The sequence below is a fragment of the Spodoptera frugiperda genome, chromosome 24 (genome assembly GCF_023101765.2).
Source record: "Spodoptera frugiperda isolate SF20-4 chromosome 24, AGI-APGP_CSIRO_Sfru_2.0, whole genome shotgun sequence".
Lineage (NCBI taxonomy): Eukaryota > Metazoa > Arthropoda > Insecta > Lepidoptera > Noctuidae > Spodoptera > Spodoptera frugiperda.
Window position 1 is genome coordinate 5,002,298 of NC_064235.1, and position 144,179 is coordinate 5,146,476.

Below are 144,179 nucleotides of genomic sequence, written 5' to 3' on the forward strand. Positions count from 1 at the left end.
TTTTTTCGATTTATACATACTTTCTAATATTAGACACCACTGACAAACGGTTAAGGAAAATGTCTTGAGGAAACCTGGGCTTATAACTTCTAATTATGAGTTTGAAATCGCCAACCGGCATTATTATTTATTTTCTTACGCAAACAAATACTTTTGAAGATTTTATCGATTTGAAATGTCGCGTGACGTCACTGGGTACGTTTTATTCTTTGAAATGACGTACTTAGTTAGATCCCACTCTAGTATAGGATCCCGCCATACAACGACCTTCACCGGTCTGGTTAATGGATGAAAGATATTTTTTATCAAATAAAATAAGTCAATAAATATATTGCGAATGGGTTGTCTAAAAAATTTCAGTCCAGAATATGATTACTTACCAATTAATTTTTTTTAATTACACTGGCTTGGTTAATTATCAAATTCCATTCCAATCGAAAATATGAAACCTATAGATTATACAAACATTAGGTTAACTATTTATTTCCCTTCACAAGTCTTGGGTAGGCAGGTATAAACAGGTAAATCATGCTAGTAACTTGCACCGGACTGATTAATGAATGAAACTAAAATAAAAATAAAGATAATTTTATTACGAACACGGTGGTATAGGGTTGTTTGCAAAAAATCCAGTCCAGAATTGCGGTTGTTGAATTTAAAAAAGTGAAATATTGCTGCGAGTGAATACGTGCGAAAAATCATATTTTCATCATAAGCACAAAAAAATCATAGATACCGGTATCTATGAAAATCGGCGAACATCTATTTTTCATCTACCTAAATGTTAGGGGTAGTACAACCCTATTTTTTTTTATTTTCCGCGGACGAAGTCGCGGGCAGAAGCTAGTTTTTAATAAAATCTCCATGAAAGTCCACATTTGTAAACGTGACGAAGTCACTGATGCCACAGGATTTGGTCATGTCCACAGGAGAGACTGACACTACCCCTCTCAGATAGAAACGGGTAACGATCCCCTTGGCTTCAGGAAACATTAATCCCGCTCCACTGTTTCCTTGGCATATTGTCGTACCTGAAAAAATAATTTAACGCAACGTCACGCCTTTTATCCCCGAAGTGGTAGGCGGAGTTGCACATTACGACACGTAATACCGCTACACAATGTACACCCACTTTTCATCATCCATGTTATGAGTCCCATGTAATAGGGAGTGAGCCTATTGCCATATACCGGGCACATTTCCAGACTCCGTGCTACCACTGAGAAATTTTCGAAAAACCGAAAAAAGCACAGTAGTACTTCGCCCGATCCGGGAATCGAACCCGAGACCCCTTGCCCGGCAGTCACACTTGCAACTACTCGGCCAACAAGACAGGAAAAAACTTAGGTATATTTTTTTTCAAGGTATAAGCCGGTAAATGAGCAGACGGATCACCTGATCGTAAGTATACCAGTAGTCAATTAAATACCAATTACTTAACCATAAAAAAAACAAATGGGGCAAGCTAAAAAAACCTTAATTTCGATTCAGATAAAACCTACTCTAAATTATGATGAATGCTTTTCTAAAAACCACATCAAAATCGGTTAAACTAATTGTCAAAACACGAATTTCCTTCCTTCTTTTTTAAGCCAGTTATCAAAAAAAAACTAAAGCGACAATGATGTTTTATTCTACAAATAAATGACTCAACATAACGGATCTTCGAAGAAATTTTCGTGGGAACAAGAATGTTTAGATTTTCCTTAAAATAATTTTAGCCATATATGGGCGTGAGCGAACGCAAAGCAGTGCGGTGACGCGCGCGCCGCGATTTGACGCGGCGGCTATGTCCTACGTGCATGTGAATCGTTTCGTTTTGTTTCTGTTTCCGACATTATCCATTATCCAACAAAAATGTGACGCCATCGCGTCCAGTTCGCTCGAAAATAACGGAGAGATTATTTTTCTTTTTTTTTGAAGAAACCTTTCCTCACATTAGGATTTTCTCCTGTGTTGCTACCCGTTGCGCGGCAGCCAGTTGCCCAGCCACCGCACCAACCGTGCAGTCAATATATGATATCTGAGAGTGCGGATTCGAAACCTACTAACTGCAAGGACCGATGTGACATTTTCCGAGTTATATGTACTTTCAAAGAAAATTTAGGCACCACTGACAAACGGTGAAGGTAAACATCGTGAGGAAACCTGGGCTAATTTCTAATTATAAGTTTGAAATCGCCAACCCGCATTGAGCAAGTGTGGTGAATAATGCTCAAACCTTCTCCGTGTAAGAAGAGACCTTTGGTCAGCAGTGGCCACTGATCATATAGACTGTAGGTCTAAATCGGCTCTTACAACATCCACAAGAGGAGTATGGATGGATATGGTGACAAGTACCTATATTCTTTTTTATGGAATAGGTGGCAAACGAGCAAACGAGTCATCTGATGGTAAGCAATCGCCGCCGCCAATGGACACTTGAAACACCAGAGACGTTACAAGTGCGTTGCCAGCTCTCAGCTTTTTGGGAGTTAGGAATTTAAGGGTTGTTGTTCGAGAATCGGGGATTGGGAAGATTGGAAAGGGGGGAATTGGACCTCTGGTAACCTCACTCACACAACACAAGCGTTGTTTCACGTCGGTTTTCTGTGAGGCCGTGGTATCACTCCGGTCGAGCCGGCCCATTCGTGCCGAAGCATGGCTCTCCCACATTTAAACACACTTTTAAAAAGGAGTATGTTACTCTGCTGTCACCTCCCTTTGTTACATACCATTTTGTCTTCCAGCACAGAACTTTTCATACGTCAGGTATCCGCCAAAGGTTGGGTATGACGAGCTGATGCTGTCTAGACATTGCGCCATAGATATATATGGCAGTGTCTTAAGCACATGATGTCTTCGAAACCCTTTAGTAGATGGTAAAGATAAAGGCACCTGAAAATCAAATATCACGTCACATCAACAGCCTATATGTGGCCCGGAGCTACAGACTACTTAGCGGGCTTAGGAACGGGGTGGTTTTTAGTCAGTAAGAGTCTGACACTCCCTCTCGCCTCGCCAAACGGGAGAACTCATTGGATGATTTTCCACCCTTAAAAAAATCCCTATAAGTGGCCACTGCTGACCAAAGCGCTTGTTGTACGGAAAAGGTTTGAGCATTAATCACTACGCTTGCTCAATCCGGGTTAGCGATTTCAAACTTACCATTAGAAATTATAAACCTATGTTTCCCTCACGATGTTTTCCTTCGCTGTTTGTCAGTGGAATCTAAATATTCGTAGGAAGTACATAAATATAGTTATGTATTTCCTGTACTGTATGTACCAATGCGAGTTATATGTATTATCTAAGATTATTTAGATACCCCTGACAAACGGTGAAGGAAACCTGTGCTTATAATTTCTAATTAAAAGTTTAATATCACCAACCCGCATTGAGCTAGCGTGGTGATTAATGCTCAAACCTTCTCTGTGTGAGAAGAGGCCTTTGGTCAGCAGTGGCCACTAATAGGCTGTTGATGATAACGAATTGACTTACCATCCCTAATCGTCCGTCCTGTAACTGTCTTCCTCGATGATGTCCAGAATTTAGACAAATCGGCCTCACTGTATCGGATAGCAATGGGTTTGCAGTTGTAACTAAAGCAATATCTGCCTGTAAATAGTTCTGTAGTCCACGGAAATCTTCAGGGAATTTTACGTTGGTTACCTGTGAAAATAAAATCATATTTCATCCACTTTTCTGTAAGTTTGTTCAGTAGGTATGAGGAAGATGGTATAAGTAATATTATGAGTCATAAGACTTTACTCGACCCAGCAATGGGAGCTACCTTTTTTTGATCAACAGGGGACCTACTCTAATTCTACGAAAAACTAAGTTCGCAGATTTCGCACTGCAATTCCATTTATTGCAAACTTTTGTGAACAAAAATGAACGAATGAAATGAAGATAAATAAACAAGTTTAGATTTGAAATTAAAAATAAAACGTTATTTTAAGTAATTTCATGGCCGAAGATAAAACGAAACTTCGCATTTGAGAACCGGAGTTCTACTGATGGCGCAAATATTTAGCAAGAGATGTTTTGTCCACCATCCCTTATCCATCACTGCAGCTGCCGAATACAGTATGGAGATCACTCATATGATTTAAATGAAACTACACGTATTACTAGTCCACAGAAACATAAATACAATTAAACATTTCAAAGAAAATGAATGATAATATCTATCTAGACTAATAAATAAAATATTTTATATATTTGGTTTGTCAGTCCCTCTATCCTCGCTAATCTCTGAAATGGCTAGACCGATTTCGACGGTACTTTTATTGGCAGGTAGCTGATATATCAAGGAGTAATTTAGGCTACTTTTATTTGCCATTGGAGCCAAGCCACAGGCATCCAGCTAGTAACAGACAGTGAAACTATCGTTTTCTTTTTCTTCTCTTCTAATAATATCTTCTGATTAATTTCGATGCGGGATCCAAGACAGTCATTCATTTCCCTGGGACGCGCCGGAGTTCAGAGTCCGGTGTTTTCATGTTTGTATCTACTGTAGATCCTGGTGCACAGGAGTTGCAGCGGTATGGGAGGTTGTGACGGGCCTATCCCATATTGTTTTAGTTACAAATAAGATACCTACCAAGTTACCATCAGGATCTCCATTCTGGTTGCTGATAGTTATGATATAGTACTCTATATCTCTAAGCCTAGCTCTCTGCTCGTCCCAGAAACAATGGGCGGCTGTAAACAAAGAAGTCAAGGTCATCATCTAGAAATAACTGAATGAAGGGTAGACTTGGGAGGGTGGTTAATGAAACACTGTACTGAACTTGTCTTGTGTTATTAAACGTTGCCCCACACTAGGATTGTCTCCTGTATCGTGAATGTGTTTACAAACATACAAGTTCACATACACATGACACCCAGACCCGAAACAACAATCTGTGGATCACACAAAGAGTTGCTCCGTGCGGGAATCGGACACGCGACACGTTACATGGCAGCCAGTTGCCCAGTCACCGCGCCAACCGTGCAGTCATAATAATCGCGTATAAATATAAAAAAAAAACAATCGCTAGTGTTGCTTTAAAAACTTGAATTTAAATTTTCATTATTTTAAATCGCCAATGTGCGTAAATCAAGAGTGGAGATTAATGCTTATTCTTTCTCCGCGTCAGAAGAGACCTTTGTTTAGTAGTGGCCATTTATAGACTTTTTTTTGGGACAAGCCCGCCACAACCTCCCATACCATGCACCAGGATCTACAGTAGATACAACAAACACCGGAAACAAATGAAAACGCCGGAACATTGAAGTACGGTGCGTCCCAGGGAAATGAATGACTGTCTTGGATCCCGCAACGAAACAAATCAGAAGATGTTATTAGAGGAGAAGAAAAAGAAAACGATAGTTTCCACTCCCCTCAGTGAATTTAATGCAGTAGACAGAATGAGTTAAGCCTTAAGGCACAAAAAAGACACAACTGGGAGAAGCCCAGTCGCCAAGCACCACGGAAATTTAACTTAAAACTATATACTAAATGGCTATAGCCATAATACCCACTTATAGGCTGTTGATGGTGATGATGATGATGTTGACTTAGCCTGACAAACATACCAGATATGACCAAGTTTCTTCTAATAACCGACCCGGTACAGAACTCCCTCCCATCATTCCACTGTGGAGAGCGAATCGTCACATGCCATGGAGGTACAGTGGCGCCCTCTGTCATAGTGCCACAATCTGTAATAAAAACACGTGACGTTCTTATCTATGCCCACATATAAAGCTTTTTCCAGCGCCTTCGTCCGCGTTTCCGTGGGATAAAAAGAAGCCATGTGTCATGCCATACCGTAATTTACCGCTGTTTCAAATTTCGTCCCGATTCCTTCAGCCGTTTTAACGTGAAGGAGTATCAAACAGAAATACAAACTTTTGCATACAAGATAGTAAGACGTATTTTTTATGTAAGTAATCGCCACCGCCCATGGACTTCCGAACCACCAGAGCCGTTACAAATACATTTTCGGCCTTTTTGGTGACAGGAATTTAAGGGTTGTTGGGGAATCGGTGATTGGGCTTACGGTAACTTCACCTACACAACGCGTTTAAATGTTTTGCGTCGGTGTACTGTGAGGCCGTGGTATCACTCCGGTCGAGCCGGCCCATTCGTGCCGAAACATAGCTCTCCCACACATTAATAGTATCAGAGGATTAACACATAATACTTACTTGTGCATTCAGGCATTACTCCAAACCATTGTCCCTGCAAACATATAAGTGTCTGGTTGCCCACCATATCATATCCTGGGAGGCAGCTGATGTTCAGCATTGCATACTGCAGGGTGTCTCCAGGCTTGGCTGAAGGGAAGCCGGCCACTTCATACCGACCGTTATCAGGGTCTGAAGGCAGGGTGCAACTGTCAAAAATAAAATGTCCATTTTAAAAGTACCTAAGTAAATGGAATGGGGCAAAAACTAGTTTCTGTATTCTGTGCTCGTGCCTAAGTAGAACAGTATAAAGGTAAGTCCTCAGACCGACAGATAAAAATAAATTTAATGCTAGCATTTAGCCCAAATGTGATGAAGCGTGGCTTTCCTACACTTATTATAAACTACTATCTAATTATAATCTTATTATAAGCTGTATTTTTGTTCACCAGATGGTGCCTCTCGTTCTTCGTGCCATAGGGAATTAGCTATGTCACACTATTGGACGTTTAATATTTGATAGCTGCTGTAATTGGACAAAAACCCTCTTTCTACATAAGCATCATCCGAGGCCTTAGTACGTGTTTGTCTTACATTGAACAAGATCGAAATGAAACTGCATTTGGCGCTCTGATTCGTTGATTCATTGGTTCATTACTTTGAGCTACTTACCTTTTCACAATTTGGCTGACGGCACCATTTATTACTGAAAAATAAATATAAGTAATTTTTAAACTAGATCAACCAAAACCCAACGGTATAACTTGAGTTTGTTTTACTTTTAAACATGAAACGTTTACCGCATCCCTCCAATTGGTTGATTCATTGGAGCCGGTCAATCAGAGCACTGATCACGGTAACGTTTAATCCCATTAAATGGAAAAGCCCTTTGGTAAGCCTTCATAATTGCCCATGGACACTTGAAACACCAGAGGCGTTACAAGTGCGTTGCCGGCCTTACTTACTTAATTAGGAATTTAAGGGTTGTTGGGGAATCGGAGATTGGGAAGGTTGGGAAGGGGGGTTATTGGGCCTCCAGTAACCTCACTCACACAACGAAACACAACGCAAGCGTTGTTTCACGTCGGTTTTCAGAGAGGCCGTGAATAAGGGATTAAAAAATAGGTGATACTTAAGTTGCACTTACCAAACATAAGTATAAACATCAGTTTCTTCTGATAATTCATTTTTAAGTTCGCAGTAGTATATATCCTTTACTAGTTACTCCCTCTGCTCGGCTCCTTTTGATTGTAGCGTGATGTTTTATAGCCTACAGCCTAACTCGATAAATTGACTATCCAACACAAAAATAATTATTCAATTCGAGTTCCGAAGATTAGAGTGTCCACATAAACAAACTAAGTTTTTAGCTTTATATATTGAAGTATATAGATTAGTATATAGAATACAGATATTAGTAGGTACCACAGGATAACTTCTTAATAAATATATACATAAGTATATAAGGTGTTCTAAATGTATCTGCCACGGCTTTAATGGGAAGTAGTGTTGTGTTTGAAGATTACAATAGTAAATATAAATTATTGATTATGAGTTTTTTTTCATACAATAATTAATCTACGTATGAGTTTGTTATGAAAGAACTATCTCTTTCACTGTCTTTGTCGTTTCGTCAATGAAAACAATTGATAACAATTTTATTGATATGATACATCGTGCGTATTTGTGAACCACTTTATATTATGCAGAGTAGAGTCAATGTTTATTTAACTTCTTCATGTTCTCAAATTGAATTAACTGGTCCGCGGTACGAAATTTCTTCACTATTGTAATCTTCAAACACAACACTACCTCCCATTAAAGCCGTGGCAGATACTTATACGGATCCCAATAACCTACCGATCGGTAGATTTGCCTACCAGCGGTAGAATTTTGACACATTTTGTATGGAGCTTATGTCAAAATTCTACCGCTGGTAGGCAAATCTACCGATCGGTAGGGTATTGGAATGCGCCGTTAGAACACTTTATACATAATGAACTTTTGTATATTTATTCTAATTGATTTATTGTAACTGTAATATATAACACGAATGTCACCGCGATCTACAATAAAACGCTAGTGTCTGTCGGTTCGACATCCGGGCTACAACTAGGGTCATATATTGATGTCAATTTATATCGAAATAATGTTTTCCTGTTTAGTTTGCTATTCTCTTTTTAATTAATACATTTATTTTCCTTAATATATACTTATTTACTATTTTTTCTATCTGTTATTTGTTTATCACTTACTTACATATAGGAAAAATATATTACACTATGTTAACTTAACTCTGCCCAGCTCCTATTCATTCGAGCCGGAGCCCTGGTAAACCCGCTAGGTAGTCTGCAGCTTCGGATAGTGGGCCCCATCTGTGGTGGTCTGATGGCTCTTTGAGACTCGGAATGCGACGCGCCACACGCACGGGTACAGAATTGCCTAACAGTACATACATACATAACCTCACGCCTGTCTCCCATGGAGGTAGGCAGAGGCAATGGAACGCCAATTGCTATGATTCAGTAGCAATAATTCCTAGCAGTAGTTCCAGGTATTAGCGCGTTCAAACAAGGCAAAGTCAGAGTCAATTTATTTATTTATATTAATCCTAAATTAGGCACTTTTGAAACGTCCTATTGAATTGTCCGCCAATCTGGCTGTCAGTGAAGCTAGGCAAACTATTTTTTTTTATTATGAAACACGCCGGTAAACGATCTTACGTATCACCTGTTGGTAAGCAATCGCAGCCGCCAATGGACACTTGAAACACCAGAGGCTTTACAAGTCCGTTGCCGGCTTTTTGGGGTTAGGAATTTAAGGGTTGTTGGGGAATCGGGGATTGGGATGATTGGGAAGGGGGAATTGGGCCTCCGGTAACCTCACTCACACAACGAAACACAACGCAAGCGTTGTTTCACGTCAGTTTTCTGCTCGGCCGTGGTATAACACCGGTCGAGCCGGCCCATTCGTGCCGAAGCATGGCTCTCCCACACTTAATCTATATATTTAAAAATCAATTGCTGCTGGGGTCTCCTGTAAACTCACACAAAGAAACACAACGCAAGCGGTTTTTCAATTTTTCATTCGTGGCGAAGCATGGCTCTCCCACACTTAAGTAAAACTGTTCCGTAATTATTATTTATTAACATTTAACAAATATTCTTGTACAAACAGTTGGTGAGTGAGGAGGTGTGTGAAGCTGGTGATAGTGTTGTTGCTGCAGTAGCTGCCGGCGTGGAAGGCGGTGGAGGCCACTCCTCGTAGGTAGTGGCGGTAGGTGCCACGCTCGCGCGCCGGGAACGTTAGGCCCCCTCCACTGTCGCGGAGACATAGGGCTATACCTGGAAATAAAACAACCAAGGAGCCTACTCTAATTCAACGAAAAACGAAGTTACGGACGAAACTTCGCAGATTGCATACTGCAATTCTATTTATTGGGAACTTTCGTGAACAAAAATGAACGAATGAAATGAAGATATGAAATTGAAACTAAAACTTTATTTCAAGTAATTCTATTAGTAAATCAATAAAACCTACGGCCGAAAATTAAACGAAACTTCGGATTCGAGAACCGGAGTAGGCCCCCGGATACTTAACCAGACCCTTTCGTATTTTTTTTCTATGGAATAGGTGGCAAACGAGCCCCCATCACCTGATGGTAAGCGATCAAGGCCGCCCATGGACTCCCGCAACACCAGAGAAGTCCCAAGTTCGACCTTTTAAAAAGGAGTATGCTCTTTTCTTGAAGGTTTGAAGGTCGTATCGTATGTACCTTTTCATGGACAGTAGGCCTCAGCTTAGTCGACTCTTACGACGATCTGATGGCTCTTTCTGGTTCTGGTCGGGGGCGAGCTACCCTTGACAGACAGGTGGTAGAGTAGACCTTAGCTTAGTCGACTCTTACGACGCCTGAAGGAAGAGTAAAGGGCGCTTTTCCACCAGAGATGTGCTACGCTACGTTGCTTTGGATGCGTTTGGCTTCCACCTATAATATTCATTGGTACACATAGCTTAGCACTGGTGGAAACGGACTCAGCTAAGCTATGTTCTTTTTTTTATATGGAATGATACGTGCTATGGATAACTTTCCTACTATCGATACATTGCATACTTAAACTGCGCATCTTCCTCGCACAGCTATTTCGCGGCAACGCATCTTCATAGCACATCTTCTGACTAACAGTGAAAAAAAACATGGTGGGTGAAACATGAGTTTATAATGTCTTTGTCTAATTATAAGTTTGAAATCGCCAACCTGCATTGAGCAAGCGTGGTGATTAATGTTCAAACCTTCTCCGTGTGAGAGGAGACCTTTGGTTAGCAGTGGCCACTTAAACCGTTGTCTGTCGGAACACAGATCTACGCGAGACACAATGTGTTTTCTATTGTGTCTTATATACCGACAGACAAGGGGTTAAAGGTTGTTAAATGTAACATGCTTACGTCCCATCATGACTTACATATGCCCGGTCTTTATTGCGACTAGGTTCGATTTCCAGGTCGTCTCTACATACCATTTTTATATCCAGCGCAGAATTTATCTCCAGTAATATAAGCTTTGTATTCCTCCGCTATATCCGTCAGACAGTCCGGCACAGACACGTACGGCATGTCCGCCACTCGGAGCACTTCGGAGAAACGGCCCTCCTCTGTCACTCCCCACCCTGCTACCTGTACATAGGAGAAAGACAGAAATAATCCTCAATCTTCAATCTCCAATCTTCAATCTCCAATCCCCAATCCCCAATTCCCAAACCCCAATCCCCAATCACAATCTCCAATCCCCTATCCCTAATCCCCATTCTCCAATCCCCAATCCCCAATCTCCAATATCTAAGCTCCAATGTCTAATCCCCAATGTCTAATCCCCAATGTCTAACCCCCAATCCCCAATCCCCGACCCCCAATCACAATCTCCAATCCCCTATCCCTAATCCCCATTCCCCAATCCCCAATACTGAATCTTCAATCTCTGAATCAGATTCTTCATCACATTATTGATTCAGTTTCATTCATTTATTCGTGCGAGATTCTCCATCACACATTACTTATTGATTTAGTTTTATCCATTCATTCGTGCGTACCTACATACATAAATACATAAGTATATTGTTAATTAAAAAATAACTTTATATAAAATACAAAATAATATGCACCTTTCCAACGCTAAACACTTTCAGCTGCCGGGAATCGCTCTCGTAATCGAAGTCGATGCACACAGGCCTCACATGTTGCGTGTACACCAAGTTGGAAACTAATCCTCAATCCCCGATCCCCAATCTCCAATCCCTAATCCCCAATCCCTAATCCCCAATTCAAATCCTCAATCCCCAATCCCCATCCCCAATCCCAATGCCCAATCCCCAATCCCCAATCCCCCATCCCCAATTCCCCATCCGCAATCCCCAATCCCCCATCCCCCATCCCCAATCCCCTTTTCCCTACGTATATTGATTTATACAAAATTATTATAATATATATCACCTTTCCAACGCTAAACACTTTCAGCTGTCGGGAATCGGCTTCGTAATCGAAGTCGATGCACACAGGCCTCACATGTTGCGTGTACACCAAGTCGGAAACTAGGGTGAGCAGAGATATATCGTCTTGGTAGTTGGTCGCAGCTCCTTGGAACCGATCCGGTACTCTGATCTCACGAATCTGGGAAAGATCAAAGTCAAAATTAAAGTATTTATTTCAACTCTAAGTGTGGGAGAGCCATGCTTCGGCACGAATGGGCTGGCTCGACCGGAGTGATACCACGGCCGAGCAGAAAACCGACGTGAAACACCGCTTTAGTTGTGTGGGTCAGGTTACCGGAGGCCCAATTCCCCCCTTCCCAATCTTCCCCATCCCCAATTCCCGAACAACAACCCTAAAATTTCTAACTCCTAAAAAGCCGGCAATGCACTTGTAACGCCTCTGGTGTTTTAAGTGTTCATAGGCGGCGGCGATTGCTTACCATCAGGTATTACGTCTGCACTATAACCGGCGTGTTTCATAAAAAAAAAAAAAACTAAACTACGAACAGGACTAGTAAAAAGTCGGCCCACTATCATCCCTACAGAGTGGACTTCCCTTGGGTGCGAACGAAACGGTTCGAATCCACGTTCCTAATCCGTGCAGCCAGGGAATGGAACAATCTGCCGGCTTCTATTTTTCCTGAGAAATACAACCCGGGTCTTTTCAAGATGAGAGTAAATAGGTACTTTCCAAGTCTGTGTGCTCCATCTTCGGCCACATCTTCACTTCGCCGTCCTGGCAGTAAGCGGGCTGGTGGCCAAACGCAGACTTATCAACGATAAAAAAAAATGAAGGTAAGCGTCCACAGGCCCGCGTCGTACGCATCGCACGCAACGGATTTTAGTTTGTCTTGTATAGAAACTCATACAACTGCGTCCACTGATCCGCATCGTACGGACCGCATCATCAGCAATGCCTACATGCGATGCGGCTTATGACGTCATACGGAATGCGTACCATGCGTGCGATGTCCGTTCGTACCATGTCTATAAATAAAATAATATTTATTTGTTTTATTCGATTCTATTTATAATGCCACTCAAAGTTTATAATGTCACGTCAACCGTGCAGTCAGATTTGGTAAGGACCCACAAATTAAATCCGTTTAATAAGAATAGTCTGTCAGTCTGTCCGTCAGTGAACATGTGTAGAAGTCGAAGAAACTCCATCGTTATTTTTTTTAAGATTTTAGTAAGCTTCACTCACATCATATCACGTCACACCCTCATGCATGAGAAGCAGGTGTCTTAAACCTCCGGGCGACCATGATTGCCACCCATGGACACTAAAAATACTAAAAAAAAAGAAAAGAAAAGAGTATACTCCTTTTTAAAAGGCCGGCATAGCACCTGTGACTACTCTGGTGTTGCGGGTGTCCATGGGCGGCGATGATCGCTTACCATCAGGTGACTCGTATGCTCGTTTGCCACCTATTCCTTAAAAAAATATTAGAAGAATTATATTCTTACGTCAGATATTTGCACGTTAGAGTCATTCGGATGGCCCCAGGTTCTATAAAGCTTGCCTGCCGCCACCACGAAGTTGGTAGGAGAGAGCAATCTACCTTGTGACCAGAAACAGTGAGCAGCTGTAAGAGAGACCGAAACATCTATATTTATTATTATTTTTTATATATATCATCACGCCTATAGTCCCCGAAGGGCTAGGCAGAGGTGCACATTATGGCACATAATGCCAATGTACACACATTTCACAATTCATGTTGTAAGTCCCATGTAATGTGGTGAGCCTATTGCCATTTACCGGGCACATTTCCAGACTCCGTGCTACCACTGAGAAATTTTCGAAAAACCGAAAAAGCCCAGTAATACTTCGCCCGACCCGGGAATCGAACCCAAGACCCCTTGCCCTGCAGTTGCACTTGCAACCACTCAGCCAACGAGGCAGTCATTTATTATCTATACTATATCTTTATTTTCGATACTACAAGGGTACTTTTCCACTAGAGATGTGCTATGTAGTTATGCTACAAAAATGTAATGGCTAAACTGTGGAACTATATGACCATTTCCACTGATACTAAACTATGTAGATGTGTGAGGAAGATGCGCAGCTCGAGTATGCGATGAAACGATAGTAGGGACACATGATGATGACACACATCTGTAGTCTGCCTGCATCCATAGCACGCATCATTCCATATAAAAAATATAGCTTAGCTGAGTCCGTTTCCAGAGCTGACGCATCCACAGAACGTAGCGTTAACAGCTCTCTTGGAAAAGCCCTTAAGCTGAAGAGTTTGTTTCTTTGAACGCGCTAATCTTCGGGACTACTGTTTGAATTGAAGAATTCTTATTGTATTATTAGAACTTATGACGGGATATTTACCATGTTTATTCACTTCGATGAGTTTCCGATATTTCGGTACTGTTGCAAGCGCCATGATCACGGATCGAAGTGAATAACCATGGTAAATATCCCGTCACTAGCTACTTCCGCGCGGTTTCACCCGCTCTGCTCGGTTCCTATTGATCGTAGCGTGATGATTTATAGCCTATAACCTTCCTCGGTAAATGCGCTATCCAACACAAAAAAAATTATTCAAATCGGATCAGTAGTTCCTGAGATTAGCGCGTTCAAACAAACAAACAAACAAACAAACAAACAAACAAACTCTTCAGCTTTATAATATTATTAGTATTAGTATTAGTATTAGTATATTAGTATTAGTATTAGTATAGATCAGTTCTAATAATAGTGTTAGTGACCATGTCAGTTTAAAAACTTATAATTCTTATTGAGTTGGATTGTCCATTTACAGCCGAGGAGCGGGTAAAATCACGCGGGAGTAGAGCCCAGTAACCCAGTAACCCACAAAGTCATCCGCAGTCCTGGTCGGGCATCAGTCCCATCAGTAGTGGACTTATGTCTCTTTCAGGTTCCTATCCTACCTGATATAACAACATTGTTCCTGATAATAGTGCCACTACACCACTGTTCGTGGCTAGTCCCCTTGAAGATAGCGACGTGCCAAGGTAGCTCGTTCCTCCTCGCTTCTCTTCCAGACCCCAGTAGCAAGGGGTCTGCAGGGTCTCCGAGCCTCCCACAGTCTATAACAAAACGATAAGATCAGTGTATAGTCAGTTTTGATTGAAACAAAATTGCCAAAAGCATGTTATCCGACTAATCCGACTAATATTATAAATGCGAAAGTTTGTCTGTGTGTTTGTTACTTAATCACGTCAAAACTGCTGAAGGGATTCAAATGAAATTTGGAACAGGGGTAGATTCTGGTGTGGAATAACACATAGGCTATGTTTTAACCTACGGAAAGGCGGGCGAAGAAGCTGGTATAATCTAGTCTTATTAATACCTATTATTATTTTATTGTAACTTTCGTGAGACATACTAATTTAATTATTATGTTATTGGCTTACTCACGTACTGTTTTGACGAGGAACTCGACTAGTTTCAAGCCATACTAGAGGCTCATATTCATGAGCAGCATTCCGCCACAATCGCCGCGTCGTGTGTATAATTAAAAAATACCTATTATAATTTTTTTTTAATGGGACAAGCCCGCCCCAACCTACCTTACCGCTGCAACTCCTGTGCACCAGGATCTACAGTAGATACAACCATGAAAACACCGGAACATTGAAGTCCAGCGCGTCCCAGGGAAATGAATGACTGTCTTGGATCCCGCAACGAAACAAATCAGAAGATGTTATTAGAGGAGAAGAAAAAGAAAACGATAGTTTCCACTTCTGTAGGTGAATTTAATGCAGGAGACAGAATGACTTAAGCCTAAATAAAGGCACAAAAGAGACTGCTAAACTGGGAGAAGCCCAGTCGCCAAGCACCACGGGTAAGATATGTATAAAGACAGTTACGATTAAAAAAAACCCCAAAAGCTTGATTAAATGCAAAATTTTGTGTGCTTGTTACTCAATCAAGTTAAAACGGCTGAAGGGATTCGAATGAAATTTGAAACTGGGGTAGGTTATGGTCTAGAATAACATATACTTAGGCTTTTTTGTCCTACAGGAACGCGGGCGAAGCCGATGGCATATATGTATATGAATACTAATATTATTAGATTAAAGTATTTTTTTAAATAACGTCGCCACATTAGAATTTTCTCATGTGTCGTGTGGGTGCGTTTACAAACATACAAGTTTACATACACATGTCACCCAGACCCGAAACAACAATTTGTGGATCACAAAAGCATGCCCGGTCAGACCAGACGCCAGCGCTCTCTATTCTCTAATAAACCTGAACCTCTTAAACTGCAATCTCCAAATGCCTGGCAAGCATAGAGAGTATGCAAGCCCTTATATATAGGAGACTCATAGCCCAGCAGTGGTCGGTCACAGGCTATTTATATGGCTTACCTGCTACACAAGTAACCATACGATCCCAGGTCCCATTCTCGCACCGCATCGGTAGTAGATCCACAGGGCTATAGTACACTGGTTGACGGCAGCGAGGGTAGATAGTGGCGCCATCTAGTATTTGTTCCTCGCAAGCTATGGTAGGGTCCAGAGTCTCGTCGTCGGGTGAAGAGCATCTGTATTCAACGCTGTCATGTTTTGGTAGAGTGCAGTAACCTGATGAAGAAATAGGTAGATAGATAGATTGATAGATAATTATAATCTTCACTACATAGCATAAAACGAAGTCGCTTTCTCTGTCCCTATGTCCCTTTGTACGCTTAAATCTTTAAAACTACGCAACGCATTTGGATGCAGTTTTTTTAATAGATATAGTGATTTAAGAGGAAGGTTTATATGTATAATACATGCATAATATATCATTATTGCACCCATGCAAAGCTGGGGCGGGTAGCTTGATAGGTATAAAAAAAATAATGTTATCGTATTTCTTACATTCGTGAGCTTGTTTGTGTGTTTGCTACTTAATCACGTAAAAACTGCTGAAGGGATTATGATGAAATTTGGAACAGGAGTAGATTATGGTTTGGAATAACACGAAGGCTAATTTTTATCCAAGGGAACGCGGGCATAGCCGCAGAAGGAGCTAGTATAACTAATATTTATTATAACGAAGTTGGTGGCAGAATCTAGTCTTATTAATATTATAAATGTGAAAGTTTGTGTGTTTGTTACTCATTCACGTCAAAACGGCTGAAGGTATTCGATTGAAATTTGCAACAGGGCTAGATTATAGTTTGGAATAACATGTAGGCTACTTTTTTTAATATTAAGAACCGGTAAACAAGCAGACGGATCACCTGATGGCAAGCAAGTGCGCCTTTGGGGTGTTAGGAATTAAAGGGTTGTTGGGGAATCGGGGATCGGGAAGATTAGGGAAAGAGGTAATTGGGCCTCCGGTAACCTCATTCACACAACGAAACACAACGCAAGCGTTGTTTCACGTCGGTTTTCTGCTCGGCCGTGGTATCACTCCGGTCGAGCCGTCCCAGCAGTGCCGAAGCATGGCTCTCCCACACTTATAATTTGAATGAAATTTGGAACAGGAGTAGATTACGGCTTGGAATAACACGCAGGCTATGCCGCCCATGGACACCCGAAACACCACGATGCGTTACAAGTGCGTTGTCGGCCTTTTGGGGTTAAAAATTTAAGAGTTGTTGGGGAATCAGTAATTGGGAAGATTTTAACCCACAGGAACGCTAAATATAATATGATATCACTACATAGTAGTCCCTATATCCCTTTGTATGCTTAAATCTTAAATCTTTAAAACTATAGGTACGCAACGGATTTTGATGCGGTTTTTTTAATAGATAGAGTGATTCAAGAGGAAGGTATATATGTATAATATTGCGCCCATACGAAGCTGGGGGCCTACTCCAGTTCTCGAATCCGAAGTTTCGTTTCATTTTCGGCCGTAGGTTTTATTGATTTACTAATAGAATTACTTGAAATAACGTTTTATTTTTAATTTCATATCAAAACCTATTTATTTATCTTCATTTCATTCGTTCATTTTTGTTCACGAAAGTTCGCAATAAATGGTATTGTAGTATGCAATTTTTCGTTGAATTGGAGTAGGCCCCCTGGTGCGGGTCGCTAATTAGCTATAAAACTTACGTGAACACTCCGGAAAGTCCTGTGACCATTGTCCCAAGTAGCAGAAGAGTGTGTTGGACCCTACGATGACATGCTGAGGGTCACAGGAGTACTTCAGTACCACACTAGGGAACATTTGGCCCGGCGCACCAGTAGAGTTGCCCCCTAAGGTATACCTACCATTCTCTGGGTAGGCTGGGAGAATGCAAATTGGCCTGGAACAGAACAATGATAAAATAATTAGCTTAACTATTAAGAAAAGAAATTATTAACGGCCAAAATTAATAACTGATTTTAATTCAAAGACTTTTTAAGTGGGGAAAATATCATAATGACATCTCCCACCTTGGGTGAAGCGAGAGGGAGTGTCAGACTCTAACTGACTAAACAACACCCCATTTCTATTCCTGTTCCGAGTTGGAACCTTGTGACCCGAAGGGTATTCGGCAGCACTAGTAATCCAAAGATTATTAATTGGATTGGAATTAATTCCATCAGCCATCTTCGAATTTCATCATCAAACCAGCTCGATGGTACCATCATATTGTATTGTCATCTAATCTACATACAATTACATAGTTTTATAACGATACGGCAATTAGAAGTGTGTGTCCACAGGCCCGCATCGTACGCATCGCACACGTCGTACGCATTCCGTATAACGTCATCAGTACGCATCGCATGTAGGCATTGCTGATAAAGCAGTGCGTAAAATGCGGATCAGTGGACGCAGTTGTATGAGTTTCTATACAAAACAAACTAAAATCCGTTGCGTACGATGCGTACAATGAGGGCCTGTGGACGCTTACCTTAATTCAGATTCTTAGATTTTATTACATACTTCGTTGCATGTCGACCTAATAAAAATGTATGTTAAGAAGATATTTACTTAGGCGTGGTGGCTGGTAGTATCCGATCACATAGGTCCTGCATCTCATCCGAACCATCTGCGCAGTCTCGAACCTGTAAATCAAAATACATTTATTTTTTATAATAAATACACATGAAGGCACATATCATACGCGCGAAAGCGCGTTCAGCAATTTGATTAGCCGGCTCGTATAAACCAACCAATCTGCATAGCACCGAACGCACTCTCTCTTCTCTCTCTTTAAACGTAATGTAAACTTGTATCAAGGGTATTGTTCCATAAAACTTTAGGGAACAAAGATTTAAGTTCTCTAAAATCGGAAAAGGAGGATCTTACGACCAGGCGAGGTGATCGTAGCTGGCGAGCTACTGCTCAACTGTTGTTCGTTGGGATGTTCTATCCATATTTATTTGTATGTAAAATTCCCATGTGTGATGTAGGATTTGTGACATCATCCGTTGATTTGTGTCGGTGATCGTCTAGGGAACAAAGATGTGCGTCTACTTTCATGTGTTGCCATGTAATAATAATAATATCATCTAATTTTATTAATACCCAACAGCCTTGACAACTACCTTAGGAGGCTGGGGTTGGGCGGATGGATCAAGAGCTTGATGCAGAAGGCAGTACTGCTTTTTATGTTTTTAAATGTTTTTTTTTTTTATAATTAAATATTTAAAAATGTAATCAACAAGTATGGTAAATAAATAAATAATAATATCACTTACACCATCGCAAGCAGCTCTCGGATGCGCACATCCCCCATACGCGCACCGAAACAGCGGCGGCACGCACTCCGCCTCAGCACATCGAGCCACCGTCTCATCAGACCCGTCAGCACAGTCCACGTGGCCATCACACCTCGTTGGCTCCTTCAGGACCTGGCCATCATCACACGTCTGCCGTAAGCTCCTACAGTCCACCGCTGGTGAATACTGACGTTCCTCTATTATGCGTTCTTCGCAACTGGAAAGAAATAATCATCATCATCATTTTTTTTATGGAATAGGAGGCAAACGAGTCACCTGATGGTAAGCGATCAGCGTCGCCCATGGACTTCTCTTAATCATCATAAAGAGTTAGGGAACATTCAAGTTTAACGATAGGCGGATTAGTGGTTTTTGCTGTGGATGCGTTTGGCTTCCACTAATTATATTAATTGGCACAATTGGACTCAACTAAGCTTTTTTTCGTAAACGAGCAGACGTATCACCTGATGTAAGTAATCGCTGCCGCCCGTGGACACTTAAAACACCAGAGGCGTTACAAGAGCGTTGCCGGCTTTTAAGGAGTTAAGAATTTAAGGGTTGTTGGGGATTCGGGGATAAGGAAGATTGGGAAGGGGGAATGGGCATCCGGTAACCTCACTCACACAACGAAACATAACGCAAGCGTTGTTTCACGTCAGTTTTCTGTGAGGCCGTGGTATCACTCCGGTCGAGTCGTGCATTCGTGCCGAAGCATGGCTCTCCCACACTTTTTAGTAACAATGACTGCCTCGTTGGTCGACGGGTCGCAAGTGCCACTGCCAGACAAGGGGTTTCGGCTTCGATAAGATCGGGCAAAGTATTGCTGGGCTTTTTTCAGTCTCTCCCACACTTTTGTTTATTGTTTTAATTACAACTTACATATGGAAATCAGTGAAGTCATTCCTGCAGAGAGGCACCAGCTCATCGGAATTGTCGACACAGTCCTGCTTCTCATCACATCGAAGCGACAGGTCGATGCACGCGCCGTACGTGCAGCGGAACTCGTCTATTGAACATCTATTAAGGACATAAAAGTATTTTATTGTATAGGCTGGCAAATAAGCAAACGGATCACCTGGTGGTAAATTAAAACACTAGAGGTAGGGGATTTGAGCTTGAAAAGCAGGAACGGGGTGGTTTTTAGACAGTAAAAGTCTGACACTCTCTTTGGCCTCACCCAATGTGGGAGAAGTCAATGGATGACTTTCTCCCATCCAAAAAAAAAGTTGGGGTTTCGGGTCTGGGATTGAAGAATAATCTCCCATGACGTAACACAAAACAAGCGTACTAGTTTCTTTTTAATGGCATAAGCCTGTAAACGACCAGTGGTATCAATCCGATCGAGCCAGCCCATTCGTGACGAGGTATGGCTCTCCTACACTTGGTTTTCTGTAAGTGGTATCACTCCAGCCTCTGTAGCATAGCTCTCAAATACTTAAAATTATTACTCACGTATTGTTCCTACAAAGAGGGAAAGTCTCGTCGCTTCCATCAGGGCAATCCGCTTTGCCATTACACTGGCTTGTGAGTGGCACACACGCGCCATTCTTACAGCGAAACTCATCTTTGCTGAAACAGTTACATTAAATATACAGTATGGAGATCACTCATATGATTTAAATGAAACTACAAGTAGTACTCGTCCACAGAAACATAATACAACTAAATATTACGACTAAAACTGAAAATACAAAAAAAAACACCACTTCTTTAACACATTGAACGCGGTGGTGGTCACCAATGACTGACATTAGCGGAGGATTTGCTTTCAACAGATTTGTATAGGCAGTATAAAAAAGCTGTATGCTAGCAGTCCGCGCGTTGTCAACCCGCCGTGAGCTTTTTCATAGTAAAAAACGCCGTGCTGCAGCCGTGCCGTGGCCGTGTCGTTAGTGTGTACCTAGAAGAAAGAGTAAACCGCTCCTTGCACCCGCTGGTTATATTCTCTGCACCACCCAAGAGTCAGACAGGCAGAAAATGCCAACGACATTATGTCCGCCCATGTATATGTGTGCATAAAGCTTTTAAATAAATAAATGAATGATTAACTGCACGGTTGGTGCGGAGGCTGGGAAACCGGCCGCCACGCCATTGCGTGGCAGGTTCAATTCCCGCACGGAGTGACTTTTTGTGTGATACACAAATTGTTGTTTCGTGTCTGGGTGTCATGACATGTGTATGTGAACTTGTATGTTTGTAAACGCACCCACGACACAGGAGAAAATCTTTGTGTGGGGCAACGTTAAAAAAAAAGAATAAAAAACACGTGTAGAAGATAAAATCAATCAATCTACTTACCGACATGTTTTCTTCCGGTATCGATGTTGGGCGAAAACACATGATGTCACTGAAACCATTTAAAATGATAATCATTTTTTTTTAACACATTAAAATTTTTTTAAGAGTTAGGTTTCATTCAAACGTTCCGTATTTTTGAGAAAAAAATCTGCAGGTGATAAAAAACAAGCTATATCTATAATCTATAATCTATAATTCTATCTTTCTATAATATAATATTATAAAACTGAACAGTTTGTTTGTTTGTTTGAACGCGCTAATCTCAAGAACTACTGGTCCGATTTGAATAAATCCTTTTTGTGTTGAATAGCGCATTTATCGAGGAAGGCTATAGGCTATAAAACATCACGCTATGACCAATAGGAGCCAAGCAGAGCGGGTGAAACCGCGCGCAAGTAGCTAGTATTGTATAATCTTAGTTCGGTAGTCGAACTTGCATGACTTATTACCTACCTATTTAATGTCATTGGCCTAAAATTGATTTGACCCTGACACCTAATCGCGATACTCGTATCATGGGGAAATTCCCTGGCGCAAAAACTAACTATCAGTATTTATCTTAAAATGCGAAAGTTTGATACTCAATCACGAACAAACGGCTGAAGGGATCGGGAAGAAATTTGGAATAGGGGTAGATTATAGTCTGGAATAACACATAGTACTACGAATCTTACATACATACTTCTTTCGCTTCATCAACAGTCATCAGTCTTTTCATGTATGCTTGTCGGTTAAGGGTAATTTACTTTAAGTTTGGGGGAGCCATGCTTCGGCACGAATAGGCCGGCTCGACCGGAGTGATACCACGGCCTCACAGAAAACCGACGTGAAACAACGCTTGCGTTGTGTTTCGTTGTGTGAGTGTGGTTACCGTAGGTCCAATTTACTCTTCTTCCCAATCTTCCCAATCCCCGATTCCCTAACAACCCTTAAATTCCTAACCCCCAAAAGATCGGCAACGCACTTGTAACGCCTTTAGTGTTTCAAGTGTCCGTGTGCCGCGGCGATTGCTTACCACCAGATAATCCATCTGCTCGTTTACCGGCTTATAACATAAAAAAAACTATCGTATTAAATTTTTAAATAGGTACGTAAGTAAAACACAACACTCACCGAACAACACGATAACAAAAGTTTTTAAATTAAACAAAAACATCACGATTTTTAACGAACGTTCTCAAAATATGTCATAATTATTATTATATACATAATATTAAATGATATTTATTATAGTAAATAGGTTACAACGTAACTCTTTTACACGTCAATCTCTTAAATAACTAGATGAGGCCGATTAAATGTCAACTGTCTACCGTGGATCGGACGCTACTAGTGGTTATAACATAGTAAAAAGATAACCAAATGTTATTGTTTTATTGTTTGTACCCAAATGTTGAATTGATAATAGTAGTAAACGTAAGTAAAACACAACACTCACCGAACAACACGATAACAAAAGTTTTTAAATTAAACAAAATCATCACGATTTTTAACGAACACTTTTAAAATGGCGGATTTATGTCAAAATTATTATTATATACATAATATTAAATGATAAATGATATTTATTTTTGCAAATAGGTTACAACGTAACTCTTTTACACGTCAATCTCTTAAATAACTAGGAGGTTAGCCTCTGATCGTGGATATCCCGATTAAATGTCAACTGTCTACCGTGGATCGGACGCTACTAGAGGTTATAATATAGTAAAAAGATAACCAAATATTATTGTTTTATTGTATGTACCCAAATGTTGAATTGATAAGGTCAGTGTTAAGTATGTTTAAAAATAAAACTTACGGCTAGGCCCATGGACACTGAACACCAGATGCGACAAGTGCGACGCTCTCTGGGAAAAGCCAGTGATTTTGCGAGACGCCTTGCGTGTTTGTACCTATGTTTGATATGTTATTTTCTATTTTAATTTAATGTAAATGTACCTAATGACGTGACTGAATGACTAAATTAAGTCACTTGTACAATTGATACTTTTTTGCGATGCATCGCCGCAATGCGGTGTTGTGGATTCGCCCTTACGGTATCTACATTGAGACGCGACGCGACGTTGGGAAAAGCCAGTGATTTTGCGAGACGCATTGCTTGAAATGTGTATCTTTCTGTGGAGATAAAAATATAGTTGTGTCGCGTCGCGTAGCGTCTTGTCATGTTTCAGTGTTACGCGACATCCTGCGTGAGCGATCTAGACGCGAAGGCGATACAACGCGGCGCGAACGCGATCAATTGTCTTGATATCGCTCACCTAGTAATATATTGGTTTACGTGTTTAAAAGTGGATATCAATCTATTTATTTCCATACACATGACACCCAGACCCGAAACAACAATTTGTGGATCACACAAAGAGGTAAACTATGCGTAGCACAATTAGGCTTCGGTTCCCACACGGTGGGAACCGAAGACGCGGTGCCTACACGTTTTTGTTTATAATGACAGCTGATTGCCCAGCTACCGCGCCAACCGTGCAGTCGATATTGGCTTCTAGAGCAATGTCGCGTAACACTCAGACTTTGAGCTGATAGCTGAACTTAATTTATTTTTATTATCATACCTGAATTGATACTATTTTTTATTTTAATGTCCGTCTCCGTCCGATTATTACAAAATATTAGAGACATTTTTTTTTTCTTACAGAAACAAATTCTATCAAAGATGTAGTATCAGTTTGAAATATCGCGTGACGTCATTTCTAGGTACATTTTATACGTAGAAATGATGTATTTGCTCCCAATCCTAAACTTTGATTCGTTTTATCTATGTATTGTTATCTTATAGGTATGTATGACAAAATAAAAAATAACGTGTCTAATATTTTTGCATACCTAACTGACGGACTAAATAGATTTTAAATTTTCATACCCCGTCATCATCCGTATTATAATAGATACAAGATAATAGACAGAAAAAAGTTTCATTCATTGCGATATAAAATAAAGACAATTATTTTTAAAATACATACTTCCTTTACAATAGAAATATAAACTGAACATAGCCTCAGGGACACGAAGGGTGCTCGATCAAATCACAGCGGTAGTTGTGTGGAGGCGTGAAACTTTGCTAATAATATGGGAACAATTCTGTTCTAACGAGGCACCCCGCTGTGACATACGCTTGCTATTATTTCAAGCGTGTGATATGAGTATTGAATTAATAATAATACGATCAGTTTTGAAGTTTGTTTGTCTTGTTAACCTGATTGTTAAATAATTTAATGTATTTTTCTTATTAAATCTTTATGTATAAAAATTATTTTGCTGTTTATTACTCTCGCTAAAACTCGCGAATTGCTGGAACGCTTTAGCTAATTTTGGTCTTGAATTACTTGTGGAAGTCCAGGGGAGGTTTAAAAGGTGAGAAAAAATGTGTGAGACGGTACGAAGTTTGCTAGGTTAGCTAGTATTATTTTTAACAGTTTTGGAGCAAATTTTAACATATTTTTTTGTAGATAATTCCTTAACGCCATCTAGTACTGAATAGATGAATTAATAGTTGATTATCAGCGCCATCTATTAGCCAAACCATAAATTATATTTATTGAAAGTACTACTATTGCACGGCAGATGACAATGCTATAAAATTGTATTGGACCATGTATCCTACACTAGATGGCAGTGTAACCTTTTGAATACAACATGTTTCTTTTTTAATTCTCAGGTCGGTCATAATGGCGCGGCAACGCACTTGTAAACGCCTCAGGTGTTTCGGGTGTCCATGGGAGGTGGCGTTTGCTTACCATCAAATGATCCGTCGGCACATTTGCCGGCTTGAACACGCTCTCGTTTTGATTACTTTAAATGTAAAGCAAACTCATACTAAAGGCACTGACCATCAGACACACATAAAAATAAAACCAAAAAAATACACTTAAAAAATATAAAATTTATTCTTAATCTAGCCTAACAGTAAACATAACTTTAGAAAGCTAACTTCTTCATTAACAAGTACATGTGCTGATCTACTTCGAACCCGTGCAAGTTGTTTGCATCGCCCTGCAGTCGCATTAGAAGGCCTCCGAATGATACGTATGCTGCTAATCGGGACGCTGGCTCCATGGCTGCCTCATCTCCTTCTATCCTGTAGACAATATTAGTATTGTTATAAATGTGAAAGTTTGTATGTTTGTTAGTTAGTCAATTATGTGAAAATGGCTGAAGGTATCGGGATAAATGAGTAGCATTAGCAGATAAAGTAGATTAGATGAGTAACAGCGCGACAGGTTCCGCATTGTGTGTCGTAGAATGCTGCTCATGAATATGATGAGTATGGCTTGAAACTAGTCGAATTCTTTATCACATTATTTTGTGAGTAAACCAAAATACATAACAATAAATTGATCAGGATGAAACTTGGAACAGCGGTAGATTATGGTGTGGAATAACACATGGATGGTAATTATTTCTTCCCAAAATTATAAGAGAAAATAGTTAATTAAAAGTTTAAGTGAATCAATGATTATGTTTAATTATTAAACTAGTTTCAAGTCAACCCAGTCTATGAGGACAACCCTGTGGGATCAAACTTCAGCTCAATAGGGTCTTTGACTGAAGGGAACATCAAGTTTAAAAGTTTAAACAGGCTGCTGGATGATGTTATAAACAATATATTAGAAATAATACCATGCAGAAACTTTTACCACAAAATTGATATTTCTAATGCCACTATTATCTTTCAAACATATTGTAGGGCTGATCTATTAATGTATTTATAGCAAAAAGGTTTTAAATGTTTGCATTGTTGATAAAACTAACCTGTAAACCTTTCCGGACATCACATATTCGAAACTGTCGGCGCGATTTCCCTCCGTTTCTAGAGGGTTCCATTCACCTCCGTCAGGATAACCATTCTCTCTAAGAGTCGTAGCAAGCACTAATCTAAACTTATCACCCAATTCCATTGGATATATCCATGAATTGATGTCCAAAATTAAGTCCATTTTAAAAGATTCTGATTCGCAATGCAATCGGCTGCAACGATCAAATTTCTTGCCTTCCGGGTCAATATCTTTCACATTGAATATATCTTCGAATAATACACCGGCCATTTTATGTATTTTTTAATATATTAGTTAAGAAAAATTGTTTTTACAATAATAACACGATTTTCAACACGCTTTTTTGACTCAAACAAAATATGCCACAAATGACGCTTTGACATTAATTTGCTGAACGTTGGTAGAATTGGACGTTGGCGTTCGGATACACACAACATATTTACACAATTTTTAGTTTCCTTGAAAAATAACTTGTTATTAATTAGAAAGAAAAGGATAATAATTATTATTGTGACATTTTTGAATAAATGTTTTTATCCCATTATTGATAAATTACCAAAACTACTGTTACACACTCTTCTTATTTAAATGCAATATAATGTAAATCATTGAACAATAAATTATTTCTTATAAAATAAATAAAATTAAATATTGCTTAATTAATAAAAAAATATAACATTGTGAAATAAAAACTTTTAGTAGTTGTATCCGAACATACCAATCGCTTATCAGTTGGTAACACCATGTGGTTAGTTCAACGCGTGCGACATCTGGCGAAACCACTTCCAAAATAAACGTAGACCTCGCTCGCCGAGCCTGCTTGTCTGGAACTAACCTATAATATAGTACGGCACGTGTCGGCTCTTTGTTTGTGCGTTTTAAAATAAAATTTACAAACAATACTTACATTCGGCGCGTCGCGTTAACCCAAATACTGGGTTAAACAATCATAGTGAGTAATCAATCAAGAAACAACTAAAAATCTTAAAATGACGGAGGTTTTACAACCCGGCGCAGAAGTGTTTTCGGAGAAGAAAAAGAAGAAAGTCAAGGATGGAGTATCTTTGGGCACGTTTCAAAAGCTCGGAGATTTTAAAATCGAGCCAACAGAAAGTGTAACTAAGTTAGATACAGCATATTGGCCATTGTTATTGAAGAACTTCGATCGTCTCAATGTGCGCACCAACCATTACACGCCGCTGCCATTCGGCCACTCGCCGCTGAAACGTCCGATCGGGGAATATGTGAAGGCTGGCTTCATAAACGTGGACAAACCGAGCAACCCAAGCTCCCACGAAGTCGTTTCATGGATTAAACGCATTTTAAAAGTGGAAAAAACGGGGCACTCCGGCACGCTAGATCCCAAAGTGACAGGTTGTTTGATCGTGTGCATTGACCGCGCGACGAGGCTCGTGAAGTCACAACAGAACGCCGGTAAGGAGTATGTGGCTGTCTTCAGTTTGCATTCGGCTGTTGAGAATGTGCAGAAGGTCACACAAGGTTTGGAGAAGCTGCGGGGAGCTTTATTCCAGCGCCCGCCTCTTATCTCGGCCGTTAAGCGTCAGTTGCGTGTGCGGTCAGTATACGACAGTAAACTCCTCGATTTCGACACGGAGCGCAACATTGGTGTGTTCTGGGTGAGCTGCGAGGCTGGCTCCTACATCCGTACCATGTGTGTCCACTTAGGACTCATGCTCGGAGTGGGTGGACAGATGATTGAACTCCGAAGAGTCCGGTCTGGCATCCAAGGAGAACAGGAAGGCATGGTGACCATGCATGACATCTTAGACGCTCAGTGGGCCTATGAAAACCACAAAGATGAGACTTACCTCCGTAGAGTAATCAAACCGCTGGAAGGTTTACTAGTAGCACATAAGAGAATATTCATCAAAGACAGTGCGGTGAACGCAGTCTGTTACGGAGCTAAAGTACTACTGCCTGGTATTTTAAGGTACGAAGATGGTATCGAAATTGATCAAGAAATTGTCATAGTAACTACTAAGGGTGAAGCGGTTGCGTTAGCTATTGCTATGATGACTACTTCAACCATGGCATCATGTGACCACGGTGTAGCAGCCAAGCTGAAGAGGGTGATCATGGAACGAGACACATACCCAAGGAAATGGGGCCTAGGACCGAAGGCTTCGCACAAAAAGCAGCTAATCTCGCAGGGCAAACTAGATAAATTTGGCAAGCCCAACGAGAATACGCCAGCGGAGTGGCTTAATAGTTACGTAGATTATAAAGTGAAGAATGAGAATGGTAACGTTGAGGCTGAGGAGGTTGGTAGGAAGAGGACGGCTAGCACTGCGAATGCTGATGATCCGAACAACTCCGTAGAAGTTAAGTCAGAGAAGAAAAAGAAGAAGAAGAAGAGGGATAGCGAGGCTGCGGATATTACGTAAGTACTTTTTTAATATTCTCCTTATACAGGATGTAAAAATACTCGACCATATAAGTTTTTAAACTGACATGGTCACTAACACAAACATTAGAACTTGAGACGGGATATTTACCATGTTTATTTATGTCTATGAGTTTCCAATATTTCTGCACTGATGCAAGCCCCATGATCATGGATGAACCATACAGTTTATCCATCCATGATCATCCATTGCTTGCAACAGTGCCGACTTAGTTATCGGAAAATCATAGACATAAGTAAACATGGTAAATATCCCGTCTTAAGTTCTAATGTTAATACATTAGAACTATAGTATACTAATACTTGACCATCTTTTTGAAAGTGACATTGCAGTTAATCCATTTCATGATTCATTGTAAATAGTCTAGTTTTTATATGCAACATTTCATAATAGACAGCCTACATTGAAATAGGTATTAAAATATTTAAATTAGGTGCAATATTAGTGCTTTTCTGTCATCCCCTTATGGGTATTTAGGTAATAAATACGATGCGCATAATTATTAACTTTGAAATCAGAAAGATGATAGTTTCATTTAGTTGTAACTCAACTACAAATAGTTACTTTAAAACCTATTTTAAAACATCTGTTTAGTATATAGACATGCAATGTTGTATTTATTAAGAAAAAAAATAACATAACTAAAACTAGTCACAATATATATCACATGGCCAAAGGGGTAAGAAGTGTTCTTTTCCATCAATTAATGGCTGTTTCTTAAATAATAATGTATCATTAAAATAACATGCACAACTCACAGTTATTATTAACACATGGCAAATATATAAATAATACCACATGTTAGTTTATTTTTACAAATGTGGGACATTCTTGTAATAATAGTTATTTCAATAAGTAGGTACATTATAATAACAAGTCTTATCAACTATAGATAATTAGATATCATGAATATATTGCATAAATGGTTATTTTTTAATGTAACCAACCAATCATATTTTGGTTTAACTTTTTGACTGTGACATCTAACAAGTTATATGTAAAAACAATTGTTTATATGTATGTTGAAACGGTTTTAATGAGCTCTATTTACCCAATTAAACCATTTCATTTGATTTTTACTGATCAGCATTGACTTTTGAAATGCGTGGATGCATGCACATGCATCCACGCATTTCATGTCTCGGGCAAAACATCTTCTATATTGTACTAATAGCTTCTGTCAGCGACTTCGCCCCCTGTGGGATAAAAAGTATCCTATCACTCAAGTCAGCTCATATCCTGTCTTGCAAAATCCTGCCTTGACAAACATTCATCAAAATCTATTCCATATATTTTATCATAACTTTTGTGAGACATACTAAATTAATTAAATTACTAAACTAGTCGTGTTCCTCGTCAAACAGTTACGTGAGTAAGCTGAATACATAATTAATCTATTCAGTAGTTTCAGTGTGATTGATGAGCAAACATCCAAACAAACTTCCACATTTATAATATTACTAGCGACCTGCCCCAGCTTCGCGTGAGTGCTATATTATGTGCATGTATTATACACATAAACGTTCCTCTTGAATCACTTGATCTGTTAAAAAAATCCGCATCAAAATCCGTTGCGTAGTTTTAAAGATTTAAGCATACAAAGGGACATAGGGACAGAGAAAGCGACTTTGTTTTATACTATGTAGTGAAGTGATGATGACAGTCAAAAAGTTAGACTTATATCCCAAATGTATTAATGTACACTCATAAGCTTTTTCCACTTTTTCCCTGCTTCAGAGCATAAAGGAATAAAGGTAATTTAAGATTCATTACAATTTATTGTTAGTAAATGTTATTGTAACACTCAGTTTTTGCCAATAATGTGATGAGGCAAACACATTGTCAGATAAAGGTCTCTTCTCACACAGAGAAGCTTTGAGCATTAATCACCACACATGCTCAATGCAGGTTGGTGATTTCAAAATTGTATAATTAGAAATTTTAAACCCAGGTTTCCTCACAATGTTTTCCTTCACTGTTTGTATTTAATTGGCCGGAGCTGCGGTCTACCTAGCGGGTTTATCTGGGCTCCGACACGAATGGGGTGGTTTTTAGTCAGTCAGAATGGCACTCCCTCTCGCCTTGCCCAAGGCGAGAGAAGTCAGTGAATGATTTTCCCTCTTTAAAAAAAGCCAGCAAAAAGTGGGTGTTACAATGTTAGATGCATGTTAAAGTAATCTAGAAGTGTAAATCAAGAACTAGAATTATTTTGTCTATCCACTATCTATCAACTTGTAGGTTGGTTTGTAGGTAACCAATTTTCAAGCTACGCCAGGAAGCAATATAATCATGACTGGTTTTGCGTCGATTTTCATACAAGGTAGTCATTTTTATAGGCCCCTAGCGTGGCATGAAATTAGTTGAGTAACTTCTTTCGAAGTGTAGCGTGTCTTGAGTATTTTTCGTGTTGGATTAAAAGTTTAAATACATGTTTATTGTGTTTACTGATATTATTTTATATGTATTTGTAAAGTAGTGGACAATATCTACTACCTACTTATAATCATTTCATCTCATGTCTCTTATTTTCTTATTTCTGGAAACTATCAAATCGTCGGCTTATTGCAAGAAATCATGAACAGCAAACAATTTGCAATTAATACGTTTTTATGTACAGGCGATTCGATTGCTTACAATTAGGTGATAAGTCTGCTCGATTAGCGGCGTGTTCCATAAAAAAAAATGTGGATAATTATGTCACATAATGACTTCTTGCAATAAGCCTAAATACTAAATGATTTTTTTTTTCGAAGATATTTCATTTTTTAGTTTTCAACAGTTTTACTTATAAATATGTTGTTTTATCCGCAGAATGGAGGATGGTGCAGGCGATGCTACAGTGGAAGCAGAAACAACGACAGAGGTCGACTCGTCATTACGCAAAGAAAAGAAAAAAAAGAAAAAGAAGGATCGAGACCAAGAAAAGGCAGATGAATAAATAAAAATGTACCATAATACTATAGATTTTAAGTTGAGAATATTAAATAAGCTGAAAGAGATAGGAAATAAGCAATATTCAGTTCAAGTGATAAATCGATTTGGTAAAGGTGAGCGTCCACAGATCCGCATCGTACGCATCCCATCAAATGGATTAATTTTTTAGACTGCGTCCACTGTATCGATAGCGTTCAGATTGCCGAAGTGAGTAGTAGCAATCGGATTGCCGATACATTTTTCACTCGCATTTTTGGCATCGACATTCCGTATAACTTCATCGGTAAGCATCGCATGTAGGCATTGCCTATGAGCGGTCCGTACGATACGGATCAGTGGACGCAGTTGTATGAGTTTCTATACAAGACAAACTAAAATCCGTTGCGTACGATGCGGGCCTGTGGACGCGTACCTACCTTAAGAAAGAAATTGAAAGATGCCCTTTTGCGCGGTTTCCCGCCTTTTTGTTCTTTTTTTATTCTGACATTTGTGACAGCTGACAGATCAATTTTTTTATTGATTACGTGTCGATACTCCTTCGTAGTTTACTGTGTAACATGGAGTCAATTGTAGAATTTTATTTATAAATTGACTCCGACTCTGATCCAGTTTTTTATTATAAGATGTGGTGATACCAGACTATGTATTTGTCTCATGTTGTAGTAATTAGTGCCTAGTAAATATACATTCTGTCAGAATCATAAAGATTCGTAGTTTCCAGTGTTTTTCACGATTGTAATATTGTAACAATATGATAATCTTTTTTAAAATGCATGTTTATCGATAAAACTGAACTTAACCTCCCATCTTATATCTAGATTCTAGATAATAGGTTACGCTAGTTTTTAATGTTTATGGTCGTTGAATAAAATTGAAGTTTTTCGCATATTTTTTATATTTTAATACGGGTTTCCATTACCCTTAGTACGAGTTTGCTTTACGTTTAAAGTAATCGAAACGACAGCGCGTTCGGCGCTCTGATTGGTTGATTTATTCTCGCTGACCAATCAGAGCGCCGAACACGCTTTCGTTTCGTTTAAATTTAACGTAAAACAAACTCGTATTAAGGGTGCATGTTTCAGCCATTAAGATAAGCTCCTTCCCTTTATCTGCTATTAAAAAGTTATTTGACATATATATATTGTTTTGGCGCGAAAGCCAAATGTCAATGTTACGTTATGTTATACAGCTTGGGGCTGTGCCTTTAAAAATGTTACTTATTATGTATTTAGAATTTGTAATCGTTTGCCTTATATTTAGATACTTAATAGACGAAATATTAATAATTCGAGTATTTAGCTTGCAATATTTATAGCAAATTATATATTTTATTATGAAAAGGTGGTATTTTTTCATGTTGTATTTCTTAAAACTTAGTATGGTCGTGTTAGATTACTTGTTGTTTATTAGCCACGGTTCAGTTGTTGCTAGCCTAAAAATAGTTTTGGTAGGTATTTAAAGAAATACAAAATCAATGAGAGTCCTATTCCATTATGCAGTTGGTTGCATATTGCATTTAAGCCAATTTTAGTGTTACTACTTATACATAGCAATAATATTTTTCCATTATCCATTTTTCATACAACTAGCATTACTTATATACCTACCTACCTAGTCATTAGAAAGAAAAACATCATTTTCAATGACCTTTCAGTCTGCAGAGTTGGTCACCTACTAGATTTTTGACATAGCATCAATCATACGAGATCGGTATATTTGGCAGATAAAAATAGCGCTATTTAAAACGTCCTCTGTGCTTTTTCACAATAACTGGGGGTCTCTTGCCAAATACTGCTACACGTGAAAGTAAAGAGCTGTCAGACAAGATATTTGGTCTAAAAAAAATTAAATAAAGATTGATTCAGTAGGTACTGAGATACATCGTTATTATTTGATTGGTACTTAAAATACAAAATCAGTCAAAAATTTCTTTCAAGTCATTTCTAGTTTTTTCTTAGGCTGGTCCTACATTAGGCGTGCGCGATCCTCAGGCGTGTGAGTAGCGCGGGCGTTGCGTAAGTGTCGCGTTTTGCTGCCCTATGGCGTGTGTGAACAGTACAAGTCGCGTTCTTACCCTTTCGCTCGCTATCCCCGCCGCCCGTTAGGGGTTTAACCCTCTAGCTTTAAGCCAAGGCAAGCGCCGCGTGCTCACCGCGCGCTCGCTTCACGCATATCACGGCAGCAATACGCAACGCTTACGCGTCGTCCTCTCTACTTACACGCTCGAGAAACGCGCGCGTCTATTATGTGGGACTTGTGGGAGGCCTAACGAAGAATTATTTCCCGCTGGAATTAATGACAGATCTTAATTCAAAATCTTTTTGACAATAAATAAGTAATGTTGCAAGGAATTTCTTTGAAAACTGATATTAATCCGGAGAATTTGGATTAAGATTCGGTAATTAATTTCGCCGGTTAGAAACTTCAGTAGATACCTAATATTATGTACCTAATGATAGCAAAATATGTATCGACTCGACTTTTATATGAAAAATATATGTTACTCATAGACAATCGTAAACGTTTACATTGTAGCTCCATAAGTAAGTTTACCTACATCATTCATTATCTACCTATCGTTAGTTTTTTAATAATAAATCTGTGCACTCAGTAATGTTGTTTTTATTTCAATACTAGCTGGCCCGGCAAACTTCGTACCGCTTCAAACATTTTTTTCTCGCCTTTTAAGCCTTCCCTCTACAAATAATTCATGACCGAAATTCGCTAAGTCGATCCAGTCGTTCTCGACTTTTAGCCAGAGTAACGAACAACAATTACTAGCTTCTATTAGCTAATAGACTAGCTTCTGCCGGCGGCGTGTCCGTGGTATAAAAGTATCCTCTGTGTTATTCCAAATCATAACCTATCCCTGTTCGAAATTTCATTCCAATTCCTTCAGCCGTTTTGACATGATTGTGTAACAAATATACACACAAACCGCATTGATATCGATTTTAATAAACCTAAACCTTTTATTCGATTTCCAATTTGTCTAACAAATATAGAGATTATAGCAAATTCTCTTATAAAGGAGGCCCTATATTATTATATTATAGTCTTTGAGGAGGCCCATTCCCCAACAGTGGATTGTCAGGGTAAATAATGATTTATTAGATACGGATTTGCAAGTCTTAGTCTAAAGCACAGTCATCCTAGCTCACCCGTCCCTCCTAAATAAACAGATACAATTCCAGGCAATATTCGAATAGTTTTCCCCATCGAAAAGTTTTCCAAGAATCGAACGTGAGACACCAAGGCAGACAGTTTACGAGCTTTTTATCCAAAAGCGCAACATTTTTAATCTTGAATTTTGAGTTGGTAACATTAATATAGTTTAGGTTTGTTAGACTATAAATCCCAAATAAAAAGAATATATATTTGAGTATGATCAAAAGTTATTTGAATAACTTACACACTTAATGTTTGTTATATCGTAATATGTATGTAAATAATAATTAATATATTTTTAGGTTCAGAAGTGGAATTTTATTAAAAAAATAAATACAATCGACAAGAAGCCGTTTATTTTTAAATCTTACAGATTTTAATCAATACAACATAACAATTAATCAAATACTGCAAACTTCAATAATTAAACAAAACGATTGGAAAAATGGCTTACGTGACCTTTAAAACGACCAACACAGATTATCACAACCCTTCCGTACAATCCGAGAGCTGGCGAGCAAATAGGAGCATTTCTTATTAACAACCTCCTTTCATAGACTACTTCAGGGTAGATAGAAACTCATTACATGATAGATAGAAACTCCTTACAACTCCTTACATGATAGATAGAAACTCCTTACACGGCCTCTCCTGACGGTGAGTCGTCCTCGACACAGTTTCTTCTTGTGATCCCGCTGGGACCGGCCACTGGAGAGGTCGGTGGATCGGTTACAACACCCTCATCCAGCAAGGGCATGGACAGTGCAGCTGTAGGAGCAAACTCTATTTGCACTTCCGTCTCCTCGTCATCGTTAGTTTCATCTAAAAGTGTTCAGGAATACAACATAGGAACACCCAATCTTGCTAACCAATCATTCAGTCTCCACTCAGTCAATTCATTCCTCATTCTATCAGAACTATCTCAAAAGACGCACATTCATCGTTCTCAAAGAAAAAGCAAACAAACTACAACCAAGCCAAGGCATAAACTGTGAGTTTCTAAGGCCTGTATGCTTAATCTCCCCGGTTGACTTCATCATTAAATCACCGGAGAATCCAATAACATAATCTGCAAAACAGACCCACTCGTACGAAGATCGTATTCAAACGTACGAGCGCATTCCACACGCAGACCGTATTCGAACGTGTGAAGCTTCCCGACACGCAGACCGTATTCGAACGTGTCGAGGCTTCCCGACACGCAGACCGTATTCGAACGTGTCGAGGCTTCCCGACACGCAGACCGTATTCGAACGTGTCGAGGCTTCCCAACACGGTGACCGCAATCATCCGTGCTGAGGCATTCAACAAGCAGAGTGCATCATACAAGTGAGGTTCACCATTTAGATAATATTCGTACTAATGAGCCTTGCATAACTGTCGACATTATGAGGTCAACTTACTTTCAAAAAATGCGGCACATGTTTCAGGGCTCCACTCACCCCGCCACGGCACCATGAACTGAACAGCAGCCTGCGTTGTTTTACCATAACTGCCGCCGAGCAAACGTAGCGTGTAACGGCCACTAGGTAGAACTTCCACCACCTTGTATGGGCCGCGCATGCCGGAGTCGAGTTTCCCTGCCAACTGAGAGTATTTGATTACAAAGACCAAGTCATCAACATTGAATTGGCGTGGTGTACTCCGTCGGTGGTTAACTTGCTCGTCTTGCTTGATTTGGTTGTTACTGAGGAGTTCTCGGGCTCTGCTTCTTGTGATTTCACGTAGTGCCTCTCTGTTAGGTGCCAAACCCTCGATTGCCACATCACGTACTAGCGCTCGAACCACAGGAGTTGTAGATTCTGTGCCTATTAGAAGATTCAAGGGAGATACCTGCGTAGTCTTCTGTCTTGTGATGTTCAGCACCAGTTGTAGTTTCCACAGAGTTTCCGACCACTGCAGATTTTTGTGGTTGGCTTGGATGCGTAACATGTTGAGTATTGTCCGCATGTACCTTTCCGCTTGACCATTTGCCTGGTGCATCTCTGGCGTGATGTAGTGCAGGTTGCAGCCGAGTTCGTTAATCCATGCCACGAATTCTTTAGACTCGAGCATACGTCCTTTGTCCGTGACCATAAGTTTTGGCACCCCAAACAAGGAGATAGCCTGAGTAATGACGCGTTTAAGTTCCGTAGAATCTTGTCGGTAAATAGGGTAGAGGATCCTGCCAAGCCTAAAAGTTGTCGCACCTGCTTTACGTTCTCGGGAGGTAAAGAGCTGACTAAAGCTTCTACTTTCCGTGGACTCGGCCTAACCTGACCTTACGTTATGAGTCTACCTAAATATTCGACTTCAGTAACCAGAAACGATCATTTGGCCAGATTTATTGAAAAACCAGCTATTGTGAGAATTCTAAGTACCTTACGCAACAGTTCAATTCCCTCGTGTACCGTATTACTCAGAAGGAGGACGTCATCGTTAGAAGAACGCATTGAACGCGAGTGTGATCTCGACCGGTCGCGAGGAGCACTACGAGAGCGATCCCTACTACGCAATTCGCACCTAACACGAGTACGCGACCGATGCACTTCAGTATTGCGAGAATCATGCCGATCTCGGACACGCAAGCCATCTCGCGAAGTTCGTTGTCTGTCGCTCGAATTGCGGTTTGATCTAACCTCACTACGGTCGCGAGACCTACGAGAAGTATGCCGATCTCTATTACGCGAATCGCCTCTGGAGGGGCGCCTCCGTGGACTAGGCATCCTTGTACGTCTCGTAAATACAGTTAACAACGGCAATTAAACACAAAAATCGACGGCCCCTACGTAAACTATCGAAACTACAAAAAAGCCATTTTCATTTTATTGCACTAATAGTATGTGGAGATAAAGATCTATTATTATATATATAAATTATGTTCCAATTGTATACCTACAACTATTTTTCAATCGAACAGAATCGTAACTGCATAAAATGAACACATTAAAACATCGAACCTGCCGTTTTCGATGATATACGCGGTCAGCGCTGCGCGAGCGAGACACGAAACTGCCTGTTTCGTCAGTGTTCCCCGAAATGTGAGTGAGGACGCACGTGTATTTTGAGGTTAGGATTTCGTTAGTGTTTTTTTTTTACTTTTAATTCAAAATGAATAGAAGAGGTATACACATGGTAAATATAATAAACTATCGAAAGTGGTAGATTCGATACTGTTCTAGTACAAAGAGCAAATTTGTACTGTCGAATCTACCACATTCGATAGTATTCCTTGGTATTTGTACTGAGCAATTTATCGAAAGTGACACATTCGATACTTTTCTCTGCTATGAACACATCGAATGTACCACTTTCGATACTTTACTACGGCAAAGTAATAGATTGTCCTACAATTTCGATAGATATAATATGTTTGTCTTGGATTTTCAGCATCTCCTGTGCGATGTCAATTCACCGACGAAGAGTGGAAATATTTAAATGATATTTACAAAGAAACTGATGCGGTTGACGGGGATTTTCTGTATAACGATTCTGAAATCGTTCCATCTCCTAAATCTGTCCAAGATTTTTATTGTCCAACAAACCAAACCTTTTTTTACATTTGATGGGTAGACGTTTGGCCGCTATCTCACCTGATGGTAAGTGATGATGCGGCCTACGGTGGAGCACGTCTGCCCATAAGCAACCTATTCACTCGGGCCTTGAAGACACCCAGGTTATACCCATCAGGAAACACAGACTCCGGCAAGGAGTTCCACTCCCTAGCAGTTCGCACAAGTAAGCTTGAAGCGAAGCGCTTCGTGCGAGTGGGTGGGATATCTACCATGAAGCGGTGACGCCTCGCCGATTGTTTTGTGGTTCGATGATGAAAAGGACTAGGGGAATCAAGTTGTGCAATTCCCCCGCACACTCTCCGAAATGTATCCGGTAATAAACGGAAAGGCTTGCAACCTTACGCATGTGTTCGAGGCTTTGAAGCCGGGCCTCCACAAGCGCATCATCGTTGATGAGCTTCTTGGCACGCCTTTCGATTTGTTCTGGCGCATCGAGCTGGTATTTAGCCGAGCCGTCCCAAAGGTGAGAACAGTACTCCATACATGACCGAACCTGCGCTTGGTACAGGCTCAGTAGCTGTTCCTATGTGAAATACCGTCTCACCCTCCAGAGGATGCCCAACTTCTTACCAGCCAGATGCGCCTTCGACTTTATACAACGTGTAACAAAAAGGGGGTATACATATCAATTGCACGGTTTCTAGATAACATAACAAACGATACGGGAAGGGTTTTTTAAACTCATGTTTTCATGGTACCATGTTATGAACTTTTTCCAATCGCGCCGACGCGCGAATCAAAATTAGGTAGACAGGTACTAGGTGATCAGATTGACAGAAAAAATGTTTCGTAATATTAGCGAGTGATCCCTGCAGGGTTGTGACATGTTTGTATGATTTGAAATCAAGAACTATGCGATACCAAGTATTTGGTACTAATTTTTTTAAACATATTTTTTGCTGAAACTTTGTCTAGAGATTCTATTCAACCTGTATTCATCAGGGCTTCTTGATGTATATGGGTATTTTGTTACACCTTGTATACGAGCCGAAGTTTAGGGTAGGCGATAGAGTTACGCCCAGAAGCTCAAGATGATCCGATATTGGAACGGATACATCTCGGAAAGTAGGAGTGAGCGGAAATTGGCTCCGTTTGGCAGAGAATAGACACGCCTGGGTTTTGGTAGCATTGAACTTGACCAAGTTGGCGTCACCCCAATCGGAGACCGCCTTCAAGGAGGAGTTCAACCATTCGACCATGGATTCTCTTAGAGACTGGATCTGTGTTCCGCTAGTCCGCGCATCGGACACATACCTTTCAACAACTGTGCTGTCATCTGCATACCCAAATTCGTCGTCCCCTGAGGACTCCGGCGTTGATGCCAAATTGGTCAGACGAGCAGCCATCAATGACTACTTGGATTGACCGACCCCTAAGGAAGTCAGCAATCCATCTGCACAGATCAACGGGAAGTCCATATGCAGGAAGCTTGCCGATAAGGCTGTCGTGCCAAACCCTGTCAAAGGCCTTCGATATATCGAGTGAGACCGCTAATGCCTGCCCCGTGCTTCTCAATGGCCTCGCTCCAAATGTGGGTGGCATACGCAAGAAGGGGACCTTCTGTGGATCGGTTGCGGCGAAACCCATACTGCTGATCGCTGAGGAGGTCGTTATCTTCAAGGTATGCCAGGAGCCTGTTGTTAAGTACACGTTCCGACGTGACTGAGATTGGTCGGTAATTGTTAGGGTCGGCACGACTACCTTTTTTGGGCACAGGCTGCACGTTGGCCTGCTTCCATGCAACCGGCACTTGACCAGTCTCAGGCGCACAGGTTCTTAAAACCACGGCTGAGATTCCGTCGGGGCCACTGGCCTTGTTCACGTCAAGATTACGCAACGTCTTATATACCTCCTTCTATCGGATGCGAATTTTTGACATATTCGTCTCGCAAACTCTATGGAGAGAAGGAGGCAAAGCGCCACCAGTATCAAGACGTGAAGATTCCGCAAATAGAGAAGCAAACAGGTTTGTTTTCTCTACCGCGGTGTGTGCGAGCGTCCCGTTAGGCCCCAGGAGAGGTGGGAGTGAAGGACCGTGCAATTACTACGTTTTTAAGTTCTTTATTTTTTAATACAAATTGCTTGATTAACAATATTTGATTGATTTTCTTCATTTGTCACTAATTCCCCAGAAAAAATAGCAGTAAAAGCTTGACATAAATAAATAGTTGGAAGGTATCTCATATCGAAACTAGTCTTATGTTACCTTGACTTGAGCAATGTAACAATGAATACAATCGAAAGTACCACATTCAATAGTTTACTAGAGATACTTGTCGTGGAAAAGTATCGAAACGGGCACATTCGATAGTAGATTAAAATTTTTTGTCATAGAACACTATCGAAACTGGCACATTCGATAAAAAAGTAACCAGAAGTAACCAAGAAAAGTATCGAGTGTGTAATATTAAAAAAAGTATGATAATTATGAAAAACTACAGTAGATAGTATAAAACCCAATTATTTTCCACGTTAGATATACTGGTAATATTGAATATACGAATTTCATGTTTAACAAAAATCTAAATCGAAACTTAGAATCGCTCTCCTGTAAAGTAGAGGTTTTGTAGTTTCGATAGTTTACGTAGGGGCCGTCGAAATAGTAAAAAGAAAGAAAACTGAAGTAAGCAGTAGTTGTAAACAAAGCAAAGTTTAAAAGTTAACGGTTTTCTTGTTTTCAACTGATTTACAAATTCAAAAGCAAATTAACGTTAGTGTGGGCTTATAAGTCCTTTATCCCACTTCTGATTTTAGGTTCAGAAGTGGAATTTTATTAAAAAAATAAATACAATCGACAAGAAGCCGTTTATTTTTAAATCTTACAGATTTTAATCAATACAACATAACAATTAATCAAATACTGCAAACTTCAATAATTAAACAAAACGATTGGAAAAATGGCTTACGTGACCTTTAAAACGACCAACACAGATTATCACAACCCTTCCGTACAATCCGAGAGCTGGCGAGCAAATAGGAGCATTTCTTATTAACAACCTCCTTTCATAGACTACTTCAGGGTAGATAGAAACTCATTACATGATAGATAGAAACTCCTTACAACTCCTTACATGATAGATAGAAACTCCTTACAATACATTATCACATATAAATTCGTTCTACAACGTATCCAGTAATATTTTGTCACCGCCTACCAATTTCTGAACTTTCAAATAGCTGTCAGTGTCAAGCTGTCCAGAACGAGTAAAAAAAATAAACAAAACGTTTGTTTGTCCACGGGGTTGCTTTAATTTTGTATTTATTGTGTATTTGTTAAAAATATAGTGTAAACCATGCATTGGACCCATATTTACCCGGAGAATGTGTTGTACAACTACGAATACTTCAGTCAAGACGACGTTTGTCGACTTTGCTGGAACAAGAACGCGGACACAGATATCTTTTTAAAAATCTCAGAATACACGACAGAAATGTGTTTATCTGACATAATAAAGGACTGTTTAAGCATAGAAGTAGATAATAATCATTTAAACAAGATCTGCAACGACTGTTTGAGTGAAATAAAGCGATTTCATTACTATAAACTATTTTGCCAAGAAACTGATGCTAAGCTGAAGAATTTGCTCGAAAAACACTCGCTAACGACCAGCGATACATCTGTAGAAATTAAAATCGAAGATATCGAAGAAAATTACGACAACAACACCATAGATACTTATTTAGAAGACGATTTAGTTTTCGAACAGCCAGAGACAATAAAACAGCGGCAACCAAGCTCTAAAGTGCGAAAAAAGTATCTACACAAACGCTCGCCTACTTATTGTAATATTTGCTGCGTAGATTTAGACACCCAAGAAGGTTTATCTACTCACAATGCTGAATTACATGGCATCGAAGCCAATGGTACATTATTCAAATGCTTTGGATGTGAAAAACGTTTTAAAAGTCGGAAAAGTCGAATCAGTCATGAAGTAAATTTCTGTAAAGGTCTTAAAGATGGATATAAGTGTAATTTATGTAACCGGTATCTACCAAAAAGGTGTATGTACGAGTTTCATATGAGAGACCATAGACACAACACACTGACTGAGTTGCCAGAGCATATATTTAAGTGTGGCAAGTGCTTGAAATTGTTTAAGACTAAGGAGTTACTTACATTGCATATGTTGGAACATGGGAAAGAGAAGAATTTTGTTTGTGATGTTAGTAAAATATTATTTAACTATATTCAAAACTTTTGCAAACTATTGTATCTTTGGGACAGTTATCAGATTATTATCGCCACAAAAATCCAATTTTTACCAACCGACTGCCGCACAACATGTAGTAGGTTCTATTCCCGCAAGAAACAAGTCTGGGTAATCCACAAATTGTTGTTCCTGAGTCTAAGTATCTGTGTGTGAATGTATTTTTCGTAATGTTGTATGTTTGCACCCACAATACAGGAGAAACTCCTAGTTAGAACAATGTTTAAAAACATGTTTCATAAGATACATTTTTCCCAAGAAAACGCGGCCGAAGCCACTGGCTAAAGCTAGCATGTAACTAATAAATTATATATTAAAATCAGTTTTTCTTTCCCCAGACCTGTGGCCGTGTGTTCACTAGACAAGACTACTTGTACAAACACAAGCTCACGCACACAGGAGTAAAGAGTCACCAGTGTCCGCATTGTGAGTTCAAGGCGACGCAGAGATCTTCACTCACTGTTCATATCAGGTGATTGTATAAACATTCTTAATTCTTAATAACTACTTAAATAACTTTTTATGGTATAAGCCAGTAAACAAATAGAAAAATAATTTAAGCACATAATTATTGTGGAAGAGGGGAGTCTCCTAACACAGGCATTGCATGCTTAAAAGGAGGCTTCAATCACTAAATGTTGTAATTTATTTGTGAACAAAATAAAAAGTTGAATTTTTAGGCGGATCACCTGATGGTAAGCAATCGCCGCCGCTTATAGACACCCGAAACACAAAAGGCGTTAAAGTGCGTTGCCGGCCTTCTGGTGGTTAGGAATTTAAGGGTTGTTGGGGAATCGGGGATTATGTCTCTGTTAACCACACTAGTGCAACGAAACACAACGCAAGCGTTGTTTCCCGTGGGATTTCTGTGCGGCCGTGGTATCACTTCGTACCAAAGCATGGCTCTCCCACACTTAAGACTTCTATTGCATAGTTCGTTACAGATTATTTAATAATATCTTCCGATTTATTTCGTCGATTCATGTCCCTGGGACGCGCCGGACTTCAATGTTCCGGTGTTTTCATGGTAGTATCTACTGAAGATTCTGACTTACAGGAGTTGCAGCGGTATGGGAGGTTAATTATTATGATCGGCTTACTCACGTAAATGTTTGACGAGGAAATCGACTAGTTTCAAGCCATGCAAGAGGCTCATATTCATGAGCAGCGTTCCGCGACAATCGCCGCGTCGTGTGTCGAGTGAAACTAGTCGAGTTCCTCGTCAAACATTTACGTGAGTAAGCCGATCATAATAATTAATTTAGTATGTTCCACGAAAGTATGGGAGGTTGTGGCGGCCATGTCCCAATAAAAAAAGTACGTTACAGATTGACGTTATAAAAGTGTGTTACAACAATTATATTCCAGGAAGCACACTGGCGAGCGGCCGTACAGTTGTGACATGTGCTCCCTGCGATGTATCTCCAGCTCAAATCTACGCGCGCACCGCAGGCGACATCTAGGTGTCAAGAAATATGAAGTAAGTGCGTTTTCAATAAGTATATTCTATTCTTATTGCATTCATGCTTGAATATTCAAACGCTACTCAATTTTAAGACGCTCTCAAATGTAGTTGTGTCACTGTCAATTCTTTATACTGAAATATGAAGTAAGTCGTTTTTAAATAAGTATATTCTTTTCTTATTGCATTCATGCCTGAATATTCAAACGCTACTCAATTTTAGGACGCTCTCAAATGTAGTTCTGTCACTATCAATTCTTTATAAAATGACAGAGGTAGCACGCTATTTAAGTACAACTTAAAATTGAGTACTTTTCTTATTGCATTTATGCTTGAATACTCAAACGCTACTCAATTTTAAGACGCTCTCAAATCTAGTTCTGTCACTATCAATTCTTTATAAAATGACAGAGATAGCACGATATTTAAACGTTTGAGTATTCGGACGTCAATCTCTTTTTTTTAAACAATGGCCCCCGACTCTTATTTTGCACCGTACCGGGGATAAAGTGCGTTGCGTTGCTCCGGCTCGAAGCAGGAGTAGGAACTGGGTGGTGTTTAGTCAGTAACGCCCGAATACTCAAACGCTACTCAATTTTAAGTTGTACTTCAATATCGTGATATCTGTCATTTTATAAAGAATTGTTAGTGACAGAACTAGTTTTGAGAGCGTCTTAAAATTGAGTAGCGTTTGAGTATTCGGACATAAGAGTCTGACACTCCCTCTCGCCTCACCCAAGGCGGGAGAAGTCATTGAACAGTCAACCACGGGTCTAAATTAAGTATGCATGCATTCGCCAATAGACGTATCGTGAACATTTACATTTAAAAATAACGGGATTTAGGATAGTCATGTATTACTTTTAAAATCAACCTTATCCTTTTGGTATAAAGTTAAATTTATAATAAAGAATTATATTTTTTATTTTCAGTGCAGGATATGCAGTAAAAAGTTTGGCTACAAAGTCAGTTTAGAAGAACATATTTCATCAGCTCATGTTCGCTCGGAGTCCCATCCTTGCGAACACTGTGGCGCCACCTACACAAGACTAAGAGGACTACGTCGCCATCTAGTGGCCAAACATGGGAAACATGCTAAGAACAAACCTGTGGAACAAAACCTATTAGTTCAAGTTACGCAGACAGATGGCGGTAAAATCGATATTTTAAAAGATGTTGAGTACGAATTGAAAGATGGAGACAATGTTTTGCTTTTAAAACATCAAGATGGAGATGTTTATATGGTGTAAATAAATTATGTTATGTCCTTTTGTTTAATAAAATGCAATAAATTATTTTTGATTGTTTTGTTTAACGACATCTAGTGGCCAATAGCGGTAGTAAAACTTACATACCTGGATACTACTTCCTGGCATAGTTGCTAATAATTCATTGATATTCTAGTAATATTTTAAGTTATAAAATAGACTTTTTTACGGTAGTTACTTAGGTTTAGATATAATTTTTCGGATTTATAGTATTTCTACCGACCGACAGATGGCAGTGTAATCCTTAAATGTGACTTGTTTCCTCAGTATTTTTTCGTACCCATTTTATAATGCACTATGTTACGTAGTCTTAGTACCTCGAAACAAATATATTGTGATGAATTTTTGTTGCTATTGACCTAATCTAATTAATCTTAGGTAGTGGAATTTTATTTATTGAGAGTATTATAAATTATTGGCGGGTTATTTTCGGTTTTTTTTCGAATATTTCCCAGTAGTAGCACTGAGTCTAGAATTGTGTGTCTGGTAGGTATATGGCAATAGGCTGACACTCTTTTACATGGGACTTATAACACAAATGGTGAAAAGTGGGTGTACATTGTATAGCGGCATTACGTGCCGTAATGTGTACCTCTGCCTACCGCTTCGGGGATAAAAAGTGTACGCTGTTATACAAAACTGAAATAAAACCACAAACTCTCGAGTTGTTATTGTTATTTTTTATTTATTTTTAATTCATCAGTTACAATAATGTTCGGAACAAAAATAAAAATTCTCTATTTATACCTATTATAATAATAATAATATTTTCACGACCTCTAAACTTATTTACTAACATGCATTCATTTCACTACATACGCAAATATTTACATTTAAAAATACATTGGATAAATCCGGGCTATTTAGGTAAATGGAAGAATTTAAAACAATATTTGTCAAAAACAGAAATAAAAAATGATAATATAAAGTGACAAAAATTTCACGCGTCTCCTTACAGACCCGCATCGTACGCATTAATTTTTCAGACTGCGTCCACTGTATCGACAGCGTTCGGATTTCCGACGCGAGTATCAGCAATCGGATTGTCGATACCAGTTTCACTTGGATTTTTGGCATAGGCATTCCGTATGACTTCATCAGTACGCATCGCATGTAGGCATTGCCGATGATGCGGTCCGTACGATGCGGATCAGTGGACGCAGTTGTATGAGTTTCTATACAAGACAAACTAAAATCCGTTGCGTGGGATGCGTACGATGCGGGCTTGTGGGCCTTTATCGAAAACAAATATATAAAATGTCAATTTTAAGTCACAAAAATGTCACGTAAGTTTTGCCGCATCTGTGTATCGCCCAAACAAAAACATAAATTGGCGTTTAGTCCGTCATTTTATAGAAAAATAATCGTGCCCAACGGACCAGGGTCCAACTGTCATCAATAACAATAATTATGAGGTCAAAAATATTATTTTCAATCGTCTTATGAGACCCAAGGTTTGTATTTTACATAAGAAATAAAGAAAACAAAGATATTTATTACAATAAAAGTTTTTAAAATGACATGGGCACTAATACTAACATTAGAACTTGAGACGGGATATTTACCAGTACATCCGTGATCATGGCGCTTGCAACAGTGCCGAAATATTGGAAACTCATAGACAAATAAACATGGTAAATATCTCGTCTTAAGTTCTAATGATATATTTATTTCATTGTTAGGAATTAGGACTAAAATTTTTGTTGGATGGCTTACTAGCAGCCTCGACATTCATTACGGCAAAATTCATATTCAATTCTGTCTTTTATTTTCATTATCGAGACTACCTCTCCTGTACCCTTAGTATGACTTTGCTTTACGTTTAAAGTAGGTAATCGAAACGAGAGCGCGTTCGACGCTCTGATTAACCAATCATTCATTTGCGTTTGGTTCGAACGCGGTTTTGGTTTCATTTTCATTCAACGTACCTAAAGCAAACTCATACTATGGGTTATTTGGTTTGTCGTTTACATTGTTTTGTAACTGTGTCGGTAACAAAAATATTCCTAGAACCTATTAAAACAAATACAAGAAAATTCGTTTGCATTTTTAATTTATAAAGGACGTATAGCTCACGAACTACCGCGACGTCTTGCGTGAGCGATCTAGAAGCGAACGCGAAGCGGTGCGGTGACGCGCGAATGCAACGCGATGCGGTGTGACGGCGGCTATGTCCTACGTGCATGTGAATCGTTTCGTTTTGTTTCTGTTTCCGACATTGTAAACAAAAACGTGTCGGCACCGCGTCCAGTTCGCGCGACAATATCAAGCCAATTTGATCGCTCACCGCATCCCACGTGCGGTTGGTGACGTAGGCCACGTCAATACATTTTGACAGTTTGTTGTTTTCGCACCGCACCGCTTCGCTTTCGCTTCTTGATCGCTCACGCAGGACGTCGTGTATAAGTTAAGTACACAAAACAAATTGTTTCTTACATTTGGCACATTTCTATAAAAGGAATAAAAAATAGTCACTATATATTGTTTTGGCACTAAGTAATAAGGCCTAGTTCTAAAGATATTTTTACCAAAATCTATTTAAGGACTGAATTTTTATTACAATTTATTTGCTAGCATCTAGAATTTCGATTTTTCTATAGATTATTCTTGAAATATTAGTTTTGGTGATAATAATGGTTGACTGGTAGAGAATGTTACTCGGCATTAAGCCTGCCTTTGTTTCTACATGTACAAAGTACATAATTTTGTTGAATCACATTTTCTACATTTATTGCAAAGTTACATTTTACTTAGATCCCAGTTCTCGACTGACCGTACAAGTGGGCACACAAGTTTTAATATCAAGTTTGATTTTAATTAAATTATAATTTTATTGTAACTTTCGTGAGACATACAATATTAATTATTATGTTATCGGTTTACTCACGTAACTGTTTGACGAGGAACTCGACTAGTTTCTACTAGTGTAGAGTAGCAGCGCGACAATCACCGCGTCGTGTGTCGCGTAATGCTGCTCATGTGTATGAGCCTCTAGCATGGCTTGAAACTAGTCGAGTTCCTTGTCAAACACGTGAGGAAGCCGATAACATAATAATTAATTAATTAAATTAGTTTATTTTCTGATAATCATCACAAACATTTCATTTATTAAGTGTAACTCAATCAAAGTTATCAATCTGTAAAGACAAGAGCAAAAGCTCCAACAGTAGATACATAAAGTATTAAATAAATAAATACTAAACATTAATTAATGTACTTTTGCATCGAAACAATGAATGAGAGTGTGATTATTTTCAAATATTTTATTCTATTGAAGAGTCGAAATAATTTATTGTTTGACAGAGGAAACTACCTAATTGTATTGTTATAGATTTTGACACATAACCTATAATATTACGAAACCATCTAGTCGCACCCTTAGAATGAAAGTGACCGAATCCAAAAACTGCAAGTTGTGGGAAATGAGCCAGAAAGTCTCAGAAAATTATAGTATTGAATACATTTTAGTATCTCTTCCGTATTCCATGACATACGATTGATTTTTACTAGATTTATGGATTAGTTCTTTGGTTGTAGAGTATATTTTATAACGCCAGTTTATGATAAAATCGAATGTTACAGAAATTTTGAGTTAGTGTAACCGAGAATTGTATTGTGAATCTGATTGAAAACGAGTAACCTATGGAGTTTCTTGCTCGTTCTTCTCCATAGGAATCTACACTTTGGAACGAGCAAATAGAGCAACTAGAGGACTGACCGACATACGTTATTAATATTAGTATATTATTTGCTTTGACGTTCAAAAGTGCCTTCCTGGTCTATTTGAAATGGGGCCCAGTAGGGCTGATGCCTAATCCGGAGCTGCGGACTACCTAGCGGGTTTACCGGGGCTCCGGTTCGAAAAGCAGGAGTAGGAACGGGGTGGTTTTTAGTCAGTAAGAGTCTGACACTCCCTCTCGCCTCGCCCAAGGCGAGAAAAGTCATTGGATGATTTTCCCCCCTCAAAAAAAGGTATATTTGAAATAAATGATTTTGACTTTGTTAAGTCACTTTCATTCTAATCGTGCGTAATGTAAGTTCGTCCTACTCGAGTCAAAAGCTATGGTGTTTTACAGTAAGAATCTACATTTCCTTAAAATAGTTATTGCTCTCTAGATTTTATTTATTTCTACAACACCCATGACATCTATACGTGAGAATCACAAAACTTATTTGACTAAACATTGAATATTGTCAAATAGAGGAACTTTGCACGCTTACTTAAAAACTAACCGCTGAAAACTTAATTATTTTAATGTTAAAATGTATTTCTAAAATAACTGAATCAGTACCCTTAGTATAAGTTTGCTTTATGCGACCAACCAATCAAAGCGTCGCGTTCTCGTTTCGATTACTTTAAACATAAAGCAAAGTCATACTAAGGGTACAGATAAAATTTATGTCAGTTTGTTAAATTCTCCCCATTTAATGGGAGATTTTTTGAATTGGTAACATTTTTATACACAGATTATTACATTCTAGACACCATTGACAAACGATGAAGGAAAACATCGTGAGGAAACCTGGGCTTATAATTTTTTATTATAAGTTTGAAATCGCCAACCCGCATTGAGCAAGCGTGGTGATTAATGCTCAAACCTCCGTGTGAGAAGAGGCCTTTGGTCAGCAGCGGCCTCTTATAGGCTGTTTTGAAATTACAATTTTATAAAATAATTAAAGTTTTCAGCGGTTTCATAATTTATGTTATAATTTAAATACATTATTTAGTACTCCTTAAACTTTTTACACTATTTATTGAAATAAGAAGATAGGTTTCGAAGTTTCTAGAGCTATATTTTTGTCACTGGCAACTTCTAGACGAGTCACAAGTCCGTTATGTTTTGAAAAAGAATTTAGAGTGCAGAGTGCAAGTCATTTTCACATTAACGTCATCGACACGTTTATGACGTTCGGCGATCTGGGGCCTTAGTCTGCTATTACAATTGTGTCAGAATGGTCGATCACTGATCAGTGCAAGAGGGACGGAGCTATGAAGGTTGTATAGCTCCGTCCCTCTCGCACTGCTCGCTGAAGCTGATTGGCTGCTTTAAGTTAACCAACCAATCAGAGCCAGTAACCTTAGTACGAGTTTGATTCACGTGGAACGAGATGGAATCAAGCGTGTGCTCTGATTGGTTGGTTCATTCGTGCCGGGAAATCAAGACGACGAACGCGCTCTCGTTTCGTTGTTATTAAACTCGTACTAAGGATACTGTACTCGTTCTAAAAGTATCTGCTACGGCTTTAATGGGAGGTAGTGTTGTGTTTGAAGATTACAATAGTGAAGACATTTCGTACACCGGACCAGTTAATTCAATTTGAGAACATAAAGAAGTTAAATAAACATTGACTCTACTCTGCATAAAGTGCTTCATAAAATACATTACGATGCGACGCTTCGTCAATGAAAACAATTGTTTTTGAAGATAGTGAAAGATACAGCTCTTTCATAACAAACGCACACGTAGTTTTTTTTTTGTATAAAAAAATAAACCATAATAAATCATTTATATTTACTATTGTAATCTTCAAACACAACACTACCTCCCATTAAAGCCGTGGCAGATACTTTTAAAGCTCTTTATATTTGGAGCAAAAACACAGTTCAAAAGGTTTGATCTAGATTATAAGTAGGTATTACAAGACTACACCCGGGTTTTCAGTTATAATTTATAACTAAACTAATTACTTAATAATTCTAAATCTAAGTAAGTTATAATACCACACTATTTATATTTAAATACTATTGTTATTTATCTATTTTATTTTGAATAAATTAAATCGGGAAGGAGAGACATTTTCTTATGAACATTGGTAAAAACACTTTTCCACCAGAGATGTGCTATGCTACGTTGCTGTGGATGCGTTTGGCTTCCACCAATCATATTCATTGGTACACATAGCTTAGCATTGGTGGAAACGGACACAGCTAAGCTATGTTTTTTATATGGAAATATGTATTTGTGTACGATTTGCCTGAATAATTCTGAAAAAAATCGTAGCATAGTAATCGGCCAAGATCGGAAGTTTTTAGGCTTAAATGTATTTAAAGATTCAAAACTGATTTTTGAAATTTGTTACTGTTTCATTATTAGAATAACAGTCGAAGAATAAATTGACTGTGGTGCACATATACGATGTATCTCAATCTGTAGGTGGCGAGCCTATTGCCATATTATATCAGCCACGATTCTAGATTCCATACAATTTTTTCTATGATATTTTCACAAATTCTCAAAAACCAGTCTTGAATAAATTCTGTTATATTAAGGGTAAATAATATAAAAAACATCTGAAACCCGTATCTGCAGTTAAATAATAATTTCTACAAGAAACATAAATCCTCTATTACAACAACAATAAAAAAAATACATTAAGTTACTCGTACAATCACAGTAATATAAATAATATAATTAAGAATTATTTCGCATTGCAACACAGTATCAACGCTGTATTGCCGCATTTATTTACAATATTTACCCCGAATCAGGGTAATCTTATTATAATCTGGTAACACTGACTTTGTTACGGCAACACTGAATTAACTGTCACTGTCAACGCAGTAGGCAAAGGTACGACCTTATACAGCCAGGCAAAGGTATGGTTCTATACAGCCTAGTATGGTAGGTTGTCTCTTAAAAAGGCTTGTTTGGTATAACCTCTTCGGAGACATTTGCCCCACCAAGACCGCTGTGTGCACATTTTGACAGGCTTTAGAATGAAGCATTTGGTTTGGACGACGTTGAAGAACAGCTTTCCCACCATATTAGAGACTGATGTGTCAGCCAGTTTGAGGCACGCGCGAAATCTGTGGACATAGAAAAAAATATTAGAACAAATCTTATTATCTTGCTAATATTATAAATGCGGAAGTTTGTGTTTATGTTACTAAATCACGTCAAATTTCAAAACGGCTGAAGGGATTGGTATGAAATTTGGAACAGAAGCTAGTAATAGCTGGGGTTGTTTGCTTTCTGAATCTTTAGAAAAATACAAGGTGTCTTTTTTTTGGGTTTGATAGTAACCTGGATAGGATTTTCGTGAGACATAATAATTAATTTGAACTCGGTGTGCTTTTCCAGCAGAGATGTGCTATGATACGTTGTTGGGGTTGCATTTGGCGTCCACCAATCATATTAAAAATAATGGGAAAGCGTGTGCTTTTCTATTAATGAAGTTTCTGAATTAGCAACCCATTTCTTTCGTTATGTATATCGAGACTTTTAAGGCTGTATGTGTGTGATACAAAATTGTGTAAATTAAATAAATATCCCAATCTAATAAAACCAACGTTAAATTTTACGCAATAAGTCCTATATTTGCACTTAAAATTTGACTACTAACATCAGATTGACCGTTCCAAATCATAAACATAAAGACAGCGTATCATGTTATGATAATCTTTCCTAAACTCAACTTCGTGAAAACAGCACATCAAGTTACCCTAACCTAAGCAATAAGAATTCAACTCTATCACCTGAAGCTAAAGTCGAAAATACATTGAAGAAAAACAGTCGTAAGAAATCAAGATGGCGCGACTACTTATATGCATTCGCGCCAATTTATGACGTTTACCGCCGTAAAGTGACAGTTTGACAGATATGCTATTATTTTTTAATGCATTATAAATCATGATATTAAGAATAAAAAGAGTTATCGTTGAATTTGGGATCCGTTTGTGTTAAACTAGTGACTCGCCCCGGCTTCGCATGGTTTTAGTGTTTCTCTATAATATTATACTTGTGTTATGTGCTTACAGTCAAAGTAAAGTCAAAGCATATAATTTACTTAATCCTTAACTAGGCACTTTTGAAATGTTAAATTGAATTGTCCGTCTGTCTGTCTGTTAGTAAAGGTAGGTGCTCCATATAAATCTTCCTCTTTAATCATTCTATGTATTAAACAAACTGCATCAAAATCTGTTGTGTAGTTTCAAAGATCTAAACATTAAATGTCCATTTTACAAGGGTAAATCCATTTTTTATGGAGAAATACCCATATGTAGTACGGATAGACCGAAAAGCTAAATTCTAAGCCACACCATCAAAATCCAATCAGCAATTCAGTAGTTCATGACTACCAAACATCCGTCTAGGTACATATTAGCAATAACATTTCTACAAGCAGGTAGAAATCCAACATAAATCGTAAGTAGGGTCACCTATCATAAAGAAGTAATGACAGGCATACGGACAGAGATAATATTCGCTATTTGATGTCAAACTGACGGTAAAATGTTTGAATGTCAGTGGCGCATCGTGGATTGGCTGGGTCCCGTATAAAAAATTGTTTTGGGGACCCGTTTTGTCATTTTTGAGAGGGCATAATATGACTGCACGCTTGATGCGGTAGCTGGGCAACTGGCTACCATGCAACGTGTAGCGGGTCTGATTCCCGCACGGAACAACTCTTTGTGTGATCCATGAATTGTTGTTTTGGGTCTCGGTGTCATGTGTATGTGAACTTGTATGTTTGTAAACACACCCACGACACAGGAGAAAATCCTACAGTGGAGCAACGTTAAATATGTCCTGCCCTGTCTGCCTCAAAGAGACATACCGATGATATAACAACGAACCCATGCCCTTATGATGATATTAATTTTCCTAAAGTTGCTGCCAAATTTTGAACGCATGCTTTACGCGAAAAAATATATATTTAAATTGCTTATTTGGACATTGCTAATCTCTGACATGAGATAAAAAATTGGTAAGTTGTTGTAAAGTAATGTCTTTTGAAAGTCGTCGTTGTTGTAGTCTTGAAGATTTTTTTTTGCTTACGCACGTTGGGGCCTTTCTTCCCCGGGGCCCCCATATATTTGATACGGCGCTAGCTACGGCCCTGTCGAACGCTTAAGTTTTGCGATACCATAATGTCAAATATATGTTGAACTTAAGTATCTGATTTATGGCACAGATTATAGCTAATTTGATATGCCCACAGATGCAAAAGACATTTTAAGTTTTACTTCTTTACTTATTTTATGAAGCTGAAGAGTTTGTTGGACCGAGTTAATAAGTGTAGGAGAGCCATGCTTCGGCACGAATGGGCCGGCTCGACTGGAGTGATACCACGACCTTAACGAAAACCGACGTGAAACAATGTTTGCGTTGTATAAGTGAGGTTATCGGAGGCCCAATTACTCCACCTCCCAATCTTCCCAATCCTCGATTCCCTAATAATCTTTAAATTCTTAAACCCCAAAAGGCCGGCAACGCACTTGTAACGCCTCTGGTGTGTCGGTTGTCCATGGGCGGCGGCGATTGCTTACCAATCGGTGATACGTCTGCTCATTTCATCTCATCAAAAAATCTTCGGACCTAGTGGTCCGATTTGAATTATTATTTTTATGTTAGATAGTCCATTTATCGAGGAAAGCTATACGCTATTTAACATCACGCTTTAATCAATAGAAGCCAAGCAGTGGGTGAAACCGTGCCTGTGTCGCTAATATAAAAAGCTAGAGTTTGTTTGAACGCGCTAATCTCCGGAACTACTGGTCCGATTTCAATCAATCTTTTTGTGTTAGATAGTCCATTTATCAAGGAAGGCATTTAACATATAAAACATCACGCCACGATCAATAGGAGCCGAGCAGAGGGCTATTCAACATTAACTTGAATATGACACCATCTTAGTCTCCCCCTAACTTTTACTACAAATCTTTTATTGAGCATTTACTACGTTCAGTCAGCACCATGCATTTTATTGCACATGTTATGGGCCGTAACAAAATGGCTGATCATGGGGACCATTATAGCCGGGTTTGATTCCCGTTATTAAGTTTTTCAGTGTTAAAATGGTGTTGGTAGAGTAGAATGTAGAATATATTTATTATTAGAGACCACCGCTATTCTTTACGTGGGTGTAGGAGCCTAAACGATTGTATTCAGAGCTTAAGGGATTACATTAACTACAACCTTCAACCCGCATTTAAATAAGGACGATGACGGGATATGAAAATTAAAAATCTATTTAGTCCGTCAGTTAGGTATTGGAAAAATATTAGACACGTATTTTTTTATTTTGTCATATAAGGTAATATTTAGATAAAACGAATCAATGTTTAGGAGTGGGAGCAAATACGTCATTTCTACGTATAAAACGTACCTAGAAGTAACGTCACGCGATATTTCAAATCGATATATATTCGAAAGTATTTGTTTCCGTAAGAAAATAAAAAATACGTGTCTAATATTTTTTCATTACCTAACTGACGGTAGGTAGTTTAAAATAATGTACAAGACGGACATTAAAATAAAAATGTGCCATTTACCCTATTGAACATACTACAAAATAAATTACTTATCATTCTCTTCAAAAAGATTTTTGGCCGACATTTTGTTTGACCCAAATAAACTTGGTTGGGGTAGGTTCTGAGACAAACTTTGGAACATTGGCTATCCCTTTACCGAATACTTTCGCAAGACATTTTGTAATATAGCTACTTATCTATACTATAAAGCTCAAGAGTTTATTTGTTTAAACGCACTAATCTCTGGTCCGTACTACTAGTTCAGATTGAAAAATACTTATGAGTTGGATAGTCTTTCTATTGAAAAATGCTGCCGACTATAAATCATCAAGAGTGCGAAACGGCGATTTTCTAATTACAAATTAGTTACTTAACAATTAAAGTGTGGGAAAGCCATGCTTCGATACCAATGGGCCGCCTCGACCGGAGTGATACCACGGCCGAGCAGAAAACCGACGTGAAACAACAACAACGCTTGCGTTGTATGTCGTGTAAGTAAGATTACCAGAGGCCAAATTACCCCTTTTCCCAAACCTCGAGTCCCCAAAAACTCTCCTCACCTCTCGTGTTTCGGGTGTCCATGGGCGGCGGCGATTGCTTACCATCAGGTGATCCGCTTGCCAGTTTACCGGATTATACCATAAAAAAATTAAAAGATCACAAAATTAGACATAACACACGTCAAAGTTTACGAAACTGTCATTGAAACGAAAAAAGGCGGGTAACAAATGGCGGGAGACGCCATTACGTCCAGTGTCGCTGTCATCGACACGCGTTCGGAAACCACCGCAAGGGGGCGCAGTTATCGGTGCATCCCGTAATATATTCGACAAATGGCCGCCTCTGCCAAGAACAAGGTATTCTTACTGCAAGACATTTTTAAAGATTTTAAATCTTTGTTATTTTGAAATACATATTGTAATTGCATTTATATTGTTTCTGATGTGTATTTTAACGAGTAAAAATATATAAACGTCTTTTATTTAAATATCAATTATTTATGTTTATTATTTTTGTAATCGGTGCAAATAAACTGCTTTTCTTTCTTCTTTCCAACTTATCTATAAGCATAATATTTTCCTCAATAGATTTATGCCAATATAAGTGTGTTATTTTAATAAACAGTATATACTCAGCAGCCGTGTCGTATCATTTCAACGCCATCCCTACACTGAATTCAATAAAACATACTTATAACAGTTTTTCTACATAGAAAAATTAAAACTTCTTTAACCTTAACTTTAAATATAATAGCATTTCCAAACATCTTAATTTGTAAAAAAATCAATAAAACAAACATCTCTGACCCTAACTGGAGTATACAAAAATTAGTTTCTGTTCGTCAGTCTCGAATTAAAACTAAAACTCGAGAACGGCTGGACCGATTTCGCAAATTTTGGTCTTAAATTATTTGTACAAGTCCAGGAAAGGTTTAAAAGGTGAGAAATAATGTTTGAGGCGGTACGAAGTTTGCCGGGTCAGGTAGTTCTAAATAAATCAGTTTTTTCAAACCGATTAAAGGTTTTCTAGTATTATTTTAGGCTCCTACCTACTAGTACGAGTATTTTCTTAGGTTCCAAATCTTTTCAGTGTCCACTTTGGCGTGTCCCTCTACAAGTATTATAGAATTAGAGAACGGTCTACCTACCTTTTGTTTTTAGTGAGTAAGTATTTGTCTTTAAAGGAGTTTCGGAAAAGTGCTTGGTGTTTTTTTATGGGATAGAGTAGAAGGGTAAACGTGCAGACGGATCACCTGATGGTAAGCTATATCGACGCCGCCCATGCACACCGGACACACTAACCACTTACAGTAAAATACATACGTTGTTTCACAACGGTTTATTGTGAGACCGTGGTGTAACTTGCGTGTGCGAGGTTACCGGAGGCCCAATTACCCCCTCTACCAATCTTCCCATTCCATGATTCCCTAACAACCCTTAAATTCCTAACACCCAAATGGCCGTCACCTTACCTCACGACCGGCGTGCTTACCATCATGTGATCCGTCTGCTTGTTTACCAGCTTATATCATAAAAAAGACCACCGTTTAAAAAGTTAATGTTTAAAAGAGCGTTGCTGCTTCGATTCCATCAAACGTGTAGTCTTTAGTCAGCTCATACGATACTCGCGTGAAGAGAAGGGCTGGTGACAAATGAATTCCTTTTTGAGGGGGGAAATCATCCAATTACTTCTCCCGCCTTGGGCGAGGCGAGAGGGAGTGTCAGACTGACTAAAAACCACCCCGTTCCTACTCCTGCTTTTCGAGCCGGAGCCCCGGCAAACCCGCTAGGTAGTCCGCAGCTTCGGATCCGACAAATGAATTTCTACACCTTTGCTACACAGCTTAAAAATATGCACTTTGGCCGACACATTACAAAAAGCTGTAAAAACACACATTATTCAAACTATAATACTATGTAATAACGATAGAATTAATGTTAAACTTTATTGTTTGAGGTTGAGGCTACGAAGGGCTGACAAAGCGGCCATTTGCAATTGACGACTTCTTAAAAATATTATGCATTTGTCGGGTACAGAGTAATGTATGTTCAGAGAGTGCAGAACAAATATTTTTTGATATTTCTGGATTTTAGAGGTATTACATAAGTAGGTAAGTAGTATTACTATGATTGTAAAATATAAATTAAAGATATTTTAATTTAAATGTACTTATGAAAACAAATACTTTCGAATACATATTGATTCGAAATATCGCGTGACGTTACTTCTAGGTATATTTTAAACGCAGAAATGACATATTTGTTCTCACTCCTAAACTCTGATACGTTTTAACTAAGCATTGTTATCTTATATGACAAAATAAAAAAAATAAGTGTCTAATAATTTTTCCATTACCTAACTGACGGACTAGATTTTTAATTTTCATACCCTGTCATCATCCCTATTCTACTTCATCTACTTTTTCATTGCAAATCAGACACGTTTTTCCAAAAGCCGGTGGTTAACACTCGCACACATATAATACACAGCCCCGTTGTAACAAACACAGGATTAGTGAAAGCTGACAAAGACGTGGTTTCTTTAACGAGCTCTCTCCCCCTTCGATACTAAAGATACCAGGGCCGTATTATCTTTAGGGCACGTGTATAGGGCGCCAGGTTATAAATGGGCGCCGCTAGACGCATTTAATGTTTTTTATTTTTTTTAAACGTTGTCCCACATTAGGATTTTCTCCTGTATCGTGGGTGCGTTTACAAACATACAATTTCACATACACATGACACCCAGACCCGAAACAACAATTTGTGAATAACACAAAGAGTTACCCGCTACCCGTTGCACGGCAGCCAGTTGCCCAGCCACCGCACCAACCGTGCAGTCTGCTATTATCTCTATTATCTATAACGCATGTATCTAGGGTGCCAGGTTATAAATGGGCGCTGCTAAACGCACATCTCCCACTGCCTATAGAGTGGCAGCGGCGCCAATAAATAAGATAGATCTCTTCGAACCGACAGACAAACTAGATAATATAGTTTTGTCGGACTATACACTAGATTATAAGTTCTCTAACATGTACCTTTTAACAAATAAATAAACAAATAAATAATAATGAATAGGGGTAGCTCTTTTATGGTATAAGCCGGTAAACGAGCAGACGGATCACCTGATGGTAAGCAATCGCCGCCGCCCATGGATAATTGAAATACCAGAGGCGTTACAAGTGCGTTGCCGGCCTTTTGGGGGTTAGGAATTTAATGGTTGTTGGGGAATTGGGGATTGGGAAACGATAGTTTAATGCAGCATAGGGAATTTAATGCAGGAGACCAAATGACTTAGGCCTAAAGGCACAAAAGAGACTGCACAACGGGGAGAAGCCCAGTCGCCAAGCACCACGGAAATTTGACTTAAAACTAAGTGGGTCCTGTGTGTTATACTTGCTTCCAATAATAGGTATGGCAAAAACGCCTAAACGCAAGGAAATTTGCTCGAGACTCCACAAGGTCCGTGTGATAAACTACACCTGATGAAACAATTAAATTATTTATCATAGTGTTACGCTCAAATTGCCAGAGACCACACTCCCAGAGTACGTTAGGGGCGCCAATGAGGTGCCTGTATACGCTCTCTAGACGTAATTCGCCTCTGATAGCTACGGTACTTAATCGTTTATAGGGTGGCCAAGAATCCGACACGGAAATCCGCGTTTCGATAATAGTTTTTAGAATAGAAAAATAGGAATAACAATGTTTATTTGCACGAAGTACTCATGATAATTACTGGTGATAATTTATACAATAGTTTTGCATAGAACCTACTATCGGCAAATCAACGCAATAGGGTAGATGACTAATTTTTATTTTACGTAACGTGTGTAATATTTTTCATGGCCTAACTGACGGACTAAATAGATTATTAATTTTCATACCCCATCATCATCCGTATTATACGTCAAATGTATTTTTATAGAAATTCTAAAAGAAAATTAACGTATCTTTCGCTAATTAAATTATTTACTTGATTTACTAAAATAAAAGTAACCTACATTACTCCTTAGTGTATCAGCTACGTGCCAATGTCAATTACCATCAAAATCGGTTCAGTCATTTTAATGATTAGCCGGGACAAAATATAGAAAGAGAGAAAATACTTATTGTAAAAAAATATATTTGTACCTATGTTTAAAAAAAGAGTGTTTTTTTTTTATAAGTTTATTTACATTTGTTCTCCACGGACTCTTGGTCCGTGCCCTTGTGATACCATTGGTTTTTTTTTACAATAAATCTTAAAAAAAATATGGGTAATATGTCAAACAGACACTACAATTTTATTTATTTTAGTATAAATAGTATAAATATATTAAAGTAATATTAAGCACCCATACAAAGTATGTAAGTCTCTGTCTGTACACTACTCTATGCCCATACCTCGCGTGAGCTTTGCCGCGCTTTCTCTCGCTTCATTTGCTAAAGTTCTGGTCAAGCTGCCGGCCGCTAGTGTTGTGACCGTGTCGATGTTTAGAGGTATCGATATTTTTAAGCATGTAATTTTTATTTAAAGTTACGGTTTTTAAATAAGTATTTTATCACTGAAAATTGTCATAAACGTTTAGGAAACAGCTAGATTTAATTTTGTGTTCAGTCGTTGCTCGCTATCCAGCATGCATATTTTTTTATGGTAAAAGCCGGTAAGTAGCATATAGTAAGCAATTGTTGCCGTGACCGCTCATGGACTCCCGAAACACCAGAGGCGTTACAGTTGTTGGGAAATCGGGATATGGGACAATTGATGAGGGCAGTAATTGGGCTTCCAGTAACCTCACTCACATAACGCAAGCGTTGTTTCACGTCGGTTTTCTGTGAGGATCACTCCGGTCGAGCCGGCCTATCGGTGCTGCAGCATGGTTCTCCCACAAAATATTTCATATATACTTTTCGATACCATACTCAAACAATCAACAGAAACACTCATAGAATAAACTATGAAAATCACCGCTAAACTATCGATAAAACCCCATCACTAGACCACAGTAAACCATGAGTGGCTTAGTTACATACAAACGCCGTCAAACACCGAATCAATGCTTAAGAACAAAAGGATTTGCGACTTTTCCTTGACCAAAAAGAATTAGAGAGAAAAAAAAAACAAAGACTTTGCTAGTCTATGGTCGTTAGTGTTGCCAGTATTGGTCGGTCAGCAAATGATTGGTTTTAGGGGTCTGTACTAAAAGGGTATTAGGGGCCCTTTCTTAAGCTAAGACGTTAAAAGGACCTTCCAATGTTTGTGATTAGTGGGGTTTATACATACACCGTGTTTTAGTCGTTGTATTTCCGCGGTAGAATGACTTGCCATCAGTAGTACTATCCAAACACAGAGTTAAACTTAGCAAAAACAAAGTTTTAAAGGACACAGAAAAAAATCTACTATGAAGAGATCTTTTCACACATCACATCAACAGCCTTATAAGTGGCGCTCTCCTGACCAAAGGCCTCTCACACGGAGAAGGTTTGAGCATTAATCACCACGCTTGCTCAATGCGGGTTGGCGATTTTAAACTTTTAGGGTAAAGTTCCCTATGAAAAGGACTAGGCAAGGTAATCGTGCCTCGCGGGTTTTTTGCCCTTTAAGTGATCTTTTAATAGAAGAAAATAGGTATCGCATCGGTTTCTCACTTATCCAGGTCCCATTTAACCAACTTTCTCTTTGATATAAATGCGAAAACTTATTATGAAGTTTGTGAGTGAGTTTGTGTGTTTGCTTATTACTCAACAACAACGTCACAGCTTTTATCGCCGAACGTTAAGGCAGAGGTGCACATTACGGCACGTAATGCCACTACACAATGTACAGCCACTTTTCACCATTTGTGTTATAAGTCCCATGTAATAGGGGGTGAACCTATTGCCATATACTGGGCACAATTCCAGACTCTGTTCTACCACTGAGAAATTTTCGAAAAACTGAAAAAATCCCCAGCGATACTTTGCCCGACCTGGGAATCGAACCCGAGGCCCCCCGTCCGGCAGTCGCATTTGCGACCACTCGACCTAGACTTGCTTATTATTCAATCACGTCAAAACAGCTGAAGTGATCGTGGTGAAATATGGAGCAGAAATTATCTGGAATAACATTTTAGCCTACTTTTATTCTACGAAAACACGGGCGAAACCGCTGGCAGACGCTAGTTTATCCCGAAGTTGCGGACTACCTAGCGGGATACCGGGGCTCCGGTTCAAAGCAGGAGTAGGAACGAGGTGGTTTTTAGTCAGTAAAAGTCTGACACTCCCTCCCGTCTCACCCAAGGCGAGAGAAGTCATTGGATGATTTTCCTTCCTCAAAAAAATGGCTACTCTTTATCCTACGAAAACGCGGGCGAAGTCACCGGCTGACGCTAGTTTATAATAATTGAACAACGGAACCCACATTACATTAACCAACTCGTCACTAAATAACAACATAACTCCTTTTGTAGTTGCATTTTATTTCTAACTGGCAACACAAACGTATTGGCGAGGTTGGCGACCGTTATTTTAAGAAATCGGAATTTGAAAAACGAATGTCGAATTCCATTTGGCTGTCTGGACGTATTGTTGCGTTTAGAATAAAAAAAGAAGTATTTCGCTGTAATCTTCTTTGATTTTGAAATCAAAAGTTCTTGGAATATTGTGTTAAAAGTAATTATTTATTATGAACAGTACTGGATAAAGATAAAGCAAATATGAAAAGGGTACCTGGAGTTACATTGCTTATTATTTTGGATGTTTTTTGTGGAATAAGCCGGTAAACGAGCAGACGGATTACCTGATGATAAGCAATCGCCGCTGCCCATGGGTACTTGAAACACCAGAGGCGTTATAAGTGCGTTGCCAACTTTTTGAAGGTTAGAAATTTAATGATTTGGGAAGATTGGGAAGGGGGGTAATTGGGCTTCCGGTAACCTCACTCACATAACGAAACACAACGCAAGCGTTGTTTCACGCCGGTTTTCTATGTGGCCGTGATACCACTATCACTCCGGTCGAGCCGGCCCATTCGTGCCAAAGCATGGCTCTACCACACTTAAAAATTATTGTGATTTTGCCTTGTTGAAATTATATTTTATTAAATTACATTTTGGGCTTGGTTTTTCGAAAACATTTGCAGATGTTTAGTATCCTTACTACGAGTTTAGTTTTACGAGAACGCATTCGGCGCTGTGATTGGTTTGGTATCGTTATGTTTTCAATATAAAAAACGTAGCTAAGCTGTGTCCACTTTCACCAGTGCTAAGCTATGTGTACCAATGAATATGATTGGTGGAAGCCAAACGTATCCACAGCAACGTAGCATAGCAAATCTCATATTCATTCAGCTATATTCATTGGTTACACATAGCTTAGCACTGGTGAAAAGCTACGTTTTTTATATGAAAAGATGCGATTTATGGATGCTTGTTATGACCGACACATTGCATCCTCCTTGCATATCTACAAAGCTTAGTAGCAGTGGAAACGATCACATAGTTTTACAACTTAGCTAGTACATCTTCGTAGCACAGCTACATAGCACATCTCTCGTGGAAAATGACCCAAATTATTAGCCTTAATAAATTTTTAAACTTAAAATGTATTTTTTACAACTTAGTAGTTCATTCTGATTGCCATACGGGCGCCGGGCGAGTCAATTTGAGTTCTTTCTTTATTCAACCCGTATCTAGTACTTACAAGTTTAAAAAAGTTACCTGTGGTTTTAAAAAGTAAACTGTTTGACTTTTTACTTTGGCACTAAAATGTATTTTTTCTTTTGTTCTATGGAAAAAGAGTTTTGTTGAAGCATTTAAGTGAACGATTTTTGGTAACCTTTGAAGTTTCTTGCTGATCCGAAACTGCGGACTACCTAGCGGGTTACCGGGGCTCCGGTTCGAAAAGCAGGAGTAGGAACGGGGTGGTTTTTAGTCAGTAAGAGCCTGACAGTCGCCGCGCCCAAGGCGAGAGAAGACATTGAATGATTTTACCCTCTTCTTCAAAATCGAGTCTCTTGCTCGTTCTGTTCCATAGAAATCTGCTCTTTAGAACGAGCAAATAAAGCAACTATAGGACGGACCGACCTACAGACAGACATTGTTTTTAATATTATAATATTTGCGAAACAAAAATTTATGGATCCCACAAACAGTTGTTCCATGCGGGAATCGAACCCGCAACACATTACGCGCCAACAGTGCAGTCCATTTGAATTACTTAATGAAATTTTGATTTTGATGTTGACTTATGTTTAGTTTTATTTCAATTAGTTTTCATTGGCCATTTATTTAGGGTAAACGTAATTTGTGTTAGAGACCTAATTTGATAGAAGTGACACTACTGTAGTAGTGCAAAGCTCCGAATAGACTTATCGCCATATTTTAAACATTTTGCTCATTTAATATTCTTCCTGTATAGTTCTAACTGTTTTCAAGACTTTAAGCATATATTTCCTAACGGATCTTACTCACGAAACATACGAAAGATTAAAAAAACATAGTTCAACTTTCAACGACTAAAACATGCCTAGACTATTTTTGGCCGCAATTTTGACAGATGTCATTGCGATACAGTGATTATTGTCTATTATCTGTTGTTTGTGATCTGTTCAGTATTCAGCGCATGGCTGGATATACGCCTACGTTTAGAATATCATTAGGGTAGGCAGACGTAGAAATATTATTACAACTTTCGTGAGACATACTAAATTAATTATTATTATGTTACCGACTTACGCAGGAATGCTGCTCTTGAATATGCCTATTGCGATGGCAACATGATGGTAAGCAATCCCCAGTTCCCCACCACTCATGGACACATGAAACACCCGAGGCGTTACAAGTGCGTTGCCGGTCTTTTGGGCGTTAGGAATTTAAGAGTTGTTGGGGAATCGAGGATTTCGAAGATTTAGGTAATAGGGCGTCCGATAACCTCACTTACGTCGAAACACATCGCAAGCGTTGTTTCACATCGGTTTTTGGTGAAGCCGTAGTGTCACTCCGGTCGAGTCGGCCCATTCGTACCGAAGCATATGGCACGTAATGAGCTATACAATGTACACCCACTATGCACCATTTGTGTTATAAGTCTCATGTAATAGGGGGTGAACCTATGGTCATATACTGGGCACGGCTCCCGAAAAATACTCAGCAATCCTCTGCCCGACCCGGAAATCGAACCCGAGACAAGGGATCTCGGGTTCGATTCCAGTCGTCCACTTGCGACCACTCGATCTAGGTGCTATGTGTAGAAAAAATCGATTTACAAATTACCTACATTCTCTGTTACTATAAACTTTCTATTTCTAAGTAGCAACCCTGATAACGGTGTATTGCGAATGCGGCCACAAACTAGACTATAGACTGGAGATTACTAGAATAATGGCCGATCGTCGATACAATGCTAGAACGACTCGATAATAGTAGAGGTATCGATTTATTGCCTCTATGATCGAGTGGGTTGAGCGGCTGGTGAGTAAGGTCTTGGATTCGATTTTTTTAAACGTTTTTTCACATAGGCTGGCTTCATCTAGTTATTTCAAAGATTGACGTGTAAATGTGTTATCTTATAATCAACTTGCAAAAATAAAAATATAATCAACTTGCAAAAATAATAAAAATAAATAATAATTTACATTCGAATTTTCTCCTGTGTCGTTTGTGCGTTTACATACAATAACATATGTAGGTATATAAAAGAACTAAAGTTTGTCACTAACTTTGAATCAATGCAATGCAGCGTCTTTTATTCCTGAAGGGGTAGGCAGAGGTGTACATACAATGTACACGCTCTTTTTACCTTGACCTGTATGTATGCATGTGCGCGTTTGTCTCGCGTTTGGTTGAACCGATTTTAATGCGGTTTGCAGCATAGTATTTTTTAGACTTAGACTTAGGGATATTGACTGAATTAAAAAAAAAATGGAGGCAGTAAAGAAAATTTCATGCGATATAAATTGTATTTTTTTATTTTTATCGTAAAACTAAAACATAGTTAAACCCTCAGACATTAGGACGTGGACAACGGCAGATGAAGCTACACCCAATCTGTCAAACTTATACAACAGATACTCAACTCTATCACCCAGTTATTAAAGTCGAAAATTCAAAGTCAGATCTTAACACAGTGGCATGACACTAGAAAATCTATTTTGGTAAAATAACTCACGCACAGTCAACTTGCAACTATTTTGCTTTGCAAAAATAGAATTAGTGTGCTTTTCCACCAGAGATGTGCTATGCTACGTTGCTGTGGATGCGTTTGGCTTCCACCAATCATATTCATTGGTAAACATAGTTAACCGACGTGAAACAATGCTTGCGTCGTGTTTTGTCGTGTGAGAGAGGTTACCGGAGGCCCAATTACTCCCTTCCCAATTTTCCCAAGCCCCGATTCCCCAACAACCCTTAAATTCCTAGACCCTCAAAAGGCCGGCAATGCACTTGTAACGCCTCTGATGTTTCGTGTGGCCATAGGCCATGAATGACTGTTTTGGATCCCGCAACGAAATAAATCAGAAGATATTATTAGAGGAGAAGAAGAAAACGATAGTTTCCACTTCCCTCAGTGACTTTAATGCGGGAGACAGAATGACTTAAGCTTAAACGCACAGAAACAAAACGTAAATTGATTTTTCATTAGTCTAAAAGTTTGGGTCAAAGTTACCCACTAGGGTCAAAGAAACCCGATCTTACAGTACTTAATAAGTTATCAAAATAACTCAATGTCAATATCATGACCAGTGACCAGCCTAAGAACTAAGAACGGATCATTTTACCAAATATCAAACATCCAAATAAAATAAATGGCGTCACAAATATATCCATTGTTGTTGTCCCCAAACTAAGAAACCATTCCGAGCCGATAAACAAGAATATAGTTATCTTACCTAGCCGCCAGAGGAGGCCACACTCTCATAATTTATGTATTGTCACCCAGCATATTTAACCTCCTTGCCGTATTATTCACACATTATAAATCCTACGGAGCGTAGCGATAACGGAACGCGCCCATAAACGCTAAAGATGGCGGCTCTGACAGTTTTTTGACAGCGGTTTTCGCGGGAAAATGTGATCGTTTTCTTTTTTTTTGTGCATTTTTGAATTATGTGTGGATTTTTTTTGCTGTGTTCGGGGTGAAAGGATTAGTGTTTTTTTTTAAGATTTATTATTTGTTATTAATACTCAGGTGTTGTGGTCCAAGAAAATTTGGAATAATATTAGAAGATTTTTTTATAACGTCACGCCTTTAATCCCCGAAGGGGTAGGCAGAGGTGCACATTATAGCACATATTGCCAATGTACATCTACATTTCACAATTTATATTATAAGTTTCATGTAATAGGGGATGAACCTATTGCCATATACCGGGCACATTTCCAGACTCCGTGCTACCACTGACTTTTTTTGTCGAAAAACCGAAAAAAGCCCAGTAATACTTCACCCGACCCGGGAATCGAACCCGAGACCCCTTGCCTGGCAGTCGCACTTGCACTATTTTACTATTTTTTTTATTTCATGTCGCGTGTATTATTTGTACCTGGTGTTGTTGTACTAAATATTTAAATGGTGTTTCTTTCTTGTGTAGGAATGAATAGAAAAAGCATTGAAGTACCTATTGAGCGCTCTATGACTGAGACCTTGAAACAGCTACTAGGAAAGATTAAGAAAAAAAAAGTAACCTAACCTAACCTAATCCATAAATAAAATGTAATTAGTTTCCTATTGTTTTTTAACCAACCTTAGCGAGTTGAATTAAACCGTACCGAGAATTTTAATGAATTTAACGACATATTATAGTTCAAGTTCAAATTAAAAGGCAGCTTATTCTTATCTCGTTGCTAGGCTCGTGGGTCGAGTGGTTGCAAGTGCGACTGTTGAACAAGGGGTCTCAGGTTCTTTTCCCGGGTCGGGCAAAGTATTACTGGCCTTTTTTCGCATGGAGTCTGGAATTGTGGCCAGTATATGGCAATAGGCTCACTTCCTATTACATGGGACTTATAACAGAAATGGTGAAAAGTGGATATTCATTGTACAGCGGTATTACGTGCCGTAATTTGCGCCTCTGCCTACTGCTAGGGGGATATCTTTCGCGTGCCTATGAGTATATGACAACGGTTTTTCATGTAAAGCCTTAATACTAACTATAACTTTCATACGCTTGAACACCGAAGTATCGAAAAACGAGAACATTACTTCATTACCCCTGTTTGCTTACAAAACAGGCAGGCATTGAAAAAGTTTAATGAAGAATACAAAATTAGTTACGACAACGAAAACAAAGACACCTCATCTAGCCGCTGTATCGATTTTTTCCACATTTCTGAACGCAAACGTTTACGTCAAGTTGACGCGCGATGGCGCCATTTTCTCCGTTCGAAATTCGAAAATCGCGCGCGGCTCAATGGGCGGGTAATGGCGCGGAAAGCATAGACTATAGACTAAACAGGTGTCCGCTTCCTCCCGAGTTTATTTCGAGTCGGTTCTAAAATTGAAAATCGTTGCGAACTTCGGCGGTTATTTTCTGTATATAAAGACGTTCGCTGTTTTAGTTATTTTGTTACTTTTTTAATGTAAGAATAGTTTTGAGTGTAGGAGAGGCTTGTTTCGGCTCGACCGGAGTGATACTACGGCTTCACAGAAAAGCGACGTGAAACAATGGTGATTGTAACATACCTCTTTCGCTTAATCTACTTTTATCAACCTCTTCATACATGTTTCTGACTTGGAAGCAAGCTAATCATTTGTTTTTTTTTATGATATAAGTCGTAAACGAGCAGACGGATAACCTGATGGTAAGTTATCGCCGCCGCCCAAGGATACCCGAAACACCAGAGACGTTACAAGTTTGATAAGATTCGGAAGGGGGAAGGGGGTTAAAGGGGCCTCCGTTACCCTCTCATTCACAACGCAAGCGTTGTTTCACGTCGGTTTATGAGGTCTATGAGGCCGTGGTATCACTCCGGTCGAGCCGGCCCATTCGTACCGAAGCATGGCTCCCCCATACTTACTTAAATGGATCAAAATGTGTTGATAAGTAATAAGTAAATAACTCAATTAAGTCTCAAAAACATACCTTTTCTTAACGCCTTTGTATTCTCAATAAAAAAACGTAACAATTCGAACCTAATAATATATCGTATAGACAAAAATAACACGAATTTGTTATCGATTCAACTGATCTCTGATTCCGACTCGATACAAGGCTGTATAGGATTCTTCCCTTTGCCTCCGTCCCGAAGTAAAAAAAAAAGATTAAATGACAATTGGATACCATAAACACCTAGTTTAGGGTTTTTTTGAATTTCTTTTTTTTATGACGTCACAATGAATTAGAGATATCAATCTTTTAGCTTTAAGGATTTTGACTTTAGTTTTGTTTAGGGTAAGCAACGTTTGTCAAGGTTAGCTTGGGGATGGGTGGTTCTTTATACCGTATGGGGAAACCTCTTATGACTTAATTTAAACCACATTTTTGTTATTATCTTGGCTGACGATATACGATAAAAGTGAGCGATATAGGCCTCTTTAAATTAATTCGAACACTCTTTACAAATACGGGATTGGAACAGCCGCGCCACATATTCGTAATATTCCTAGACAACCTACAACATTACAGCTCTTCTGTGGTCAAGGTACATGGAGCTGTTTATACAGAATTTAATACTTGATTAATTTCATAATTTATTTTGTTTTAAAATGTAAATTTTTTAATTTTCGTTTTACGTTGAAATATTTCGTTGTGTTTTGCTTCTGTAGTATAGTTATACTTGCAGTTTCATTTAAATCATATGAGTGCGGCGGCGATTGCTTACCATCAGATGATCCGTCAGCTCGTTTACCGGCTTATACGATAAAATATAATAATGAAGTAATGAAGACTAGCGTTTTATCGCAGGACACACAAACAGACAGACAGACAGAGATGCCACGCTCTGATATATATTTATGAGCACCAATTAGAAGGTGCGAGATACAATCTGTAGCCGTTTTTTGTTGATAGGACAAAAAGGAATGGAGTGGTTGTGATTGTTGTTTTTTTATTTATTTATTTTTCTTTAAAGCTGTGACTGCTATTTTACTTTAATTAGTTTGTACTTTTAAAACCTAATTTTCTCCTGTGTCGTGGGTGAGTTTACAAACATACAAGTTCACATGCACATGACACCCGGACGTGAAACAACTATTTGTGGATCATACAAAGAGTTGCATTGTGCGGGAACGCTGGTTTTCTGTGAGGTATAAAAAATCGGCCCATTCGTGCCGAAGCATGGGGCTCTGCCACACCTGATTGTTCATTTATTTACGCTTTTAAGACAATCTTATTAAAAATCTGACGTTACCCAATAGCAACACTAGCTTTTTGCTAGTTAAGTGTATTATCTGCCACGCACCTGGTAAAATGTAGGATAATAATTAAAATATCGTTCACCGTATTTTCATTTGGTATTTATTATTAGTATTAAGATCAACATTCTAAAAAAACTAATCATTGAAAATAATATTTTACTTTTCAATATATGTAATATACGAAAATCTTACTAAAACTCACAAATTAGTACATTCGTCTCCACACATTTCTCTGTCCCCCTTAATTTTATCTCAGAGCAGTAGAGTCGAAGGTTTTTATTTTATTTTCACTGTATCACATCAATTCTGTACGGCAGGACACGGGGACCTAGGAAATGGCTCTATTAATGTACCCGCCGCCATTTTGAGACAAATTAAGAAAAAAATCCAGCCAAGCGCGAGTCGGAGCAGCGTATGACAGGGTTCCGTAGTCCGTAACTTTTGTTTCTTTTTATGGAGTAGGGAGCAAATTAGTAGACGGGTCAGCTGATGGAATCAATCAGCGCCTCCCATGGGTATTGGACACCCACAACACCAGAGGCGTTACACGTGCGTTGCCGGCCTTTTCATTTATTAAATAATAAATGGTATTAAAATCAACATTGTTGTTTAGGGGATTTCTTTTATTTTCACTGTATCACATCAATTCTGTACGGCAGGACACGGGGAACTAGGAAATGGCTCTATTAATGTACCCGCCGCCATTTTGAGACAAATTAAGAAAAAAATCCAGTCAAGCGCGAGTCGGAGCAGCGCGTGAAGGGTTCCGTAGTCCGTACCATTTGTTTTTTTTTTTTTATGGAATAGAGGGCAAACGAGTAGATGGGTGATCTGATGGTAAGCGATCAGCGCCTCCCATGGGTATTGGACACCCGCGACACCAGAGGCGTTACAAATGCGTTACCGGCCTTCATTTATTTATTCAAATAATAAATGGTATTAAAATCAAAAATGTTGTTTAGGGGATTTCTTTTATTTTCACCACATCACATCAATTCTGTACGGCAGGACACTGGAACTAGGAAATGTCTCTATTAATGTACCCGCCGCCATTTTGAGACAAATTAAGAAAAAAATCCAGCCAAGTGCGAGTCGGAGCAGCGTATGAGAGGGTTCCGTAGTCCGTAACTTTTGTTTTTTTTTAATTGAATAGGGGGCAAAAATGAGTAGACGGGTTACATGATGGTAAGCGATCAGCGCTTCCCATGGGTATTGGACACCCGCAACACCAGAGGCGTTACAAATGCGTTGCCGGCCTTTTCATTTATTAAATAATAAATGGTATTAAAATCAACTTTGTTGTTTAAGAAATTTCTTTTATTTTCACTGCATCACATCAATTCTGTACGGCAGGACGCGGGGAACTAGGAAATGGCTCTATTAATGTACCCGCCGCCATTTTGAGACAAATTAAGAAAAAAATCTAGCCAAGCGCGAGTCGGAGCAGTGTATGAGAGGGTTCCGTTGCCTGTACCACTTTTGTTTTTTTTTTAATGGAATAGAGGGCAAACGAGCAGATTGGTCACCTGATGGTAAGCGATCAGCGCCTACCGTGGGTATTGGACACCCGCAACACCAGAGGCGTTACAAGTGCATTGTCGGCCTTTTCATTTATTAAATAGGTAATAAATGGTATTAAAATCAATATTGTTGTTTAGGGGATTTCTTTTATTTGCACTGTATCACATCAATTCTGTGCGGCAGGACGCGGGGAACTAGGAAATGGCTCTATTAATGTACCCGCCGCCATTTTGAGACAAATTAAGAAAAAAACTAGCCAAGTGCGAGTCGGAGCAGCGTATGACAGGGTTCCGTAGCATTTTTTTTACGGAGTAGGGAGCAAAAATGAGTAGACGGGTCACCTGATGGTAAGTGATCAGCCCCTCCCATGGGTATTGGACACCCACAACACCAGAGGCGTTACAAGTGCGTTGCCTTTTTTATTTATTCATTCGAATAAATAATAAATGGTATTAAAATCAATATTGTTGTTTAGGGGATTTCTTTTATTTTCCCTGTATCACATCAATTCTGTACGGCAGGACACGGGGAACTAGGAAATGTCTCTATTAATGTACCCGCCGCCATTTTGAGACAAATTAAGAAAAAAAAACCAGTCAAATGCGAGTCGAGCAGCGTATGAGAGGGTTCCGTACTCCGTACAATTTTTGGGGGTAAACGAGCAGATGGGTTACTTGATGGTAAGCGATCAGCGCCTCACATGGGTATTGGACACCCGCAACACCAGAGGCGTTACAAATGCGTTGCCGGCCTCTTCATTTATTCATTCGAATAAATAATAAATGGTATTAAAATCAACATTGTTGTTTAAGAAATTTCTTTTATTTTCACTGTATCACATCAATTCTGTACGGCAGGACACGGGGACTAGGAAATGGCTCTATTAATGTACCAGCCGCCATTTTGGGACAAATTAAGAAAAAAATCTAGTCAAGTGCGAGTCGGAGCAGCGCGTGATTGGTTCCGTAGTCCGTATCTTTTGTTTTTTTTTTTATGAAATAGAGGGCAAACGAGCAGACCGGTCAGATGATGGTAAGCGATCAGCTCCTCCCAAGGGTATTGGACACCCGCAACACCAGAGGCGTTACAAATGCGTTGCCGGCCTTTTCATTTATTTATTCAAATAATAACCCAGTAATACTTTACCCGAGACCACTTGCCCGACAGTCGCAATTGCGACCACTTGACCAACAAGAAGTCATTGGATGATTTTCCCCTACAAAAAAGGGTACCTTTTTTATCATTGTGGGCACGGGACCCTAAGAAAGGTAACTGTCATGGCGGTAATGTCATAATAGACATAAATTTGTTTAAACGTCAGATTTTATTAGTTCCAAGGGATAGCTAATTAGGAAATTAATTTCGTTATTAGTTGAATCAATAGGTTAATTAATTTTTGTATTTTTTACTTTCTTATTTATATTAATTTTGTTTCGAGAAATAAGTTATGTTATAGTTTTATTATTTCCTTTCTATGATGTGATTTTTAATTAGTAATGTTTGGGTAACCTATATGTTTCATAGTTAAAACGCATCAACAAATATATTACAGGTATATTATACTTTTAGAATCAAATATCTGTAAGAAAACTCATAGGTGATATTTGATTCTAAAAATTTACTTCAAAAATAAAAAAATAAATAATACATCAACCAACACCACATTACAACACCATGCAACATACCAACAGCATACAACAACCATAATAAATAACTTAAAAAAAAGACCAACAACAGCACATAATATCAAACATACTTAACCTCAAAAAAAAATGACAAGCAAATTCCCGCTAAAACCAAAATGACATTGACAGGAGCGCAAAAAAAAGAAACAATCAGGCAACGACAATCAGTACCCTTAGTACGAGTTTGCTTTACGTTTAAAGTAATCGAAACGAGAGCGCGTTCGGTGATCTGATTGGTTGGTTTATTGGAGCTGGCCAATCAGAGCTGCGAACGCGCTCTCGTTTTGATTACTTTAAACGTAAAGCAAACTCGTAGTAAAGTTACAGGGAGCTAAGAACGAGTTTGTTTTACATTTACCGACAACGAAATACGTTACCGTGTTCAGTGCTTTAATTGGCCTGCTCTAATAGACCAACCAATCAGTACCCTTAGTATAAGTTTGCAAATAAAGTAACCGAAACGAGAGCGTTCGGCGTTCTGATTGGTCGGCTGGTATAAACCAACCAATCAGAGCAAACGCGGTCTCGTTTTGATAAATTTAAACGTAAAGCAAACTCATATTAAGAGTACTGATTGGCCTGCTAAAATAGACCAACCAATGGCTGAACAGTAACGTTTTTCAATTTAATTAAACGTAAAACAAACTCAATAGATACTTAACTCTCACTTCTCATTCATTAACAATCAACTAAGCAACCATACCTTTCATCACATCGACAGTGCATCAGCGTGTTTACTCTCCAATTGTAGATTCCATATTTCTTCTCCATGCCCCCAATCCAGAAAGGGCATCTCAGGTCGTGGACTCTACAGCATCTGTCAGTCCTGGTGTGCCCTCCAAGTTGGGAGTATCGTGTGGCTGAGAATCCTTTGCCACACCACTTGGTACCAGGAACTCTTAGTAACTCCATCGTGTCGCGTTTTGATCTGAGATGGTATTCGATACTGTTATCGATAATCGATTTGGTAATCGAATTTTGATGTTGTTTTTTTTTTATTTATTTTTTGGTTATTATTTTCCCTTTGTCTCAATTTTTATTTTGGGATGTTTTGTATTGTAAGGTCTCTATTTTAAGTCGAAGTCGAAGTCAAAATTATTTATTTCAAATAGACCAGGAAGGGAAGGGACTTTTGAACGTCAAAGCAAATATTACAATAATATTAAAACATATCTGTCTGTCAGTCCTCTAGTTGCTCTATTTGCTAGTTCCAAAATGTAGATTCCTATGGAGAAGAACGAGCAAGAAACTCCATAGGTTACTCTTTATCAATCAGATTCACAATACAATTCTTGGTTACATTGTTTCGATTGCTTTAACTATGTGAGAACAATGTAGCACTAATATTCAGACAAAGTGATAGATGAAAACCGAGACCCCTTGTCCGGCAGTCGCACTTGCGACCACTCGACCAACGAGGCAGTCAGATATTTTTATTAGTCATGATTACAAAATTGATTTGTAACAATTAATTTATAAATATTGCTTATCGATTTCATTGAAAAAAAACTAGTAAATAAAAGAGACAACGGGAATAAACCAAAAACAAAAAAACAAAATAATTGATTCCCACATCCGAATATCGATTAACAACTTATTTCGGACACCCATCTCTTATCGTTTTCAATAATAAAAAAAACATACCGACCGAATTGAAAACCTACTCCTTTTTGGGAAGTCGGTTTAAAACTGTCCAATTTTTAAACCGATTTTTTTTTCTATAATCCTATCGCCCTATACTCAAACGCTACTCAATTTTAAGTTGTACTTAAATATCGTGCTATCTCTGTCATTTTATACAGAATTGATAGTGACAGAACTACATTTGAGAGCGTCTTAAAATTGAGTAGCGTTTGAGTATTCGGGCATAATTGTATTACGTAATGACCTCTTCTAACTTTTTTACAACCAAACTTATATTTAATCGACCACCGACGTGTTTATGATGCCTAATGCAATAAAAAAATATACCGGGCGAAGTTCGAGCGAGTCAGACTCGCATACTTAATTAAGAAAAACTTTATATACAATATATCATCTACTCCATCCGGGCAATCGGCTGCCGCGCAACGTGTAGCGGGTTCGATTCCCGCACGGAGCAACTCTGTGTGATCCACGTGATCCACAAATTGTTGTTCCGGGACTGGGTGTAATGGATCTCTTCGCGAGCGAAGCCGCGGGTAAAAGCAAGTATGTAACACGAGTATATGTGTCATAAACAAAAGCTATAAATACCTTTTCCTAAGTACCTATCCATAAAAGTGTAGGGTTGTCTCTATAGATTTTTACGTTTTAATTTAATGTTAATTTTATTACCTCTGTGGTGTAAATATTATATTACTTGCTGTTAATGTATTTTATAACGTTTATATTTTAACTTTTCAAACATTCGACGATTAATTAATACTGGATTAATAGCTATACAAGAAAATCCAGTGTACCATGACCTCTCTTTATTTGAAATTTCCTGACATTCCACTGTCAGTTTATACTGGTTTTATTAGTTATATAAATTCAGTTTATCATGGTCCCTTTTTGTATGAACTTTCTGTACACTCGACGGTCAGTTTATACTGGTTTTAATAGCTGAATAATCCAGTCTATCATGGTCTCGTTTTGTATGATTTTTCTGTACATTTGAAGGTCAATTTATACTGGCTTTTTATAGCTTGGATACTTATTTCTTGGAGAAAAATACAAAAATAAAGTACCCATCATCAAATTAATGATTCAATCATCAACAATTCATTAAAAAACTATGAATAAGTATATTTTTTTAAACATTTCATTATTAAAATTTTATTTTTTTATCTGAATATAATACATACTCAATCCTACATAATAAGAAAATGTGTAATATCATCGAATCAATTTTACGGAAACTATAATTTCTTTTTTTAATAAGCATTTTATCCATGACCATGACTGTTATTATTTTATAATCTATGATTTCAAACCATTGATTCACCAAAACAGTTTAATTTCACTCGACAACGAATTTTACAAGACTAAAAAGAAGTATAAAAAATCAGATCGATCTGTCAATCTCACCAAGAAGGGGAATAAAAGTATTCCAATAGATTAGATCTTTACAAAATATGTCAAAAACCCTGTCTTTAGTAAACAATATAATCGATAACCATATTAGATTACACCAGAATAATAATTGGATAGTCAATATAATAAAATATCCCAAAATAACCGTATTAATTAATTTGACGATACACTTATTTATTAATTTTTTTTACCAAATTTAAAAAAAGTAAGTATGCTATTTTACTCAAAAAACTTATGACGTCATAAGTTGCGATCTCCTACAAAATTATAGAAAAGTAATGTTTCGAAAAAAGTATTGAAGTTGATTAGTAGGAAACATGCCTATTCTCATATTACTGAATAATAAAACACATATTATAAGAAGTATATTTTAAGATCTAATATATTTTTTCATAATAACTTCTAATAAACAAAACACGCAATTACAATGTTCATTGCCCCACTCAGACTAATTTAATAATTACTAAAATATAAACTATTCCTTAGTAACGATTTTGTTACGAAAACAATCGCTATGACCCTGACCGCCGTACTCAGAATAACTTATTTAAGTACCTAATCATTTAAGATACTAATCATTCAAAGGAATTTCTTCCGAAAACAATTGCCAATAAATGACTCTGAATACGGCATTAAAACGCTAAATACCGTTCAAAACGTGTCACGTTTAATTACGTTTCGACAATAATGTCAAACTTTCGTCCTTAGTAAACACGGTACGCATCAAATAGCTTGTTGAGTTTGCCCGGCAGTCGCCCGCGGACCGTGAAGCGAGGAGGTCGCGCCGCGCCGGTTTAATCGATCGGCATCACATGTAACCGCGGCCCGCGATGAACGTTCTACCGAACGGTAACGGTAACACATTTCGCAACGAGCAACAAAATGGTGACAAAAGCAACAGCAACAATGCTTGTTTCAAGTGGAAAGTGCCTTTGGACGGCTATTGGCAACAAACGCGCGGCGAGATGGATAAGTATTTGCAGAAGGAAAACGGAAAATCGGATAAGTCGGAAAAATCGGAAAAATCGGATAAATCGGATAAGCCGATTCAGGTGGAGGTGTTACTTTGGTCGCCATCGCCGCAAACTGTACCGGTATCCTTTCCGGAGCCTCTCTCTGTCTCCGACGACTGGCGATCAATCGCCACTCCCGCTCCACTGGGCTCTCCGACAGAATATGTGCCGCCTGAATCTGACCAGGACTTTGAGCCCCAATCGCAGTCCGAATTTGCACGGCAGTCTCACCCCGAGTTCGTATCACAGTCTCACCCAGAATATGGCTCAGAGTCTCAAGCGAAGTTTACGTCAGAGTCTCACATGCAGTTTTTACCAGAGTCTCACTCGGAATTTATAAAAGACTCTCATCCGGAATATGCGCGGGAGTCTCAGTCTCAATCACAATTTACGCCAGAGTCTCAAACTGAGTTTTTATCACCGTCTCACCCGGAATATGCGCGGGAGTCTCGGTCTCAATCACAATTTACGCCAGAGTCTCACACAGCATATACGCCAGAGTCTCACACAGCATATACGCCAGAGTCTCAAACTGCGTTTTTATCACCATCTCACCCGGAATATGCGCGGGAGTCTCAATCTCAATCACAATTTACGCCAGAGTCTCACACAGCATATACGCCAGAGTCTCACACAGCATATACGCCAGAGTCTCACCCAGCATATACGCCAGAGTCTCAAACTGAGTTTTTAACACAATCTCAGTCAGAATATGCGCCGGGGTCTCAGTCTCAATCACAATTTGTGCCAGTATCTCAAACAGAGTTTACGCCAGAGTCTCACACAGAATTTGGAGAATTCCAACGAGAGTCTCACACAGAATTTACGCCAGAGTCTCAAACTGAGTTTTTATCACAATCTCAGTCTGAATATGCGTCGGAGTTTCAGTCTCAATCACAATTTACGCCAGTATCTCAACAACAAACAGAGTTCACACCAGAGTGTCACGCAGAATATACGCCAGAGTCTCAAACTCAGTTTTTATCACAATCTCAGTCTGAATATACGCCGGAGTCTCAATCACAATTTGTGCCAGCATCTCAATCAGAGTTTACGTCAGAGTCTCACACAGAATTTGGAGAATTTCAACGAGTGCCTCACACAGAATATACGCCCGAGTCTCAAGCTGAGTTTTTATCACAATCTCAGTCAGAATATACGCCGGAGTCTCAGTCTCAATCACAATTTACGCCAGTATCTCAATCAGAGTTTACGCCAGAGTCTCACGCAGGGTTTGCGGAATTCCCGCCAGAGTCGCAAACTCAGTTTTTATCACAATCTCAGTCAGAATATACGCCGGAGTCTCAATCACAATTTACGTCAATTTCTCAAACAGAATTTACGCCAGAGTTTGCAGAATTCCAACGAGAGCCTCACACAGAATATACGCCAGAGTCTCAAGCTGAGTTTTTATCACAATCTCAGTCAGAATATGCGACGGAGTCTCAATCACAATTTGCGCCAGTATCTCAACAAACAGAGTTTACGCCAGAGTCTCACACAGAATTTGGAGATTTCCAACGAGAGCCTCACACAGAATATACGCCAGAGTCTCAAGCTTCTCAATCACAATTTGCGCCAGTAACTCAACAATCAGAGTTTACGCCAGAGTCTCACGCAGGGTTTGCGGAATTCCCACCAGAGTCGCAAACTCAGTTTTTATCACAATCTCAGTCAGAATATACGCCGGAGTCTCAATCACAATTTGTGCCAGCATCTCAATCAGAGTTTACGCCAGAGTCTCACGCAGAATTTGGAGAATTCCAACAAGAACCTCATACAGAATATACGCCAGAGTCTCAAGCTGAGTTTTTATCTCAATCTCGGTCAGAATATGCGTCGAAGACACAACCACAGTTTCAGCCAGTGTATCAAACAGAGTTTACGCCAGAGTCTCACAGAGAGTTTACTGAATTTCCATCAGAGACTCGCACTGAATATACAACAGAGACTCACACTGAGTTCTTACAAGAATCTCGTTCAGATTTTGTGCCTGAGTCTCAATCACAATTTGCGCCAGCATCGCAAACTGAATTTGCGCAAGAGTCTCACACAGAATATGCACAAGACTCTCACATGGAGATATTGTCAGAGTCTCACACAGGATTTGCAGAAATTGCACCAGAGGCTCACACAGAGTATGCACAATTTCCACAAGAGTCTCACACAGAATATGCGACGAAGTCTCAATCACAATTTACGCCAGTATCTGAACAAACAGAGTTTACTCCAGATTCTCACGGAGAGTTTACAGGATTCCCACGACAGTCACATACAGAATATACGCCAGAGTCCCAAACTCAGTTTTTATCACAATCTCAGTCCGAATATACGCAGGAGTCTCAATCACAATTTGCGCCAGTATCTCAAACAGAATTTGCGCCAGAAGCCCACACAGAGTACGCGCAAGAGTCTCACGCAGAGTTTACAGAAATGCCGCCAGAGTCTCAAACAGATTTTACAGAATTTGCGCAAGAGTCTCGCACAGAGTTTGCAGAAATTCCGCCAGAGGCTCGAACAGATTTTACAGAATTTGCGCAAGAGTCTCACGAAGAGTTTGCAGAAATACCCCCAGAGTCTCAGACCGAGTTTTCAGAATTTACGCAAGAGCCTAACACACAGTTCGCAGAAATTCCGCCAGAGACTCACACGGAGTTCGCAGAAATTCCGCCAGAGACTCACGCAGAGTTCGCAGAAATACCGCCGGAGTCTCGTAGAGAGTTTGCAGAAATTCCACCACAGCCCCAGAACGAGTTTGCAGAATTTACGCAAGAGCCTCACACGGAGTTTGCAGAAATTCCTCCACAGTCTCAGACCGAGTTCGCAGAAATTCCGCCACAGACTCACACAGAGTTCGCAGAAATTCCGGCAGAGACTCATACGGAGTTCGCGGAAATTCCGCCAGAGACTCATACGGAGTTCGCAGAAATTCCGCCAGAGACTCACAGAGAATTCGCAGAAATTCCGCTGGAGACTCACAGAGAGTTCGCAGAAATTCCACCACAGCCCCAGACCGAGTTTGCAGAATTTACGCAAGAGCCTCACGCAGAGTTTGCAGAAATACCGCCGGAGTCTCACACAGAATTCGCAGAAATTCCGCCAGAGACACACAGAGAGTTCGCGGAAATTCCACCAGAAGAGCCTAACACACAGTTCGCAGAAATTCCGCCAGAGTCTCACGCAGAATTCGCAGAGATTCCACCACAGTCTCATACTGAGTTTGCAGAAATTCCGCCAGAGACTCACAGAGAGTTTGCAGAATTTACGCGAGAGCCTCATACAGAGTTTGCAGAAATTCCGCCAGAGTCTCAAGGAGAGTTTCAAGAAATTCCGCCAGAGACTCACACTGAATTTGCAGAAATTCCCCCACAGTCTCAGACCGAGTTTGCAGAAATACCGCCGGAGACTCACACAGAATTTGGGTCAAGATCTCACCCTGAATTTGACGATGACGGATTTCGACGTCCACCGGCACCGCGCCCTGTGCCTGACTCCCCACCACCGTCTCCATTAGAGCCTTCACTAAAGGTTCCCCTCCCAATGGCATCTCCCCTAATCTTACCGTTATACTCTCCCCTGGGGGCATCGTCAGCGTCTCACGAAGATTTCGCAGACATTGATACAGACTCTCGGTCAGAATTTTCGCCGGAGTCCCAACAAGAAAATGAGCCAGATTCACAAACAGAATTTATGTCAGAGTGTCAAAGAGAATTCGCGTCAGAGTGTCGAAGGGGATTTGTGTCACAGTCTCAATCAGAGTTTGATGAGGATGGGTTTCGGCGTCCGCCTGCACCGCCTCCTGTGCCCGACTCACCACCAGCATCGCCACTAGAGCCTTCGTTAAAGGTTCCACTTCCAATGGCGTCTCCTCTAATCTTACCTCTATACTCTCCGCTGGGCGCTTCATCAGAATCACACGAAGATTTTGCAGACATTGACACAGACTCTCGATCAGAGTTCTCGCCGGAGTCTCAATCAGAAACTGCGCCAGAGACTCCATCAGATTTCGTGTCAGAGTCTCAAACAGAATTCAGGTCAAGACCTGACCCTGAGTTTGACGAAGACGGATTTCGGCGTCCCGCCGCGCCGCCCCCTGTGCCTGATTCTCCGCCGCAATCACCACTTGAGCCCTCGCTAAAGGTTCCGCTCCCTATAGCGTCTCCGTTCATTTTACCGCTATATTCTCCGCTGGGGGCTCAATCGGAGTCTCACGAAGATTTCGACGATATTGATACAGAGTCTCGAACTGACTTTTCGCCGGAGTCTCAGCCAGACACTACGCCAGAGTCTCAATCAGAGTTTGACGAGGATGGATTTCGGCGTCCGAAGGCACCGCCTCCTGTGCCCGACTCCCCGCCAGAATCTCCGATAGAGCCTTCAATAGACATTCCGATAGATTCTCCGTACATATTTCCTCTATATTCTCCGCTGGGCGTCTCAGTAGACTCTATGCCATCGCCACTGCCAGTCATTGAAGCTTCCAGCGATCAGAGTGAAACACTACCTGACTCTGACGATACAATAACAGACCAAATAGATGAGATGAAAAAGAACAGAGAGGGTGAGGCTGCCAAATCAGCCAAGACTGCCACAACCGCAAAGTTTATAAATGCTGCCGAAATTGTCAAGCTTGCCAAGATCAGGTCTGACATATTATCTGCCGCCAAAACTGACAAGTCTGCCAAGGCAGTGCTTCAGGTGCTTCGTAAGGATAAGCCTGATAAGCCATACGTAAGATGTGTCGCCAACTCGTTCCGTCAAATGTTTACGTGTGAAATTCCATCGTGCAAGAAGGTGTTCACAAAGGTGTCGCATTTGAAGAATCATATGCGCTCCCATACTGGTGAGAGACCATACAAGTGTACCTGGGAAGGTTGTGGCTGGAGCTTCGGACGGCCTGATGAACTGTCCAGACATATGCGTAAACACACGGGGGCGAAGCCCTTCACCTGCCGCCATTGCGACAAGCCTTTCTCCCGCAAAGATCATCTTGCCGTACACCTCAAGCGACACATCCCGCTAACTAAACTTCCATAAACCACGCGTGTTTACATAGACGTGTATTTTTGTGATTGTAAATATGTGATTTAGTTCATAAATTGAATGATTGGTTAAATTAATTTAGAATTGGATTCTTCCTGACTGAGTAAGTAGTAAAATAGAATACTTTTTTAATTATAGCCTATTGTAATAAAATGTGATTCATTTGTTAGGCTGTGAGTTGTGAATATTAATATGGAATTGTAAGTCATGTGCGCAAGGGTTCCTAGGCCAAATTACTGAAATTCCGTTAATTCTGTGTATTCATAGAATATTCCTATATTTATTGTAAGTATCGTGAAATATAAATACGATTTCTCTTGTATCATCTTAATACATTTGATTCTATTTCTGTTTATAGAAAATATTCCCACACATTCTCAACAAAGACTTAATATTTTCGGCCTAGTTAGAAAAAAAATTCGAATTTCCATGTAGAAAAACGTACAATAATTTTCCGGTTTTTCTTTTAATAGTACTAATTTAGTGATGTGGTATGGGTCGAAACGTACAACAATATTCCGGTTTTTCTTTAGTACTAATTTAGTGATGTGGTATGGGTGGAGAAACGTACAATAATTTTTCGGTTTTTCTTTTAAATTGTACTAATTTGGTAATAATGGTATGGTAACCCTGCGCGCGGTACTTCAACAGCGTCGATTGTACGAATAAATGAATGCTATCTTGAACATAGCCGACTGCCTAGATTAGTCAATACTTATTGCTTTATAATACTAATGTTTTATAGTTACATTTTTTAAATCAATCGAGTTTTTTCGAATCGATATTCGTTTTGGATTTTTTATAAAGTTACCTTATTATGTATATTTTTTTCAAGTTTGTTAACATTTTATTAGGAAAATATGTTATGTATAATGTTTTTAGTATTATTGTTAACGTTTTTTTGTTGCTAATTGCCGCACTCAGAGATATTTAATGATTACTTAACACATTGAACGCCGTGGTGGTCACCGGTGACCGACGTTAGCGGAGGATTTGCCTTCATCAGTTTTCTATTGGCAGTCAAAGACTTAAACTATTCCTTAGTAACGATTTTGTATGAAAAGCAATTGCTAAGGACTGCGTTAAGTAACCATTTAATGACTCTGAGTATGGCGGTAAGAGTAAGATTTATAAACGTTATGTGCCAAATAGTTGTGTTTTTGTTAATTTATCGTTGTGTATTACATTGTTTTTAGATAATAATGTTATTATATTATTGTTTAAGTTTTTGATCCCGTTTTTTGTGATAGCGCGGTGTACGGAAATAGGCTTACATAAATCGGTCATTATTTGTTCGTAATAATATATGTTTGTCAAAGTAAAAACTTTTGAACGTCAAAGCAAATATAATAATATGAATAACATCTGTCTGTCGGTCAGTCCTCTAGTTGCTCTATTTGCTCGTTCCAAAGTGTAGATTCCTATGGAGAAGAACGAGCAAGAAACTCCGTAGGTTACTCTTTTTCAATCAGATTCACAATACAATTCTTGGTTACATTGTTTCGTATCCGTATGTAAATTAAATATGAGGATGTGTGAATTTAATAGGAGAATTACCGAAATAATTATTTTAAAATTGTTGTCAATAATGACAAATTATGTGAAAGTTAAGTAAACATTCCCCGTAAGAATACCTATGTCCGTACACGACGTACATTTTTATAGAAACCGTATTTTCCGAAATTTTTAATTAGGTATATTATCTACTAAATATTATGACGGCACTAAAAATATTGTGTTCGAACTTGCCTATCAAATCAAACTAATTTAATCATTTCTTCCATTAACGAAGTCATTGAGACGTTTTTTTTAAAAACTTCGCTCAAAAATTTTTATTACGTAATATTTTGTAGGTTATGTTGTCTGAATGACATATCAAATGGCGGGAAACCGTCAACAGTCGCTGTCATTATCTATGGGCGTTTGTCCACCGCATAATGGCTAACATTTTAATGAGACTATAAAATATTTAAAGAAGTCCTTTTTTTTTAAATAAATCGAGACTGTACTTAATCAGTAAAATTTAAGATTTTTTGTCTAAAATGGGACATTTTGGGTTCGTCCACATACAGATCGGCTCGGAGGAGGATAGTAAATTTTTATGACGTTCAAAAAAGTGTTTTATCTATATTTGTATTAAGGTTTATTTTTTAAAGTGCACTGTTAGCAAATTTTTATCACGTTGAAAACAAAGTTTTACGTATTGGTATCTCGTTTCAATTACTTTAAACGTAAAGCAAACTCATACTCAGATGGGGCCCAGTAGGGCTGATGCCTGATCCGGAGCTTCGGACTACCTAGCGGGTTACCGGGGCTTCGGTTCGAAGGGCAGAAGTAGAAACGGGGCAGTTTTTAGTCAGTAAGAGTCTGACACTCCCTTCCTCCTCGCTCAAGGCGGGGGAAGTCATTGGATGATTTTCCCCTATTAATCAAGCGTATAGCTACGATCCGGTCTGTGTGAACGTACCCTAAGATTTTCATAAATACGTAATAAAAAAAATATGTCCCTGTAAATATACTATGTGTTAGTACAATAAGCTACTCTATCGTATTATAATAAAGACTATAATCAATTGAAGCACCAAGTATATTTTCTAATGCTGTATACACGAATTCTTATTTTGAATTTTTAAGATTCCATTTTGTTTTTTATTATTATAAGCACAAATGTAATAGGGTAGATGACAAATTTTCATTTTAATGTCCGTCTTGTAGATTACTTTAAAACATTAGACACGTATTTTTTTATTTTCTTACGGAAACAAATACTTTCGAAGATAGGTATATCGATTTGAAATATCGCGTGATGTCACTTTTGAGTACGTTTTATACTCATTCGTTTTATCTAAGTATTTTAATCTTATACGACAAAAAAATACGTGTCTAATATTTTTTCATTACCTAACTGACGGACTAAATAGATTTGTAATTTTCATACCCCGTCATCATCCCTATTATGACACAAAAATATAATTACTTGGCTACTGATAAAACTACCATGTTTAATAAAGAATAACTCTGAACGGACTAAGATTTGGAACTTGGCGCCATAGTAACTTTTATTCAGCTCAAAATTACCTATATAATTATGTAACACACATAGCTATTGGAAGGTGGGAGCAGATTTCATAGAAACTCTGGCTTCCTCCTTTTTTTTACAATGGTTAGTGTTTTTAGTCCAAATATACAGCGTGTAACAAAATACCCATATACATCAAGAAGCACTGAAGAATACAGGTTGAATAGAATCTCTACACAAAGTTTCAGCTCAAAATACGTTTCAAAAAAAAAATTTGGTACCAAATACTTGGTGTCGGATAGTTCTTGATTTTAAATCATACAAACGTATTACAACAATACAGGGGTCACTCGCTAATCGTAAGAAACATTTTTTCTTCTGTAAATCTGATCGCTACCTATCTACCTAATATTGATGTTCGGTTTCTGGAATTTTATGTATTGGAAAAAATCATAACTTGGTTCCATGAAAACATGAGTTTAAAAAACCCTTCCCGTATCGTTTGTTATGTTATCTAGAAACCGTGCACTTAATATGTATACCCTCTTTTTGTTACACCCTGTATATTGTAACTTTTTTTTTATGAAAAGAAAGGTTGTAAACTGTAAGTAATGTACTACATAATCCATTAAAGGTAAGCGTCCACAGGCCCGCATCGTACGCATTCCGTATGACGTCATCGGTACGCATCGCATGTAGGCATTGCCGATGATGCGGTCCGTACGATGCGGATCAGTGGACGCAGTTGTATGAGTTTCTATACAAGACAAACTAAAATCCGTTGCGTGCGATGCGTACGATGCGGGCCTGTGGACGCTTACCTAAAAATGGTATTTTTTGGTAGTATTTTTTTGATTTGTATATTTTATGATTTTATAACGAAATAAGAATTTAGTATTTAATAATCGATCTATTTTTCACGGCATAAATAAATAATCTTATTGTAAATTATAATATTGTAAAAAATCCTAAAATACAGTATTAATTTTATCGGATGGACTGTGCTATAGGGTCAGTGGCTGGGCGACCGGCAGCTGTCCTACGTGTTGCGGGTTCGATTCCCGGACGGAACAATTTTTTGTGTGTTCCAATATTTTTATAAATCAATGGTGCTACACAAATGGTTATTCCGAGTATGGGTGTGATATACATATATAAAAATATGTAAAAAAATATGTGTATTAAAATACATACCTACTTACGAACGACACAGGAGAAAATCCTAGTGTTGGATAAACATTTTTTTTAATAAAAAAAATTGTAATAAAAAAATCTGGTTTTATTATTTTGCGAAATATTTTTTCCTTGACTGTACACGAGGCTCAACCCCAAGGAGCAACCAGTTTACCATGAGCTCGCTTTGTAAGATCTTTCCTTACTTTCGACGGTCAATATATACTGGTGTATCATAGCTATAATAACCATTTTATCCTGGACTCGCTTTATATAACTTTTCTACACTTTCGACGGTCACTTTATACTGGTTATTTTAGCTATACTCACCAGTTTATCTTGACCTCGCTTTATATGACATTTCTCCAAATTCGACGGTCAACTTATACTGGAATATTTCGGCTCTAAGAACTATTTTATCAGTGACTGGCGTTATATGAAACTTCCACACATTCGAAGGTCAGTTTATACTGGTAATTTAGCTATACATCACCAGTTTATCTTGGCCTCGCGTTATATGAGACTTCCCTACATTCGACGGTCAGTTTATTCTGGTTTTATACAGCTAAAAACCAGTTTATCATGACCTATCTTTATAAGACACTTCCACACATTCGACGGTCACTTTATACTAGTAGATTTATGTAGACTAGTTTACTATGATCCCGCTTTGCATAATCTTTCCCTACATACGACGGTCAGTTTATACTGGTTTTATTCAATGTGTATCTCTGTGTAAAATAGCTAAGCGACTGAATCTTGCTATAAAATTCCCGCACGGAACAACCCTTTATGTGATCCACAAACCGTTGTTTCGGGTCTGGGTGTCATGTGTATGTGAACTTGTATGTTTGTAAACGCACCCACGACACAGGAGAAAATCGTAGTAGGGCAACGCTGATACACATTTTTTTTTTCTATGGAATAAGTCGGTAAACGAGTAGGTTCATTCATGATCATGGCGCTTGCAACAGTACCGAAATATCGGGAACTCATCGACATAAATAAACATGGTAAATATCCCGTCTCAAGTTCTAATGATTGTGAAAAAAACTAATTGCTTATCAATTTACATTGCATCGCGAATCACTGCACTGCTATAGATAAACCTTTTATGCTTTAAATATATAATATGCGAAAGTAACCTAACTGCCGTACTCAGAGACATTTAATGATTACTTAAACTATTCCTTAGTAACGATTTTGTTCCGAAAACAATTGCTAAGTACTGGGTTAAGTAACAATTAAATGACTGAGTACGGCGGTATGTTTGTTTATTTTGAAATATGGTTGATATTTACACCCTATACCCCCAAGGGTACGGAGAAGTATGTCTATAAGCTAGCTCACGCGAGAAACGCCGAGTTAAAAGTAATATATACAATAAGCGAATGATGATTGCAATGTACAAGAAGCACCCTTCACCCACCAAATCGTACTCACAGTAAAAAAACCAAGAATAACAAACGCCAATAGCTTTTTACATCCGCAACACTAGAGGAGTTACAGGTGCGTTGCCGACCAAAACCTGTATTTTTTTTTCTTTGGTAAACATGAAATTTGAAAGACTTTGGTAGGTATGGAAATGGAATACTAACCATAAATGTATTTAATGTATTGTTCGATTTCTAAATCAGGCAAAAGATTGGTTGACTCCACAATTGGTTCAATAACTATGTTTAAATGCTACCGAACATGTTTTTTGATAAATTTGAGGCCAATTTTCTATATGTAACAATACCATATCCTACAATCGAGTAAATAACTTTGCTTGAATTGTGTTTTTGCTCAAATTGTGTAGTGATAGTGAATTCGAGTGCAAAACTCCCCACACCCACCCATGTACGTGTGACAAACACAAATAAAAGAAAAAAAAAACAAAAACAAAACCCAAAAAAAAAACAATTCGAAATTCCAAAAATAAAAAACAAAAACACAAACTCCCGCCTTCCCACTTGACAGCTGTCAAACGTCAAACCTCCCAGCTGTCAGCTGTCAAACGCCAAACGTCAAACCCTTTTGCCCATGTAATTTTAAAAATGTAACTAACCTCCTATCGCATCGGCAATGGGATATGGTATAGGGCCTATAGTTGAAGTAGCCGAAACGTCGTCGGAACATGCCGATGTTCATTCGGCAGTGATCGTGGGCTCTACAACAGCGGTCTTCCTTATCATCGAGTCCCAATTCTCCGTATTTCGCTGCAATATGGCCGGCGCCACACCATTTCGTCCCGGGCACAATGAAATTTTCCCTGAACGATCTTCGTGACCTGTTTTTAGTTTATTAATCTGTTAATTTCTGCTTCTTTTAGAGAGATAGTCTTTTTAAAGTTGGTCAAATATTAATGTTACAGTTTAGATTTAGATTTCAGCCATGCTCGTTTCATTGCATTTAAAAAATAAAACAAAAAAATAACCATAAATAAAAAGAGCTTCCCGCTAATTATATAACAAAAATAAAATCATAAAGTAAAATGAATATTTGACCTATAGGCTTTTGGGAAGGTGCTTAAAATTAAAATTAATATAAATAAAAATGTTTTTTGTGTCCATTAGTGATGTGTTTGAGTGACTATGAGTAAATAGGTAATGAAGATTAGAATATGTAGCTACTGAATGAAGTATTAACACTTTAAGAATGAATTAAAATGGCTGATGAATGAACTAATGAATTCATTTTAGTACAAAGTTTTTGGTTATTAACTCACTGCCATACTCAGAGATTTTTTTTTATGGAATAAGCCGGTAAACGAGCAGACGAATTACCTGATGGTGAGCAATCGCCGCTGCCCATGGACACTTGAAACACCAGAGGCGTTACAAATGCGGTGCATTTGGAGGTTAGGAATTTAAGGGGAATTGGGGATTAGGAAGATTGGTATAGGGGTAATTGGGCTCTCACACAACCCAAGCGTTGTTTCACGTCGGTTTTCTGCTCGGCTGTGGTATCACTCCGGTCGAGCCGGCACATTCGTGCAGAAGCATGGCTTTTGTTCCGAAAACAATTACTAAGGACTGGGTTAAATAACCATTAAATGACTCTGAGTATGGTGGTCAGTTGGTCAGTACTTATTAATTCCTTTGTACAATGATAAATAAAAAATATTTTACAAATTAAGTATTTGTTACTTGACATAATGATGGGTTATCAAAAATAAACCCTACTATTCTTGTAGCAGAGTTGCTTAAGACTTAAAATTTTGGTAATGAAGACCAATTATTATTATGTATTTTTGTACAAAAACGTTTTAGTCACAAAATGTACGTGAAGATATGAGTAGTGTCAAATAATTTTGATGAATTATGATTATGGTTACGTTATAGTAATGATGAATTAATAACATTGAGAAAACTAGAAACATTCGATTATTACTAAAATGGAAATTAATTATTATGTTATCGGCATACTCACGTAACTGTTTGACGAGGAACTCGACTAGTTTCAAGCCATGCTAGAGGCTAGTAGCAGCGCGACAATCGCCGCGTCGTGTGTCGCGGAATGCTGCTCATGAATATAAGCCTCTAGCATGGCTTGAAACTAGTCGAGTTCCTCGTCAAACAGTTACGTGAGTAACGCCCGAATACTCAAATGCTACTCAATTTTAAGTTGTACTTAAATATCGTGCTATCTCTGTCAGTTTATAAAGAATTGATAGGGACAGAACTAGTTTTGAGAGCGTCTTAAAATTGAGTAGCGTTTGAGTATTCGGGCATAAGCTGATTAAATAATAATTAAGTAAAAATGGAGTTTAGTAAACGTTGGTATTTAGTAAGAATACGTTTGGAACAAGATAGTCGAGGCGATAGTCCCATTTGAAGATATTTGTGTTAAACACAAGGCGTAGTTCTGTCTACGTGTAAAAACAGTTGAAGTATACATTGGTGGTAGGTGCAGATACGTCAGTGCCAAAATGCTAGTATCTAAAATACGAGTTGAAAAAAAAGTGAAGAGGTCATACGATGGATTGGCTGTATAGAATTTGAAGTTCGAAATTTGAATTTTTGTAATGGTAAACGATAAGAGATGAGTGTCGTGCTTGCATTCCATATTTGAAATGTAAATGTCTCGAATTGTTGCCAGACGTAATAATATTAAAATTAAGTATTGCCAACAATTCGAAACATTAAAATATTAATTCCCCCATAGAAAGCAGTAACATGTATAGAAAAATAAAATTAATTTGACAGACATTATTAGACTAAGGGGTAGGCAGAGGTGCATATTTCGGCACGTAATGCCGCTGTACAATGTACACCTGCTTTTCACCATTTGTGTTATAAGTCCCTGAGTGTGAGCCTATTGCCATATACTGGACACAATTCCAGACTCCGTGCTACCACTGAGAAATTTTCGTAAAAACCGAAAAAAACCCAGTGATACCTTTGCCCGACTTGGGAATCGAACCCGAGAAGTCTTGCCCGGCATTCAGCCAACGATGCAGCCAACACGACATAAACAATCTGTCAAATTAATTTTAAATGTCTTTCAAAAAAGTAATTACTTGTTAAAAATATAACAACTACCTAGCTAGGGAAGTGTCTCCATCTTTCTGCCTGGTCTCCATCAAGTGCTGAAGCTCCTCATGCCTCTTCAAACACTCCATTTTCAATTTATCATAATCGAACCACTTCGATATATTTGGCGGCAAACGGTCGCCATGTTTTATTATTCTAAAAGTGACGTTTCCAAAATGGCGGTAGAATTTTTCGTCTTCAACGCTGTTTTGCTGTTGTTTATTAGCTATTCGGTATATTTCCTCGTCTAAAGCTAGTTTTAATTCTTTTCTTAGTGTTTTTAAGAAGTTTCTTGCGGATTTCCCTTGGGATATGAATTCACAGTCTTGTATTTGGCCGTCTTGTGTGTAGATTACTTGGACAAGATGTCTGCCATCTGTCAGTTGTCGCAGTTTGAGGCCCAGGCTGGAACAAAAAGAGAAAAATCATATTAGTGTATTGTTATTTCAAATTGTTAAGTTCTTTTGAAGGGCTAATGTCCGAATACTCGAAGGCTACTACAATTTTAAGTTGTACTTAAATATCGTGCTATCTCTGTCATGTTATAAAGAATGATAGTGACAGAACTACATTTGAGAGCGTCTTAAAATTGAGTAGCGTTTGCAGTGCCGGCGTTAGGGGGGGGGGGGGGGCGACATGGGCCGATGGCCCAGGGCGACAAAGTCTGGGGGGCGCCAATAAAATGAAAAACTACAACTAACACTTAGTATATTGTGCTTTCATAGTGGGCGCCACAATATTTTCGATGGGTGTCAATTGATAATCAGAGTCATTTAATGGTTACTAAACCCATTAAAAACACTTGTAACTACTACTTTATATACCCGGAGCTCTCTAAGCCCCCAGCTCTCACTCTTGCCATAGGCTTATTTTTTGTCTCTTTCTAACCCCCACTTTCCTAAAATATGGGATGGAAGTTTGTATGGAACATTTTCACAATTTTTAATTAATTTGCGATGAACAAAAAAAAATATGGCATAATTTTTTTTTCCAAATCTGCCTCTAACCTCTTTTCCCGAGAGACACTCTAGGCGTAGGCGATCGTGCCACGATCTCTGGCTACCGTAAGTGCGGGTCTGCGGACGGCAAGCAAGGGTAGCTCACCACCTGACCCGGAGCTGCGGACTACCTAGCGGGTTACCGGGGCTTCGGCTCGAAAAGCAGGAGTAGGAACGGGGTGGTTTTTAGTCAGTAAGAGTCTGACACTCTCTCTCGCCCAAGGCAGGAGAAGTAATTACTGACTTAACGCTTAAAAAATAAATAAAAAATACTGTGAACAAAGCCGCAAACAGAAGCTAGTTTATTAAAAATAATAACGATTGGATTTATGTATTTCATTTCCTATGGAAGTAAAACGTCATAATATTTCATCTATGATTATTTCTAGTTCATTATAGCCACTGGGCAGCCATGTTTAATAAGAAATAATGTCGTTAAATTATATATGAGTTGATATAATTGACATTTTATACCATTCTGAGAAGTTTATAAGGTATTCTAAAAGTATCAGCCACGGCTTTAATGGGAGGTAGTGTTGTGTTTGAAGATTACAATAGTGAAGAAAAAAATTTCGTACCGCGGACCAATTAATTTAATTTGAGAACATAAAGAAGTTAAATAAACATTGTCTCTACTCTGCATTTCTGGTTCACAAATACGCACGATGCGTCAAACTACGAAGATGTAATAGCTAAGCTTAAATTATGTGACCATTTCCACTGATACTAAGCTATGTAACTGTGCGAGTAAGATGCGCAGCTCGAGTATGCGATATACCGATAGTAGGGAAGCCATCCATAGCACGCATCGTTCCATATAAAAATCATAGCTTAGCTGAATCCGTTTCCACCAGTACTAAGCTATATGCACCAATGAATATGATTAGTAGAAGCCAAACACATCCACAGCAACGTAGCATAGCACATCTCTGGTGGAAAAACACACTACCTAAGCATCGTATACCGCCTGATCCGGAGCTGCGGACTACCTAGCGGGTTACCGGGGCTCCGGCTTGAAAAGCAGGAGTAGGAACGGGCTGGTTTTTAGTCAGTAAGAGTCTGACACTCCCTTTCGCCTCGTCTAAGGCGAGAGAAGTCATTGGATTATTAATTCCCCCCCTTAAAAAGGCATCGTATACCACTGGCGTAATATTACGTCATAATTTGTCACAAAAAAATGCATTCAACACAGATCCATAGACACGAAACTAGATTATAATAAGTATAGAGGGGATGCAGAGTGGCTATTAGTCTATGGTCTCTGGGGATGACAGCGTAGGGGGCGACACAGTCGATGATGTAATATATTGTCAAAGATTTGTTTCGCATTATCTATCTATTAATATAACCGCATTTTCTTATTTTTGGTAGGGAATATTTTGATTCGATTAATCAATGAGATTCCTTTTTTTTACATTTCAATGGTCGACGTTTGGCTGCTAAGTGTCGTTTGTTGGTAAGTGATGATGCGGCCTACGGTGGAGCACGTCTGCCCATAAGCAACTTAGTCACTCGGGCTTTGAAGACACCCAGGTTATACCCATCAGGAAACACAGACTCCGGCAAGGAGTTCCACTCCCTAGCAGTTCGGACAAGGAAGCTCAAAGCGCTACGTGAGACGGTGGAATATCTATCTAAATTACTTTCGAAGATATATCGATTTGAAATATCGCGTGACATCATTTTTAGGTACGTTTTATTGATTTAAGAACTAGAAAGACGGTAGACCGATTTGTCACATCCACCCGCACATACTCCAGTTCATCCGTGATTACGCTTGCAACAGTGCCGAAATATCGGAAACTCATACACATAAATAAACATGGTAATTATCCCGTTTTAAGTTTTGATGTTATTACTAGTGACCATGTCAGTTTAAAGACTGAAATCTTCAGCATCTCTCTAACATACATTTTTTTATGCTAACATTCACATTAAAAGTACAGTCAAGCAGAATAATTTCTTCATATCTCTCGATAGTCGACCGACATCACAAAAGCTTTGCAACCCCAGCTCTCATCATGTTTGTCGATAGACTTAAAGCCCTAAGTCGCTGTCTGAGTGACCTAGTATTTATCTTACAGATAAAATGTTAAGAGTGCGTGCTAGCCTCATCTAGGTATCTTTTTTTTAAAGCGTTGCCCCACATAAGGGTTTCCTTCTGTGTCATAGGTGCGTTTACATACATACAAGTTCACATATACATGACACCCAGACCCGAAACAACAATTTGGATCACACAAAGAGTTATTCCGTGTCGGAATCGAATCCGTGACATGTAGCACGGCAGCCAATTGCCCAGCCACCGCGCCAACTGTGCAGTTAAAGTCATACATCAACAGCCTATAAGTGGCCACTGCTGACCGTCTCTTCACCGTTTGTCAGTGGTTTCTAAATAATGTTAAAACGTACATATAATTCGGAAAGTATCATATTGGCACGTTGTGGTGATTAATGCACAAATGCACAACATAAATCGTTTTATATATAAATATGTTATCATATACGACAAGATAAAAAAATACGTGTTCAATATTTTTTCATTACCTAACTGACGAACTAAATAGTTTTTTTTTAAATTTTCATACCCTATTACGTAATAAGTCTTTACATCAAATCAAGATATCCCCAAACTATACTTTTCTTTCACCCTCAAAACACAAATTAATTACTTCAAATCAAGAGATCCCCAAACTATACTTTTCACCCCAAAACTCACATTAAACAAACACAAAAACATAAACATAAAATTAAATAATTAAATCAAGTCAAGCATCGGCCCCCAAAGTACAGTCGAACGCAGCAATTGGTAACAAATATCAATTTGCAAGCTATACACATTAATATAATGTCATTGGGGAATTATTTACTTTGAAGTGAAATGTTATATTCGTGGTTAGGGTGACTGCTGGACTAGGGGTCGCGGGTTTGTTGCTCGGGTCGGGTAAAAGTGTTATTGTGATTTAATTGTACTTTTATGGAATGTTTTATTTTTATTGTATGTAGTTAATGTTAGTGTAGTTGTTAATGAGTTTTAATGTCGAGAATTATACAGTATGGGGAAACCTCTTATGACTTAATTTAAACCACATTTTTTTTTATTATAACTTTCGTGAGACATACTAAATTAATTACTATGTTATGCCGATAGCATAATAATTAATTTAGTATTTATTATTCACGTAATTGTTTAACGAGGAACTCGAATAGTTTCAAGCCTTGCTAGAGGCTCATATTCATGTGCAACATTCCGCGACACACGACGCGGCGATGGATATAACATCGCATATTTTTTATTATCTTGGCTGACGAATAGAGAAATAAGCGAAATAGGCCCAGTAGGTAAGCCAAAATTGCATTTTCCTCTTTGAGCTAATTTGAACACTCTTTACAAATACGGCATTATAACAGCCGCGTCACATGTCCGTAACATTCCTAGACAACCTACAACATTACAGCTCTTCTGTGGTCAAGGAACATGGAGCTGTTCACACAGATATACTTGACTAATTTCGCTATATTTTATTTTAAAATTGTAATTTACGGTTTTCGTTGAAATATTTAGTTGTATTATGCTTCTGTCGTAATCATCGAAAATTACTCACGTCGGGATCAAACTCGAGACAGCGTGTGTAGACAACAAAACTAAAGTCTATTATTATTACACGACACAGAAATCGAACCCGCTCCATTAAACACAGCAATAACACTTACAAACATTTCCCAAACAAAGTTTCAATTGAAGTTTCAATTTTCTATAGAAATTAAATCATGCAGATTCTAGCACATTAAGGTATACTATTCAAATAATATATTTTAATCTTTATACCATTAGATTTAAAGTCTATTATAGAAAGACAGATTTGATAGGGCTGCAGCTCATCAAGCTACCCTTGTCTATTTATAGATTTTGATCTTTATCGCTTTCGAGTTAATGTCGAAATTGGTCTGAAGATATTTGACAGATCGAGGAGGCTGCGCAATGAGCTACCCAGACCTGTTAATTTATTAACAACGTTATCACTTCAGCGTTAAAGTTGAAAATTGTTTAAAGACATTTGACAGAACAGGGAAGCTTAAATTGACGTCATATAAATCACCGCACATTAAACTATCCTTTTAAGTCATCGTATATTCAACTTTACTACCCTTATATTAGCGTTGAAAATCGATTAATGAATAGGATAGCTTGATATAATGTCTGAAGTTCCGAATAAATTGTGTTCTAAATATAAATTAGCAAATACACTGCGCATGTCACTAGGGAATAATAATATTTTCTATGAAGCCTCTAGAACCAGTTTATTTTGGTCTCGCTTTGTATGACCCTTACATACACGCATGGGTCAGATTATACTGGTTTTATGGTAACTTGATGTGAAGTGAGTGTACAGTCGGGCAGAATTGTTTTTGATTTTATTTGTTAAGAACAAAAATAGTTTTTTGTTAAATTTAATACCTATTTCTTATACGTGTATTTTTTTAGTGGAGTAAGACAAAGAAAGAATAAATGAAATAAATAAATAAATAAAGGATAATATAATAGATAGGGCATTAGCGCAAGGCCCTGTCTTGCACATGCTGAACTGGTCCCATCTCACCGCAAACTTAGCACATTTTTAATAACCAGAGGCACGATTCCCCCCTTCCCAATCTTCCCCATCCCCATTCCCGAACAACAACACTTAAATTCCTAACTCACAAAAAGCCGGCAACGCACTTGTAAAGCCTCTGGTGTTTTAAGTGTCCATGGGCGGCGGCGATTGCTTACCATCAGGTAATACGTCTGCTCGATTACAAGCATGTTTCATAAAAAAAAAATCTTATGAGTTATAAATATTTTTTAAACAAAACATATCACTTGTTTATTTAGATTAGATTTTAGATTTCAGCCATAATTGTCCCACTGCAGTGCAAAAACCTCCCTACCTTCCTCATTCCTCTCTGTTTAAAGCTTTTTGCGGCCAATCCTTGTTTATTTAGCGTAAGGAATAAATCTTTTTTCTTTCTTCTTTTAATAACATATACCTTTATAACAAAAAGAAAATAAATAAACAAAATGATTGTAAACAATGCATGCAGTTGTGTGAGAGTATCCAATAACTTTATTTATTTTGAATTATGTTTATAATTTTTTATTGTATAGTTTGGCCATAACTGGTATATTTAGTTTTTAAGTATTTTTTTCCGTTTGTTCTTTTTGTATTCGTTTTATTTGTCATTTTGTTTTTTTTTTTGCGAATTTAATTTGGAATAATATGAAATGTATAACGCTTTGGTGTAAAGACTGTAATGTTATACCATTTTACTTTGAATAAATAAATATATAAAATAAATAAAAATACCCATTCTACGCGACTGTACCAACGTCAAAATTCGCGGCATTAGAGCGCGAGCGGTGACCACAAGCGAATCCAATGTGTTTAATGAAGCGTGCGCCTGTATCTGTTGTCGACTGTACTTGAGGGTCACTCATAAAGAGAGAGAATGCAGCTTTTAAAAATAAAATGTATTGTGGTTGGTTGTCTATTTTGTTTTTAATGTGTGGTTTAATGATTTTATAAGTATGGGTTTTATGTTAAGCTATGTTTTATAATATTCATAATTCCATCGACATAATTATTTTTATTTAGACTGCCTCGTTGGTCGAGTGGTCGAAAGTGCGACTGCTGGATAAGGGGTCTCAAGTTTGATTCCCGGATCGTGCAAAATGTTTTGGGCTTTTTTCGGGGTTTCCAATAATTTATCAATACGGAGTCTGAAATGTGCCCAGTATATGGCACTAGGCTCACCCCTATTACATGGGACATGTAACACTAGTGGTGAAAAGTGGGTGTACATTGTGCACTTCTGCCTAAACGTAACTAAATTTTTTCAATATGTTAGTGAAATAATTGTACTATTTAATTTGTCTCATATTTATTAAACCGTTTAAGTTAAAACCCTATTAACAGATAAAAAGAACACAATTACTCTTTACTATTTAATACATAAAAAACACACCCACACAACTATACAAAAAACCAAAACAAAAAACCGAAGTGCTAAAATCCCCTTTCGATTTAAATTGTGTATAGCGACATCTATCGAGTTCGCAACGAGTTAATCTTTATTGCTTGGTCGCCGGCCGCAGACGGATTGTGGGCAGTCGTTTCTACTGTTCTTAGCACTAAACACTTCGCTTGTATGCGCGCCTGGTACTTTTTAGTCCAAAGGATTGTCCGCTAAGTGCTTTAGGGGGGAGATTTTGCATGTATTTTGAGATAGTAGGAATAAATATTAGATTTTTCACAAATATTCGTATTAGATTTTATACATAGATTTTTTATTAAGACGGGTAAATCATTATAATGACTTCTTTCGCCTTGGGCTAAGAGAGAGGGAGTATCAGACTCTTACTAACTAAAAACCACCCTGTTTCTACTGCTGCCCTTCGAGCCGGAGTCCCAGTTAACCCGTTAGGTAGTCCGCAGCTCCGGATCACGCATTAGTTCTACTGGGCCCCACCTGTGGTGGTCTGATGGCTTTTTAAGGTGCGCCGCACGCACGGGTCTGGTTCTGGTCGGGCGACGAGCTACCTTTGGTCGCCATAGACCCGCACTTACGGTGGCCGCAGATCGTCGCGTGATCCTCGACGCCCGGAATGTCTTGCGCGACGGCTTTGTACATAGATAGATACGGCATTTGGCACTATCGTCATTGTTCCCGCGGGTGTCATCGATTCGAACTGGAAACGCATCTGATTCCTCAGGTGTTTCGGCTGTCCATGGGAGACGCTGATCGCTTACCGTGTAAGCGGTGATCCGTTTACGACACACGATTGTCGCGCTGCTACTGATTTTTGCCAGTAGCGACAGCAGACGATGCGGAATGCGGCTCATGAATATGAGCCTCTAGCATGGCTTGAAACTAGTCGAGATCTTCGTCAAACAGTTACGTGAGTAAGCCGATACCATAATAATTAATCATCATTATAATAGACATCAACAGTCTGTATTTTAGGGTAACTGGTAATTAGTGAACGATATTTAAACACGTGATTGTACTCATGATTACAAACAACTATCCCAAAGAATTTTTTTTTGTATCGTCATCATTATCATCAACAGTCTGTAGATAGTTCACTGTTGGACTATGGACCTTCTTTACTTGCCATAATATTATAATTGGCTCTTTGTCACATTATACCACATTATTTATTCTAATTGTACAGCTGTTGGTTTTCCATGTGTTTCAATAAATAAATAATCTTCCATGTTCTTGTGTGCCATAATTTTTGAAAAAGTTAATAAATAATCGTCTACGTCACGCCTTTTATCCCCGAAGGGGTAGGTAGAGGTGCACATTACGGCACGTAACGCCGCAATAAAATACATACCTACTTTTCACCGTTTGTGTTATAAGTCCCATGTAATATGTAGTGAGCCATAATAATATGAGTATGCCATATACTAGGCACGATTCCAAACTCCGTGTTACTACTGAGAAATTTTCGAAAAATCGTAAGAAGCCCTATAATACTTTGTCAGACCCGGGAATCGGGACCACTTGTCCGACAGTCGCACTTGAGACCACTCGGCCAACAAGGCAGCTATATACCTATCTACTTAATTATAATATTTATGAAAAACTAGCGACCAACCACAGCTTCGCATGGGTGCAATGGTGATATAATATTATACATACTAGTGGTCGCCTAGTGGTCGAAATTCGACCATATACGATTTAATTTACAGTACCACTTAACATACGTTCAAGGATAATTTTTATTTAACGAATTGCTATTAGTTTTGTAAAATTCAAATTAATATATTCCGGCGCATCATGAATAACCAAACCTCCTTCAATGAGAAACCTCTTTTCATACGAGACGTGAGAATATCATCGCAATATCTGTCAATTTTGACGTTTTGTCAAATACGATTCTATGCATGGTAGTGTGTGTAATGTTTTATTTATTGATTTAATGTACTTTTGTAAGCATTATTTTTGCTACTGCTACTGACTGCCAGTAGCAGCGCGACAGCAGACGATGCGGAATGCTGCTCATGAATATGAGCCTCTAGCATGGCTTGAAACTAGTCGAGATCCTCGTCAAACAGTTACGTGAGTAAGCCGATAACATAATAATTAATTTAGTATGTCTCACGAAAGTTACAATAAAAGATAATGATGATGATGAAGGTACCCAGGGGCCTTAGTCTGCTATTACAATTGTGTCAGAATGGTCGATCATAGAGCAGTGCCAGAGGGACGGAGCTATACAACCTACATAGCTCCGTCCCTCTTGCACTGCTTAATGACTAGACTAAGACTAAGGCCCCTGGTATATTGAAACTGGCTAGTTAGCTAAAGTGTCGCCGATTGAACAAATAGTTTATCAGCGATCGGCACGCAACTGAGGAATGTGGCTAGAACTGGACTCTGTATGCCTATAATAGGTATAACAGGGATGGCAGCTCAAACGTGGTTGAAGACTTTGCAGTGCAAAAGACAGAGGGTAGGAATAGGAATCTACACTTTGGAATGAGCAAATAGAGCAACTTGAGGACTGACCGACAGACAGATGTTTTGTTATTTTTTTTATATTGTAACTTTGCTTTATATTGTAGCTTTGATATTCAAAAGTGCCTTCTCTGTCTACTTGAAATAATTATTTTTTTATAAAATTATGACTCCCATGGACATCCACAATACCAGAGTAGAAACAAGTATGTTGCCTGTCTTAGACTTATGCTCAACTTTAAGTGTGGGTGAGCCATGTTTCGGCACAAATGGGCCGGCTCGACCGAAGTGATACCACGGCCTCACCGAAAATCGACGTGAAACAACGCTTGCGTTGTGTGAGTGACGTTACCGGTGGCCTAATTACTCTTTCTAATCTCCTCAATCCCCGATTCCCCAACACCCCTTAAATTCCTAACCCCCAAAAGGCTAACACAAATTGTAATACCTATAATGTTTCAGGTGCCCATGGGCGACACCGATTGCTTACCATCAGGTAATCCGTCTGGTCGTTTACCGGCTTATACAAAGAAAAAGAAATAATCAATGTTTTGATGAATACATGCAACATGACATAAGATGACGCGGAGATATTTTTTAAGAATTATTACATCGTTTTGCCGGCTTATAACCTAAAAAAAGTCCACTTTAAACTTTAGATCGAGTATGGTAACCCTACCAGGAACCAGTGATTGCGCTCGCGCCGACCGAATCGCGGCAGCTTTACCAATTACCGCCAATGTTTGCGATTAATTTTAACGACACAAACATTGGCTACTCAGTACGAGTCACACAAAGATTTCAACTAAATCATTGTTACTATTTTAGATCATAGTCGTAATTTGTAATTTGTAATCAATTTGCTGATTGAAAGTAGACAATAGGCGTAGTGGTTTGGGGGTTAAGTCTTTGACTGCCAATAGAAAACTGTTGAAGGCAAATCCTCCGCTAACGTCGGTCACCGGTGACCACCACGGCGTTCAAAGTGTTACTTTACTCGCTTCTTAGGCAGAGGTGCACATTACGACACGTAATGCCGCTACACAATGTACACCTACTTTTCACCATTTGTGTTATAAATCCCGTGTAATAGAGGGTGCGTTTTTTGCCATATACTGGGCACAATTCCAGACTCCGTGCTACCACTGAGAAATTGCCTCGAAACCTCGAAAACGCGATTGAAAGACATGGGGTCTCGGGATCGATTCCCGTGTCGGGCAAAGTAAGCTTAGCAAACTCATAGTTCCAATATGACATTTTCCTAGTTAGGTATATAAAGATTGAGCAAGCGTGGTGATTAATGCTTAATCCTTCTCCGTGTGAGAAGAGGCCTTTGGTCAGCAGTGGCCACTTATAGGCTGTTGTCGTTGACAACAATAACTCAATTATGTACTTTTCTGCTCAATACCCCACGGTAAAACCGTGAAGTTTTATAGTTTGTAATGTTATACTAACAATAGAGCGCATTTAGTACCACATCAATTACGGTCCAGTAGTTTTAGGGATTGCGAGTTACATACGGACCAACAATGTTTTAAAGAAAAGACGTAGGTATTAGTGTGTTTCTTACTACTGGATTATAGTCTAAGAGGAAGAGTGCAGAAACATATTTCACTTAACGAGACTTCATTTTCTATCTTATTTTTTGGTATAAGTCGGTAAACGAGCAGGCGCATCACCTGATGGTAAGCAATCGTAGCCGCCCATGGACACTTGGAACACCAGAGGCGTTCCAAGGGGAATCGGGGAATTGGGGAATGAGAAGATTGGGAAGGACGGTAATTGGGCCTCCGCTAACCTCACTCACACAACGAAACACAACGCAAGCGTTGTTTCACGTCGGTTTTCTGTGAGGCCGTGGTATCACTCCGGTCGAGCCGGCCCATTCGTGCCGAAGCATGGCTCTCCCACACTTATTATTTCTAGTCTTTACATATTACCACTCTCCTAATACTACCCAACTTGTTCATTGCTCACTCGATTCATTCGATTCAAGTTTCTCAAATCGATAACGAAAACTTTGTCGGCATCGCATCGATACATCATTAATAAATTCATTTTTATATTTCAAATTTCGAACACCTTGTTCGTTTTTTGAGTGATAGCTTTCTTAACGGCCAGTCGTGTTTGAAATCATTTGAAAATGGAATGTAAGTTATCGTTGATGACCATAGATTGATTTATTGTTTTCTTTTTTTATAATGGCGGCTATGGGAGGAGGTTATTGTTTTTTTTTTCATTTCTTGACTGGTTTTAATTAGGACAAGATACTATGGTTTAAGTGCATTACACCAGAGGTTTATAATGCACTGTTTCATTGAGCTATTAAGTTTTTGACTGCCAATAGAAAACTGTTGATAGCAAATCCTCCGCTAACGTCGGTCACTGGCGACCACCACGGCGTTCAATGTCTTAAATGTCCCACCGCTTTTTTTTTGTATAAAAATTTCGTTATTTTTTTAAACGTTGCCCCACACTAGGATTTTCTCCTGTGTCGTGTTTGCGTTTACAAACATACAAGTTCACATACACATGACACCCAGACCCGAAACAACAATTTGTGCATATCACACAAAGAGTTGCTCTGTGCGGGAATTGAACCCGCTACACGTTGCGCGGTAGCCGGTTGCCCAACCGTGCAGTCGAAATTCTTCTCTTCTAATAATATATCTTCTGATCTCTTGTGATCTCTTTTTTTCTTTATGTTAGTTTTAAATTGAAGTAACTTGTACATACTTATTTATTAGTTATTTAAGTTTTTGTTACATGAAGAATAAACTATGTAAAAATAAATATGCAAGCACTTCATAGTCGACAGTAAAAATTTATGATAAATAATTAATTTTGTATTATTTTTAACCAGGTTAAGGTTGCTCAAATGCTCAGTAGTAGCACGGAGTCTGGAAATGTGCCCGGTATATGGCAATAGGCTCACCCTTTATTACATGAGATTTACTACATAAATTGTGAAATGTGAGTGTACATTGGCATAATGTGCACCTCTGCCTACCTCTTCGGGGATTAAAGGCGTGAAGTTATAAAATAAAAAAACTTATTTTATGTAGGCTCTTTAGACAGCTACCGTTACCCACTTACCTGTACCTATAGAAGTATAGCCTCAGGCTATCTCTTCATGGAAAAAGTGAAGAATACAATTACCATAGACCCGTAGAGTTGCGCAACGAACCTTATTTGAAAAAAGATTTATTTCTTTATGCCTCAACGAGTCTATGGTATAAAAGTATAAATTCCTTGACTTTACTTTCTCCTTATAAAAAAAGGTTCAAGGTTGTCTCTGACTCGTTAGTCTATAGGTTGTAAATAAGACAGATTCGGAGCTGCGGACTACCTAGCGGGTTTACCGGGGCTCCGGCTCGAAAAGCAGGAGTAGGAACGGGGTGGTTTTTAGTTAGTAAGAGTCTGACACTCTCTCTCGCTTCACCTAAGGCGGGAGCAGTCATTCCTCCAGTAAAAACTACCATCCTCAAGGTCCTTTAATGGTTACTTAAGCCGGTCTTTAGCAATTGTTTTTTTTTCAGAAAAACAATAACAACATCACGCCTTTTATCCCCGAAGTAGTAAGCACTATACATCATTTATGTTGTAAGTCCCATGTATTAGGTGGTGAGCCTATTGCCATAAACTGGGTACAATTCCAGACTCCGCGCTACTACTGAGAAATTTTCTTCTTCTTAACAATGGTTTTGATAAATTCCATCAATAATAATACTTCATAACGCCAGCGAAGCCGTCGATTAAACCTAGTACTAAAAACAACAACAGCTATGTATGTCTGTCGGTCATTTGGCCAGTTTTTGCGCATTTCTCTTTTACCATAGTATTATAGTATAAAGTTCCGAGTTCCTATCCCGGCCGTGGCTAAACAATTACATTTTTTCAATAGAAGTAGTGGCTATACAGACAGTAGAGAGTGATTCATGATTCACGGTCAGCAAAAAGCGTGGAACGTACCGTTGGTTGCGCGGGCGCATAAAATGACGCTAGGCTGTGAAGTTTAATTTAACCTTTTTTTTTCGAATTTTTTTTCGAAAATTTTCAGTAGTAGTACGGAGTCTGGAAATTTGCCCGGTATATGGCAATAGGCTCACCACCTATTACATGGGACTTACAACATAAATTGTGAAAAGTGGGTGTACATTGTACAGTGTCATTACGCGCCATAATGTGCACCTCTGCCTACCCCTTCGGGGATTAAAGGCGTGACGATATGTATGTATGTTTAATTTAACCTCTTGAGTGCCATGCCGGTATATGAGACACATGATAATTTTGCAAGCTTATATTAGTGAATCGTGCGAGAAACTGCTAAAATAATTACCCATCTACATATAGGTAATGTACTACAATTCTTGCAATTAAATACATATCATTTCACAATCTTAAATTAATTATGACAACAACAATGTCACGCCTTTTATCCCCGAAGGGGTAGGCAGAGGTGCACATTACGACACGTAATACCGCTATACAATGTACACCCACTTTTCAACATTTGTGTTATAAGTCCCATGTAATAGGGGGTGAACCTGTTGCCATATACTGGCCACGATTCCAAACTCCGTGCTACTACTGAGAAATTTTTGAAAAGCCGTAAAAAGGCCAGCATTACTGTTATTAATTTTGACTAACACTATAAATGCGAAAGTTAATGTTTGTGAACGTGAATCACGTCAAAACAGCTGGTAGAATTGGGATGAAATTTGGAACAGGGGTAGATTATGGTCTATAATAACACATAGGATACTTTTTATCCCATGACCATAATTTAGTATTATAAATGTGAAACTTTATGAGTTTGTGTGTATGTTTGTTACTCAATCACGTCAAAACGGCTGACGGGATCGGGATATAATTTGGGATAGGCACAGATGACGGGGGGGATACCTTCAAAAGACCCCTAGCTTTTGGTGATAAAAGACTAGGAAGTGTGGGATTTTTACTTCACTAAAACCACCCTCAACACCTGTAAGGGCCACCGAGTCCTCTTAAAGACCTGCTTCGGAGCCCCCACGGTCTGGAATAACACCTTTTTTTGAGGGGGGAAAATCATCCAATGACTCTTCCCGCCTTGGGCGAGATGAGAGGGAGTGTCAGATTCTTACTGACTAAAAACCACCCCGTTCCTACTTCTGCCTGTCGAGCCGGATCCCCAGTAAACCTGCTAGGTAGTCCGCAGCTCCGGATTAGGCATCAGCCCTTGGAATAACACCTATGCTACTTTTGAAGCCAGGAACTAAATAAAAAACCAATGTCGGCTCAGTAGCAGCATTTTACTGGCCACCAAAAAGTTCAAAGCTCTCCCAAACTTTTTTGTTAATGTTTTTTTTGTTATTTCGCCCGCGATCGGGCGTACGATCTTTGATTTTGGATTGTTGCTTTAAAAGTTGCATTTTAATGTACATATTTATATTTAGTGTTAGGTAGGTACTGTTTTTTAAAAAAAAAACATTGAAATTTTAAATAGTAATTTACATTCATGAAGTACTTAGCTATGTTCCTTTTTTTTCATAAGTACTAAATATGCTTTTTTTTGAGGGAGGAAAATCATCCAATGACTTCTTTAACCTTGGGTGAGGTGAGAGGTAGTGTCACACTGTCACTAACTAAAAACTAACCCGTTTCTACTCCTGCTTTGAGTCAGAGTCCCGGTAACCTGTTACGTTATCCGCATTATATTTAAAAAAGGGAACCGCCTTCTTCATTTATCGTGCGATCCTCAGCGTGCGTTCTGCTAAGTCTAAAAAAACTATGCTATAAACCACATCAAAATCGGTTCAGCTACTTTAACGACGAAGGGTGCTTTTTTACCAGATATGTGCAGTGCCATGCTACGTTGCTGTGGACGCGTTTGGTTTCCACCAATCATATTCATTGGTACATATAACTTAGCACGAAAAACTATGTGACCGTTTTCAATGATACTAAGCAATGTAGCCGTGCGAGGATGATGCGCACAGTACACTTCCATGGCACGCATCCATAGCACGCATCTTTCCATATAAAAACATTCCTTGCCTAACTTCACTTCCACCAGTGCTAAGCTATTTGTATCAATGAATATGTTTGGTGGAAACCAAAAACATCTCTGGTGGAAAACGTAGCATAGCACGTCTTTGGTGGAAAAGCGCGCTAAAGGTGCTGTTTTGCACCCTATTCGCAAACACAAACACACTTATTAAACAAAACTTTAAAGTAAACTTAATAACAAGACAAATAAACCAATATCATTTACTTACTACAAATTACTCACAAAACCAGAGAGACGAACGTTAAAATTCCCTGAGGTACGTTAGCGCGCCAAAACGGAATCCATTTTGTTAGTTTGACGTTTCAAACAACATGGCCGCCATCGGAGCGCGGGAAAGTCTTAATCTTGTTGTCGTTTGTTCGCGAACTCAGCTTATGTTTAGAGCTTTTGGTTAGTGGCCGGTGCCGATTTTATGAAGTACGTTTACAATAGAATAGAGTAGAATAGAATAGGATACCTAAATAGCTGGGTAGATGACTGATTTTTATTTCAATGTCGCCAATTGCTACGATTCTTACACACCTCTTTAGCTTCATCAACAGTCATCAGTCTTTTCACGCATGCTCGTCGGTTAAAGGTACTTTTAATTTGGCCCTTCTTTAATATATCGCCAATCTGGTCGCTATATGTCCGTCTGGGGCGCCCTCTACCGACGGTCCCACTCATACTCGCCTTGTATATTTCTTTCGTAAATCCTGCTTTTATCCATCCTTTCTAGATGTACAATTGTACATGCATGGTTTGGACATTAGACACGTAGGTATCTTTTATTTTCTTATGGAAACAAATAAATATTGATTTGAATTGTCGCGTGATATCACTCCTACGTACGGTAAGTTTCACACGTAGAAATGACGTATTAGCTCCCACTCCTTAAGTTTGATTCGTTTTATCTAAGCATTGTTATCTTATATGACAAAATAAAAAAATACGTGTCTAATATTTTTTCATTACTTAACTGACGGACTAAATAGATTTTTAATTTTTATACCCCGTCATCATCCCTATCATGTTTAGTATTTTAAATAATGAGATCTTTAATTATTATGTTTTTCGTCTTACTCATGTAGGTAACTGTTTGACGAGGAACTCGTCTTTAAGCCTCTAGAAACTAGTCGAGTTCATCGTCAAACAATTACGTGTGTAAGCCGAAATACAATAATTAACTTAGTATGTCTCATGATGATCACCTGATCCGGAGCTGCGGACTGATCCCGAGCTACGGACTGATCCGGGGCTGACTACATGGAACTTAACACAAATGCGTGAAAAGTTTACCGGGGCATTCCGTGCTCGATAATGCAGGAGTGAGGACCGGGGTGCCTATTTTAGTCACTAAGAAGGCGTGACACTCTGCGATTCGCCTCATCCAGGGCGAGAGAAGTCATTGGATGACTTTCCCCCTAAAAGAATGAGGGTAGGGTAAGTAGGTACATTTTGATTAAAAACTCCTTACCAAAATTGGCCAATGCCAGACCATGTTTTCATGTCAAACAGTTAAATAATGTTATGTTCTTAAATAGTAATCAAAATCAATCTCGTACAAATCTATCTTTGGCCTCGAGGAAGCGATTGCTAGTTAAAAGTTTAAGAGTTCAACTGCGCCGGCGCGAGAACGAGTGCTAATTGAACTGCGCACGCGACTCTGTGGACTTTGGAGTAGAGGAGACATGTGCAGAAGGTTTAGTTCAAAAAAAAAAACTCACCAAAGTGAATAAACATGGTAAATATCCCGTCATAAGTTCTAATAATAGGTTTAGTTCAGCTCTTTAGTTTCTTTATTTGAATTGGTTTTGGTTATGAGTTTAGGTTTTTTCTGTTTTTTGTTATTTCTGTGTGATATACTATCGGTAAAGGTTTTTAGGATTCCGTAGCCAAATGGCAAAAAACAGAACCCTTATACATAGATTCGTTCGTTCTGTCTGTCTGTCCGTTCGTATTGTCACAGCCATTTCTTGTCATTTCTGTGTGACATACAATCGGTAAGTTTTTTTTATGGAATATAGGGATCACGAGCAGACTCTTAACCTGATGGTAAGCACGTGAAGTCATCAGTTCTACGTCTGACTCTTTCTCCAGTCGTTGTAATGCCAACCCAGTTATTCAGTATGATAATAAGAAAATCAAGATTGATTCAGTACAGAAACAGTAGCTATTGTCTGGTTTCCTAGGTCAAAAATAAATTATTTTGACATTTCAATATAAGAAAATATCCCAAAATAATCGTACTTTCATTCATTCATTTGACGATGTACTTAATTGTATGTATTTATTTAATTTTTCTAGCTAATTTTAGAGAAGTAAGTATACTATTTGACGTAAAAAAATATAACGTCATAAGTTGTGATCACCTACAAAGTTCATAGAAAAGTAACGTTTGACATTTCGATAAAAGTATTGAATTTGACTAGCAGGAAACATGCCTATTAAGACAGATTTAGATTTCTGCTTATCTTTATATATATAATTCTTCTGTACGTGTGTATGTCACTGAACTTCTCTTAAACGACTGGATCGATTTTGATGATTTTTTTGTGTGTGTTCAAGGGGATCTGAGAATGGTTTACATTCACAATTTTGTCCGCTTGACAATGTTTTTTTAATTAAATTTTAATTGTATTTCAGTTGTTGATTTTGGAATGTTTTACATTGGATCCGACTACGGCGCTAATAGAGTGTCAAATATTAATGACGTTAGATATTGTCATAACATTTGAATGACAATTTTCATCAAAAAGGTCCAGAATGTTTTAGCTTATTAAAAAAAGTTTAAAATTTTCAAATTAAAGACGTGTAGACAGGACAACGTCTGTCGGGTCCGCTAGTACTCTGTATAATGACCACTATCTAGCGTCGCGTGTGAGCATGCGTCGGTACATACCACGCATACTCTCATACACATGATTGTTAAAGGAAAAGTGTACAGCGTGATTTTTTTGTTAGTAGTAGTAGATAATTAATTTAATGTCTCATTTTATGCTTTCTTTGCCGTTTTTTTTAATTGAGAGTGTTTCTCGGTTGGTTTGTTCGTTTGCTGCAGTTAGAACTACAGTAGAGCTACTCCGGTTCTCGAATGCGAAGTTTCGTTTAATCTTCAACAGTAGGTTTTATTGATTTACTAATATAATTACTTAAAATATTTTTTTTCCTCCGTGTGATTGAGTTCATCCGTGATCATGGCGCTTGCAACAGTACCGAAATATTGGAAACTCATTGAAATATAAAAACATGGTAAATATCCCGTTTCGAATTCTAATACTAGTACTTAAAATAACGTTTTATTTGTAAATTCATATCAAAACCAATTTATTTAGGTATCTTCATTTCATTCGTTATATAGTATTATAGTATAGATTCTGAAAATAAACCTATGATACAGTAAAATTTAAAACATCAATCTCGTTACAACCGGGCTTTAAATTGACCATAAACTTAAACTAGAGTGTACAAACAGCTGTGCTTGCGCAACTTCCTATAGCTTGTTAATTGCAATAATCGATCGTGTTTACTTGCTTCGAAGCTGTATTAAACGTTTTAAGTATTAACGGAAATGAATCATCCTTTACTCGACTGAGTAGGAGTCAGTAAAGACAATTTTTTATGAAACACGCCGACGTAAGCATAAACGAGCTGACGAATCACCTGATGGTAAACAATCGCCGCCGCCCTTGGACATTTGAAACACCAGAGGCGTTACAAGTGCGTTGCCGGCCTTTTGGGGGTTAGGTATTTAAGGGTTGTTGTTCGGATATTGGGGATTGGGAAGATTGGGAAGGGGGGAATTCGGCCTCTAGTAACCTCACTTACACAACGAAACACAACGCAAGCGTTGTTTCACGTCGGTTTTCTGTGAGGCCGTGATATCACTGGTTGAGCCGGCCCATTCGTGCCGAAACATGGCTCTCCCACACTTAATTTTTTTATTAATTGATTCAGAGCAGATATTGTAACTACTGTTATAATAAATTGTATGCTTTTTAACAAAGCTATGTCTTTTATAACTATTTATCTAGTCATAGACTAGATCTAGACATTATCTGCACGGTTGGTGCGGTGGCTAAGCAACCGGCTGCCGCGCAACGAGTAGCGGGTTCGATTCCCGCACGGAGCAACTCTTTGTGTGATCCACAGATTCGGGTCTGGGTGTCATGTGTATGTAAAATTCTATGTTTGTAAACGCACCCACGACACAGGAGAAAATCCTAATGTGGGGCAAAGATTTTAATAAAAAAAAAATCATAAGTTCTATTGAATTTCTGTCAAAATATGTAGATCGATCGAAATATTTCGAATTAAAATCGGTTAGTCATTCCTATTTCAGACTCTGTGCTATTTAAGAATCAAAAACATACTTTGACTTACGACTAGTATGATATGTTATGATAACACAAGAAAATTGGATTATTAAGGTACGCGTCCATAGGTCCGCATCGTACGCATCGTACGCAACGGATTTTAGTTTGTCTTGTATAGAAACTCATACAACTGCGTCCGCTGATCCGCATCGTACGGACCGCATCATCGGCAATGCCTACATGCGATGCGTACTGATGACATCATACGGAATGCGTGCAATGCGTAGGATGCGGACCTCTGGACGTTTACCTTAATAGTAAAAATTTCTTGTGTTATCGTAATCTATACTAATATTATAAAGTTGAAGAATTTGTTTGTTTGACGCGCTAATCTCCGGAACTACTGGTCCGATTTGAATAATTATTTTTGTGTTGGGTAGTGCATTTATTAAGGAAGGCTATAGGCTATAAAATATCACGCTATGCCCAATAGGAACCAAGCAGAGGGGGTGAAACCGCGCGGAAAAAGCTAGTATATCATACGAGTCAAAGTAATATGTTTCTAATTCTTAAATAGCAATCCATCAAAAAATTAATCATTGATTGATTTCAAACCGCCATTTTGCCGCGCCCGCCCGCACGGCGCTTGTCAATCTTTTCAAATTCGGAACGCTATACGAAGTGACGTTTCCTGCGTCAGTTTTACTTTTTAATTAACGCGAGTATGGGCAAACGTCACGGATTGAGAACAGGGGGCCTACTCCGGTTCTCGAATGCGAAGTTTCGTTTAATCTTCGGCCGTAGGTTTTGTTGATTTACTAATGAAATTACTTAAAATAACGTTTTATTTTTAATTTCAAATCAAAACTATTGTAATATCTATTATCTTCATTCTATCTATTCACTATTTATTTATCTCACATTATCCTCTATTTCATTGTCTGCACTTTAAAAGAGACTATGACCTCTGAGTTTGTTTCGGCATTTCTTGGCGTGTAAAAGTGTTATTTTATAACCTATTTACAGAAATAAATATCATTTATCATTTATCTTCATTTCATTCGTTCATTTTTGTTCACAAAGGTTCGCCATAAATGGAATTGTAGTACGAAATTTGCGAAGTTTTGGACGAAACTTCGTTTTTCGTTGAATTAGAGTAGGCTGTCTTGTGTGTCAACGCCAACGGACCTATTTTTGATGTGGGCGGTGCGGGTCTTGGAATAAATAGCGTGATTAATTCGTTGTGTGGTTAGATGCAATATTGTCTAAGTAGATCATCGTCATCAACAACCTATAAGTGGCCACTGCTGACCAAAGGTCTCTTCTCGCATGGAGAAGGTTTTACCATTCATCGCCACGCTTGCTCAATGTGGGTTGGTGATTTCAAACTTATAGTTTGTCATTAATTTAATATTTTTAATGGGACAAGCCCGCCAACCTCCCACACTGCTGCAACTCCTGTGCACCAGGATCTACAGTAGATACAAACATGAAAACACCGGAACACTGAAGTCCGGCGCGTCCCAGGGAAATGAATGACTGTCTTGGATCCCCCAACGAAATATATATTATTAGAAGAGAAGAAAATGAAAATGATATTCATTTAGTATGTCTTACGATAGTTATTATAAAACCGATTAAAATCGTAACTTTACGAGTATACCATATCTCTTCTTCGGGATATTTACCATGTTTTTCTATTTCTATGAGTTTCCGATATTTCGGCACTGTTGCAAGCGCCATGATCACGGATGAACTCATATCACTCATGTTAGTGACCATGTCAGTTTAAAAAACTCACATCCTTTCTTGTTCTATTACAATGCTGTGCCACGTCGAGTAACTATCCAATAGGTAGTAAGTTAAGCCAGTCCACTGCCCTACATGGGTGCTCCATTTAACGAATGAAATTGAAATGAAACCTTCGATGACGTTTTTAATAGAGTTGTAAAGTAACAAAGTGAAGAAATATCGACGTACATATACTAAGGTAATTGGGTAGTATCCTCGGTCAAAAATAAATTATTACAACTTTTCAATACAATAAAATATTCAAAAATAATCACACTCTCATTCATAAATCTGATGAACTACTTAATATTCGATTTTTTCTAGATAAATTTCTAGAAATAAGTCTGCTATTTGACGTAAAAATCTGTTGACGTCATAATAGAGTATTTCATACAAAGTTTATAGAAAATATCGTTTTTGACGTTTCGAAAAAAAGTATTGAATTTGACGAGTAGGAATCCAGCCTATTGTTAATTTTAACGGGGCTTCGACTCGAAGCAGGAGTAGGAACGGGGTTGTTTTTAGTCAGTAAGAGTCTGACACTCTCTCTCGCTTCGCTCAAGGCGGGAGAAGTCATTGGATGGTGAGTCGTGTGATGACGGGAGAGGTATCCTTTCTCTTTCCGTGGATGTCATGTCGAAGGGGCTTCATATTCCAAACAGTCAAAGTCAAAGTCAAAATTATTTATTTCAAATAGACCTGGAATGCACTTTTGAATATCAAAGTATATAATATTACAATAATAAAAAGGCTTTTGGTCAGCAGTGGGTACCTATATGTATATAGGCTGTTGATGTTTTTTTTTAATTTTTGCCGGTAAACCAGCAGACGTATCACCTGATGGTAAGCAATCGCTGCCGTCCATGGACACTTGAAACATTAGAGGCATTACAAGTGCGTTGCCGGCTTTTTGGGGGTTAGGAATTGGGGATTGGAAAGATTGGGAAGGGGGGAATTGGGCCTCTGGTAACCTCACACACACAACGCAAGCGTTGTTTCACGTCGGTTTTCTGCTCGGTAGTGGTATCACTCCGGTTGAGACGGCCCATTCGTGCCGAAGCATGGCTCTCCCACACTTAAAAAGTGTGATGGACAATAACACAAAACAACAACATAGTTTTGACAAGTCACTGTACGGTTAATTTTTTGCGATAACTGTTTTATTCTAACACACATAATGGATTGAAAAAGTTTTTATTCAATTTCTAACTGTATCTCTACTACTATAAGTGTTGTGTTACTCAGCAATGGATCATTGGGTCAAGGATTTTAATCTCGAGATTGAAAATGATTGAAAAGTTGTAACGGATTTTTAAGTGTGGGAGAGCCATGCTTCGGCACGAATGGGCCGGCTCGAGTGTGATACCACGGCCGAGCAGAAAACCGACGTGAAACCACGCTTGCGTTGTGTTTCGTTTGGTTATCCAATCTTCCCAATCCCCAACAACACGTAAACTCCTAAACCCCTAAAGGCCGGTAACGCACTTGTAACGCCTCTGGTGTTTCAAATGTCCTTGGGCAGCGGCGATTGCTTACCATCAAGTGATCCGTCTGCTCGTTTACCGGATTATACCATAAAAAAGATAGTAATCACTGAATTAATAATTTTCTTGATTTGATTGAAATTTTAATCAAGCGATAACATTAGAACTTAAGAAGGGATGTTATCACTGAATGAATAATTTTCTTTGATTGAGATTTTAAGCAAGCGGTAACATTAAGCTTAAGACGGGATATTTACTGAAATTTCATGAGTTCATCCGTGATCATGGCGCTTGCAACAGTACCGAAATATCGGAAACGCATAGTCTTAAATAAACATGGTAAATATCACGTCACAAGTTCTAATGATAGTGTTAGTGACCATGTCAGTTTAAAAACTTATTGAGCAATAGGTTCCCGTTAATATTTCTGAAAACCAGTACGATTAGCTTTGTACTAAGATTAGAAATCACTTTAGTTACATATTCATAGTACGTTCCCAGCCTTACGTCTCATTTGACAAACGTATAGGAACTGAATAGACGTGGGACTTTTATTCAATAGGGCAGATGACTAATTTTTATTTTAATGTCCGTCTTGTAGATTATTTTAAAACATTACACACGTATTTTTTATTTTCTTACGAAAACAAATACTTTCGAAGATAAATTGATTTAAAATATCATTTGACGTCACTTCTAGGTACGTTATACATGTAGAAATTACGTATTTGCTCTCACTCCTAAACTTTTATATGACAAAATAAAAAATACGTGTCTAATATTTTTTCATTACGTCACTGACGGACTAAATAGATTTTTAATTTTCATACCCCGTCATCATCCCTATTGCCTAGTTCATCCCAAGATAAATAGTATTAAAAGGCTAATATTAGTAACCCAGGGCTTAAAATTTCTAAGTAATATTTTGGAATTCGCCAACCCGCATTGAGCAAGTGTGGTGATTAATGCTCAAACCTTCTTCGTTTGGTCAGCAGTGGCCACTTATAGGCTGTTGATATTGTATGCATTTAAGTCAAATTATATTATCGATGAATCTCATAAACCTAAATAGACATTTCTCCTCTGCAAACAATAGTTGCTCGTCTGCACAGACACGAATGGAAATAAGCTTTTCTTTTTTTTCTAATTATTAAACGTTGTTCTTTAATCTATGCTTCCGTTGATAACGCCCAGTACTGTGTCGAAATAATCGATTGTAAATTCAAATCGATATCCGATTCGATTAATTTATTCGATAGAGTTTTTGTTTCTTTATTTTAGTTTTTGGGAACTGTTAATTATATCGTGCTGCCTTGTTGGTCGAGTGGTTGCAAGTGCAACTGCCGGGCAAGGGGTCTCGGGTTCGAAGCGGGTTCGAGCGAAGTATTGCTGGGATTTTTTCGGCTTTTCGAAAAATTCTCAGTAGGTAGTATTACGAAATCTAGAAATGTGCCCGGTATATGGCAATAGGCTCACCCCCTATTACATGGGACTTACAACATAAATTGCGAAAAGTGGGTGTACAGTGTACAGCGGCATTACGTGCCATGATGTGCACCTCTGCATACCCTTTCGCGGATAAAAAGGCGTGACGTTGTGTTTTTTTTTGTTGTTGTCCATCACATCAACAGCCTATAAGTGGCCACTGCTGACCAAAGGCCTCTTCTCACACAGACCTAATGTACACCTCTGCCTACCTCTTCGGAGATAAAAGGCGTGACGATATATAGGTATAGATTAATTATTTGGTAGCCATGATATTGTGTTGTTATTTGGTAGTCTGTTTGTTGTTTTTTAATTATTGATATTTAATAAGTGGGTTAATGTCTTTATTGGAATGCTGGTCGTATTTTGGATCAATTGGTCGGAAATAGGACTGACTACCGAGCAAGAGGTCTATCTCCACGTTATTAAACTTTTAATCTGAAAGAGAAATTATGTCCGGTGTAGGTATACTAATAATAGGTATGATGACGGGGTATGAAAATTAAAAATCTATGTAATCCGTCAGTTAGGTAATGAAAAAATATTAGACACGTATTTTTTTATTTTGTCGTATAAGATACTTGGATAAAACAATTAAAGTTTAGGAGTGGGAAAAAATACGTCATTTCTATGTAGGTATAAAATGTATCTAGCAGTGACTTCACCCAATATTCTAAATCAATATATCTTTTAAAGTATTTGTTTGAAACTCACTGTAAAACATTGTCTATTTTTTTATTTTATTATTATTTATTATAGATTTAAAAAAGTAAAGCATGTGCATACTTAAATTTCAGTACAGTAAAAAATTACTGTAAAACTATAAAAGCTACCTCAAAACTAACATTTAAACCATAAAAATAACAAATTTCCAATACCAAAATAAATAACCTCCAAAACGCCGCCATCTTGTCTCATTTTTCCCGCCAACTGTCAATGTTCACAGATAATAAATTATTATGCGCGACAACTAAACGTTGCGCGTTTCGTCTCGTATCACAAACGACGGCTCGCTGGCTACGGACAAAGCCTGTAGATTAGTGTTGTCAAGTTGAAGGAAGGAATCAGATGGTACCTGCCTTTAAAAATAATGTTTGAACAGGTAATTAAGTATTGAAGGTATTTTTGTAAAGGGTTTTTTAAGTATTGGTGTATTTTCTGGACTTTGAATTTGGGTCATGTTGCTGTTATTTTTTCAGGGTGCCAAATAACTAAGAAAAATAGTTTTAGTCTATAAGTAGGCCTTCGAATTTTAATTTTGCTGTGCCCGACAGGGTCCATAATTGTGACTAAATACTGTATTTTCTACTGTGTGTACATTATGGATGCAATATATGTATATGTACTTGAATAATCTTTTAAAACTGCTAATATACCAATATCTTGCTTAAGCTTTCGGCGTTTGACTGTCTCGTTTGCTAAGTGTAGAGACTTCTCATGATGAAGGGCTTCTCATTTATGAGGTCACAGGTTCGAAATCTATCAGCGGCAAGTAGGTACCAATGTGAACTCTTCCGAGTTAAACGTACTTTCTAAGATTATTTAGACACGACCATCGGTGAAGGAAAGCATTGTGAGGAAACCTGAGCTTATAATTTCTAATTATAAGTTTGAAATTGCCAACCCGCATTGAGCAAGCGTGGTGAGTCGTGGTGGTCCCACACTGAGGAATTTGAGGATTGTTGGCGAGTCGGGGATTGGGAATATTGGAACGGGGGTACCTAATTGATAACCTCACTCACACAACGTAAGCTTAACAACCTACGTCAGTTTTCTGCTCGGCCGTGGTATCACTCCGGTTGACCCGACCCATTCGTGCCGAAGCATGGCTCTCCCACTCTCAAAAAAATTTTCGTTTTAACTAAAACTTCTTACAGCCCATTTTTATCAACGCTCTTTTTTAATAAAGATCTTTACAGTTACTTAAATCATTCAACACACCTGCTCTTCAGAACTAGTACAGATACAATATCGATATCTCTCAACCATCAGTTGACGCTGCCAGTCACATCACTAAGTTGTAACTGGCAAAGAGTTGCGAAGTGAGTGAGGGAGCTCAGTTGACCGCCTTGTGCAAGCCTGCACGCTAGGCTAAAGGGGATACGGCTAACAGATTTTTGTATTAAAGAAACTGTTCAATACTGTAGTGGAAAAATGTTTTAATGCCTTTAAATATATATACATAATACTAGCTGACCCGGTTAACTTCGTACCGCTTCAAACATTTTTTTATCAACTTTTAAATTTTCTGGACTTCCACAAGTAATTCAAGACCAAAATCAGCCAAATCGGTCCAGCCATTCACGAGTTTTAGCGAGACTAACGAACAGCAATTGGTTTTTATAAGTAGAGATGTCGTTACGTCTTTTATTCCCGAAGGGGTAGGCAGAGGTGCACATTATGTCACGTAATGCCGCTATACAATGTACTTACACCTACTTTTCACAATTTATGTTGTAAGCCCCATGTAATAGGTGGTGAGCCTATTGCCATATACCGGGCACATTTCCAGACTCCGTGCTACTACTGAGAAATTTTCGAAAAACTGAAAAAACCCAGCAATACTTCCGCCGACCCAGGAATTGAACCCGAAGACCCCTTGCCCGGCAGTCGCACTTGTAACCACTTGGCCAACGGGGCAGGCATAAAATTTTTAACATTTGAAACTTTCACTTACTGTGCTAAACACAATACTTACAATAGTCAATTTATTTTATTGTATGTGATATGTGTAAAAAACAAATAAAATAGAAAGTTACTACATACTTATTTACATATATTTGCAACCAAACATAATTTGTTATCGGATAAGTAAATACAACGCTGCGTTTAAAAAATATCTTGAGGTTATAATAACACACTTTCTTATTATTAATAGTCTTGTTAAATGCCTCATTGGTCGAGTGGTCGCAAGTGCGATAGCCGGACAAGGGGTCTCAGATTCGACTCCCGACAGCTGGGTTATTGTTGGCTTTTCGAAAAATTTCTCAGTCTGATATTGTGCCCAGTTATATTGTAAGGCTTAGTCAAAGTCAAATCATTTATTCCAATTAAACCATAAATATTCAGTTACTTTTGAAATGTCGATAAAGAAAGAAATAAACAATACTCTGTCAGTCTGTCCGTCAGTTAAGCTAGGAGCTATAACTAAAGTAGGTAAGTAAGATTAGCAATACACATATTTTATTCCCCTAAAACCCGCATCGTATCCACACTACTCCATCGTGTATCGCCCTAAACAAGTGTAGGACTGGCAGACGTACCTCCATTGACATCTATTACAATGGCTAGGGCGCTTCTTTGTAAGAAATCGTTCACAAACAGACAAACAAACAGCTAGCAAATCATAAAGATACCTCTTTTTAACATCAGGGTGCTTTGCCACCTATGCTACGAACATTTTTTTTTAAAGTAATAAGTCGGGAAACCCTAATTGCGATGTTTGTGGCACTTTGGAAGATGTCCATCACTTGTTGGTGGAATGTAGTCGACACAGAAGAGAAAGGGAAACATTAACAGCTGAACTGAATATTAACATTTATGAATTAGGAGTATTTCAAACTATATTATCTAATACGGTCCGCGCGGATGTCGGTCTTCGCGTGGAAGTTTTATTTCTCCATTTTGAGTAACTCTGACAATGACATCTTATATATATCTATTGGACCCAAATACGGCGAGGCCCATAATAATTAAGGAGATCCCTCTATTGAGCTACTGCTGTTGAGCAGAATAAAACTGAAAAATAAAGATTTTTTTTCTACGTATTTTTCCAGGATAAAAAGTAACCTATTTTATGCCCAGGATAATAAGATATAATTATACCAAGTTTCATCGAAATCGAACCGTTAGTTTTCACGTGATGCCTGAACATACAGACAGACAGACAAAAAAAAATTAATCACATGTTTGGGCTTGGTATTGATCCAGTAACACCCCCTGCTATTTATTTTTTCAATATTTTCAATGAACAGAATTGACCCTATATGATACCTCATAGTGAAGGTGCTGTAAAAGTGTATTAATTTGTCCGTAAGTTAAAGAGAACCTAATGTTTCCTTTCCTGCTTTGTTCTCTTTTTAAGGTACGATGAGGCTGGCATGATCATGTTTAATTAAAAGCTTCGAAATTTAAACAATAAAAATTAAAAAAAGTCGGGACACGAATAAAACAGAATAAGAAACTCCACGCTGCGCTCCAAAACTCAAATCGCTGACGTTGGTCAAAAAGCCGCAAGTTTAAAATGGAACTGGACTGGTCACGTCTGTCGCATGTCGGACGAGCGGTGGGCAAGACTCTCTACTGAGATTCCATTCAACGTCAACAGACGTCGCGGCAGGCCCAGAAGGAGATGGCGGGACGAACTTGACACCTACAACAAGGATTGGCCGCAGAAAGCTCTGATCAGAGAGGAGTGGAAGGAGGGTAGGGAGGCCTTTGCCCTGCAGTGGGACGACCACGGCTAAAAATAAATAAATAATAAAATTAGTCGGTAAACGAGCAAACGGATCCCCTGATCGTAAGCAATCGCCGCCGCCCATGGACACTTGAAACACCAGAGGCGTTACAAGTACGTTGCCGGCCTTTTGGGGGTTAGAAATTAAAGGGTTGTTTTTTTTTTGTTGATTTATTTACAAAAAATGTAATAGTTAATTTGTGAAACTGTACGTATGCTATGTAGCTGTACGAGGAAGATGCTCAGCTAAAGTATGCGATGTATCGACAATAGGGAAGATAGCATCCATAGCAGATAACACACATCTTTCCATATAAAAAACATAGCTTAGTTGAGTTCGTTTCCACCAGTGCTAAGCAATGTGTACCAATGTATATGATAGGTGGAAATCAAACGCATCCACAGCAACGTAGCATAGCACATCTCTTGTGGAAAAGCTTCTTAACTACGGGCTTTTTTAGTTTTCTGCTGTCAGTTTTCGGTAGTTACATGATTAATTATTAGCCACAACAGCACAGATAGTCCACTACTGTCTAGCGTTTAGCATTTTTCATTTTTGGGGCGGTAAAACCATCCAATGACTAATGACTTCTCCCGCCTTGGGAGAGGCAAGAGGTAGTCTTACTCTTACTGACAAAAAACCACACCGTTCCTTTTTCTGCTTTTCGAACCGGACCCCCGGTAACTAGCTAGGCAGTCTGTAGCTCCGCAGCGAGTTACAGGGGCTCCGGCTTGAAGGACAGATATACGAATGGGGTGGTTTTTAGTCAGTAAGAGTCTGACACTCGCTCTCGGAAGAAGTCATTATATGATTTTCCCGAAGAAAAAAATGTAACGGTTTAAAAACGATTTATTTCCTAACCATTTAATCTAAATGCCATCCTTGGTAAAACAACAGGCGACTAGCAGTGTAGTCTATAAAATATAGTTAAAAATAGACGTGAAGCGAATCGATGCCAACACACATTAATTTATACGTCCGAACACTTATCTAAACGTTTCAAGTCAAGATTAAAAATATGTCAATAATCATAATAAAACGTACTAGTGATGTAACGAATGTCATATTTTAGACAATCGTGAATGCGAATGCGAATATCTGCCGACGATATGCGCGGACGCGAACTAAACTTTGATTCGTTGTATCTAAGTATTGTTATCTTAAATGACTAAATAAAAATACGTGTCTAATTTGACTGCACGGTTGCCACGGTGGCTGGGCAACTGGCTGCCGTGCAACGGGTAGCGGGTTCGATTCCCGCACGGAGCAACTCTTTGTGTGATCCACAAATTGTTGTTTCGGGTCTGGGTGTCATGTGCATGTGAACTTGTATGTTTGTAAACGCACCCACGACACAGGAGAAAATCCTAGTGTGGGGCAACGTTTTTAAAAAATCAAAAAAAAATCAAAAAAAAAATAAAAAAAAAACTGACGGACTAAATAGATTTTTAATTTTCATACCCCGTCATCATCCCTATTATACTGATTTTCTGTTCGACCATCATATCACATCGGTTGAGCCGAACCATGGCTCTCCCATATAAAAAAATATCAATATAAAATGATGGAAATGGAAAAATGCTTTTAAATTCATAAATAAATAAGATTTTGAACTATTTACATCAGTAACATAAACATACCATATTTCTATTTCATCTGATCTCGATTCTAATATCGATTATATGAAAGATTGTTTGTACGCCATCGATCTAGATTTACCATAGATATAAACACCATTAGATGACTAATACTATAAAGAAATATTATAAATGTGAAAGATTTTAAAGTTCGATAGAAAATATGATTTATTATTGATCTCAATGTTTTCCATAGATATTATGTAGATATTTATATGCAATAATAAATGGAACGCTCCCGAAGTCCGCTACAATTATAAAAAAAATATATACATATTATAATAACTATCGTGATTCATACTAAATTAAATAAAAATCACGGTTTATTCACGTAAATTAATGGAGAAAAGTTCTACTAGTTTCGAGTCACAGAGGGACTCTTCATCATGAGCCGTATGCGCAGACGCGGTGACGTCGCGCAGCCTACAGAGTAGGCTGACTAGTAGAGCTTAATTTTGATCGTTTTAGTTTTCGTGTTATTTATGAAACATATATTTTGGCCCTTCTTCAATATATCGCCAATCTGGTCGATATATTAATTATGTCCGTCTAAGGCGTCCTTTACCGACGGTCCCATTCATATTCGCTATACCTAGATAGATAGATCGCTATAGATAGCTATAGAAAGATCTGTATCTTTAATCCATCCTTTCTATTATTCTGACATTCTAAACATACACTTCTGCTTACCCTTTCCAGCATACAACGCGTGATACTACACAAAAACTCTACTAACCCACATCGAAAACAAAACATACACATATCTTACAGATTTATTATTTCTCTTTACAAAACCGGATTCCTAAATTATTTGTTTTCATAAAAACCGTTTCAAAGATTTCTATGAAAAACATAAGTTTGCTATTTATTTTTGCAAACCTACGCTTGTTGAAGCTGTGTCGTCATTTACCAGTAGCTATGTGTACCTAATTGATAAACGTCGTCACGCCTTTTTATCCCTGAAGGGGTAGGCAGAGGTGCACATTACGGCACGTAATGCCGCTATACAAAGTACACTCACTTTTCACCATTTGTGTTATAAATTCCATGTAATACGGGGTGAGGCTATTGCCATATACTGGACACAATTCCAGATTCCGTGCTACTACTGAGAAATTTTCGAAAAACCGAAAATAGCTTTGCTATTATTTAGCTTTAGCACTTTGACCCGGGAATCGAACCCGAGCCCCCTTATCTGGCAGTCGCACTTGCAACCACTCGACCAACGAGACAGCCAATCGACCATCGAATGTCTTGTATTTCTCGAAGTCCTCTTCTCGCAAGGAGAAGATTTGAGCACTAACAACACTTGTTCCAAAAACAATACCTAAGGACGTTTAGCCATTAAATGACTCTGAGTACGTTGATTAGTGGTGGTCATGCGAATGTGACCACTATTGTACAGGCAGTTAGAAGTGGTCGGCCTCATGTGACCACCATTGTACATACCGGATTGGTTTAATTATATAAGATTGTATTACAAGAAGAATACTAATCATTGTGTTTCATAGTTTAACAAGAAATTAAAATTAAGTGGAATTACGTAAATACAGTTTATAAGTAGTTCTTGTTATTATAACTATTCTCAGACTTAAAGACGGATTAAGGAAAACTAAACCAATACTATAAATAAAAAGCTGAAGAGTTTATTTATTTGACGGCGCTAATCTCCGGAACAACTGGTCCGAAATGAATAATAGGGTAGATGACTAATTTTTCTGTGTCCGTCTTGTAGATTATATTTAAAATAGGACACGTAGTTTTTTATGGTATAAGCTGGTAAACCAGCAGACGGATCACTCGATGGAAAGCAATCGCCGCCGCCCATGGACACTTGAAACACCAAAAGCGTTACAAGTGCGTTGCCGGGCTTTTGGGGGTTAGGAATTCAAGGGTTGCTGGGAATCGGGGATTGGGAAGCGGGGTAATTGGGCCTCCGGTAGCCTCACTCACACAACGAAACACAACGCAAGCGTTGTTTCACGTCGGTTTTCTGCTCGGCCGTGGTGTCACTCCAGTCGAGCCGGCCCATTCGTGCCGAAGCATGGCTCTCCCACACATAATAAGATTGACTGGTGACAGTAACACATTGCAGAAGATTAGTACATTCTAGATGAAAGAAAAAGCTAGAATTTTTCAACTTCCTACAAAAATTAAGGCCGGTCATGCTCCTACATTTAAAATTAAATATACATACATCACGCCACTCTGTCTTGGCACGGCGGACAGTTTATATATGTATATGTATAATAACTGTATACAGTATAGAGATCATTCATATGGCTTAAAAAAACTACAAGTATTACTAGTCCACAGAAGCAAAATACAAACTAAATATTTCAATAAAAATTTTGGTCTGAAACTTAAAAAAAAATATTTCGTCGCTGAGTAGCAGCGCGACAATCGCCGCGTCGTGTGTCGCGAAATGCTGCTCATGAACATGAGCCTCTAACATGGCTTGAAACTAGTCGAGTTCCTCGTCAAACAGTTACGTGAGTAAGCCGATGACATAACAATTAATTTAGTATGTCTCACGAAAGTTACAATAAAATCAAAAAATATTTCACAATGAAATTAATCAAGTATTAAATTCAATCTTCAATTCAAAAGTATTTAATTTTAAATTAACCACAGAAGAGCTGTAATGTTGTAGGTTGTCTAGGAATGTTACGGACATGTGGCGCGGCTGTTGCAATGCCGTATTTGTAAAGAGTGTTCAAATTATTAGCTCAAAAAGAATGATGCACTTTTTGGCTTAATTGCTGGGCCTGTTCTACAACATAACAGCTCTTCTGTGCTCAAGGAACATGAAACTGATCCCACATTATTTCTTGCTTAATTTTGCTTTGCTTGCTTATAGTTTCATTTAAATCATACTAGCGACCCACCCCAGCTTCGCACGGGTGCATATATCATACATATAAACCTTCCTTTTGAATCACTCTATCTATTAAAAACCGCATCAAAATCCGTTGCGTAGTTTTAAAGATTTAAGAATACAAAGGGACATAGGGACAGAGAAAGCGACTTTCTTTTATACTATGTAGTGATGAGTGATCTCCATACTGTATAAAAAATACATACATTCATACATGTCGTCACGCCTTTAATCCCCAAAGGGGTAGGCAGAGGTGCACATTATGGCAAATAATACCAATGTACACCAAAATTTCACAATTTATGTTGTACGTCCCATGTAATAGGTGGCGAGCCTATTGCCATATACTGGGCACATTACCAGACTCCGTGCTACCACTGAGAAATTTTCGAAAAACCGAAAAAAGCCCAGTAATACTTCGGAATCGGACCCAGGACCCCTTGCCCGGCAGTCGCACTTGCAACCACTCGGCCAACGAGACTGTATAAAAAAATCATGCTTAAGTAAGAACTACAAAGTACAGAACGATATAAAACGTAAACATTTACGTTAGAACTACGTGTATTACGTAACACGTGTAATACGTGGACTATAAAACGTAATTATGACGTAGTTACAGTCTCACATCTGTAGTTGGGATCAAAGGGATTATTGTGTTACCTCCATTCGCGTGTGTTAAGCAAGTTTTCTTAAAAGAGCTGACGAATCACCTGATGGTAAGCTATCTACGCCGGTTATGGCACATCGACATAATATATGTTAGGCATTTTTACCATACATACATAGTATTACAACTCACACAATATATTAGCTTAGAGAAGTTGCAGCGATTTTGGGAGATTGTGGCAGGCTTGTCCCATAAAAACGTGCCAGTCGGTTTTGATGGAAAGTCTTTTTGTTTTCAATTTGGTACTGTTGCAAGCGCCATGATCACGGATGAACCATGTTAGTGACCATGTCAGTTTAAAAACATATGAAAGTCGGAATTATTCATTGCAAATAGACCAGGAAGGCACTTTTGGACGTTAAAAGTAAGCGTCCACAGGCCCGCATCGTTCGTATCCCACGCATCGTACGCAACGGATTTTAGTTTGCTTTGTATAGAAACTCATAGGCCTCGGGTTCGATTCCTGAGTCGAGCAAATTATTATTAGGCTTCTTTCGGTTTTTCGAAAATTTCTCAGTAGCAGTACGGAGTCTGGAATTGTGCCCAGTATATGGCAATAGGCTCACCTCCTGTTACATGGGACTTACAACATAAATTGGGAAAAGTGGGTGTACATTACAGTGGCATTACGTGCCATAAAGCATAGATGCACCTCTGCCTACCCCTTCGGGGAGGAAAGGCGGGACGTTGCATATTTTATTGGAAATGAATCGGTTCAGTTGTGTGAGCGAGAAAGCGTGATACACACTTTCGTATTATTTGTAAATAGTTCGGTGTAATGAGATGAATAAATTATCATATTAAGGATGCTTTTCCACCAGAGATGTGCTATGCTACGTTGCTGTGGATGCGTTTGGCTTCCACTAATCATATTCATTGGTACATATAGCTTAGCTTAGCACTGGTGGAAAGGGACGCATCTAAGCTATCTTTGTTTTTTATATGGAAAGATGCGTACTATGGATGGCTGCTCTAGATGTGTGCTATGGATGGGTTTCCTACTGTCGATACATCACATACTCAAGCTGTACATCTTCAAGATTGAGAAAGAGGGGTAATTGGGACTCCGGTAACCTCACTCATACAACGAAACACTACGCAAGCGTAGTTTCAAGTCAGTTTTCTGCTCGGCCGTGGTATCACTCCGGTCGAGCCGGCCCAGCAGTGCCGAAGCATGGCTCTCCCACACTTGTTAACTTATTGTTGAGTTTCGATTAAAAGAAAGAAGAAGAAGAGAATTCCAAGTCTAAGCCTCCGCCATCTGAATATGTTGTCTGTATAGTCGCCATGTATGATTTTTTTTTTTATAAAAACGTTGCCCCGCACTAGGATTTTCTCCAGTGTCGTGGGTGCGTTTACAAACATACAAGTTCACATACACATGACACCCAGACTCGAAAGAACAATTTGTGGATCACACAAAAAGTTGCTCCGTGCGGGAATCGAACCCGCTACACGTTGCATGGCAGCCAGTTGCCCAGCCATCGCGCCGACCGTGCAGTCAAATGTATACTGTCTATACTAATATTATAAAGCTGAATTTTAATATTATAAAGCTGAAGAGTTTGTTTGTTTGAACGCGCTAATCTCCAGAACTACTGGTCCGATTATAATAATTCTTTTTCTGTTGGATAGCACATTTATCGAGGAAGGTTATAGAATATAAAACATCACACTATACCCAATAGGAACCGACCAGAGCGGGTAAAACCGCGCGGAAGCAGCTAGTATAAAATAAGAGAACCATTCCCACTTACCAACGGATCCCTAATCCTCTGTTTACAATAAGTACGACACACCTGCCAATTGACGAGTTCCGTACACTCGCCGTTGACCAGACGCCCCTATATATAGACGCACGACAGCTATTTCAAATGGAGGTAGGCAGTAATGGTCTGTTCGTTTTATTGCTTGTTACATTGTTAGGATTTAGTTCGAGTAAAGTGGACTGACTGCCTCGTTGGTTGAGTTGCCGCAAGTGCGACTACCGGACTTAGAAGTCTCGGGTTCGATTCCCGGGTCGGGCAAAGTAGGACTGGGCTGTTTTTCGATTTTTCGAAAATTTCTCAGTAATAGCACGGAGTCTGGAATTGTGCTCGGTATATGGCAATAGGGTTACTAACTTTGAAATCGCCAACCCGCATTGAGCAAGTGCGGTGATTAATGCTCAAACCTTCTCCATGTGAGAAGAGGCTCATAGTCCAGCAGTGGACTGTCACGGATTACATTATTGAAAGAAAAGTGCATCGAGTTGGAATTCGAATCCGAAATCTCTCGTCCGGGCGAGACTTTCGAGCCGGTGCCCCTATAAGGCTTAGGATCAGGCATCAGCCCTACTGGGCCTACACTTACCTACAGTGCCCGGAGATCGTCGCGCGATCCCCGAAGCCCGGTGTGAGTGTGTTTCACAACGGTTGGGGCGTGAAGAGGTTCATTCCCTCAGGTGCCCCGCCTCCTCCTTAGCTAGCATGACTGCTTCGCAGAAGGAGGAGACATCCCAGGCCCTCTCCGAAATTTCGTGCTTGGTAGTCGAACTAGTAAGCATTCGATCAACGAGGCATTAACAATAACAAAAGCAAATACCTATAAAAATGTGACGTGATACGAATGGAGTTTCTTGCTCGTTCTTCTCCATTCGAAGCTACACTTTGGAACGAGCACCTAGCTTCACTGACGGACAGACTATTATTTATTTCTTTCTTTGTTAACATTTTAAAAGTACCTAAGTATATGGTTTAAATGGAATAAATGATTTGACTTTGACTTAATGTTGGCTAGACAATAAAAAGCTGACAATAGGTAATATTATTCCAGTCTGTATATGTATATGATTGCGAATATGATACTCTATCCACGTGCAAACCACAAAGCCACGAGATACTTTGCGATATATTACATAATAAGCTGTAATTATCAACTTCGGCACGAATGTGCCGGCTCGACCGGTGTGATACCACGGCCTCACAGAAAGCCGACGTGAAACATCGCTGGCGTTGTATGAATGAGGCTACCGGAGGCCCAATTACCTTCAAAGCTTCTTTCTTTCCAATTCCCGATTCCCCAAGAACCCTTAAATTCCTAACGCCCAAAAGCCGGCAACTCACTTGTAACGCCTCTAGAGCTTCGGGTGTCCATGTGCGCTGCCGATTGCTTACCATTAGGTGATCCGTCTGCTCGTTTACCGGCTTATAGCATGGGTGCAATAGTAATATATTATTCCTCTTGAATCACTCTATCTATTAAAAAAATAACCGCATTAAAATCCGTTGCGTAGTTCTAAAGATTTAAGCTTACAAAGGGACATAGGGACAGAGAAAGCGACTTTGTTTTATACTATGTAGTGAATATATTTGAACATATAATATAAATATTGCTATTTCCAATCTTGTTTTCTATTGAAGCACGTCTCAAACTGTTTTTGCTCAAACAAACGTCAAAAATAACTTATATACACAACGGCATATCAACGTATACTCATATATAACAGTTCTTCAATAGAAATAGAACTTTAAAGACTTTTTGTTAGAGGTGAAAATTGTTTGCACTTGTGGTTCTGGACTTTGCTCGGCTGATGCAATTTATTTAAGCTTTGGAATGCTAGTGTTGATAAGTATTATATAAAAGCAGAAGTATTTGAAACTAGCTTCTAGCTGTGGCTTCGCCCGCGTTTCCTTGGGATAAAAAGTATCCTTTTAACGTTGATAAGTTTGCGTTTGGCCACCAACCCGCTTACTGCCAGGACGGCGAAGCGAAGATGTGGGCGAAGATGGAGCACACAGACTTAGAAAGTACCTATTCATTCTAACCGTGAAAAGATTAGGATTCCATCATCAGATCCTGACTTGGTAGAAATGGGAACCCCTCGGGAGTATAACCTCACGAATAAAAAAAGAATTTTGAAAATCGGTCCACAAATGGCGGAGTAATCGGTGAACTTATTTTTTTTTGGAACACGAGCAGACATATTGTCTCCTAATTGTAAGCAATCGCCGCCGCCCATGAACATTTGAAACACCAGAGGCGTTACAAGTGCGTTGCCGACCTTTTGGAGGGTAGGAGTTTACAGTTGTTGGAGCATCGGGTATTGGGAAAATTGGGAAGGGGGGAATTGGGCTTACGGTAACCTTAGTCACACAACGAAACACAACGCAAGCGTTGTTTCACGTCGGTTTTCTGTGAGGCCGTGGTATCACTCGTGGTAATCGGCGAACAAATAAAAAAATAAATAAAAACTGAGTATCTTACTCTATTACAAGGGACTTATTACACAAATGGTGAAAAGTGTGTGTACCTTGTATAGCGGCATTACGTGCCGTAATGTGCACCTCTGCCTACCTCCTCAGAGATAAAAGGCGTGACGTTAAACAAATTGAGTACCTCCTCCTTTTTTGAAGTCGGTAAAAAAGATTAGTAGGTATGAAAATAACTAAATACTACAACTACACTACCCGGTTACCTAGTGATACAGAGATACGTCTCAAAATAGATCGCGTGACAATTTCAACTAAAGCGCGCTATTGTCAAGGCTAAATTGTTTTTTCGCTGAAATGTACCTAAGTAGATTTAGATCTCGCTAATTGTATAATTATACCTAGTGTATGAACTCTTCAGACGTGTAATATAAGCAAGAGATCTTACTTCTTAGGTTCAGGATCTGATGTCAGTAAATTTTTTTTAAAGACTAGCTGTTGCCCGCGGCTCCGCTCGCGTGTTGGTCACATAACCATATATTCGAAGTTATAACGTACCAAACAGAATGACAGACAGACAGACAGATTTTGTTTTTGGAAAATCAATTTAGAAACAGCGCGTTAGTAAGACGATTTCTTGTTCTCGTAATAAGTTCATCAACACATTTTTATTTTACTAAATTCGTCACATCACGCAATTACAGCCTATAAGTGTAATAAGTTACTGCACGATTGGTGCGGTGGCTGGGCAACTGGGTGCCGCGCAACGGGTAGCGGGTTCGATTCCCGCACGGAGCAACTCTTTGTGTGATCCACGAATTGTTGTATCGGGTCTGGGTGTCATGTGCATGTGAACTAGTAAGTTTGTAAACGCACCCACGACACAGGAGAAAATCAAACTGTGGGGCAACGTTATATTAAAAAAAAAATTGCTGACCAAAGGCCTCTCACAGGGAGAAGGTATCATATCTTCGTAGTATAGCTATATAGAACATCTCTGGTGGCAAAAGCACCCTCAATTAGACCAGACTAATTTCTGATTTTACTCAAACATATAATAAGATTATATTAGCTGTGATTTCTGCGCACAAATTATTGAAAGATAACAGATGTACTATCTAACACAGAATGAGACGTAAACATTGCATTTTCTCCGTCCTTGTGATACGACATTGACCCTGATTGATTACGTGTGATGCAGTGCTAGTTTATAAGATAATTGCTCTCTATACTGATTTGAGCACAGTCGGTATCAACTAGAACTCGTTGGATTTATTATTATTATAGTATAAGCTGAGAAACGAGCAAACGGATAACCTGATGGTGGGCAATCGTCGCCGCCCATGGACACTTGGAACACCAGAGGTGTTACTAGTGCGTTGCCGGCCTTTTGAGGGTTAGCAATTTAAGGGATGTTGGGGAATTCGAGGATTGGGAAAGGGGGTAATTGGGCCTCCGGTAACCTCACTCACACAACGCAAGCGTTGTTTCATGTCGTTTTTCTGTGAGGCCGTGGTATCACTCCAGTCGAGCTGGCCCATTCATTTACGGGTGTCCATGGGCGACACTGATCGCTTACCATCAGGTGATCCGTCTGCTCGTTTACCGGCTTATACCATAAAAAAAACCATGAACTCGTATAGAGTGCTGGAGAGCACATTTTACATAACACATGTCGATTACAGTCTACAATCTGTGTAACCCATTGTGTAGGAAAATGTCGTTAAAATTACACGTGCATGACTTAATGACTTGTTAAGTTGTTTGAGATGCATTGTGATGTGATGTGATGGAGGAATAGTCTAGAATTGTGAGTTAATAGGTGACTATACAGGGTGTCCCTGAAATCGACGTCCAACAGGCATCAGATGATCGGCAAGGTTCCAAAGGTTATCAGAAAAATATAAAAAAAAGTTTTTAAATTACAGTGACTTATGTGTTATCCACGAAAAAGGACACCCTGTGCCAGTCTTTTGACTCTTGTTGCTACAAATCTTTATTTTTTCGTCTGCAGTCTTCCTTACATTATCCTGAATAGTGCTCCAGTAATATGGAATCATAAATTCTTAGCCAACTGCTTTAGATTGGAAAACATTGTTAGTTTTAGAGGAACCAAATGCTCTGAATAAAATTTTCACCTTACTTTAAGTGACTGTACTGAATAAATTATGTATGGCGCTGGTAGTGGCAAATTTCACCAAAGTTGGCGCATTTAATAAGGATTATAAAATGGTATAGCACTTTGCACATTACTTCTTAAATTCGACACGAAAAAGATTTTACAACGAAACGGAGTTTCGATGAATTTATTTGAACTTACTAATATTTCATATGTATGTACAGTTGATGAAACTTCTCCTGGCTTGGACAAGCTCTTATTGATTAAAAACCAACCCGTTCCTACTCCTATTTTTTGAGGCGGAGACCCGGTAACCTGTTAAGATGTCTGCAACTCCAGGTCGGTATCAGCCCTACTGTGCCCCATCTGTGGTGATCATCATCAACCCTCAAAATTCCTAAACCCCCAAAAGGCTGGCAACGCACTTGTAACGCCTCTGGTGTTTCAAGTGTCCATGGGCGACAGCGATTGCTTACCATCAGGTGATCCGTCTGCTCGTTTACCGGCTTATACCATAAAAATAACTATAACAATACTTTTACCGATCCCGTATCTAATCCGAAACCTTGAGCTTGACTCGATGACTCGAATCGATCAACGAAGTATATATAATTATTAATTTATAATAATAATAATATCCGCATCGCCATTTAGGTATTATTATTATAAGTAAAAGTACTGATAAACTTATCTTTCCAACTGCTACTAAGAAATTATATAAAGATTATACTCTTATTTGTTTATTTAAATAATTTAATTTTTGCAATTACAATAACAAAATTGTTGGATTCCCAGTAGGAATAGAATGCGTCATCTTAAGTTATTATCAACTCAAAATAGATTCAGTAGGTTCGGAGAATTTCGCAATGCAAACAAACAATTTGGTATGAAAATTTAAAATCTAATTTAAAGTTCAGACACACGTTTTTTTAATTAGGTGAGCAAATACGTCATTTCTACGTATAAAACGTACCTAGAAATTACGTCACGCGATATATCTGCGAAAGTATTCGTTTCCATAACAAAAAAATACGTGTCTAATGTTTTGAAATAATAAGTCACCAATAAGTTATCTACCCTTTTGGCGTACCCCTAGTCTTTGGCTATCGCGCGCGCCTCAAAGAGCCATCAGACCACTACAGATGGTGCCCAGTAGAGCTGATGCCTAATCCGGAGCTGCGGACTACCTAGCTGGTTTACCGGGGCTTGAAAAGTGGAAGTAGGAACGGGGTGGTTTTTAGTCAGTAAGAGTCTGTCACTCCCTCTCGCCTCGCTCAAGGCGAGAGAAAAATTGGATAATTTTGCTCCCTTAAAAACTGACGAGCATACATGAAAAGGCTGATGACTGTTGATGAAACGAAAGAGGTGTGTTAAGATTCGTAGCAATTGGCGTTCCCTGGTCTCTTACTACTACAATGGGAGACAGGCGTGAGGTTATGTATGTACCTATGGATGGACATCTTCTAGGCTATATTCATAGGTTACTTTGTAAATGTACTTTATTAGATTAGTTTATAATGGAACTAGCGTAACTTATTGTTAAAAGTTCTTAAAACAAATAAAGAGACAAAAAATTCTTCCAATCTGATGATTATGAATAAATAAATTAGTACGGTATATACTTAATCTCTAAACTAAGAATTTATGCGCACAAGACTTAGATTAACTAAGATCAGTATTGCAAAGCCAAAGGTTAGGATATATCTGAATGTATGATAACCATACAAGTTGTATGTGTGTGTATGTGTTTGTATGATATCATACAAATTGTTGACAATGTGTTCCTTGTCAGTCTGTTCTCTGTTTTACTTTATCTGTCGCTGAAGATTAGCTCTACCGCATAGTTCTTTTTTATGGTATAAGTCGGTAAACGAACAGACGTATCACCTGATGGCAAGCAATCATTCATAGTATACTAGCAAATCCTGCGAACTACGTTTCGCCGCCAATGATTCTCCCTGTTTTCCTGCTTTTCTCTTGAATTTTTCCTGAATTCTTTGCTATAAACCTTACGGAGCCCGAGAATTTCCAACGAATGCAAAACCGTGGAAATCGGTTCGTGCGTTCTGGAGTTATAGCGTCAGGAAGGAAAACCCGACGAATATTTATATGAGACCTATAGATAGTTAAAAAATAGCTGCTTTGGATAACACATAAATTTTTCCTAACCAATCTTGTTTCAAGAACTATTTTGATCAAATTGCAAACACAACTTAAAAATGTCAAAAAAGACCGCGAAATCACAATGACAGATAAATTTTTTAAACACTCTATTCTCTATACTAAGGCCACAGATTATAAAACACTCACCCATCAGCGCCAACATACGTCTCCTTGGCCGTAACACCATTGTAATGCACTCGATTCTCCACTTCACCGTCAATTAAATAGTCTGTCATCACGAAATTAGCAATATCTTTGTTCAAATGACGCCTCAAAAATTTAATGTCACTTATTTTATTCCTTGTAACGTTCCCATGTCTATGCCTAACATGGCCGCCGGAGATTTGAATTTTGAAATTGGAATCTAGTTCGTTCACTTCACTTTCCCGCTCACAGTTTGTAGTGCCCAATAAAAAAAGAATTAGCAAAGGTGTTTTAAACATTCTGCCCCAAGATATAAGTTTGTCTATGCTTGACTTTTTCTTCGCTTTCGGCGATTTAAGCTCCATTTTTAACCTGTAACAAGAAATAATGATACGTTATATATAAATGACAGTAAAGTTTAATACATTTTCTTATGGTATAAGCCGGTAAACGAGCAAACGGATCGCGGGACGGTAAGCAATCGCCGCCACCCATGGGCACTTGAAACACCAGAGGCATTACAAGTGCCTTGCCGGTCGTTTGGGGGATAGAAATATGAGGATTGTTGTGGATTCGAGGATTGGCGAGATTGGGAAAGGGAGGTAATTGGGCCTCCGGTAACCTCATGTCGAAACACAGTGCGAGCGTTGTTTCACGTCGGTTTTCTGCTCGGTCGTGGTATTACTCCGGTCGAGCCGGCCCATTCGTGCCGAAGCATGACTCTCTCACACTTAAAACTACCTCTACTCTTCCGGAGGGTTTTGGAGCTGACTAATTACATATTAGACAGATACAGAGACTGACAGAAAGGTTCTCTAACAAACCTGAACCTTTTAAACATCCACAAACGAAATAACCTACATTTCTGTATCAATAATTGAATGAAGCTAAATTTAAAGTAGTTAGCATAAATTAATATTGAATGAAAACAATTCGTTGCATAATGCTTCAAATATAAACAATAGGCATCAGTTTAAAAATTAACCTTTGCAACTCACGAGTGTGGCTACGTAATCAAATTTTAAAACACATACATACATAACTTCACGCCTGTCTCCCATAGGGGTAGGCAGAGACAATGGAACGCCAATAGCCTAGTTTCCTACTAGTCAAATTCAGTACTTTTTTCGAAACGTCAAAAACGATATTTTCTATGAACTTTGTATGATATACTCTATTATGACGTCATGAGATTTTTACGTCAAATTTATAGCAGACTTATTTCCTAGAAATTTAGCTAGAAAAAAATCTAAAATTAAGTACCGTAGTTCATCAAATTTCTGAATGAGAGTGTGATTATTTTTGAATATTTTATTGTATTGAAAAGTTATAATAATTTATTTTTGACCGAGGATACTACCCAATTGCTAAGATTCTTACACACCAACGGCCCCATTCAATTTCAATATAAATTCATAATAATAATAACAAAATAAAAATGGCTGACACCAACTGTCAATGAGCGATGACACCGTTTAGGATTGCATAATTAGGCTCTGTTCACACAGACCGGCTTAGAGAGTAGAGCAGAATTTTGTCACGTTGAAAACATAGTTCTTAGTATCGGTAATAACCTGATCCGGAGCTGCGGATTACCTAGCGGGTTTACCGGGGCTCCGGCTCGAAAGGCAGGAGAAAGAACGGGGTGGTTTTTAGTCAGTAAGAGTCTGACACTCCCTCTCACCCTGCCCAAGGCGGGAGAAGTCATTGGATGATTTTCCCCCCTGAAAAAAGGGTTAATTTTGTTAATGTTTTTTTTTTTTTATGGAACACACCGGTAATCGAGCAGAAGTATTACCTGATGGTAAGCAATCGCCGCCGCTCATGGACACTTGAAACATCAAAGGTGTTACAAGTGCATTGCCGGCCTTTTGGGGGTTAGAAATTTAAGGGTTGTTGGGGAATCGGGGATGGGGAAGATTGGGAAGAGGTTTATTAGGCCTCTGGTAACCTCACTCACACAACGGAACACAACGCAAGCGTTGTTTCACGTCGGTTTTCTGCTCGGCCGTGGTATCTATCACTCCGGTCGAGCCGGCCCATTCGTGCTGAAGCAAGCTTATACGATCCGGTTTGTATGAAAAGAAGAATACGCGGCGATGCTCTTACTTTCTTACTTTACTTTTTTTTAAAACGTTGCCCCACACCAGGATTTTCTCCTGTGTCGTGGGTGCGTTTACAAACATACAAGTTCACATACACATGACACCCAGACCCGCAACAACGATATGTGGATCACACAAAGAGTTGTTCCGTGCGGGAATCGGAACCGCAACCACGTTGCATGGCAGCCAGTTGCCCAGCCACCGCGCCAACTGTGCAGTCGTGCTCTCCAAGCCGGTCTAAGTCAAAGTCAAAAGTCAAAAGTCAAAAGTCAAAATCATTTATTTCAAATAGACCAGGAAGGCACTTTTGAACGTCAAAGCAAATATAACAATATTAATAACGTATGTCTGTCGGTCAGTCCTCTAGTTGCTCTATTTGCTCATTCCAAAGTGTAGATTCCTATGTAGAAGAACGAGCAAGAAACTCCATAGGTTACTCTTTTTCAATCAGATTTACAATACAATTCTTGGTTACATTGTCTGTATGAACGGACCCTTATTCTGTGCAAGCGGTGGCCATTTTGCCACCTTAGCAGGTAGGTCTGTAGTGCATGCGAAGCGTAATCTGAGATATAAACAACTTCGCATATCAACGGGCGGTGGTATGTTAAGTATTTTTCTGCTATTTGATCCGTATTCTACAGTCTTAGGTGCCTTTTAAGGCAGGCTTTAAAAGAATAATGCACGTGATGCTTTTAGTAAGTATCAATCGAAAATGGCTAACGATCTTAATTTGAAATCAGTTTGAATTAATTAAAATTAATTTTTGATATTAATTATGGGAGGACCCAAGTGAAACAACGCTTGCGTTGTGTTTCGTTTCGTCGTTTGTGAGTGAGGTTACCGGAGGCCCAATTAACCCCCTTCCCAATTTACCCAATCCTAGATTCCCCAACAACCTTTAAATTCCTAACCCCCAAAAGGCCGGCAACGCACTTGTAACGCCTCTGGTGTTACGGGTGTCCATGGGTGGTGGCGATTACTTGCCACCAGGTGGTCCGTTTGCTCGTTTACCGGCTTATTCCATAAACAAATAGGCAGGTTTGTATAGAAATTCTAGCGAAAACAAAGACCGATCTAAACATTTTTAATAGTATGGATTTTGGCAAAAATTTAATAGAACTAATTAAAGTTACGCTCAAAAAATTTGCTCTGTAACAGAGACGGATTTAGAAATGCGGGGCCTACTTTTACAGGTGCCTTTCATTTGCGCGGGGCCCGGTAGTTATTCCTGTTACGTAGATAATTCAATTCTAAGCATTACGTTATTATTTATGACTATGACAACGTACAGCTGAAACTATAACTGATAGACAACTGAAATTAGTCATGTAGCTTTTTTAGAAACAGGATTCCCCGAAACTCGTTCTTAAACGGGAAAATGCGGGATTTTTGTTCCCGGAATTTGCCTGCAAATAATTGTTCAATTTTCCTTAATAATGAGACATTATTTACAACATAAACATCATATTGTCTTTTAATCTATGAAGGGTAGGCAGAAGCATGAGAGTGCCATGCACAGAAAACGCTTATGTTGTGTTTCGTTGTGTGAGTGAGGTTACCGGAGGCCAAATTACCTCCCTTTCCCATTTTCCCAATCCCCGATTCCCCAACAACTCTTAAATTCCTAACCCCCAAACAACGGGCAACGCACTTGTATCGCCTCTGGTGTTTCAAGCGTCCATGGGCGGCGGCGATTGCTTACCATCAGGTGATCTGTCTGCTTGTTTACCTACTTTTACCAGTTATGTTATGTGTCCCATGTAATAGGGAGTCAATCTACATTATAACCATATAAGAGGGACAGTTTCAGACTTCTATGCTATGACTGAAAACTCTTCAAAAGACTGAAAAAGCCTAATAATACTTAACCCGACTGGGGAATCAAACTCGACCAACGATGCCGTTTAAAAGCTAGTAAATAATGTCATAATTTTCCTAAAAATCAGACATATTTACCTAAGGCATATATTTCGGTACAACTACAAACATAACATCAATCATAATTACAATGACGTAGACGACTACATGTGTCATAGAAAAATGTAATGTAAACATATTAGAATAACGTCTAAATTCGCACACGTTCATGGCCGTTCTGTTAACCTAGTTGAATTTGGTCTAGTAATAAACCTAGATAGATTTAAAGTCAACGTCACGCCTTTATCCCCGAAGGGGTAGGCAGAGGTGCACATTACGGTACGTAATGCCGCTGTACAATGTACACCCACTTTTCACCATTTGATACTCAATATTCAATTCTACATTGCATTCCACAATGTAGTCTTAGATGGTAAACATTTAGTAGGTAACAATAGTGGACCCTGTCGGGCACAGCAAAAGACTCAGTTATTACCACCACAGATGGGGCCCAGTAGGGCTGATGCCTGATCCGGAGTTGCGGACTACCTAGCGGGTTTACCGGGGCTCCGGCTGGAAAAGCGGGAATAGGGACGTTTTTAGGGGTGGTTTTTAGTCAGTAAGAGTCTGACACTCCCTCGTCTGAAGCAGGAGAAGACATTGGATGATTTTACAGCCTTAAAAAAATTATGCTACAAAGATGTAATAGCTAAGCTGTGAAACTATGTGTTCGTTTTCACTGATGCGAGGGGTGGTTTTTAGTCAGTAAGAGTCCGACATTCCATTTCGCTTCGCCCAACGCTGGGAGAAGTCATTAAAAGATTTTCCCCGCTCAAAAAAATCGATGTTGTTATAAACATTACTTTAATCAATGGTTCTGGCACACGATTGTATTAATTAAAACGTTGAATAAATGTATAATTACATTACAAACGGTAGAACAGTAGTACGGTAGTATATTCTCTTAGTAAATTGAATTAAATTAAAAGTCTAACCTTTAGGGGTCGTATGCATTCATTATTCCAGTACTTACCGGCCGGTAAAAAAGTGTGTTGTGTAGAATAAAGTAGATAAACATGGATAAAAATGCCAGTCTTAGTGGGCTTTTCCATCAGAGATGTGCTATGTAGCTATATTACGAAGATGTAATAGCTAAGTGAAACTATGTGACCGTTTCCACTGATACTAAGCTATATAGCTAAGTGAGAAAGACGCGCAACTCAAGTATGCGGTGTATCGATAATAGGGAAGTCATCCTTAGCACACACCTTTCCATTTATAAAATTTAGGTTAGCTGAGTCCATTTCCACCAGCTCTAAGCTATGTGTACCAATGAATATTGATTGGTAGAAGCCAAACGCATTCACAGCAACTTAACATAGCACATCTCTGGTGGAAAAGAAACTTTTTTTTTTATAGAATGGGGGGCAAACGATATAGCCTATGAATTAATTCCTAACTCCCAAAAAGCCGGCAACGCACTTATAACCCCTCCGGTGTTTCCAGTGTCCATGGGCGGCGGCGATTGTTTACCATCAGGTGATCCGTCTGCTCGTTTACCGGCTTATACCATATCAACGACATTTCACTCAAAATGACGCATCAAAAATCCACAGTATCAGTAAATCGGTCACCGAATAAGAACAGGGACGATGCGCGTCGCTTTTGTTTCAGTTTTAGTTACACAACAGTTTTAGTTACACACAAACGTGCATTTGTCAATAGTTTCTGTTTCATTGGTACTTCGTTTAATTGCCAAACTCTTACTATTGTGTCTTCTGGTTGTAATAAGAGAATGAAACCAAATTTTGATTATTCCTCTTTCACTCCTATTGGCTTCTACGAGTAGTAAAGTTCATCTCTTTTTTTTTTTTAAATGGGAAAATCATTCAAGATTTTCTCGCGGCGCGCGAGGCGAGAGGGAGGGTCAGACTCTTACTGACTAAAAACCACTCCGTTCCTACTCCTGCTTTTCGAGCCAGAGCCCCGGTAAACCTGCTAGGTAGTCCGCAGCTCCGGCTAAGGATACGATTTAACACACATGTAATCCTCATTACGTGGAGGCAGAGATGGACATTACGGCACGTAATGCCGCTATACAATGTACACACACTTTTCACCATATGTGTTATAAGTCCCATGTAATAGGGGGTGAGCCTATTGCCATATCCTGGACACAATTTCAGACTCCGTGCTACTACCGTACTACTGAGAAATTTTCGAAAAACCGAGCATTTTCATTCAGCACTCAGGTGTTTCGAGTGTCCATGGGCGGCGGCGATTGCTTACCATCAGGTGAAAAAAAAAAAAACATTACTTTGCCTGACACGAGACTTTAAACCCGAGACTCCTTATCCAGCAGTCGCACTGACCACTCGACCAACGAAGCAACGAGAAGATGGATACTCTTTTATCTAATTTCACATCAGAACTTAGTAGTATAGGAATAGAGATGATGACTCGGTCAAAAATAAATTAATACAAAGGACATCGGGCGTTTTTTACCCGATTTTTTAAAAGTCGCGAACATAAACCAAAATATTTTTAAATGATAGTGTTTGCAATCATATTTAATATTGTGTAGTTATTTTGATTCACAATAATGGGAAAATGGAAATAATTAGTAAAATGAAAATGATATTTTAAGTTGACTATTTTTCCTAATTACTAAACGACCGCTCAGTAAGTTAAAATATCACTCCGTGGTATTTTTATAAACCCAATCAGACTAAATCCGTCAAGTTGATGTGCATGTTTCGTTCTCACTCTCGCCCATAGTCTTAAAACTGGTATTATGTTGCGCTCGCGCAGGTAGCTAGCTTATCTTACTACATCGCAGTCCTTCGTCATCATCATCGCAGTCCTTCGCCAAAAGTTAAGAGAAAAATATGTTGTTTTAATTATTTTTGATTCCCTTTTTCCTCTTCAATTATTGCCCAAAAACATTTATAAATATTTTTTAAATGTCCAATTTCTCCTTATTGCCACGACCCACAGATATGGGAACTATACCATTGTGAACTAGATTTAATTGCCTATCCACCGTACCTAATTTTATTTTTGTTCGCCGTAGGTAAGTGTCCCATACAAAAATGCCCGATGTTCTTTTAAATACAATGAAATATTCAAAAATAATCACACTCTCATTCATACATTTGATGAACTACTTAATTTTCGATTTTTTCTAGCTAAATTTCTAGAAATAAGTCTGCTATTTGACGTCAAAAACTTATGACGTCATAGTAGAGTATTTCATACAAAGTTCATAGAAAACAAAGTTTTTGACGTTTTGAAAAAAGTATGGATTTGGCTAGTGGGAAACTAGCGTATTAATGAAGTAAACCGTTCACATTTAAAGCCAATGATGTCATTCACTAAGACTTCAAGTGCATTCTATGCATTAGCGAATGCAATTACAAATACTGCATATCAAAGAGGAGAAAGGGACACGCCCTTGTATTGTTTAAAGGGTAACCAGTGATATAGGTAGTGCAGGATTTGACTTTAATTCAATTGAAAGTGTGGAAGAGCCATGCTTCGGCACGAATAGGCCATGACGGAGTGATACCACGGCCGAGCAGAAAACCGACGTGAAACAATGCTTGCGTTGTTTGAGTGAGGTTACCGGAGATCTAATTACTCCCCGTACCAATTTTCGCTATCCCCGATTCCATAATAAGCCTAAAATTCCTAACCTCCAAAAGGTCGGTAACGCAGTTGTAATGCTTTTAGTGTTTCAGGTGTCGATGGGCGGCGGCGATTGCTTACCATGAAGTGAACCGTCTGCACGTTTACCGGCTTGTTCCATAAAAAAAAATTACATCCTTTGCTAAAAGGTAGATAGATATTCTTTAATCAACATTTTCATTTGGAACGAGCAAATAGAGCAACTAGAGGACTGACCGACAGACAGACGTTATTAATATTATTATATTTGCTTTGACGTTCAAAAGTGCCTTCCTGGTCTATTTGAAATAAATAATTTTGACTTTGAATGACTAAAGTTATGCATACTAAGGTATTCTTCTTTAAAGTAGACACGACACTAGAGTAGCTACCAATCATAATTACACATTATCGATACTCGCATATACTTATCGATATAAAATCATACGTCGGGGTTTCGATTTGCCCTCCCCTCTCGAATCGAGAGGTCCGGTGTTGACATTCAAATAATACATTTGATGAGCGTATTAATTATTAATTTACAACAATCCACACGTTTTGCGTCGAAATTTATTTCGGGAAATTAAGCCGTCTGTATTAACTGTACTTTTGCATTAATAGTTGTTATGTGGTGAGACGATTATGGGATTTTTTCTCTTTATTAAAATCAAATGTTCCTACACTTAACTTGAACACGTCTTGGATCCCACAACGAAATAAATCAGGAGATATGATTAAAGGAGAAGAAAAAAAAGACAGATTCCACTTCACCAAGTGAATTGACACTCCCAAGATCACCCGAAACACCAGAGGCGTTACAAGTGCGTTGCTGGCCTTTTAAGGGTTATGAACTGACGGGTTATTGGGAATCAGGGATTTAGAAGTTTGTATTGGTAATTGGGCCTCCAGTAACGTCACTCACACAACGCAAGCGTCATTTCACGTCGGTTTTCTGCTCGGCCGTGATATCACTCCGGTTGAGCCGGCCCATTCGTGGCGAGGCATGGCTCTCCCACACTTAAATCGTGTAACTACTCGACCGACACTAGATTCTTATCCAAAATTCTGATGACATAATATTTTTGCTTGTCATTTTCATTATCTATTAGAAGTTCTTTTGCGAAACAAATTAAGATAGTTTCTGAGTTCAAGGTTATTGATAAATATTATTACATATCATGACATTTGACTGGGTCGAGAGGTACAAAGGTGACTGTTAAGGGGTCTCCCGTTCGGTTTCCGGGTCATGTAAAGTATTATTAATAGGACGGAGTCGTGTTTTGGAGGAGAGAAAATGATGTCTAATGATTTCTTCCGTCTTGGGCGAGGTGAGAGGGAGTGTCAGACTTTTATTGACTAAAAACTACTCTGTTCCTACTCCTGCTTTTCGAACCGGGTCCTTATAAACCCGATATTTAGGCAGCAGCTCCGGATTAGCACGAAGTCTGGAATTGAAAAGTGTCTCGCAATAGGCTCACCCCCTATTACATAGGACTCATAACTTAACTCTTCCGATTACCTTTTCAGGAGTTTAAAGCGTATTGTTATGTAGTTCCATTTTACACAGTCTACATGTATTTTTGTATTTATTTATTTTTGGCCTACACTACTTTCGGTCTAAATTTCTTCAGATTAACATAACATCTTACAAAATTATACAGGGCCCACAAATATAAGTACGGACCTGGACATGTAATATATATTTTTTTAAGATTGCAATTATAATAACCTTTTTTGACAAGGGGAAACCTTAATAGCTCCGAGCTTTTTGGGGAAACTAGGAAGTGTAGGATTTTTACCTCACTAAAACCTCCCCGGTGACCACCATCTGCACCTAAAGGAGGCACCGGGTCCTCTTAGTAGACCAACCCCGGAGCCCCCAGGGTGCAACGACTGTTATGGTGTCTCCCTATGGAGATCTATATAATATATTATGTCATCCTTGACTGAAAGCGGTTATGAGTTAATTTAACCTATATTCTTTATGGAAATTGAGTACGTAACAATTAAACATACTATAACCCATAACTTGAGTGACGTAAATATAAAAAATGCATCTGACTATTTATAGGTTATCTAAGATAATGATTCAATAATTAACTTCACCAGAGCTACATATTACTACAGTAAATCCCGCCTCCGAATCGCCGATGCAGTAAA

General features: G+C 38.7%; 8 protein-coding genes across 10 annotated transcripts; 3 read left to right on the forward strand and 5 right to left on the reverse strand.

Annotated features, from left to right (window-relative positions):
• Positions 1-574: 574 nt before the first annotated feature.
• On the reverse strand, positions 575-7,995 carry LOC126912246 (uncharacterized). Its single transcript, XM_050703730.1, has 8 exons — positions 7,304-7,995; positions 6,829-6,862; positions 6,178-6,365; positions 5,509-5,688; positions 4,586-4,686; positions 3,481-3,651; positions 2,715-2,877; positions 575-1,031 (listed from the first exon to the last, which is right to left on the reverse strand). Exons 1-8 carry the CDS (start codon positions 7,341-7,343, stop codon positions 844-846), a joined length of 1,065 nt encoding a protein of 354 aa, XP_050559687.1. The 5' UTR covers positions 7,344-7,995; the 3' UTR covers positions 575-843.
• Positions 7,996-9,283: 1,288 nt separating this feature from the next.
• LOC118278441 (modular serine protease-like) lies at positions 9,284-23,239 on the reverse strand. Of its 2 annotated transcripts, none has more exons than XM_050703535.1 (13): positions 23,059-23,239; positions 21,621-21,669; positions 20,775-20,891; positions 20,202-20,339; positions 19,302-19,539; positions 18,592-18,665; positions 17,724-17,917; positions 16,041-16,256; positions 14,595-14,753; positions 13,152-13,270; positions 11,644-11,820; positions 10,674-10,830; positions 9,284-9,500 (listed from the first exon to the last, which is right to left on the reverse strand). In XM_050703535.1, exons 1-13 carry the CDS (start codon positions 23,099-23,101, stop codon positions 9,295-9,297), a joined length of 1,887 nt encoding a protein of 628 aa, XP_050559492.1. In that variant the 5' UTR covers positions 23,102-23,239; the 3' UTR covers positions 9,284-9,294. The 2 variants fall into 2 exon arrangements, with proteins under 2 accessions (XP_050559492.1, XP_050559493.1); XM_050703536.1 differs by lacking the exon at positions 23,059-23,239 and adding an exon at positions 22,734-22,943.
• Positions 23,240-25,498: 2,259 nt separating this feature from the next.
• On the reverse strand, positions 25,499-26,797 carry LOC118278587 (DNA-directed RNA polymerases I, II, and III subunit RPABC3). Its single transcript, XM_035597865.2, has 2 exons — positions 26,388-26,797; positions 25,499-25,713 (listed from the first exon to the last, which is right to left on the reverse strand). Exons 1-2 carry the CDS (start codon positions 26,678-26,680, stop codon positions 25,554-25,556), a joined length of 453 nt encoding a protein of 150 aa, XP_035453758.1. The 5' UTR covers positions 26,681-26,797; the 3' UTR covers positions 25,499-25,553.
• Positions 26,798-27,166: 369 nt separating this feature from the next.
• LOC118278586 (H/ACA ribonucleoprotein complex subunit 4) lies at positions 27,167-32,658 on the forward strand. The gene is made up of 2 exons (XM_035597863.2): positions 27,167-28,811; positions 31,648-32,658. The coding sequence occupies exons 1-2, from the start codon at positions 27,400-27,402 to the stop codon at positions 31,772-31,774; spliced, it is 1,539 nt and encodes a 512-aa protein (XP_035453756.1). The 5' UTR covers positions 27,167-27,399; the 3' UTR covers positions 31,775-32,658.
• A 2,899-nt stretch (positions 32,659-35,557) lies between these two features.
• Positions 35,558-37,665, reverse strand: LOC118274469 (uncharacterized). Of its 2 annotated transcripts, XM_050703761.1 has the most exons (3): positions 36,772-37,665; positions 36,342-36,525; positions 35,558-35,760 (listed from the first exon to the last, which is right to left on the reverse strand). In XM_050703761.1, the coding sequence occupies exons 1-3, from the start codon at positions 37,012-37,014 to the stop codon at positions 35,576-35,578; spliced, it is 612 nt and encodes a 203-aa protein (XP_050559718.1). In that variant the 5' UTR covers positions 37,015-37,665; the 3' UTR covers positions 35,558-35,575. The 2 variants fall into 2 exon arrangements, with proteins under 2 accessions (XP_050559718.1, XP_050559717.1); XM_050703760.1 differs by having other exon boundaries at positions 36,342-37,655.
• Positions 37,666-41,704: 4,039 nt separating this feature from the next.
• Positions 41,705-45,459, forward strand: LOC118278634 (zinc finger protein 845-like). Its single transcript, XM_035597936.2, has 4 exons — positions 41,705-42,655; positions 43,039-43,172; positions 44,069-44,180; positions 45,095-45,459. Exons 1-4 carry the CDS (start codon positions 41,786-41,788, stop codon positions 45,410-45,412), a joined length of 1,434 nt encoding a protein of 477 aa, XP_035453829.2. The 5' UTR covers positions 41,705-41,785; the 3' UTR covers positions 45,413-45,459.
• A 6,586-nt stretch (positions 45,460-52,045) lies between these two features.
• On the reverse strand, positions 52,046-74,616 carry LOC118278770 (group 3 secretory phospholipase A2). Its single transcript, XM_035598113.2, has 2 exons — positions 74,408-74,616; positions 52,046-52,238 (listed from the first exon to the last, which is right to left on the reverse strand). Exons 1-2 carry the CDS (start codon positions 74,614-74,616, stop codon positions 52,046-52,048), a joined length of 402 nt encoding a protein of 133 aa, XP_035454006.2.
• A 2,975-nt stretch (positions 74,617-77,591) lies between these two features.
• Positions 77,592-87,191, forward strand: LOC126912235 (titin-like). Its single transcript, XM_050703379.1, has one exon. It carries the CDS (start codon positions 77,592-77,594, stop codon positions 82,809-82,811), a length of 5,220 nt encoding a protein of 1,739 aa, XP_050559336.1. The 3' UTR covers positions 82,812-87,191.
• Positions 87,192-144,179: the final 56,988 nt, after the last annotated feature.

What these genes read in the sequence shown, in the direction of transcription:
- LOC126912246 (XM_050703730.1), bottom strand. Translation starts at nt 7,343, where the DNA reads ATGAATTATCAGAAGAAACTGATGTTTATACTTATGTTTG. An exon ending in GATGTTTATACTTATGTTTG is followed by an intron (nt 6,863 to 7,303) that starts GTAAGTGCAACT and finishes TTTATTTTTCAG; the next exon opens with TAATAAATGGTGCCGTCAGC. An exon ending in AGGACGGACGATTAGGGATG is followed by an intron (nt 2,878 to 3,480) that starts GTAAGTCAATTC and finishes TTTGATTTTCAG; the next exon opens with GTGCCTTTATCTTTACCATC.
- LOC118278770 (XM_035598113.2), bottom strand. Translation starts at nt 74,616, where the DNA reads ATGGAGTTACTAAGAGTTCCTGGTACCAAGTGGTGTGGCAAAGGATTC. An exon ending in CACTGTCGATGTGATGAAAG is followed by an intron (nt 52,239 to 74,407) that starts GTATGGTTGCTT and finishes CTATGTCCACAG; the next exon opens with ATTTCGCGCGTGCCTCAAAC.
- LOC118278587 (XM_035597865.2), bottom strand. Translation starts at nt 26,680, where the DNA reads ATGGCCGGTGTATTATTCGAAGATATATTCAATGTGAAAGATATTGAC. An exon ending in ATGTCCGGAAAGGTTTACAG is followed by an intron (nt 25,714 to 26,387) that starts GTTAGTTTTATC and finishes TATTGTCTACAG; the next exon opens with GATAGAAGGAGATGAGGCAG.
- LOC118274469 (XM_050703760.1), bottom strand. Translation starts at nt 37,014, where the DNA reads ATGGTCACGGACAAAGGACGTATGCTCGAGTCTAAAGAATTCGTGGCA. An exon ending in ATGTGCCGCATTTTTTGAAA is followed by an intron (nt 35,761 to 36,341) that starts GTAAGTTGACCT and finishes GAACACTTTTAG; the next exon opens with ATGAAACTAACGATGACGAG.
- LOC118278441 (XM_050703535.1), bottom strand. Translation starts at nt 23,101, where the DNA reads ATGATTTTGTTTAATTTAAAAACTTTTGTTATCGTGTTGTTCG. An exon ending in TATGGTTACTTGTGTAGCAG is followed by an intron (nt 14,754 to 16,040) that starts GTAAGCCATATA and finishes GTTTTGTTATAG; the next exon opens with ACTGTGGGAGGCTCGGAGAC. An exon ending in AAGTGTTTAGCGTTGGAAAG is followed by an intron (nt 10,831 to 11,643) that starts GTGATATATATT and finishes TCCTATGTACAG; the next exon opens with GTAGCAGGGTGGGGAGTGAC.
- LOC118278634 (XM_035597936.2), top strand. Translation starts at nt 41,786, where the DNA reads ATGCATTGGACCCATATTTACCCGGAGAATGTGTTGTACAACTACGAA. An exon ending in AGAAGAATTTTGTTTGTGAT is followed by an intron (nt 42,656 to 43,038) that starts GTTAGTAAAATA and finishes TTCTTTCCCCAG; the next exon opens with ACCTGTGGCCGTGTGTTCAC. An exon ending in TCACTCACTGTTCATATCAG is followed by an intron (nt 43,173 to 44,068) that starts GTGATTGTATAA and finishes ATTATATTCCAG; the next exon opens with GAAGCACACTGGCGAGCGGC.
- LOC118278586 (XM_035597863.2), top strand. Translation starts at nt 27,400, where the DNA reads ATGACGGAGGTTTTACAACCCGGCGCAGAAGTGTTTTCGGAGAAGAAA. An exon ending in AGCGAGGCTGCGGATATTAC is followed by an intron (nt 28,812 to 31,647) that starts GTAAGTACTTTT and finishes TTTTATCCGCAG; the next exon opens with AATGGAGGATGGTGCAGGCG.
- LOC126912235 (XM_050703379.1), top strand. Translation starts at nt 77,592, where the DNA reads ATGAACGTTCTACCGAACGGTAACGGTAACACATTTCGCAACGAGCAA.